This window comes from Xyrauchen texanus, chromosome 10 (genome assembly GCF_025860055.1).
Source record: "Xyrauchen texanus isolate HMW12.3.18 chromosome 10, RBS_HiC_50CHRs, whole genome shotgun sequence".
Classification (NCBI taxonomy): domain Eukaryota; kingdom Metazoa; phylum Chordata; class Actinopteri; order Cypriniformes; family Catostomidae; genus Xyrauchen; species Xyrauchen texanus.
The window spans coordinates 19,902,576-20,046,754 of NC_068285.1; the positions used below are offsets into that span (position 1 = coordinate 19,902,576).

At 39.2% G+C, this 144,179-nt stretch overlaps 7 protein-coding genes, 1 non-coding gene and 1 pseudogene across 11 annotated transcripts; 4 read left to right on the forward strand and 5 right to left on the reverse strand.

The window, feature by feature from the left end:
* Positions 1 to 14,717: 14,717 nt before the first annotated feature.
* On the forward strand, positions 14,718 to 18,464 carry LOC127650862 (uncharacterized). Its single transcript, XM_052136495.1, has 6 exons — positions 14,718 to 14,781; positions 14,932 to 15,217; positions 15,702 to 15,838; positions 15,915 to 15,950; positions 16,631 to 16,867; positions 18,172 to 18,464. Exons 1-6 carry the CDS (start codon positions 14,718 to 14,720, stop codon positions 18,462 to 18,464), a joined length of 1,053 nt encoding a protein of 350 aa, XP_051992455.1.
* Positions 18,465 to 34,834: 16,370 nt separating this feature from the next.
* On the forward strand, positions 34,835 to 37,651 carry LOC127650530 (uncharacterized). Its single transcript, XM_052135991.1, has 7 exons — positions 34,835 to 34,973; positions 35,519 to 35,801; positions 35,960 to 36,090; positions 36,185 to 36,220; positions 36,311 to 36,617; positions 36,696 to 36,851; positions 37,475 to 37,651. Exons 1-7 carry the CDS (start codon positions 34,886 to 34,888, stop codon positions 37,491 to 37,493), a joined length of 1,020 nt encoding a protein of 339 aa, XP_051991951.1. The 5' UTR covers positions 34,835 to 34,885; the 3' UTR covers positions 37,494 to 37,651.
* A 146-nt stretch (positions 37,652 to 37,797) lies between these two features.
* On the reverse strand, positions 37,798 to 40,750 carry LOC127650529 (1-acylglycerol-3-phosphate O-acyltransferase ABHD5). 2 transcript variants are annotated; one of them, XM_052135990.1, is made up of 7 exons: positions 40,688 to 40,750; positions 40,320 to 40,405; positions 39,826 to 40,246; positions 39,493 to 39,647; positions 38,624 to 38,735; positions 38,334 to 38,520; positions 37,798 to 38,240 (listed from the first exon to the last, which is right to left on the reverse strand). In XM_052135990.1, the coding sequence occupies exons 1-7, from the start codon at positions 40,726 to 40,728 to the stop codon at positions 38,136 to 38,138; spliced, it is 1,107 nt and encodes a 368-aa protein (XP_051991950.1). In that variant the 5' UTR covers positions 40,729 to 40,750; the 3' UTR covers positions 37,798 to 38,135. The 2 variants fall into 2 exon arrangements, with proteins under 2 accessions (XP_051991950.1, XP_051991949.1); XM_052135989.1 differs by having other exon boundaries at positions 37,798 to 38,520.
* A 2,415-nt stretch (positions 40,751 to 43,165) lies between these two features.
* trnap-agg (transfer RNA proline (anticodon AGG)) lies at positions 43,166 to 43,237 on the reverse strand. Its single transcript has one exon. It is a non-coding gene; the product is annotated as a tRNA-Pro (tRNA).
* Positions 43,238 to 43,833: 596 nt separating this feature from the next.
* LOC127650589 (60S ribosomal protein L14-like) lies at positions 43,834 to 45,676 on the forward strand. Its single transcript, XM_052136089.1, has 6 exons — positions 43,834 to 43,876; positions 44,472 to 44,573; positions 44,739 to 44,833; positions 44,999 to 45,098; positions 45,428 to 45,481; positions 45,578 to 45,676. The coding sequence occupies exons 1-6, from the start codon at positions 43,874 to 43,876 to the stop codon at positions 45,644 to 45,646; spliced, it is 423 nt and encodes a 140-aa protein (XP_051992049.1). The 5' UTR covers positions 43,834 to 43,873; the 3' UTR covers positions 45,647 to 45,676.
* Positions 45,677 to 45,831: 155 nt separating this feature from the next.
* On the reverse strand, positions 45,832 to 51,454 carry LOC127650587 (shugoshin 1-like). 3 transcript variants are annotated; one of them, XM_052136087.1, is made up of 10 exons: positions 51,310 to 51,454; positions 51,053 to 51,207; positions 50,569 to 50,768; positions 50,303 to 50,358; positions 49,056 to 49,123; positions 48,039 to 48,929; positions 47,816 to 47,956; positions 47,150 to 47,305; positions 46,777 to 46,942; positions 45,832 to 46,499 (listed from the first exon to the last, which is right to left on the reverse strand). In XM_052136087.1, the coding sequence occupies exons 2-10, from the start codon at positions 51,198 to 51,200 to the stop codon at positions 46,364 to 46,366; spliced, it is 1,962 nt and encodes a 653-aa protein (XP_051992047.1). In that variant the 5' UTR covers positions 51,201 to 51,207; positions 51,310 to 51,454; the 3' UTR covers positions 45,832 to 46,363. The 3 variants fall into 3 exon arrangements, with proteins under 3 accessions (XP_051992047.1, XP_051992046.1, XP_051992048.1); XM_052136086.1 differs by having other exon boundaries at positions 47,138 to 47,305; XM_052136088.1 differs by lacking the exons at positions 47,150 to 47,305; positions 47,816 to 47,956.
* A 16,284-nt stretch (positions 51,455 to 67,738) lies between these two features.
* LOC127650863 (uncharacterized) lies at positions 67,739 to 81,052 on the forward strand. Its single transcript, XM_052136497.1, has 3 exons — positions 67,739 to 67,797; positions 80,408 to 80,455; positions 80,753 to 81,052. The coding sequence occupies exons 1-3, from the start codon at positions 67,747 to 67,749 to the stop codon at positions 81,050 to 81,052; spliced, it is 399 nt and encodes a 132-aa protein (XP_051992457.1). The 5' UTR covers positions 67,739 to 67,746.
* A 996-nt stretch (positions 81,053 to 82,048) lies between these two features.
* On the reverse strand, positions 82,049 to 98,086 carry LOC127650864 (annexin A2-like; annotated as a pseudogene).
* Positions 98,087 to 104,325: 6,239 nt separating this feature from the next.
* Positions 104,326 to 139,523, reverse strand: LOC127650015 (serine-rich adhesin for platelets-like). Its single transcript, XM_052135126.1, has 20 exons — positions 136,941 to 139,523; positions 127,036 to 128,707; positions 120,626 to 120,673; positions 117,042 to 117,160; positions 115,877 to 116,090; positions 114,524 to 114,663; positions 114,282 to 114,408; positions 114,127 to 114,162; positions 113,868 to 114,007; positions 110,940 to 111,066; positions 110,629 to 110,783; positions 109,527 to 109,653; positions 109,086 to 109,118; positions 108,857 to 108,969; positions 108,608 to 108,737; positions 108,228 to 108,367; positions 106,513 to 106,636; positions 106,203 to 106,361; positions 105,698 to 105,857; positions 104,326 to 105,271 (listed from the first exon to the last, which is right to left on the reverse strand). The coding sequence occupies exons 1-20, from the start codon at positions 139,475 to 139,477 to the stop codon at positions 105,183 to 105,185; spliced, it is 6,390 nt and encodes a 2,129-aa protein (XP_051991086.1). The 5' UTR covers positions 139,478 to 139,523; the 3' UTR covers positions 104,326 to 105,182.
* Between the last annotated feature and the right edge of the window lie 4,656 nt (positions 139,524 to 144,179).

Genomic DNA, 144,179 nt, shown 5'->3' on the forward strand with positions numbered 1-144,179 from the left:
CACAGAAACGGTTTGTGTGAAGCAGTGCATGCTTATTTATTATGCATGACACATGTCCCTGGCATTATATACATAAAAGCAGATTTTACTGTACAGAGAATGAAGATCTTCTAATGTATGATGTAATGCAGGGGTGCCCAATACGTCGATCGCGATCTACCAGTCGATCGCAAAGGCAATGCTGGTAGATCGCACAAAATTTAAATGTACTTTCGATAAATTTTAATAAAAATAAATATAATGCCTTTCCTTTTAGGAGTGTCTGACTTGCACTTGAGTAAATGCGACAACTACGTTTGCGCATACGCACCTTCCAAGGACATCTGAGAACAGAGAATTGTGATGCTACTGCCCGGATTAGGCAAAACTGTCTGATTCCATTCAGTCCAAGTCATCAGAATAAGGTAAATGCCCTGGCTATTGTAATCTATTGTGCTGTAGGTGTTTTGGGTTTAGTTTTAAAACTGAATGATATCAACATTGAACATATTTTTGTATTAATTAGAAGATGAATTCCATGTAGGGATACATGCAGTAGTCCCAACAAGCATTTTATTGTTTTAAATGAAACTGTGTTTTTTTTAGTTGGTAGATCTTATTGAGTTGGTCATTTAAAAGTAGATCATAACGCAAGTGGGCACCCCTGATGTAATGTATCATATACCATAAATTAATTGCAATTAATCACAAAAACCACCCTTATATTTGCCATCACACAAGAATCAATCTTCCACAACAGATGGAAAATTAGCCTAATGATGCAAATTAAGATCTAAAGACAGTTATGTGTAAACATAATAACAATGACTGTAATACTAATTAAAATCTAAATCCATTTTAGGTTCAAGGTGAACCTGTTTTTGTATTATTTTTTTTTAATCACACAGGTATAGGCTTTATATAAAGTGAACCTGCAAAGTTGCGTTCACAATGCATGTGAAGTGCAAACTGCATTTGCAGCATTCTCATAGACAATATTATTCTTGCAAACAGTCTTACGATGACTTGAACAGAAAGGAGTGAGAACTGTTTACATGCACGTGCTCCACGCCTATGAACAACAGCGAATCAGACACGTGCAACGACGGTTTTTCTTTTGTCTATTCTTAAAAATGCAATCAAATGTGTTTCTTCAAGTGCGCATCTTAAAGTTAGCCCTCCACAATGGTAGGTAGAAGAGCAAAATTGCCTGCTCTGCACATCATATTGGCTACCCGCATTTGGCCTCTGCTAATTTCATACTCTGTGCTGCTATACTTCCCAGCTCTATGGTTTTGTAATTTCCCGATGTTGTGGATCATCGTCTGTTAGTGAGTGTCGCAATCAGCAATGAGATATTTGTAAGGCATCGGCGATATCTGATTGCATCGTCCTATTGCCCAGCCAAGAAGGTGTTTAGCAGCTGGTAAGAAGTTTTCCTCATAGAAGTTTGCACTGACGAGCTGTTACGAACCACCAATACGAACGTAAAAAAAAAATTTGTCAGATTTTATTCTAAATGACATCACACCCATTTGTTCTTCGATTTCGTAAGGGTGCAGGGGCCTATAAGCTTAAAAGTGAGTCACTATCAACTGCTACTGTACAGAAATGAGTGAGTGTGACACCTTAAAATACCTTCTTATGTGTTCTGGATAAAATAAGTATATATGGGGTTGGAGCGGCATGAGGGTGTGTAAAATAATGACAGAATCTTCCATTTTCCTTTCAAATAATGCAATGGTTCATTACTGACAGACATATAATCCAATCCTGGTAACTAAAATCCATACAATTTTGCAAGTATTGCAAAAATATAAATAATAATGCAAATGCTCTTATAGCAAAACAGTGGCTCTCCATTTTTGTCTCTTAAAGTGCTTGTAGTTAACCCCATCTGACAGCTGCCAAGAAACTTGAGGACTATACATGGATATTAATAAAAATACACATAATCTTAACTAAATTACCTCCAAACATTTACCCTTATTTATTTGTCTATGTATGTCTTGGCCCTTACTTGGTTCTCCACACACAACTGCTTGTCCATGTCGAGAGCGTCTGGCTTTACTGGCATGCCTCTCTTTGGGATTTTGAGGCCTCAGGACCTCCGTCTTGTTGGTAGTTTTCGCCTGTGCGTCGGACTGACCAAATCTATGAGTATAAACTTTCCTCGGTCTTCCCCGGCCGCGACGAGGAGGCTGTTCTTGCCCTAAAGCAGCTGGGCCGCCAGTTTTGACGGCAGCGCTTTGTTCTGAGGACTTGAAATCTGGTTGTATCCCCCCCAGGACAGGTGGCGTTTGCTCAACTGATTCTCCAGGCCGCTCCGAACGGACCATGGACGTGATGGAAATATTACCGGATTTAAAAGACACGTTACGGTTTATAAAAGACAACTCGGGACATTGAGAGTCGGTTTGCCCGTGCCTCACGCGCTTCCCGCCATTTCGCTGTACTTTATTGTCAAAACACAACGCTAATCGCAAACGGTAGCAAAGTGCCTTTTCATGTCCACACAACCTTCTCAACGATTTACCATTTTTTGACGCCGACTGGCTCCTTGTAAGGGGACCTTGAGCCTCGTGAGTTATAGTACCTCGACCGTTACTAATGCAACTTACTTTGGATGTCAAAATACCTTTATTATGGCCCGCTTGGCCACCGTCATGTTCAGCAGGGTCTTGGCTGAGCCCACAGCCGTTGGAGCTTGTCTGTCCGTGCGAAGAGCACGTTGGCTCTGGACTGGTGATTTCGTTGCAGTCTCGTTCTGGGTAAATTTTGTCTGCTTTCTCCGGAACCGACGCGTTTTCTGGAGCGCTGTCTTGGTCTTGTACCTGTCGGACACGGTCTGCTAGTGGATTTAAACCAGACACAGTTTTAAACCCAGTCCACCGCCGTTTACCTGGCTCTAATTTATTCTCGACTTTAAATGAATCTCTGTTTAATTTGATCCTCGAAACGCCTTTGGATGGAAGCATTACTGAAGACAACTTTAACGTGAACGGAGAACGTGCATTTGTGTGCTCGCTGAACTTCCTCACTGGGAAAATCAATGGTATGGTTTCTACTGACTACAAATTGGCAATTTAGGACAAAGAGGTTATGTTACACACAGTTTCAAGCTTAAACGATCAAAAGTTAACAGAGGACCTAGCAGAGGAATCGAGAAAACCATGAGATGACAAACTACATACACCACAGCAGTAACGTTTCCTACATTACGTGCATCAAATGCGATAGTGCTTGCTAAAAGTAAAATTTCAAGGTTTAGTTCTTTATATTGTATATACAAGACGAAAACTGATATTTAAAGACTGTAAGCTTCAATACCTGTCCGTGCCACTGCGTGATTTTTACTCAAATGACAAAAAAACACCCTTCCACCTCAATTTCCGGGGAAGACATGCGCAATTGATTTCAGTATGTTTGATGAAAAACAAGTGACTTTTGTAAATACAGTGGTTTAATTATGGTTGCTAAATCAAACCATAGAATTAAAGGAATATTCCGGTGTTCTGTTGAAGTCTGTTCTTCCTATGTTTACCTTTAATGTTGTCCATAGCGCCTTTAAACATAGGGGGAATAGACTTAACTCACATTAAGGGGAAACATAGGGGGAATAGACTTAACTCACATTAAGGGGAAACATAGGGGGAATAGACCTCACTAACATTAAGGGGAAACATAGGGGGAATAGACGTCACTAATATTAAGGGGAATCATAGGGGGAACAGACTTCAACACTTACCTTAAGGGGAAACATAGGGGGAATAGACTTCAACACTAACATTAAGGGGAAACATAGGGGGAATAGACTTCACTAATATTAAGGGGAATCATAGGGTGAACAGTCTTCAACACTAACATTAAGGGGAAACATATGGGGGAATAGACTTCACTAATATTAAGGGGAATCATAGGGTGAACAGTCTTCAACACTAACATTAAGGGGAAACATATGGGGGAATAGACTTCACTAATATTAAGGGGAATCATAGGGGGAACAGACTTCAACACTAATCTTAAGGGGAAACATAGGGGGAACAGACTTCAACACTAACCTTAAGGGGAACATGGGGGAACAGACTTCAACACTAACCTTAAAGGGAACATGGGGGAACAGACTTCAACACTAACTTTAAGGGGAACATGGGGGAACAGACTTCAACACTAACATTAAGGGGAACATGGGGGAACAGACTTCAACACTAACATTAAGGGGAACATGGGGGAATAGACTTCAACACTTACATTAAGGGGAAACATAGAGGGAACAGACTTCAACACTAACATTAAGGGGAACATGGGGGAACAGACTTCAACACTAACATTAAGGGGAACATGGGGGAACAGACTTCAACACTAACATTAAGGGGAACATGGGGGAACAGACTTCAACACTAACATTAAGGGGAAACATAGGGGGAACAGACTTCAACACTAACATTAAGGGGAACATGGGGAACAGACTTCAACACTAACATTAAGGGGAACATGGGGGAACAGACTTCAACACTAACATTAAGGGGAACATGGGGGAACAGACTTCAACACTAACATTAAGGGGAAACTTTGGGGGAACAGACTTCAACACTAACATTAAGGGGAACATGGGGGAACAGACTTCAACACTAACATTAAGGGGAACATGGGGGAACAGACTTCAACACTAATCTTAAGGGGAACATGGGGGAACAGACTTCAACACTAACATTAAGGGGAACATGGGGGAACAGACTTCAACACTAATCTTAAGGGGAACATGGGGGAACAGACTTCAACACTAACATTAAGGGGAACATGGGGGAACAGACTTCAACACTAAGATTAAGGGGAACATGGGGGAACAGACTTCAACACTAACATTAAGGGGAACATGGGGGAACAGACTTCAACACTAACATTAAGGGGAACATGGGGGAACAGACTTCAACACTAATCTTCAGGGGAACATGGGGGAACAGACTTCAACACTAACATTAAGGGGAACATGGGGGAACAGACTTCAACACTAATCTTCAGGGGAACATGGGGGAACAGACTTCAACACAAACCTTAAGGGGAACATGGGGGAACAGACTTCAACACTAACATTAAGGGGAACAGACTTCAACACTAATCTTCAGGGGAACATGGGGGAACAGACTTCAACACTAACATTAAGGGGAACATGGGGGAACAGACTTCAACACTAACTTTAAGGGGAACATGGGGGAACAGACTTCAACACTAACATTAAGGGGAACATGGGGGAACAGACTTCAACACTAACTTTAAGGGGAACATGGGGGAACAGACTTCAACACTAACTTTAAGGGGAACATGGGGGAACAGACTTCAACACTAACTTTAAGGGGAACATGGGGGAACAGACTTCAACACTAATCTTCAGGGGAACATGGGGGAACAGACTTCAACACTAATCTTAAGGGGAACATGGGGGAACAGACTTCAACACTAACCTTAAGGGGAACATGGGGGAACAGACTTCAACACTAACTTTAAGGGGAACATGGGGGAACAGACTTCAACACTGACATTAAGGGGATACATAGGGGGAACAGACTTCAACACTAACTTTAAGGGGAACATGGGGGAACAGACTTCAACACTAACATTAAGGGGAACATGGGGGAACAGACTTCAACACTAACATTAAGGGGAACATGGGCGAACAGACTTCAACACTAACATTAAGGGGAACATGGGGGAACAGACTTCAACACTAACCTTAAGGGGAACATGGGGGAACAGACTTCAACACTAACTTTAAGAGGAACATGGGGGAACAGACTTCAACACTAACCTTAAGAGGAACATGGGGGAACAGACTTCAACACTAACATTAAGGGGAAACATAGGGGGAACAGACTTCAACACTAACTTTAAGGGGAACAGACTTCAACACTAACATTAAGGGGAACATGGGGGAACAGACTTCAACACTAACATTAAGGGGAACATGGGGGAACAGACTTCAACACTAACTTTAAGGGGAACAGACTTCAACACTAACATTAAGGGGAACATGGGGGAACAGACTTCAACACTAACATTAAGGGGAAACATAGGGGGAACAGACTTCAACACTAACTTTAAGGGGAACAGACTTCAACACTAACATTAAGGGGAACATGGGGGAACAGACTTCAACACTAACATTAAGGGGAACATGGGGGAACAGACTTCAACACTAACATTAAGGGGAACATGGGGGAACAGACTTCAACACTAACCATAAGGGGAAACATAGGGGGAATAGACTTCACTAATATTAAGAGGAATCATAGGGGGAACAGACTTCAACACTAACATTAAGGGGAAACATAGGGGGACAGACTTCAACACTAACATTAAGGGGAAACATAGGGGGAACAGACTTCAACACTAACATTAAGGGGAAACATAGGGGCAACAGACTTCAACACTAACATTAAGTGGAAACATAGGGGGAACAGACTTCAACACTAACATTAAGGGGAACATGGGGGAACAGACTTCAACACTAACATTAAGGGGAAACATAGGGGGAACAGACTTCAACACTAACATTAAGGGGAACATGGGGGAACAGACTTCAACACTAATCTTAAGGGGAACATGGGGGAACAGACTTCAACACTAACATTAAGGGGACCATGGGGGAACAGACTTCAACACAAACCTTAAGGGGAACATGGGGGAACAGACTTCAACACAAACCTTAAGGGGAACATGGGGGAACAGACTTCAACACAAACCTTAAGGGGAACATGGGGGAACAGACTTCAACACTAATCTTAAGGGGAACATGGGGGAACAGACTTCAACACTAACCTTAAGGGGAACATGGGGGAACAGACTTCAACACTAATCTTAAGGGGAACATGGGGGAACAGACTTCAACACTAACCTTAAGGGGAACATGGGGGAACAGACTTCAACACTAACCTTAAGGGGAACATGGGGGAACAGACTTCAACACTAACCTTAAGGGGAACATGGGGGAACAGACTTCAACACTAACCTTAAGGGGAACATGGGGGAACAGACTTCAACACTAACCTTAAGGGGAACATGGGGGAATAGACTTCAACACTTACCTTAAGGGAACATAAGGGGAACAGACTTGGACACAACACCTGGTTCAATGGAAGTTCAGCTCAACCAACAGCATTTGTCATTAACAAAAAATTTGTTTAGACTTTCAAAAAGCCAAGTCTCACAATTCTTGTGAGTAAATGGGACCAGTACAGAAATGCATATATACACATTGTTTCAAAAGTGTAGCAACAAGATGCAAACAATATGTTAACATGATTTTAGTGAGATAAAATTGCTTACTAATCTTTTCTATGTAAAATTATAGCCAGTTTAGCCTACAAATTCGTTGCCATGACGAACTAACATGCAAACCCTAAAATGACTGTTAAACGATGATTTAAACAATTCTACAGCTCAAATAATACACAAGTTTTAACTGATTTAATGTAGGTGATTTTATAAAATTATAAACTTCATATTTCTGTCTTTAAACCCTCAAAAATGCAAGTGCCTCACTATAACCTTGAAATCTGCCTTTTTGAATGAAAAGGAGGGACAAGTCGAATTAGAATTTATTTACTTATTTTGGTAATCAATATTTTACCTCAAATGCAGTTGATTGACCTTAAATTTTATTGAATCCAGAATTCTGGGGAAAAAAAAGCAAAAATTTAGGTTGAAGTGAATATATATATATATATATATAAAAGTACTTGCATTAAATATTCTGTTAAAACTTGTGTATTATTTGAGCTGTAAAATACTTTAAATTGTCATGTTTACAGTCGTTTTAGTGTTTGTTGACTTTATATCGTTATTGTAAAGGAGTTTTAAAATTGGCTATAACCAGAGACTATTTAGCAGTGATGGACCACTTCTATTAAAATGAATAGGAGAATGCCCAACAAAGAGGCTCTAGCATCCAATGGTCAACGGAAAGAGCCAATTACCTTTTAGATGCAGACATTGCCTGTCAATCATCTCGAGAACGCGCATGCTATACAAGCTGGGAAAATTTTGTTTTTTAGCATAATCTGAGGTAAAGATGCCCAATCAATGATACAAGTGTTGTCAGATATTACTGCTGATTTGAAATATATTCTTTGATCATAATATTGACCAACCATTTTTTACCATTTCGGTGAGACCCCGTTCAAGTAGACAGGAGCTGCTCTAACATGGCTGGAAATAGTCTCCCGGGAGCGTTCCAATGACGGCCGACAGTGGACTGACTCGATAGAAAGACTTTGCTATAACTTTACACAGAAAAGGTTAGTAAGTCATTTTATCACTATAAAATCATGTTTACATGCATATTCTGCATGTCTTGTAGTAATACTTTTGAAACAGTGTCTGTTTTAATGTCAAAAATTGTACTCACTGTAACCTCGATTTTTGCTGCTTCTTTTTTTGTTTTTAAAGAAAAGAAAGAATGAGTCAAAATTTATTTTTGTAGTAATTAATATTATGCCACAAATGCTTTCAATTTCGATACCATAGCAAAAATGTGCTAAAATGGTAATGTACTATTGAACACACTCCTTTAGCCTATTTAAAGAAACATTTCTATGTGAGATATATTGCTTAATTTTTATTATTATCATCATTATTCATTAATCATTATTTATTATTATAATTTTTTGTAAATGACAATCATTTTTTATTGATTCAAAGAAAATAACACAACAGAGAAAACCACAACATAGACACACCGAATCAACATTTAACTTTTCACCCTCACTAATATTCCTCCCCAAACACCAACCCCACCCAATCCCAAAGAACACCCCTGTGGTCACATAAAACCCTACACTAAAAAAATGCAATAAAAATATATAATATGTAATAAATATGCATAATTTAACTAAACTTCTCTCTCCTCATCCCTTCCCTTAGAATCCCCCAAAACCGACTAATACTTACCCCACTTCCTGAAAAACAAGTCCTCCAGCCCCAGCCTTCTATCTTTCATCTACTCAAAAGCCGCCACCCTCCCCATCTCCGTACACCACTCCAGAAATGGTGGCGTCTGACTTTGAATCCCTTAAAATAATTTGTCTGCCAATCATGATGCTACTCAGAACCCATTTTTTTATATTTCCCCCAAATGTATAACTGCCCCATCACCCAAAATACAAAGTATGGGGCAAAGTAAAATTTGAGTGCCCAAAATGTCACAAAAATAATTCTGAAACTTTAACCAAAAATCTTGGATCTTAACACATCCCCAAAAGACATGGGTTGTCTCTCCAACTTCTGATTGGCATCACCAGCAGGTTGGTGTGTCTTTAAGACCAAGCCTATATAATCTAGAGGGGGTCCAATAAAATCTATGTAAATTCTTAAATTGCATAAGGCAAACCCTTGCATCTCTAGATGCAGACTTGATATTTTTTTGAATTTTTCAGAATCTTAGTCACACTCCTTCCTCCAATACCAAGTTAAAATCTTTCTCCCATAATCTCTCGACAGAATTAAAGCTCCATCACCCAGACTCTGAATTAGCAGGGAGTAATACACTGATACCTCATGACCTTTCCCAAAAGTAATAATCAACCTCTCCCAAAGTATTGCTGCTATAAATACCTATAAAACTGCATGCCCCTATTCAGAGTAAAATAATCTTAAATTAATCCATTTGTTTGTACCAGTGCTACAGGGTGTCTATAAAGTAACTTAATCCAACCAATAAATGTACTCCCGAAGCCATACATTTCCAAAATCTTGAAAAGATAAAAAATATAAGTGGTCCTAATTAAACATTACTTGAAATGTCACATTTTGGAATCATAACTCAAATACGTAAGTTCTAAAACTTTGGCATCGGGGCCTGAGTATTTGAGTATTGACGCTGACTACCACCCCTGGATTCGTGAGTACGAATCTAGGGTGTGCTGAGTGACTCCAACCAGGTCTCCTAAGCAACCAAATTGGCCCAGTTGCTAAGGAGTTTAGAGTCACATGGGGTAACCTCCTCGTGGTCACGATTAGTGGTTCTCGCCCCCAATGGGGTGCGTGGTAAGTTGTGCGTGGATCGTGGAGAATAGCATGATCCTCCACATGCTGTGGAGTTGTCATGCACATGCTCTGTGTTGTCATGCACAGCGAGCCACGTGATAAGAGACATGGATTGAATGTCTCAGAAGGGGAGGCAACTGAGACTTGTCCTCCGCCAGATTGAGGTGAGTAACCGTGCCATCACGAGGACCTAGTAAGTAGTGGGAACTGGGCATGCCAAATTGGGGAGAAAAGGTGAGAAAATTAAAAAGAAATACTTTTGCTTTGAGTACTACTAACTCAAAATGACCAAGTACAAAATTGTGTGGAATACCCATGATCCTTGCATTGAATAAATTATGTTTGTTTGGTAAAAACAAGGGAACTTATGCAGTAATGTATTTAGTTTGAATTTGTATGACTGTTGTTGTTGTTTTGTCTAAGTTTAAAGGGGTCATGACATGAGAAACCAAATTTGCCTTGATCTTTTGGTATATAAGAGGTCTTTGTATCATTAAAACGTCCTGCAAGTTTAATATTTTAAGACGTCCTCCCCATTCTAAACGAATCATTTATTTAATCAAGCTCAAAATACAGCTCGTTCTGGATTCATGGTTAGAAGTGACGTGTCGGTTAGAAGTGACGTAACAGCGTTTGCATATGACCGCCTCCAGCACAACATAACTACGCTATAAGCGCAAGACAACTACGCTCATTTCAGTATCGCCGTGCGCCTCACAAGTGTTCAGTCGATGGACAGCGAGCTCTGACAGAGACTACTTGTGCACAGGAAAATTACGATGCCACACAGATGTGCTGTTCCTGGCTGTGGTCAAACAAAACCTCTGAATAAGCTGCCGAAAGATCCAGACGTCAGGGAAAAATGGATGCAGTTTATTTTTTGCGGACGACCCAGTCACGGCAGTGTTAACTTAAGCGTTTGTTCTGTACATTTTAAGGATGACTGTTTTGAGAACAAATCTCAATATGATGCTGGCTTTGCCAGAAAACTGTTGCTCAAAGATAAGTCCGTGCCGACTATTCTGGGAACAACGACGACGCAAACTGTAAGTAATCTATTTTAAACTTTAAACTACTTTTTAAAGCGCAATTTCATTCATTATGAATAATCACAGTGTTTTTACTTAGTTTACTTGCATATTGTTCTGGCTGGGGGCGTCAATAATTGATACATAGGCACTGACGTTAGCCAATCATAACAGTGGGCGTTAACACTGAAGTCTTAAATGGAAAACGCCCCCAAAACAGACTGTTTGAATCAGAGGATGAGAAACAGGGTGGGAAAAGGTCATAAATCACTAGATTTTAAAAGTTTTTCTTAAAAAAAAAATATATTAATACTATAATTGCACCTAAGGGAACATAATAATACAATAAAAAAAACCATGTCATGACCCCTTTAAGCCATTCTTCTTTACTCATTTGTACTTTACAAAAGTGTATCGTCCAGTCGTAATTTCCTTTATACTGTATAAGACATGTTATAACCCAATTTAAATAATAAAATCAAAACAACGACAATTGAATCATAGATGAGTTAAGCTTACTTCTAACTAGTTAACGTTACTTAAAAAATTATGTTCAGTTTACTTGAGCCAAATACGTATGTTTACTATGAAAATGCATGCAAACCGATTGCCTTGAAAAGTAATGTCAACTAATTCGAATTTACATAAATATTCATGGAGACTGTTGCAGAATGCGAATATTTGGAGCTCAGATTCATGTCGGTAACAGCCTGGACAAAAACAGACCTGTTTAATATTTCATTACCTAAAGGTTTGGTTAAGCAAAAGAGGATGCAATTCTACCTCCTCTGCATGAAGAAGAAATAAACCAGGACTTTACCATTAATCTAGACTTCATTAATGGAATGCAGAATATTATAACATTTTCAAAATTACAGACCAATAGATTAATTTTGATGTCTGTAAATTTAACCTATTTTATTCTGCTTGTGATCAGACATTTGTAAGTTCACTCCACTCCAAAGGTACCATACAAATACTGTACATTTTAATTGAATTAGTTATAGTGCTCTTTAATCAGAGCTAAAATATCAAAAGGTGGAACCTGTAACACTGTGCGTGTGTCTGCGTGTGTCTGTGTGTGTGTGACATGCAGTGTGCTGATAAGTCTCTGGTTCTCCTCTTAAACAACCATCTGTGATTTACTGTATGCATTTGCAGGGCTCCAAGTGTTTCCACAGCTTTTTGTGGCACAGATACTTTTGAGTTTAAGACTATTAATGGGCAATATGTCAACATTTATCAGCCTGGGAACCATAAAATCCTCACTCTGTGTGAAGCTGTGGTATTGGCGAGAGACAAAAACGCTGCTATATAATTGTTTCTGTATATTAATGTGTGCATGACTGTTGTTATTTTATTAACAGTAAGTAAGACATCAAAGCCTACTTGTATTCCTAGTGAGTTATTTTCATTACTAATACATGATGTAATACATGTAACAAATAGCAAAACCTTTAAATAAAAAAAATGTATCCTTAAAAAAACTTTAGGCTTTTTAAGGATAAATGAAAGAAAAGTCCTTTGAATATAAGCATATCCATATGTATAATATATATAGAGATTTAATTTAAGTTCTCTTAAAGGAATACAAATGTGAACACCCAGGCACCCTCGTTCCAATCTTGCTTGATTAAATTTTTTTATTGTGTGGTACACAAACAGTGATATTTGGTGTTGATTACTTTATATTTGGGTATTTTATAGTACTATGGTACTTATGGTATGTTTCACCTCCGTTTTTGTTGCTTGGCCATCTACTTGTTATGGAAAAGAGTAGCATGGGCATTCTTATTTTGTGTTCCATGGACGATGTACTGATCATTTTGAAAGACATCAGACTGAGTAGATAAAGACAGAATGTGATTTTTTTTATGTAATATCCCTTTAAAATGTACTTTTAATACTTGTGAACTGTTTCAATGCACATTCAATAAATATTTTAATATTTAAAACACAACTTTGTTTCACCTTTACTCTCTACATGAATATAAAACTAAACATGGTAATATTCCTGAAACCAAAACGCCTAATTTGGAAGTCCTTAATTACAGCAGGAGGCGGTATATGGTGTAAAGGTTACTCATGTGGCCAGTATGTGAGGTTGACAGGTCATTATGTTTTTATCCCATATGTACTGACCTTCCAGCATAGTCACACACCAAAGAGTACCTGATAAATATTAACGCTAAAATCAGCAAGTCACACCAGCAACTTCTGGTTCATGTCAAACTGTCTTTGGCAAATGCTTTTGTTTGTCTTTGACCTTCATTTATCCACAGGACTTTTAACCGTATTTAGAGAGCTATTCTTTTTATTTATGACACAGATTTGATTTCAATGATTGAAATGTAGGATGATTCCACATTCAATAATGTTAAGCTAATTTGAAAGCATTTGTGGCACAATGATTACCACAAAAAATTATTTTGACTAATCCCTCTTTTTCTTAAAAAAAGAAAAAAAGCAATCATTGATGTTACAGTGAGGTACAACAGAAGTGAATGGGGCAAATATTTGAAGGATTTAAAGGTAAAAGCGTAGCTTATAATATTAAATTACTTGCATTAACTATTCTGATAAAACGATTAAACTAGTATATTATTTGAGCTGTAAAGTTGTTTAAATAGTTGTTTACAGTAATTTTCAGGGTTTGCGGCGTTGGGTCGTAATGGTAATGAAGTTGTAAAATTGCATATAATTTTGCACAGAACTGCTAAGATGGCCATTTTATCACTAAAATCATGTTAACACCCATATTGTTTATGTACATCTAGTGGCTATACTTTTGAAACAGTGACTATTTTAATGTGTACGAATTGGGCCCATTCACTTCCATTGTACCTCACTGTAACCCTAATTTTTTCTTCTCTTTTCTATAAAGAAAAGGATGGACAAGCCAAAATAATAATAATAATTTAAAAACAATATAAAAATATATATATATATATATGTATCTTTTTTTTTTTTTTTTTTTTGTAATCAACATTATGCCACAAATGCTGTTGACTGAGATTGATTTGCATTTTTCTCAGAATTTTCATTTAAAGGGATAGCTCACCCCAAAAATATAATGTAATTCCAATCATCTCAGGAGAAATTCTGTAGACTGTACTGGTTGTTCTTATCCATTCAATTACAATGAACAGGGATTAAAGCTAAACGACCAGCACAGACTACAGAATTTTTCCTTTTGTGATCCACAGATGTCTTACAGGTTTGGGTTAACATGAGAGTGAGTCAAATATGATACACTTTTCAATAATGTGTAATATTCCTTTTAATATTTGAAAACAAATTATATCTGTTTAGTCAATCATTTACAACCAAATCAAATTAGACTCCCTGAAGGGAAGGAAATGCAAACACACGTAGAAGAACAGATGTGCTCCTGGCATATTTAAGCCAAGTTCATGCAAGACTCATTTTACATCAGAAGAGACAGGTAAGAATCATTATGCTTTATTCCTATTTTGAAATCTCAGTGATATTGTTTAATAAAATGTGCCATGCAATATGGATATTTCCAGCCTCTGTCTTATAAGCTGCATGTAAAGGGTAAACTATGATGTGATTTGTAAGAAGTCATGGTGTCTACCAACTTGTCTTATGATTACATTTCCCTTATCTTTCTTGATATAAGTTTTGGATAAGATTTAGAAAGCCGGAATGAACGTGCCTGTGATTTTTGTAATCACACTTCTTTCTGGGAAATGTATTGCTGACTTGACAAGTAAGAATACCATGTATTAATCAACATATTTATTTATCTATTTTTGTGCATTTTAGTCATTTCGAATTAATTAATTAATCCTATGCATTTCGTTCACCTTATGAAATTTAGCATCTCTGATTGAATGATCCATTATGTCATGTTCAACAGGTAATCTTGCTATTGGTAATGAAGCAGTACAGTCCTCTGACAATGAAGACCTAGGAGTTGCCCAGAATGCTGTCGATGGGAACATGGATCCAGACTACAAAAATGGCTCATGTACTCACACTGCAACTGACCAAGATAATGCCTGGTGGAGAGTAGATCTTGGTTTTGTCTACAGGATAGTAAAGGTGGCCATCACAAATCGTGTAGACTGTTGTGGCGATCTTTTAATCGGGGCTGAGATTCACATTGGCAACAGTCTGAATAGCAATGGAAATGAAAATAAGCTGTGAGACTTTTTTGATTTTCCTATCATACCCCCTGTTTATACTGTTTTATTTTAATCTGCCCCCAAAAGATCAGTATCTACTCTACATTTTGTCAAAATTAAGTTATATCTGAAATCAGGTCTCTTAAGTATGATCTGTTCTATGACAGGCAGTTTTGGCTGAACAGTTCTCAGATTCAGAGAATTGAAATGACATTACATTATGATCTACATTTGGCTCAACAATCAAAAAACATTTAAGCCTTTTTTCTCAGTTTTATGTTTGGTGTAGGTACTGTGTTGTGGCCTTGTAGGGCAGTATATTGTTTGCTTTGGGAAACCCAGGATGCAGACAAACATTTTGACATGGGAGTCTTTACCTGTCCAACAAAAAAAGGACTGGTTCATTGAAAATCTTATATTGTACACTATTTTGAAAGCGTTTAAAATGCATAAATCCGACTTGGATAATTTTGAAAAGTTTTCTTTTTGTTTTTATTAATAGAGCTGCAACTATTGGGCCTGCTCACTGCAGGGGAACTGAAATATTCCAGTTTGAGCATATTGAAGGGCGGTATGTCAACATTTTTCTACCTGGGGTGAATAAAATACTCTCATTATGTGAGGTGGAGGTGTTTGCAGGTAAGCGATAAAGAGTGTACATTTGTACATTTTCATATGTAAAGAGCCTCAATAATTGTTGTTATTTTATTAACAGATGAAGACGGTATGTTTTGGCCTTCTTATTTCCAAAGTGAGTATCTGTATTGAGCTTGAGTTTGACAATGAAAAAAAAACACTGATTTTAAATTTGTTGAGAGGAAGAACAAACTTTTCTGTGAAGTGATTTAGAAAGTATCTTTAAAGTAATGTGATTACTTTTTCAACAAAATAATCAGTAATATCAAAAATCTAATTACAATTTTAGAAAAGGAATTTGTAGTGGATTGTAACTTACCCAACTTACCCAATGTAGCTAAACATGTGGCTGTGCCTAATCAGTCATTCAGAATATACTATTGTATTATAATAATTGATTTTCTGGACAATTAATTAAATTCATCAAACTCTAAATAAATTGTAACTACTCCTGGAGAGTTAATTATACATACAATAAAGTTGTTTTTTAAAGAGGTTTAATATATGGATCAAATAGTTTGTCAGATCTTGCAGTCTCTAAACTAAAAAAGCACAAGTTTTTTTTTTTTTCACAATCTGCTAGAAATACAAATTATATTTTTCTTGTCATTGCATTTCCTTTCATTACTTAATCAATGCTACAGTATAATCCAGTACATCTCTACAATGAGATCTCAGGTCTCTACAAAGAGTGTCAGAATGTCCAAATGAATTGCCAGCTAAGAGCCCATTTAAGTATTGCTTTTAAACGTTTTTTTGTTTTGTTTTTTGTCATACTTTTATGAAATCGTATAGTGAATGTTGCTAAGGAAGCCACAACTGAGCAGTCATCCACATCTGATGACTTGGGAAATTATCTGAATGGCTCCTGCACTAAAACAACTTCTGAGGATAATCCCTGGTGGAGAGTGGACCTGGGTAAAGTCTACAATGTAGGCCTGGTGATTGTCACTAATCGTGGAGACTTTTGCCAGGACAATTTAGTCGGGGCTGAAATTCGTATTGGAAACTGCCTGGATGACAATGGAAACAGTAATCAGCTGTAAGACATTTTCTGGTTGTCCTATCTTCTTCCCTTTACAGTATTCAAATTGTACACCCTTTACAAATTGCGAAAGTAGGATCTAATACAGGAAACAAAAATGATGAAGATTGTCAATCACCAATTAATGCAATATTTGAGGAGGTGGGACTGTGGGAAGCAAAGAGTATTTAATATTTTTTGTCAGCCTATTCGTTTAAGTATAGAAATGTCTACAAAATACAGCTTCAAGCAGAAATTACAGTGTCATGCACACTAGTGTGACCCCCATTGTATGTACCAGTAGTTGGGGCTGTAAGCAGATTTATTTGTTCTTCTCAGGGCAGTGTGGCAATGAAACCTACTGGATACTGTATGTTTGAAATAGCATACAACCACACAACTCTTACTCTTTCTGCCATATCTATATACTGATAGTGGCAGAATGCTATTCTAACCATAGATATAGAAGGTTTTCTGTAAATTTGCAAAAGCTTTGCAGAAATAATGAGTAAAAGATACAGTATTTGAAGAAAGTGATGCAAGTATATATTGCGCTAAGTGCTTTGTAATGTTCCTTTTGTATATCAACAGAGCAGCAACCATTATGTCTGTGCCAAGTAGCGGCATAGAAATGTTCCGGTTTATGCCTGTCAAAGGGCGATACGTAAACATTTTCCTACCTGGGAATAATACAATGCTTGCTTTATGCGATGTAGAGGTATTTCCAGGTAAGCATAGAGAAATTGTGTGACTGTGTGGTCTATTTGTGCACATTCTGATATGTAAATACAGCATCAATACCTTTTTTATTTTGTTGACAGAATTAAAAACTCTGCCATCCTCTACTTGTGTTCCAGGTAAGTCCATATGTTATCTATCAAACCATATTTAGTACTTTCAGTACAGCCCAATAAAAAATATGACACCACAAACACAGTATACTTGTGTCAATTCATTTTGTTTTATTCTTGTTAAAATTATTTCTCATTCCCCAAATTATTATTCAAAATGAATAATAAGTACGCCATTTGCAGGTTGATTTCACCTAAAATAAAACATTTGGCTCTGGTGATGTTATCTATAAATTGCTCTGTTTTAGTGACCCATCCAACACAGAAACATTGGCTCAACCAAACACTCCTTTTGAAATTCATTTTGGTGATACTATAGTGGTGCAGAAATTGCACATTTCAGCTTTAACATTTTATTAAGCTTACCATGCATATACAATAGCTATAATCTCTGTTATCACATGAAACATAGTCAATCAATGTTTCTCTTTTCTCATTCACTGTTGCTTAACACCATAAAGCATCAGACAATCTTGCTTTTGGAGCCATAGCTGTGCAGTCCTCCCAAAATGATAACATTGGAAGTCCATTGAAAGCTGTAGATGGTAACAAAACAACATCCTACTTCATGAACTCATGCACTCACACTCAATTGACGGATAATCCTTGGTGGAGAGTGGACCTCGGTGATGTCTACAGTGTATCTCGTGTCGCCATCACCAATCGCGGAGACTGTTGTAGTGAGCGGATAGAAGGTGCTGAGATTCATATTGGTAACTGCCTGAGCAACAACGGCAACACCAATCAGCTGTAAGTCATTTTATTTTCTAATACACTGTACAGTCTGCTTTGTACATGTGCTAAGCTGGAAATGTACATCAAACGCATTTAAAGGTAGAAACTGATCAAGGAATGCAGCTTTTAAACAAAGCTGTGATGCAGAAAACATGAAATGGATCTCATCCAAAAATTTTATCAACAGAGCTGCAACAGTTGGGAACATTACATCCGGTGCAACGGAAACCTACAGTTTTGATCCAATTGATGGGCAGTTTGTCAACATTTTTCTGCCTGGAACTGATAAAATACTCACACTTTGTGAAGTAGAGGTATTTGAATTTATATAGTAATTTTACAAGACTAAATTATGTATTTCTGATTTCACATGGAAGATTACAGTTCAATATTTTATCCTCCAGGAAAAGTTAATGCAGTAAAAATTATTGAAATATGTTAAATCAAACTTATTTTGCGTTTTTCAATGTCACTGCCGTTCTCCTTGAAAAGTCTAATTAACAAGTGTCCATACATTATAAACTGCTTTTCATTTTAAAAACACACTAAAATCCAAAAGCAATTTTTTTTTTCAATTATTAAAATCTTTTAATTTTCTCTTCCTAACTCTGCTCTCAAAACAATTACAGTATCTATTGGAAACACAAAAGAGTGTGCAGCAATTGCTCAAGATATTTTCCTAGTTTTTCTATTTTCTGTAAAGCTGCTTTGGAAAAATATGTATTGTAAAAAGCACTATACAAATAAAATTGAATTGAACTGAATGAATGTGTCCAAAACAAATACTATATGTAATACACATTTCTGGTGTATTATGTTTTTGAAAAACTCTCATTGTGAACACACCAGCCTCAAATCTAAAATCATGAGTCACTGAACAAAACTCACTAAGCCGTGAGAAAAACACACAACTGACCTATGCAAATACAATGTTATTAAAAATATTACACCCAGTTTTCTTTATTTTCTCAAATATAAAATGTCACATTGAAATACCAAAAACGTTTTAGGAACCAAAGACCTGGACTTACTGCCATTAGGACAGCCCTGTGTGTATGGGAAGTGAGAATGATTCACCTTCCAAACACATAACATAACATACACTTTCCTTCATGCATATGAAAGCACATAACTGGTAATAAGAAGGTTGCTGGTTCAATCCCCACCACCATTGTGTATTTGAGCAAGGCAGTTAACTCCAGGTTGTTCCAGGATTGTCCCTGTAATAAGTGCATAGTTGAATAAGGAAGAAGGACATAAAAACAGAATGTAATGCATCCGCATTGCTCATATTGTCCATTTGAGGCCAAATGTTGACCTAGGACAGTAAAGTAGGGGCACTCTGATGTCAGGGTGGTACTTAAAATGAAGGTGACTTTAGTCCAGTAACACAAAAATATTATCTACATCAGTACCCTGCAAGTAGTCGTAGCACAAAATAATTTCCTCTGTGCTTATTTAAAAAAATCATGACAGCTGAATTGCTCTATATGAAAATAATTTGGCCCTTTTTCTCCAACAATCATTTTGGGAGCAGAGATAATGTGTATAGATATTAATGTGCACAAACGTTAAGAAATTACTAGATGGTTTGTAATATTTTTACATTTAAAAAATATATATTTTATCGGGCTGTAAAGATTTTTTGAATAGACTTTATAAATAACATGGAAATATAACTTTCATATAATCTTGAACAGAGAATCTTGCCTCTGGACACAATACTGCTCAGTCCTCCATGTACAATTACAATATGGGACATGCCCAGAATGCAGTAGATGGAAATAGTCATCCAGATTTCATGGAGGGTTCATGCACTCACACCACAAATGATAATAATCCCTGGTGGAGAGTGGACTTGACTATTCTACAATGTGGCCATGGTTACATCACTAATCGTGGAGACTGTTGTAGTGAACGGATAGAAGGTGCTCAGATTCTTATTGTAATAGCTTGAACTGTAAGTCATTTTTTACTATTATCTGAATCTTCTGTTTATGATGTCCCTATCAATACCATTATTTTTTCTTCTAGTTTTAGTTTCCTGGTCTGGTCTGTGCGCTCGGTAATTTTTTCATCATTAAAAAAGTTTTACTCATAAAGAAATTAATCATACTTTAACTAAATCCATTTGAAATTATGTACACACATGAAATGAAGACTCCATTCATATCAGTAGCCAAATAACTGTTTTATTTCACATGTAGTGTGTTGCCTCAAGTAGGCCAACTTGTTGAGATCACATGGCCAGTCAAATACTACTGGGTTTATCTCTGTAAGACCCCGTTTTTTGGACACTTTGGCTAATCATGACTGACTGTGAATAGTGCCTGTCTACAATGGTATTGGTATTTAACAGCTACTTGTATAGTATCAGTAACTGAAAACATTTGCGTGATTCTGCATCCATGCCACAAGGTGTCAGTATAAGTACAAGACAACTGCCATATCGGCCAGTGGAAAACAACACAGAAATTGCTCAGTGTTGCCACCTTAAAGGGAAATCTCAGCATTCACTCACCCTCATGACATTCCAGATGTGTATGACCTTTTTTCTTTTGCAGAATACAAACTCAAAAGCTCTGTAGGTCCATACAATGCAACTGAATTGTGGCCAGAATTTTTAAGCTCCAAAAAGCACATAACAGCAGCATAAAAGTAATCCATACAACGCCATTATTCAGTATCTAGAATTCACTGTTTTTCTCTGAAAAAGTACCTCAACAAAATGTTTCATGGATGTGTCTATTAATCACCATTGACATCAGAGTAGCTTACTCGTGGCAAAACACTGAGCATGTTTACATGCACATTGACTGTTCATTCTAAAGTCAACAATCAGTTCAGGTCAGGTCAGCTTGTACAGCTGTAGTTTTTTTTCTCTCTCTCTCTCTCTGGGAAAGTTTTGATAGTGGTAATTTTGTCCAAGGGAGCCTGGAGAAGTACGTTATGTGATTTGTTCTAAAAGTGATTAAAGTGATTTAAGAAAACTAAATCTGCTGCCAAATTGTTTAGATGGGTGCTTGACATGCTTGATAGTTCAAACATATTCAACAGATACTCTAAACTAATTATTGCACCAACATGGAGACAAAGAGTGCACCAGGTCCAATCTTATTTATGGGGGCAGTTTACATCTCATTCAAGGGATATTGGTATCTGGTGAATCTTTTGTTTATCTGCATGGTGACAACTGTTGAGTCCATCCCGGCTGGTGGCACAGCAACATTTAAGGCTATTGAGCAGTCTGTCAACATTTTTCTACCTGGGAACAAAAAAATACTCACTCTATGTGAGGTTCAGGTATTTGCAGGTAATGAATGTATCTTTGCTTGTCTAATTATTAATCATATTAATTATTAATAAATAATTTGATTAATTATGAATTAATAATGATTCATCTTTAAATGAGGTGAGGTAGTTACATCCCAAACCACATCAAATCCAACTGAGGTTCATGGTGATTGTCCACCATATGCTTGAATGCACTTTTAATGATAAACTCTAATAGAATGTAATTTTTTTAACATTTGTCAGCCAGTGGTTATTATTTAAAATATTATAAGGTTAAGATATTTTATATAATTTTATTTTATGTAATACTATGAATGCTATTTGAATTTCCCTAGCAGATGTAACCCAGGGCGCTGATGTTAAAGGTAATTATTCACCATAAACATTTAAAATTTTACCATATTTTAATCCAATCCATTAAATCCATATGTCCCATAAGGTTCCATTCCTTCTATTAATGTAGTTAATACTCCATGTAGACAGTAGATATCAAGCCAGCTTACTCTTTTAAAACTTTGTATATTTACATCTGCATGAATTTCCTACATAATCATTGTGTTTTCGTTAGCAGATGAAGAACTAGCTCAGTACACTGTAGCTGTCACCGATGGTGAATATCCACCATAAATTCTTAATGGCTTATAATATATGAAAAATCAAATGACAGCAATAGATTAATTAAGACTCATAATCTACTTGTTTTACAATCAGATATTTACAGGTATATGTAAGAGGCAGAAAGGATCAGGCAGCACTTTTCAATAAGGTTGTATTTGTTTACCTTTGTAAATACAATAGATTTCATGAGCTAACAATGAACATCACATTTTTACAGCATTTATAATTCTTGGTTAATGTTCATTTATAAAGATAGAATTATTAATTGTTATTTAATGTTCATAATGCATCAACTAATATTAGCATACACAACTTTTAAATTTAAAAAATTTATTAGAATATATTGAAATTTACATTCAACAAGATGAATTGGTGGTTCAACAAGTGGTGGTGTAGTGGTCTAAACCACAGAACTGGTAAACTGGTAATCAGAAGGTCGCTGGTTCGATCCCCACAGCCACCACCATTGTGTCCTTGAGCAAGACACTTAATCCAGGTTGCTCCGGGGTGACTGTCCCTGTAATAAGGGCTCTGTAAGTTGCTTTGGATAAAAGCGTCTGACAAATGCATAAATGTAAATGAATTAGAGCTGGAAAGGATTGGGTTTTTTTTTAGTTCATGTTAACTGATGTTAATGAATACAACCTCATTGTAAAATGTTATCAAGGATCATCTGAAAAGGTATTGTATGTGGTTTGTTGAAATGGCATGCCAAGCAGTGTCTTGCAGTATTACATTTTATAATACTATATAATTACTCATCTAAAATAATTTTTTTTATAATTATATAATTTATAATGTTTGCTGTTTTTAGAACCTCATTATTGAGATATATTATTTCCAAATTTCTTATACTCTCACCAACACAATTTTTACCAAGAGAAAATATGGCACAGCAAGTTTGCCTTACATCACTCTGGCCTGAATAGGAGGATATGTTATTTTGCTTATTGTATGTGGTCAGTGGCTAATTGACTTTGACCGTTGGCTGAAGTGTGTTTGCATAGCGTGGGTGAAGCACCTGTTTGTCCAATGTTTATATCTGCTTTTATTTCTGCTTTTGAAAATTCATTAGTCACACCAAAAAAAAAAAAAACACTCAAGATGGCGCCACAGACGGCCGCCTCGGTGTGTTGTTTTGTTTTGTGTTTTAACTCTGTTTTTTGCGTCGGTACCGGGAGCTCTTTCACCAGAGATGAGCTCATGAACATAAGGGGTACAACTCCAGAGGACTTATTTCCTACTTTTCTTCTCCCTACACTGGAAATTTTGGACATTCTGGTCAAAGGTGCACTCACCTTTACTCAAGCAGTGAAACGCCGAAGGAGAGGGAAACAGGCTGGTGAGCTTGTGCTTCTTCACCAGCGAGGATTACGCACATTTACCGGGTATATTTCTCTCTAACGTGCGTTCACTGCCCAACAAACTGGAGGAATTACAACTGCTGTTGGGGAAAAACAGGGACTTTTCTTCATCTACTGTTTTGTGCTTCACGGAGACGTGGCTTTGTGGATTAATACCGGACTCCATGCTGCAGCTGGCAGGCTTCCAAATTTACAGAGCGGACAGAGACACAGAACTTTCCGGCAAAACTAAAGGTGGAGGAATCTGTTTTTACATCCCGCCGCGGGCCAACGTGCAGGCCGCACAGCGCATGCTCGCCGACCAGATACTGTGTGTGGAGTGGACCAACCCGGACTCTTTAGTTATTGTCCTTGGTGACTTCAACAAAGGAAACCTCACTCATGAACTCCCTAAATTCAGACAGTTTATTAAATGCCCGACCAGAGAGGAGAACATTCTGGATCACTGTTACACCACAGTCAGGAATGCTTATCATGCCGTCCCCCGTGCTGCACTGGGAAACTCTGACCACGTCATGGTCCACCTGATTCCTGCATACAGGCAGAAACTAAAGCTCTGCAAACCTGTAGTGGGACATCAAGGAAGTGGACCAGTGAGGCTGTGGAGGATCTCCAGACATGTTTTGACACCACTGACTGGGATGTGTTCAGGACTGCCACAAACAGTCTAGATGAGTACACAGAGGCTGTAACGTCATATATCAGCTTCTGCGAGGACTGCTGTATTCCATCACGCACCAGGGTGAGTTACAACAACGACAAACCCTGGTTTATAGCCAAACTCAGAAGGTTAAGGTTTGATAAGGAAGAGGCCTTCAGGAGTAGGGACAAAGACAGATTTAAAGTGGTGAAGTACAAGTTTAGCTAGGCGGTGAAAGAGGCTAAATGACGGTACTCTGAGAAGCTCCAACACCAGCTCTCAGCCAACGACTCTGCATCTGTCTGGAAAGGGCTTAGGCAAATCACCAACTACAAGCCTAAATCCCCCCAGGCCATCAACGACCGACGCCTAGCCAACGACCTGAATGAGTTCTACTGCCGCTTTGAAAGACAAAGGGACAGTCCTGAAAACATCCCCCATGACACCTCCCAACAGCTCCAGCCACAGTGCATCACCTCCACCTCCCCCACCTCAGCAGGGGCCTGGGCACCCCCACCAATGCCCACCTTAAAGGTACCCCCCTCCACCCCCCCACCCACCCCAGTGACGACTCTTTCCATCCATGAGAGGGACGTCAACAAACTCTTCAGGAGACAGAACCCCCGGAAAGCTGCTGGACCGGATGCTGTCTCCCCATCCAGCTTGAAGCACTGCGCTCAGAGAAAGAGCCACACAGTCCAGCCTGCATATGGAATGGTCTGTCTTTAGTTTAGCTCAAAACGCTATTGATGGAAACGAAATGTCACAGACATTTTCAACACCTCACTGGAGACATGTCACGTGCCAGCCTGCTTCAAGTCTTCAACTATCATCCCTGTTCCCAAGAAGTCAAGGACCACAGGACTTAACGACTTCAGACCCGTCGCCCTGACCTCTGTGGTGATGAAGTCCTTTGAGCGCCTTGTGCTTGCTCACCTCAAAGTCATCACCAACCCCCTCCTGGACCCCCTGCAGTTTGCATACAGAGCCAACAGGTCTGTAGACGATGCAGTCAACTTGGCCCTCCACTACATCCTCCAGCACCTGGACTCCGCAAGAACCTACGCCAGGATTCTGTTTGTTGATTTCAGCTCTGCCTTTAACACCATCATCCCGGCTCTGCTTCAGGAGAAGCTCTCCCAGCTAAGTGTGCCTGACTCCACCTGCAGGTGGATCACTGACTTACTGTCTGACAGGAAGCAGCATGTGAGGCTGGGGAAACACGTCTCCGACTCACAGACCATAAGCACTGGATCCCCCCAGGGCTGCGTTCTTTCTCCTCTGCTTTTCTCCCTTTACACTAACAGTTGCACCTCCAGTCACCAGTCCGTCAAGCTTCTGAAGTTTGCGGACGACACCTCCCTCATCGGACTCATCTCTGATGGTGACGAGTCCGCCTACAGGTGGGAGGTCGACCACCTGGTGACCTGGTGCAACCAAAACAACCTAGAGCTCAACACTCTAAAGACAGTGGAGATGGTTGTGGACTTCAGGAAGAACTCAGCCTCACCTGCACCTGCCCCTATCACCCTCTGCGACTCCACAATTGACACTGTGGAGTCTTTCCGCTTCCTGTGAACTATCATCTCCCAGGACCTCAAGTGGGAGCTGAACATCAGCACCCTCATCGAGAAAGCACAACAGAGGATGTACTTCCTGCGGCAGCTGAAGAAATTCAACCTGCCAAAGTCAATGATGGTGCACTTCTACACAGCCATCATCGAGTCCATCCTCACTTCCTCCATCACTATCTGGTACGCTGCTACTACTGCCAAGGACAAGGGCAGACTGCAGTGTGTCATCCGGTCTGCAGAGAAGGTGATTGGCCAACTCCAGGACCCTGAACGTGCTGGAAAAATTGTGGCTGATCTCTCCTACCCTGGCCAAAATATCTTTGAATCACTCCCATCTGGCAGAAGGCTGAGGTCCATCAGGACAATAACCTCACGCCACAAGAACAGTTTCTTCCCATCCGCCACTTGCCTTATCAACAATGCCCGGTAAACACCCTGACACTCTCCACACTCCACCTCTGGCTCTACATTTCACTGCACTACTCTGCTCTCTTTTATTTTATACTTTTAACTGATAGTGCGTGGACATATTTATATTTATATTGCTTATATTTTTATTCTTGTTCATATATTTAGAGACTGTGTAAAGCACCTACAACACCACAACAAATTCCTTGTATGCGTAAAAAACTTACTTGGCAATAAAGCTTTTTCTGAGTTCTGAGTTCATGAACTGAACTTGAAAAAATTGTGAAAACCCTAAAATAATCAATTACCTGTTATATTACACTTACCATAAATGTACATTTTAATATAAAATTTATATAAATATAACATTTTATATTAAAATATTGATATTGAAAAAGTTAATTTACAAAAAGTTATTTGTCAGCTACCCATTTGCAGGGACACATAAAGAGCTTATAGATTGAGAGTGAAAGAAAGAAAGAAATATTGTGTATTTGTGTTACATGCAAAGTTGTAATAACCTTTGTCATTTCACTGGCAGATGTAGAACCCACATCACAGGCCTATCCTGTCAGTGGTGAGTGACTACTGAAGGCCGATATGTCAATATTTTTTTACCTGGAAATAAAAAATAATTACAAATATGTGAAGTTCAGGTATTTGCAGGTAAGAGAAAAAATGTCTAAAGGAGTGTGTGAGAATATGACAGAGGAAGCAGAATGATTGTGTGTTTTTGAGTTTTATGGATTAATTATTTGAATAAATACTGTGATTTCCTGGGCAGAGGATTCAGCAATTTTACAGCCCATTGTACAAAGTGAGTGTGATCTTGAATGTGCACTGAGTTAAGAAAATCAAGATTTGGAATGCCTGTAAATACAATCAATAATATATATATAAATATATCTAATTCTTACATTTGTTTTGTAGATGCAGAAGCAGCACGGCTATCCGCTGATGCTCATGGTGAGAGTTCATCAGTAAGCTGTTAACAACAAATAAACATTCTCACTCATTTTTCGAACAATTTAACCTTTGACTGCCAATGATTGACCACTTTTAATAGCCACAAATAATGCAAATGAATTACTAAATTAAAACATTAAAAGCCATTTACAACACCATTTAAGGATAGGGTTTCAACTGTCATGGAAACATAATATCAGGGTATTTTGAAATGGTGTTCTCTTACGAGAGGTTCTCTCGTATTGCGTAAGCTAGCTTACGCTATGGGAAAGATTCATCTTTTCTGAGATATTGAAGCCAAAAAATTATCCTTAATTTTTGTATCCATTGTCAACGCAGTGCGGCAGCTGCAGACCTTGAGCGGGCTAGCTAGCGAGCTCATAGGTTGCTCTGCGGCAACTGCTGCAGCCTATAGACGAGCTTGGGCGAACTCGCATCCAATGAGAAGCGTCCGGCGCTCACTGCATCAAAGCCCGCCAAAATGGGCGTGACTAGAGTGCATATAAGCGTAGTTAGTAGGCTGAAACCCTGATTTTCATCTCTTCAGCGAAGCTCTTCGCTCGCTGACCTGGAAGCCGCGTCGCCGTTCGAGGGGCATCAAGCAAGCGTGGACAGCGCTAGAAGAAGCCGGCCGTCTCAGCCACCTTCAGCCATCCTGCGAGCTACACCATCCGGCGACGTATCCTTTTTATTCAGCAAGCTAGTTCTTACGAACTATACACAAAAGAGTACTGGCGTCTTTTTCAAGATGCCTCGTTCCACTTGCGCCTCATGTCGCGCCCTTCTCAGCACCGGAGACCGCCACATCATCTGCGCTCTCTGCCTGGGACTGGGACACGCAGAGCTGCGCCCTCACTGAGGGCGGATCGCGATTCTGCGAGGAGCTACCGATGTCGACCCTCGCGGGCTCGACTCGAGCGCTCAAAGCAGAAGCCGCCGTGCCGCCTTACATTCCGCCGCGCAGAAAGAAGCGCCCGCTCCCAAAGGCTGCCAGAAACTGTGGTTGAAGCGACTGCCTCGCCGGAGCCTCTCCCTCGAGCATCGTTTTCACCCTCCCGCCCCGGGACGCGCAGTTGCCGCCGGCGGCCGCACTGCTGCCATCTTGGATGGCGAGGCGGAGGTTAAGGGCTGCTGTTCCATCATGGCTTCGGACAGCGAGGTGGTCAGGCTCCCAAGCCTCCTCCTCGGCCCAGGAATCCAGCAGGACCAGCGCCCGAGTCGAAGGGAGTTAACGCGCCTCCTCACACAGGCCGTCGACCGCCTCGGGCTCGAGTGGTCACCGCCCCTGAGCAGGCACCCAACAGACTCGATGGCTGCTTTCTTCAAAGCCATCGCTGCTCTACACCCGCGGCCGGGCGCTCCCTTCCTGCGGAACTACACACGGAGCTTGCAAAGTCGGTGGGCAGCTCCTTTGTCGGCCAGGTCCCGTTCCCACGTCTCCACCTCTCTCGCGTCGGTGGGCGGCACCACCGAGAGAGGCTACTCCTCCATCCCCCCGGTCGAGGACTCGGTAGCAGCACACCTTTGCCCGCCCTCCGCGAGATGACGATCTAAGCCTGTGCTCCTGTCTAAGGCCTGCAGAGCGACTTCCGCCTATGTTGGCCGCGCCTATTCCGCCGCCGGCCAAGCCGCATCTGCTCTGCACTCCATGGCCGTTTTACAGATCCTACAAGCGGACCTTCTTCGGGAGTGGGATGAGAAAGGCAGGCACCCAGAGGCTGTTACTGATCTACGAATTACTGTTACTGATTACCTCGCCCTTCGCGCTACCAAAGCTGCAGCTCAAGCTCTAGGGAAGTGCATGGCCTCGCTGACTGTGACCGAGAGACACCTGTGGCTAACGCTAGCCGACATGGGAGAAGCAGAGCGCTCCACGTTCCTCAACGCACCGCTCTCTCCGACCGGTCTCTTCGGCTCCGCGGTGAGTGGCATTGTTGACCGCTTCTCAGAAGTCCAGAAAGCCACTCAAGCCATGAACCTCTTCCTGCTGCGTCGCGCTAGCTCCTCTGCAGGCCGCTCATGTGATCAGCCTCCTGCACGAGCCTCTTCACAGTGCCCAGCTCAACAAACTCAGACTTCTCAGCGTCGACAGGGCGGCCGCCCTCGGTCGCGCTCAGACAGCCGCCGCAGACCGCCGCCCCCACGCGGGCCTCGATTTAAGGTAACGCTGAAACCAGAGCAACCGAAGTCTTCCTAACTTTGTTGAACAAGCGGCGGCTCAGTCCGCCGCGGCGGACCACCGTCAAAGCTTTGCCCCTGTCAGTCCCCTTCTCTCAGGCTACTACAGTGGTGAATTTAGCAGCCAACAAGCCGGTGACACTGCCCGCTTGCCTGCACTCAAGCGCCATTTTTACGGCGACCCAAATAAATCTTGTAAAGAGCAAACATGTCTTATGTGTAGAACATGTGCCCACAACCCAGTGTTCACCCCTACACACAAGCATAACACATTCCGTGCCCCTATCAGAGCACGCTCGCGCATAAAGCGATTACTGAACCGCTCGGCGTCAGAGTCAATGAAAGCCCACGAATGCGTCGCGCGCCCATTCTCTGGCAGCTCTGTCACACGACCAGCCCTATGTGTAGAAAATGTGCCCACAATCCAGTGTTCACCTCTACACACAAGCACTACATGTCTCGTGTCCCCACCAGAGCACGCTCACATAAAGTGGTTCTGAACAGCTCGAGTGTTAGAGTCAATAAATCGCCCACGAATCGTCTGTGCGCCCATTCTCTGCCGGCTCTGTTACACGGCCAGCAAACATTCCTCTGTGTGTAAGTCCGTGTCCATGACTATGCTTGTGCATCAAGTAACAGATGTGACTCTTTCCCCATTCATTCCAATCGGAAGTCACTCACAAAACAGCCTGTTCATGCTGTCTGCGAGCAATCATGCATAAACACACTAAGCGCGCTCACACATTTTGTTCAGCTCTGTGTGCGGCAATCAGAGCGAGTTGGCCATTCACCCTCTAGCGTTACAGCTTCAAAGCGTGGGAAGCTATTCCAGGGATATCCAAGTGGGTGTTAAGCACAATACAACAGGGCTATTTGCTACAGTTCGATCGCCGCCCTCCTCAGCTTCAGGCTGGCTCGAAACCACTGTGAACCGGAGGCTTAGCGTGCATGCTTCGTTCAGAAATAACAAGCCTTCTGTGCAAAAGGGCCATAAGAAAGTGCCACCCTCTCTGAGCGAGTCGGGGCTTTACAGCCGTTATTTTCTTGTTCCCAAGAAAGGCGGTGACCTCAGACCCATATTAGATCTCAGGGTTTTGAACAAGGTGCTTGCAAAAGACCATTCAAAATGCTTACAATCAGGAAACTCCTCGCGCATATGCGCCAGGGGACTGGTTTATTTCTCTCGATCTGAAAGATGCATACTTTCAGATTCAGGTAAATCCCGTCACAGGCCATTCTTGAGATTAGCCGGCGGCCAGGTTTATCAATACACCGTCCTCCCGTTCGGCCTGTCCTTAGCACCCGTACTTTCACGAAGTGCATGGATCGCGGCGTTCGCACCCCTCGTGAGTCAGGGTTTCGCGAATTCTGAACTATTTGGACGACTGGCTGATTATGGCACAGTCACATATGGAGCTTCTGTCTCACAGAGTCAGTTCTCCTCAGCCATCTGAACAGTTTGGGTCTTGCAGTCAATTGGACCAAGAGCTCACTACAGCCCAGTCAGACAATTTCCTTCCTTGGAATAGAACTAGACTCCGTGGCAATGGCGGCTCGCTTATCTACACAGCGTGGCGCCGTGTTCAGCGACTAGCCGCATCTTTTCAGATGAACAGCCTCACGCCTCTGAAGAAATTCCAGAGAGTGCTAGGTTACATGGCCTCAGCCGCAGCAGTACTTCAGCTGGGTTTACTGCACATCGCCCGCTTCAGCATTGGCTAAACACCCAGCGTCTCGCCGGGCTTGGGCCACAGGCCGCCAGCCCATCAAGGTGACTCAGACCTGTATATCAGCTCTGCAGCCCTGGACAGTGGCGAATGGTATCAGCGGGGAGTGACAATGGGAGCTGTATCTCGCCGAAAAGTCATCTCGACAGGCAGCGTCCAACACGGGTTGGGCGCGGTCTCGCGAGGGCTCTCGATTTTCGGACCTATGGTCAGTTCAGGAAAAGCTCCTTCACATAAATTGTCTGGAAATGATAGCGGTCGATGCAGCGCTCGTGCGCTTTCTCCGGTCATTCAGGGTCACCACGTCCTGGTCCGTTCGGACAACAGATCTGTGGTATCCTACCTAAACCGTCAGGGCGGTGTCAGATCCAGGAACCTCTTCCATCTGGCCAAACGCATACTGAGTTGGTCCCAGTGCCACCTGCGCTCGCTGAGGGCGACGCGCGTGCCAGGCCACCTGAGCGGCGGCCCGGACAGACTGTCCAGAGACAATATTCCCCAGGGGAATGGTCCTGCACGCTCAAACAGTCCAGGCGTTATGGCACCTATTCGGCAGAGCAGAGATAGACCTCTTTGCGTCCAAAGAGAACTCTCACTGCCCAATATTTTTCTCGAGCGAGCGGCAGCTGGCCCAGGACTGGCCCAGGCGCCCGCTTACGCCTTCCCTCCCGTCTCGCTATTGCCACAGGTAATGCAGAGGATCAGGAAGCAGCGTCACTCGGTGCTCCTCATAGCCCGCGTTGGGAGAATCAGACATGGTTCCCGGAGCTTACGCGGCTGTCACTGACAGCGCCGTGGCCCATCCCAGTGAGAGCAGATCTCCTCTCTCAAGCTCGCGGCACAATCTGGCATCCCCACCCAGAGCTGAGGCTGCATGCGTGGGTGATCAGCGACTACCCGTCGCTCTGCCAGAAGGAGTAATAAACACCATCATACACGCTAGAGCCCCTTCCACGAGAAGACTCTATGCGTCAAAATGGTCTGTGTTCTCAAAATGGTGCACCGACAGAGACCTGGACCCGCGGACATGTGGGGTGTACGTCGCTGCTCGTATTTCTACAAGAGCTGCTGGATAAGGGCAGATCCCCATCCACGCTCAAAGTGTATGTGGCGGCCATTGCGGCGTTAGCTGAACCCCTGCACGGCCAGTCATGGGGTAAAAGCGAGCTGGTCATCCGGCTTCCTCAGGGAGCTAGAAGGATGAACCCCGCGCCCCCATCGGTTCCTATCTGGGATCTTTCTATAGTTCTCGAAACTATGAAAGCCCCCTTTCGAACCACTTCAATCCGTGGATTTGAAATACCTTTCACTCAAAACCGTTTTCTGACTGCCCTGTCATCAGTCAAGCGTGTGGGAGACCTTCACGCGCTGTCTGTCAGCTGCGTGTCTTGAGTTTGGACCAAGTGACTCCAAGGTCATTTTAAAGCCTAGACACGGCTATGTTCCCAAGGTGATCAGTACTCCTTTCAGAGCACAGGTCATTTCCCTATCGGCGCTGCCAGCACCTGATAGCTGACGCGACGCCAATCTCCTTTGCCCGGTCAGAGCACTGAGATTGTATACTGCGCGCTCCGCCGCTTTCAGGCGCTCTGAGCAGCTTTTCGTTTAGTTCGAGGGAGCACCAAAGGTCTCGCCGCCTCGAAACAGACACTATCTAGATGGATAGTGGGCGCTATTGCTGCTGCATACGGCGTCAAAAGACCTGCCATGCCCGTTGGGCATTAGGGCTCACTCCACTAGAGGCATGGCATCCTCGTGGGCATGGTCCAGCGGGATTTCCATTCATGACATATGTGTGGCAGCGGGATGGACTTCCCCTCCACCTTTGTCAGATTTTACAATATGGAAGTGCCCGCTCTGCAGGCAAAACTACTAGTGGTTTAATACGCTACAGCTCCCTGGTGAGCTGCACTGATGGGACACATTCCACACAGACCGGCACCGCCGCTCTGTCGTTCCCTTCCCACTATGTGCTTATGTATTATACAATCAATGACCCGCATTCTTGCCGGCCAAATATTATTTCCCCACTCATAAGGGCTCCCCGGGTCCCCCTTAATTCCCTGGGGCTCATACAGTGGATGCTTGGCACGACGGCGTTGACAATGGGTTCCGTGAGCGTAAGCTAGCTTACATAATACTGAGAGAACCTCTCGTAAGAGAACGTGTCGGTTACTTAACGTAACCTCGGTTCTCTCTAGATGAGGGAACAGTATTGCGTAACGGCCGTGCTTCGCGCCACGAGCAACTTTTACGCTTCAGTCAATGAAAACCAGGGTTCCAGCCTCACGAACTACGCTTATATGCACTCTAGTCACGCCCATTTTGGCGGGCTTTGATGCAGTGAGCGCGGACGCCTCTCATTGGATGCGAGTTCAGCCCAAGCTCGTCTATAGGCTGCAGCAGTTGCCGCAGAGCAACCTATGAGCTCGCTAGCTAGCCCGGCTCAAGGTCTGCAGCTGCCGCGACTGCGTTGACAATGGATACAAAAATTAAGGATAATTTTTTGGCTTCAATATCTCAGAAAAGATGAATCTTTCCCGTAGCGTAAGCTAGCTTACGCAATACTCGTTCCCTCATCTAGAGAGAACCGAGGTTACGTTAGGTAACCGATACCTTTTCCAGGCCTGGAGAAGTCATGATAATTAATACAATTTCTAATGCCATGGAAATTGGGAATTCTATAATGAATATATATATTTCTACTTTTTATTTATGTAAAAAATATTTCATGAGCTAGATATTGCTCGCAAGCCATAGTGATTTGTTCTTTTGAGTCAGTTCTTTTCAATGAATTTGTCAAAACAGTTCACAAATGGGTCTAGATTTACTACATTTAAATATCTGTATCCAGTTGTCACAAATGCTTGGAAAGGTGATGGAAATGTATTGGTCAAAAGAGATGGGAGCCTTTTAAAGGTTGATTAGTTAGTTATTAAAAAGGAAAGAAAATAATAAATTGCTGAATTTTCTTTGTGCTCTCTAAAAATGAAATTTTCAGCGGCAAATTTGACCAACAAATGCAGGAGGCATATTCTTTTATTATTACCTGAGCTCTTTTTGAGTGTAACAAGCATAGCAAATCCCTGAAATTACCAATCTTGTTGGAATAATCTTGAACAGAGAATCTTGCATCTAGAGCCAGAGCTGTCCAGTCTTCCACATATAGTCGGTTGGGAATTGCAGAGAATGCTGTTGATGGCAACAAAGAGTCTGAATATTTCAAAGGCTCACACAGTATATTTAATATTAATTTAAAACTATTTGTAGTATATTACCAGTGTAAGGGAAGGTTGACAGAACATTGGACAAACAGGTGCTTCACCCACGCTATGCAAACACACTTCAGCCAACGGTCAAAGTCAATTAGCCACTGACCACATACAATAAGCAAAATAACATATCCTCCTATTCAGGCCAGAGTGATATAAGACAAACTTGCTGTGCCATGTTTTCTCTTGGTAAAAATTGTGTTGCTGAGAGTATAAGAAATTTGGAAATTATGGAATTATAGGTGTTTTAATTAAGACAACATTGAAACACAGATATTAATATGGTCAACATCTCCACCAATGTGCAAAAACAGTGGGAGGTTTGTTTCAGGTAAATGACCTACAAACAAATAACATCCTGAAAGTAAATAAAAGAGAGGAGGTTCTTGAAACACACAGATGTTCTGTAGTCTTGTAGCTGAGATAACCATGACTGTGATTTTGCTGCTCACATTTCTGCCTGGGCTGTGTTTCTCGTTATTTACAGGTGAGCTTAATTTAGAACAAGTAGAACTATAACTATTATTATTAATGAATTACTTATTTTTAAACATGATTAACAATCGTATTTTATCTAATTACACAATGATGATTCATCGACATTATAGACATTACAGTTTTATCGTCTGTTAATGCTGATCTTCTGTAAAGCTGCTTTGAAACGATGTGTGTTGTGAAAGGTGCAATACAAATAAAATTGACTTGACTTGAACTACAATAATATTTACCAAAATTATAATTTTCTTGCTATAAGCAGCTGATTGCAAATGGCCTGTGCTGTAATATTATCATTTACTTATCATACTTATAATTTATGACCAATATAACTCCTATAATCTTAAGTGACTTCAAAATATCTTTATAACATAACTTTTATTTTTTTAATTATTGTTAAAATTGAAAATCTGTTAAATATCAAAATCATCAAATGAAAAAATATTATTTCACGCAGGTGCTTTTGCCTGCATGTGAAATGATCAAAGTATGTTAGCTTCAGTACTGTATTTATTTATGTACTTTCATCTTTGACAGAAAATCTTGCTTTGAAAGCCAATGCTGTGCAGTCCTCCACTTATGATAGTTTGGGAAAGGCTCAGAATGCTGTAGATGGCAACATAGAGTCAAATTACAGGCATTCATCATGCAGTCACACTAAAATTGAGAAAAATCCATGGTGGAGAGTTGAGTTGCATGGCGTACGCAATGTTACCTCAGTTTCAATCAGAAATCGTGAAGACTGTTGTTCACAACGAATAAATGGAGCTCAGATTCACATTGGAAGCAGCCTGGAAAACAATGGCAATAACAACAATCTGTAAGTTAATTAATACTTTTTAGACATCTCCTCTGATTTAGGTTTATTCAGTAATGTCTCAGGAATTAACCTGATTACTTTTTAACACTGAATAGAAGGGCAATGTGTCTGTTTTGTTTTGTTTTACTTTAAATTGATGTCTTTCTTTTTACATTCAGGGCAGCAATTGTCCGTTCATTTTCTGGCGTAAAGACATTCAGGTTTAAACCTATAGAAGGGAAATTTGTCAACATTTTTCTGCCTGGACACCAACAAATTCTAACACTGTGTGAGGTGGAGGTATTTGCAGGTATGGTGGAGAAAGTGTGAGAATAGGATACTCTTTATGTGTACATCAGTGCACATGTTTTATCTAAAAAACGCTGTTTTGATTTTATTGGCAGATGAAGATGTTACACCCCTGTCTGTTCATCTCCATGGTGAGAGTCCGAGAAGGGAATACATTCTGTAATTACAACTTAAACTAATAGTTCTACTAGATCAAACCTAGTCTATTCTTATCTTTCCAGAAAAATCGACACAGCGTAATCTGGCCCTCAGAGGAAGAACCACACAGTCCAGCCTGCATAAGGAATGGTCTGGCTTTAGTTTAGCTCAAAACGCTATTGATGGAAACCAAAATTCAATCCTTGAGAAGGGTTCTTGCAGCCAAACTGCACAAGAGGATTTCCCTTGGTGGAGGGTTGACCTTCACCATAGATATGCAATCAAATCAGTAGCTCTAACAAGTCGTGGCGACTGCTGTTGGGAAGACTTGACTGGTGTCGAAATCCGTATTGGGAACTCGCTGGAAAACAATGGAAAGGAGAACCTGATGTGAGTAGAGAAAAACAAGAAAATAAATCTAATTTATTTTTAATCAATTTATTTCTCATTTAATTTCTCCCCTTGTAGATGTGCTACAGTGTCAAATATCACAGCAGGTGAGACTAAGTCCTTTGGCTGTAGCTCTCTGATTGAAGGACGTTATGTGACAATAGTTCTCCCAAGAGAAGGAATTCTGAGTCTGTGTGAAGTGGAGGTGTTTGGTTTTCCAATGGGTCAAAAGGGGTAAGATCTAGTAAATTGGTGAAAACATCATATGGAGTCTGATGTTCACCAAAATGTGGTGGTTTATTTTAACTAGCTTAAGAGCGCATATTAGTGGTGCTTACTAAGGCAAGACATAGCTCATCCCACAACATTTGTGCTAGGGATATGAATCACATCTCAAACCATGCATATTGTTGAGAAGAGGTCTGTTTATTACTTTTCTAAGCCCAAAAGATCCTGTAGACTTACAGGGAGGGAGTGACCTGATTCATATTGGGACCAGAATTACAGAAATACGTGGATGGCCTCTTTTAACTTGGGCCAGTACGCAACCTCCAGGAACACACTAGCAACAGCACAGCAATACACTAACAACCATTCAGGACACCTTGGCTACCACACAACAGCGCCCTGGCATCTACCCACAATAGCATAACTGCACTTATATAGCATAACATATATTGCATAACATTGTGTAAGCGAGATTTGCACAGGCAAGCACCATTCACTTTCCTTAGCATTTTAAACAACTAAAGTGAGCTTATTTATACATTTTGTCATGAAGAATAAATTACTTGGTTTGCTTTCATTGTTTTAAAATGACTTTGAAACAAAATATGCATTGTTTCTCTGTTTAACAGGAGATTGCGTCTGGATTAAGGCAGGGACTTCTGACTGGGCATTGCTTTTTACCATAAAATTGATTTTTAAATGTCAAGTTCATATTTTAAGACAGGAACAATATGTTAAAACATTAAAATCATTGCTTCAGTGATGTATAAATCCATATTAAATGCACCCATATTTGATGCGCAAAACTGCTTTTCTCAATTTCGTTCTTCACAGTGTTGATGTGTTCAGATCACCAGATTTAATATATTTATGTTTAGGTACATATTACAAGTGGAATGAAGTGAACTTGGATCCTTTATTGAATGACAGTTTTTGAATTGATTTATTACTATAAATACCTACATATTCCTTTTATTTATTAATTCAGATTTAGAATGAAAAACAGAGTTCATAAAGTACAGATATTGTTTTAAGTGTAAATCGAAAAGTATAAAAACAGGTTTTGACATGTTTCCATCTTTTTTTCTTTCTTTTTACCTTCTTACATGTTTCTATCTCTTATTTCACACCTTAATATGATCCTTCTATCACTCACACGTCTCTAGCTCATGTTCTCACTCCTCCAAGCATTCTCTTGTTCTCTTTGTTATTTCTCAGTTCACCCCTCTCTGTCATTAAGTTCCCTTTAATTCTTCCTCTCCTCTATCTTGTTAATAATGTTTTCATCTTCTACATATTGATGATGTCTCTGACATTGTTACATATCTTGAGCACAGCCTGGTTAAAGTCATCTGACTGGTCCGCAAATACGTAATGACCTGCACCCTGAATGGCCTGGGGGGAAATGAGAAGAAAATGGTGACTATAGAGCATTTTCAATAAAGGACAAAAAAAAAAGAAAAGCAAAATCATATAAATAAAACTCACAATGATTTCTGTATGTGAGTTTGTTCTGATTTCTTGGATGGCTTTTCCTGACTGGCCATCAATGTTTGAACGGGATCCGTAGATAAAAGACAAAGGAAGAGAGGTACTGATCATCCCTACGCGCTCCATCATGGGGTTCTGGGGCCATCCGTATGGGATTGTCATGTTTTTAAATGCTGTCTCTCCACTGCCCAATTACAACACATAATTGTTAACAACATTTAATTTGTGTCTGTGAGGTCAGCAAGCACTTAAAGTTAGGCTGTCCAGAGGCAGGGCTGCATGCTTACCTGGGCATCTGCACATTCACATGGTATATGTAATCAGCCACTGTGTCATCCTCAAATAGAGAAGCATATTTCTGCTTAAAATCTGAACGCAAAGCCTGTAGCAACAAAGGACCTGCAAAAGTCAGTAGGTACAGTAAGAATACACAGATCATATATTTTGGGGTATTATACAGTAATGTCTGTTTGGGTATGTTTTACTCTTTAATCTTGCATTTAGGTACTCGTTTACTATTTTAGCTGGATTCATTTGTCGACTGTTAACTTGGGAGAACTTTTTTGAAACTGCAATCCCAAAAGCATGAGTGGAAAAGACATGAGTATGGAATTTAGGAAATGGTTTTGTTTTCTAAAGTATATTACAATATTTAAAGGTCCACTCAGTAATTTTTTCCACATTAAAGGTTTTACTCCTAAATAAATTATTTGTAGTTTTGAAACATATGTATAAAATCATGAGCACTCACATGAGATGAGGACTCTAGTCATATCAGTAACCTTATAAAAGCTGTGTTGTTCTACATGGGGCAGCGGCACCCTTGTGGGGGCTGCCATTTTTTAATCACATGACCAGCTGAATATTGTTATTGGACACTGTTACACTTCAATTAAATTAATCATGGCAGATTGAGAATAGTGAATTACTACAATGGCATCTGTAACTGAAAACTATTGATTTTGAATGATGCAGTATCCACACCACTAGGGTTCACTAGTCCAAGTCCAAGATGACACAAACAAAAAGTTACTAAAATGCACCTTTAAATTAGCAAACAATACCATGGAAAATGTCTTAAGACACTTTTGTGAATGCACACTTCTCTTAGTTTGTTTGATTGTGTATTACAGAGTGTAAATATGACTGTGAATACCCAATGGCCCTGCCAGCCTAAGGGGACCAAGAGGGTTGAAAGGATTCATTGCAGCACCAATGGCTTTAATCCAAATGGGAATCCAACGCTCTGATTCCTGAGCATTCGGTCTTGCTGAAAAACCCCATGGTTCCACCAACACCAAGTGCTTCAATCTGTGACAAATTCATTTTTATAGCAGAGCTTGAAAAACATTCCTGATTGAGTAAGCAATTTATCTTAGAAGCAATATTAATAAAATACTATTTTCCATTCCAACACACACACACACACACACACACACACACACACACACACACACACACACACACACACACACACACACACATTCACCTGTGAGGGTATTTCAGGGCATAGGCAGTGGACACATAACCTCCAAGATCATGACCAAGGAGAATCATATGTTCCAAACCTTCTGCCTGTCTCCAGTCCTCCAATGATTGTACAAACTGCTCCTCTGCTTCGCTGGCATCACTGCCAAAAATCGGTCGACTGCTGCGGCCAAAACCCAGTAGGTCTAGTGCGTATACAGGCCTTCCTCCCTTTGTAAGGGCAGGTAGGTTTTTAACCCAGAGACCCACTCCACCACCAAAACCATGCAGGAGCACTAGTGGGACCTGCTGCAGGTCTCCAACCCCAGAGGCTGGGAGACCTGAAATGTAGGATGAGCTCTTTGTTTCATTGAAGCCGAGAGTCCAGATGTAGTTGCCATTGGATATGGGAACATGTCCTTGTGTAAACTTGACATTGATGGCTGAAAAAAAGAATTGATATAACAAGTGGAATGGAAATCAGATAATTTTAGAACTACACCATCACATACTTACGTTTTAGGATTCTGTTTTCTGCTTCTTCAAGCTGAGAGACAGAGGTTGGGCACCAGGAGGGCAGCCAACTGGAGATCCACCGTAATCTATAATGCAAAATTAACAGATTCACATATGACAAGGAGATAATCTATTTTTTATCATAATTTAGGAAACATATTGCCATTAAATGCACAAAATAGGTGCCATCAAAACATCTTTGAGGAGATATTATGTAAGCCATAATTGTATAACTTGTACTGTTAAATAAAATTTTAATATCACACTGACTACTACTGCTTGTTCTACTTGCCTGAACTAACATTTTTGTCTTACTGTTTCTCTCTATTTCATATAAACATAGAGATACTGTAAATTATCAAGCTTACCTCCTTGTTGAAAATACAAGATCCTCTCGATCCGTTCTCATCGCTCCTCTGGGCTGTCATCACTGGAATATTATTTTGCAAGAAAGTGGACTGACACATAAACAGTGCAAAGAGGAATGTGGTCAAAGAAGTTTCCCAAGGGCCAAAGATGCACCTTTCACCCACTCTTGGGGACTGCCAAGTCAAATTACTTAAAAAGCACTCTTACTTCTTCTTTATGTTATTGTTTATTCTTCATCAAATAAATAAATAAATTAAAATACTTTTGATTTCTTCTGAAAGCACTATTTGAGGGATATTTTAAGGAAATGTTTTTCATTGCTATTTTACAATAGGCTAGTCACAAGAATAGTAGCCTTGTAATAGTATAAGTAATAAGTAATAACTAAATAGGTACATTTCCTGAAGAAAATGTGAGTGGTGCTTGCCGTGGCAAAATTTCTTACCACAATGTCCCACCTGCTGCCCAAAGTTCAAAGAGGTCACCCCCATGACGGTAGGATGTTCTGTTGCAGATATATGTGATTTGTTACTTGGTTGATAAGATAACTGCTAGGCAGTTACCAGGGTGATACTTATCAAGGCTACTTTCCTTCCTGAGTGAAATAAGTCAGCCCGGAAGTCCCTATGATTTTCTGGTGCAGAGATGTGTGATTTGTTACTTGTTTGCTAGGGTAGCCCCATCTGGTTGCTATGCAGTTACTAGGGTGATACTTATCAAGGCTACTTTCCATCATAAGTGAAATAAGTCAACCCAGAAGTCTCTACGATTATCTGGTGCAGAGATATGTGATTTATTACTTGGTTGCTAGGGTAAACCCGTCTGGTTGCTAGGCAGTTACCAGGGTGATACTTATCAAGGCTACTTTCCTTCCTAATAATAATAATAAGTATGTGAGATTACAATAGTGTTGCTTTGCAAGCACCACTTATAACCGATTTAATCACTAATCACTAGACAGTGGTTTGACTGTGGGTTGGTCAGTTATTGATTTGTGAGGGTCAGTGTTCAAGTATTAATATGCTGACATTTAAGTGTCATATTTCAGTTAAATAATATTGTACTATCATGAAATCAATTTCTTTCATAACATAATCTCTGTTCAGAGGTCAAAGCACATGGTGTAACATTGTACTGTAGATAGTAAGATTTCTAAACATTTGTTTTTAGATTAAATTGATGTGGTTAATGTCAAAGGTCTCATTTTTTTTCATATTTCTACCCCTTCTTCGAAATTTGTGTGACATGTTTCCCTAATTTGTGTGGAAAAATATTTGGGGATTTTAACCATTACTTTGTAACAAATAAAACTAAAGATGTATCCTTCTAAAATGGCTCACTAGAGTGCTTTCATCTGGATATAGATTACAATTGTTTTTTTAATGGTCAAAAAGAAACTATTGTCCATTTATTTTTTTAATGTCCCTCAACTTTCGTTTTGGCATGAGATGTCACAATTTCTGAGTTTGAAAGTGAACATGACATTTCAAAAATAAAAACAGAGGGTACCATGGGGAAAAAGGCTCCTTTGACTTGATTTTCTCCCAAAACACAACAAAAACTACCACAGCACATTCACAAACTCCTGTTTGTCACTATACATTGCAAAATTTCCCTGACCCATGAGATCACTATGTGTAATTTCTAAAGGTTTATTTTGAGGCAATTTGATGTAATATTTCACAATATAATTTTAATATTTCAAATTTAGGTAGCTAATGAATATCCTGAAAATTATTAAAAAAATTCAATTTTGTTTAAGGTGATTATATAGGGTATATATATATAAATTCAACAACTGTCCAATAAGTGAAAGGATAGTATTTTGGGAAAAAGCCCCTCTGTTACAGTGGAAAGAATAGATTATTTATGAAAAATGTTCACATTGACTGATCGAGTCACATTTGTTTATAGAATACTTGAGATGTAATGAAATGTCAAATGTGATTGGAACAAAAGAGAAATCATGCACCCTTTTCTGAAGTGGTTATTTTAAATAGGCATTAACTTAATTTGTTACTCAAAAAAGCATCTTGTCATCTCAAAAGTATTTGCATTAAGTTGCATAAGTTAACAAATTTATTCAAAACAACCTTCTGTTGTTATTTCTTTGCGCACACATTATGCTGCTCCTTTAATATTCAACAAAAATAAATGTATTTCTTGAATCTTGACCGACTTTATGACCAGACAAAGTGTTTGTGATGCTCTTTTATTTCTTGATTTTAATTTATATTTATACTGTTTGTTTTTAAATTGTTTGAACAATTGACATATTTAATAAAAAAATATATATAATAATAATTATATTTTTATCAGCAAATATTGTTTCCATAAATTTTTTAAAAGGACTTACAAAGACTTCAAATAATATATAGGTTATATATATTCATATTTGAGTTTAAGATGATTCTTGCCAGTTTTGTCAATGATATAGTGATAATGTGACGACAATTTCAACGTCCAAAACTAAAGATGGGCTCGTCCGGGATTTGAACCCGGGACCTCTCGCACCCTAAGCGAGAATCATACCCCTAGACCAACGAGCCGACTCCTCAACTCTGAAGACACAACTTTCTTTCACCATAAAAGTGCCACGTTTGCTGTAAAGTTTGTATTTCTGTGTAACAACGAACATCTGTCCCATCTGCCGTGTGCTTTCAAGGGACACCCAGCGGTCACACGGTGAACTGCCTTTAACCCATCTGCCGTGTGCTTTCAAGGGACACCCAGCGGTCACACGGTGAACTGCCTTTAACCCAAATGATTTGTGCCATTCTTGCGATATCAAGCATTGAAAAAGGTTTTTATGATACTTTTTAATAATGTGCCTGTCAGAAGTTACATCAAATATGTAATTATATAGATTTTCCAAAATACATCCAATTTCCCCTTAATTATTATTATTTTTTTGTTGTTGTCGTTCTTACCTAAAATTACAAGCCGTGGCATTGACAAAGCTCTTGCTTGGTCTTGTATGATTTTAAAATAAACAGAAATGTAAAACAAATACTTGTATAGTGAGACGTTATATATTTACATATTGAATCAATATACATATTAACAGATGCTTTCCTTCTCTTTTTACGATTAAATTCGCTCCGCGCGTGCGCAGTGTTGAAACGGAAGCCTCATCATTCCTGAGCGGAAGTGCTACAGTCCTTTTTCTACCACGGTCTGCCATCATGGTAAGTGAACTGACTTACGCGAAGTCTGAAATTGACTAAATATAGTCTTTTTCCTTTGCGTGTCCCACAGAAAATGCATCAGATACGTGTTGCAATGTGTAAACACCCCATATGTACTGTTTATAAAGTATAAATTAGACATTTGGCGCAATCGGTTGAGGAAAGAAGCGTCAAGCACGTCTCGAAACAACGTGGTGGAGCGAGTTAGGCCAGAGTTACTGACATTTTATGGTCGGACAGACCTTAGACTCGTGTTTTCCACTTCATTACTACCTACATCTTTATTAATGAATGTATCCTCGATTAATCCGTCATACTGCGTCGGTGTCGTGCTGCATTGAGTCTTGCTGTTATGAGTGCGGCTGATGACTCCGCGCGAAACGTTATACTGTGGAAATGAAGTCTAACCTGTATGGAATTGGAGAAACCTACCAAATTTGACTGAAAGTGGGCTAAATGTGCATTACCAATTATTCGTTTTTACGGGAAATAGAATGCTAGTGTGTGTCCTGAGGTAAATGTTCTTTGAAAGGCTCTTGAACTGACAGTGCATCAGTTTAATTTGTATTTGTCTTTCTAAATGTTCTTTTCTCAGGTGTTTAAGCGATTTGTCGAAATCGGCCGCGTTGCCTTCATTGCATTTGGTCCGCACGAGGGCAAGCTGGTGGCAATTGTTGATGTCATTGACCAAAACAGGGTAAGTTTGTGACTTCAAATGTATAATGTGTTGGTGCAGTCTTTTTATTTTTTTAAATGAAATTATCTGACGAGCATAAGACCAGGATTTTTGTGCTAAATCACATTTGAAAGATAGAAATGAGCATTTGTGAAGTGTAACTGAACAGCTCCTGTCACGATTTAGGCACTGGTAGATGGCCCATGCACTGGAGTAAAGAGACAGGCTATGCCATTCAAGTGTTTGCAGCTCACTGACTATGTCATCAAAGTACCTCACAGGTGAGCTCTGACATTTTTTTTTTAATGATGTTCACTGGGCTGAAAAGTGATTTTGCTGCTCTAATTGAAGCAGAATTCATGGGGCAAAACCACATGTCTAAATTACTTCCAGAAGTTGCATCATACAGTATTTCACATCACATTTTCTGTTTTGGTTGACTTCAGTGCCCGTCAGAAGTACGTGAGACGTGCCTGGGAAAAGGCAGAGCTAAACCAAAAGTGGGCTGAAAGCAGCTGGGCCAAGAAAATTGAGGCAAGAAAAAAGGTATGTGTTGTCACCCCTCAATGAGGCCTCCTACGCTGTTATACAAAGCAGTTGTTAGATTTTGCTGTACTCATTTGTAAATGTATTAAACTCATGGTGATTTAAAGTTTCTTTTTCTTAATGCTTTCACTAAATTAATTTAGCTTTTGTGTGATGTCTTTGTAACCTGGTGGAAAATATGGTGCTAGTGATAAATGTGATGAGTTAGTTCTGTTCATCTAGTGAATCTTGTTTTAAGTTTGTAGTTGGCTGGATCACAGGGAGTTTAACATTGTTCATTATCTGCTTAATATTTTCCAACCATGCTAAATCTCATACTCTCTTAACAGAGGGCCACAATGTCTGACTTTGATCGCTACAAGGTGATGAAGGCCAAGAGAATGGTACGTTTTGTTGGAAAGCCATAAAATATATTTTATGGTGTATAATGCTTCATAAGAGGTTGCACAAACTAATCTGTTTGTTTTAACTCTTTGCAGAGGAACAAGATTATCAAACACGAGATGAAAAAGCTCCAGAAAGCTGCTACAGCACAAAAGAAAGAATGAACTATCTTCAATAAACATTTTTGACTTGTAGCTCTGTCTCTGTTAATGTTTATTATATTGTGCACCCACAGGCAGGTGGTTTTGCACTCAAGGAATCTAAATGGTACACACATGGGTTTACACCAGTTTCTTATGTAAAATAAATTGCGCAAGATGGAATTTAGATGTGTATGTGGGTAGTTGATGCATAGCATGTCCATTAACATAACATCAATTCTTAATGTTAAAAATCATCTTTTGCCTTCAGTTATACATTTGAAATATATATAATTTCTGAAGTACAAATATTCCATATTGGTATTTTGTGAAATGCCCCCATTTAGTTGACTTCTATGACATTATCTGAACTAGTCTTCAAAGGTTTGACCATTAAAAAAGCAACATTGAGAATGACACATTTCAGTAAAACTTAACATTTCTTATTTTCTTATAATCTATGCTGCATTGGAAAAAAAATCATATGCATAGTACATAGTACAATCAGAATGCTTTTCAATTCCTTTTGAATATCTGGGCTCCTATTTGCAGTAAGAGTGCTGATATTTTTCAAATCTAAAATCAGAGTTCTTGGGACAATTTAATAATATTCACAATTTTAAATCATGATGAAACAAGAACTACAATAATGTAACAGCCATTTAAAAAAAACACAACGCAAGAGACGTCACTTGGTATTCTATGAAGCTGGCCAGAAATTATTTTACAAAGTCTGAGCTATTAACGACAGCCAACAAAAGACTCATTATATTTTCCCATCTTTTGACTTGAACTCCGACGAGATGTCAGTTTCTGCTTGAAGATAGGAGACCGCAGGAAACGTGTGTCTGTGAATTTGTCACCACGTCTAAGTTTTCTTCGAAGAAAGGGGGGAAGCAAGTTCATGATTAATTCAAAGCACATTAATAAACTCCAATGTGCAATATCAGCTTTAAGAGCTACAATAAATACATTATTAAAAAAACCCAATGTGTTCCAATTCATTTAAAGCACATATAAAGATATTTTACCAAACATTTGAAATGTAGTCATCATTTACTCAACCTCATGCTGTAAATTTCAACATTTTAATTTTGGGCAAACCATTTTAACACATTTAAAAAAAATTTTTTATCAGTATTGGAAGAACTTACGAACTGATTGATGGCTCCTTGTAGTTGATGGTACTCGTACAGCGCCGCTTGCGAGTAGAGGATTTAGGCGTGACTCGAGTAGACAAGGGCTTCTGATAGGCTGCAGGGGGCAGATTTGTCACATCACTCAAACCCAAGCCCAGAAAGGAGCAAACAACCAGCCCACCTGCAGAAACATAAGCATTGCAAGTGTGTGACAAATACAGTATATGACCGTTTTCTGTGTAACGCTTCTAGAAATGGTGAGAATGTTGTGAAAGAAACAGCAGCAAATTGGTGAGACAGATCAAACATGATGTGAGAAGATACAAATTAGTGAGACTTAAAACAGATTCAAAAGACAAAAATAAGGAATACTGACATATTCTCCTACCCCTATTCATCACCAAAGGCATTTTATTCTCCTGATCAGATGAGTTGCTGGGACACTTTGGAAATTCAAATATTGGGCAGTCAATCATCATAAGTTCCACCTCTCCACCAGGGGTAACTGGAGTGGGAGACTCTACTTCCACTGTGGAAGGTGGAGCTATGGGAAAATATTTCCATTGTTAAACAATGCTCAACTGAGTAATTAACACAAGTGAAAGTGGTTTGGTCTTTGCATCAATTTGTATGCCAGTCTGATTCAACATAGGTTCCTAAATTAATTTCAAATGGGTTTTTTAGGATTGTGCTTTCCAATGTATGAGTTAAAGGACTACAATTGTTGTCCTATTAATTTGGTGAGTGCGAGTTTATGGGCTTTACATTGTAGTCTTTATGTACCTACTTGGTAGCAATTAAAATTTTTAAAGAACACAACAACTTGTATTATTCTTATTAATATATATATATATATATATATATATATATATATATATATATATATATAAAACCCATCCGATATTCCCAAGGGAAACCATGGCTCAAAAATTATCATTCTCTTTGGGGTTTTAAGAATAGAAACAGCTCTACAGAAGTAAGAATCCCCAAACCATTTTTTATTATTAACATCTGCATTATAGAATATAGTATATTCTCTGGACAACAGGGTTACCTAGATAGATCTCTTGGGTTGGCTCTGAGTGGCTAAAATTCTCAGGAGTAGCACAGACTAGTGACTCTGGAAGCAGAGGGCCTGAATCAAGAGTATCTGGGAGATGTGGGCCAGTATCTTTTATTTCAGTCTTATTTTCTTCTGTAAAACATTAAAATAATTAAAATCATCCTAAATGTTACACAAAAGTCACCAATGTAAAATAAAAGCTATGCATGTTTACCTGTGTGCACCATTTCAACATGGTGCTGCTTTAGGGCAGTATTTTCTCTCACTCTGTTCTTTCTGGCCTCTTGATTAGACCGTCTCTTGGAGCGAGCTCGTCTAGGTGGCAGATTACAAGCTCTCCTGGATTTCCTTTTTGGTACGTAAGGGCTGTCATCTGCATCCAGCTCGTCTTCTGAGGAACTGTTGTTGGTCTCCACAGCACCAGGATTGGGTGTGACCTCTTTAATCGGAGCATCGTGTGATGGTTTCTCCACAGCTTTGTTCCCTGCTTTGAAAGGCGTTAGATGGACTGCCTCTTCACAGTCAAAGTCAAAGGTGTCATTGCCACCCAGCGAGGAGTTAAGCCGATCGGCAGGCAGTTCAGCCACTCGATCTTGACTCTGCGAGCGGTCTCGGCTTTTCGAGCGAGCTCGCGGTTTGGGGTTTTCCCACGGCTTCTTCATTGGGGCTCGGTCTGGTTTGCATCCTCGGTCTGGTTTGGGCCGAGGGGCTGCTTGGGTTGTTTTTTTCTTGGGTTGTCTGGTGGTCCGTTTAGGGGGCTCAGGCGTTGAGTGCTGGATAGCTGAAAGCTCAGAAATCTCTAACTCTGTGTTAAGACTGTCAGGAACACACATATTCAAATTCGGCCGTGTTTTCTGTCCAGCAACATCCACTTTGTTACAAATGTCCTCCAATTCAGTGCTAAGCACCACTCTTTGTCTATTGTTGACAGTCTCTTCTCTTTTTTCCTCAGGGAAAGAGGGTTCCATTACATCTGTAACACATTTCCCTACGGATTCAAAACATGAACTCTGTCTCCGCACTTTCTCAGAGCGTCTCTTTCGTCTTGTTCCTACAGTAGGGGGCAATGAAACCTGTCTGCCACCACGGCATCCAGACACAGATTCTGCAAACAGAGTAAAACCACAAACAAATAGGCTGTTTACAATCTTCATTCTCACAGCCCAAAATTGAGCATTTAAAAGACAGGTTTCAAATGCATTTAAGGTAAAAGCTAGGCAAGGATGCTCACCAGTGCTTGCAGAAACTGTTGGCTCTTTGAGGGGCTCTGCTGGGTGAGTCTCTACAACATGTACAGGCCTGCATTACAATGACCATAACATTATGATCATCAAGAGAAACAAAATTTGCAATGCATGTCTTTTAATGCATTTTGGTCTATATGAAGCTCTCTAATCTCATATGTTAGTCTGAAACATCTACCTAAAATTTGTGGGTTTGGCATCCTCTGCTAGGTATTCACTCATTGCCCTGGTAGTCAAAAAAGTTCTTAACTAGCTAAAATGAAATTTGTGAATTTAACCTAGTGCTACATTATTAATCGAACAAATAATCAAGATTACAATTACAGTTGCCAGCCACAATTAATTAATCTTGAAAATAATCAATTATAGCAATCAATGTAGGTCTGCTCATGTTGAATTAAAATAGAAAAAATTCTAATTAATTTTCTATTGTTGTAACTTGTGTTTTTGCAGCGTTTGAGCATTATTACCAATCAAAGACACGTATATTGCATCAGTGTATCATTTATTCAAAATTCGGAGTGACTGCCACCCTGCACTCAAATAATACGTTGGAAACACAGAAATAAAGACACTGTGCCCTCAATGTCACTGCAATGGTGTAGGTGTAAAGAATGTGTGGATTTACTTTTTTCAATTGGATGGACTCAGGTTTGATTTCCGCTTTTGTCCTACTTTTCCCCATTTTGTTTCCTGTCTACACTCTTAATATTTTCTTTAATACTACTTATAATAATAAATCAAAATTTATAAAAAGGTTGATTGCCTCGCTGTGATTTGGTCACTATGAAAGTCAAGGAGTTAGGAGAAAGATTTGATCTGGGTAAAATTAACCATGGTTTTACTACATCAAAATGGTGTTAATATAGTAACCATAATCAACATATTTTACTTCACAGTACCATGTTGATATTCTATAAACACAAACAATAAACACACTGCTATTTAATTAGGAGTGCAAAAGGTATCTGCCATTATTTGCAACGAGGTGCAAACAGCATCACTTAGTGCAAAGATGCTTTTTGTTGCTACTTAGATTATTTTGGATGTGTAGCCAACACAAATATGGCATGCTGATTATTCACTGAAAATAAGTATTTTGTAAATTTGGTAATTGCAATATTAACAGAAATAATTAACAATTATTAATTGTGTCTTAATCGTGCAGCCCTAATTTAACTCATCATCATGTGCTTTATTAGAAAAGCTCAGAGCTAGACTGTTTCTTGCTTACCTCGGACTGATGGGGCAAGGCGGACTTGGTGGACTTGTCTCCACAGGAGGAGAAATCTATTACACAGGAAAAATGTTTATTTAAAAGAAAATGAAAGCGGCAGAGGCACAAATACTTCAAATTTACATTTTACTTGCTTTACCAATGAAAAGAAAAATGTAAACTTAAATAAAGTTAAGATTTCAACCCGTGACTTTATATACTAGCTTCATACCAAGTACTCCAATTAAAACAAGTTCTGTGTGGCTCCTTGTGTTACTTCTCACCTGAGTGCTTTCCACAGGTCCCTGATCTCTCAGTGTCCTCTTCAGCATCAACAGGTGGAAGATAAGCACTTGTCTCTCTTTTTTTAACTGCAGAATGACTCCCTGTGCCTGCTGTACTTTCTCCCTCTCTGTCTGCAGGGCTAATGCAAGAGCTTTGTTGTTCACCTGGACACTCTTCAGCACAAATGGCTGCATTGTAGCTGTGGAGAGCAAGTTAAGAACTGTAACACATAATCTCCATAAATCTAGCATTGGTACTGACATTGCCATCCAACACACCAGCAATCTACATACAAAATACATTCTGAAATTGCTCTAAACATGAAGCCCAACATATCCCAGTTAGATGCAGAAAATGCATTTTAAAAAAGCATGACAACAGAGCAATGCTTTAAAATGAACTTGAGTGCAATGAGTTTGCATGTATATTTTGTCCAAAGGTTGTAATATGCAATATAAAGTCAAACCCTGCATGCAATCGCACCCGTGTTTTTGATCGTCAGCTTTGACAGGCCGCGATTCGCAGTTAAAGCGCTGGCGAGACGCTTGTTTCTTTTCTCCTTCATCTTGTCCTTGATGTCGTCCAGACTTTGCTGGAAAGATTTCCTCTGCACCACCCGCTCCCGAACCATGTCTGAGCTGTACAGAAACAGTGAAACATCCAGTTTAAAAACAAAAGCAGTACACGTCCAATGTAAAGTCTATCAGCTGATTAAGCGTTAAGGTTGATTCCCATTTTACCTCTGAGCGGCACCAAAATATGGCGTATTTCCTACAAAGATATTTGTCCACTATCACCAGATGAATAAAACGCTTATTTAGAACGGATAACGCGTAAATATGTTTTCTATGTACGACTTCACTGGCGTATTTCCCGTCGAGGACGTTGGGGGTTCGAATTCGTCCGCCGCGCGCTCTGATTGGAGGAAGAAACGTCACTCGTTCAGACGTCATCCTGCAAATTCCAACTGCGTGGCGTTCTTCTTCTTCTTCTTCTTTGGGCTTATTGGCGGTTCGCATTCTTAAAAAGAGCATTACCGCCATCTACTGTAGGTAATAGATCAGAGACAATATATCACAACTCCCAGAACAATCAGGACTCGTGCTTTCAATGTTGCTGCGTGTTCAGCTCCTCCATCTACAGCCAAAGTCCCTCATCTTCCAGAGAGGGATGCTGATACTAAAAACACTAATAGCCTATCTATATTCTAAAGATCAAATTTGTTCTACTTAAAAACTTTATTATTAACCTACCCCCCTCTACTGAGTTTAAAACCGTCTTTAATGTTAATTGTTGATTGTCTTTCATCTCAAATTCTTCAATTATCTTACTTCTTTCTTCAGAATATTTATTACACTTAATAAGTACATGCTCCACTGTTTCTCTGATTCCACACCATTCACATAATCCTGTAGGATGTTTTCCTATTATTTGCATTGTTGAATTAAGTCCTGTATGTCCTAGTCTTAATCTAGAAATAATACAGTCTTCCTTCCTTCTCCCACTTGAATTCCTTCCTCTACCTACCAATGGTTGTATTAAATATAAATGTCTACCTTTTTCCTCATTATCCCAATACGATTGCCAATTTTATTTATCCCCCGTTTAATTATTGATTTGATTTCTAATTTACTATACCTAATTTGCATATCTATATTTTCCTTTGCCATAGACTGTTTTGCTAGTTTATCTGCTTCTTCATTTCCAGACACTCCGGTATGTGCCGTAACCCATAAAAACTGAACTATCTTATTTTTTTGTTGCATCATGAACAACATCTGTAAGATTTCCAAAACAATATCCTGTCTAGTATCTGATTTTTGAACTTCCAGGCACCTCAAGGCTGAACTTGAATCTGAGCATATTAAAGTTTTACTTAGCCCCATTTCATTTATTTTATTAAGTGCTATCATAATTGCTAGTAGCTCTCCTGTAAACACAGATACATGATCTGATATTCTTTCCCCTCTTGCCACTTTCAATCTGGGAATGATATACTGCGTGGTGTTGCTTTCTAGTCCCTCTGTTACTAGTTAGTAGGGATGGGCGATACCAAACTTATTTTCTTTTCGATCTACCAAAACATTCAAGTCCGTCGATACTGATACTTCTATAATTGTATTTTAAATTTTTTAGATTTCTTGGAATGAGGGGTATACCGTCGATACCGATACGTTTATTAAATTGATTGTTTTTTTTGTTAGATTTCTTGGGATAATGTGGGTAATATAATTTTTTTTGTCATAATTCAAGTCACACACACACACACACACGCGCGCGCGCGTTTGTGTTTCCATGTTTTATGGGGACTTTCCATAGACAATGGTTTTTATACTGTACAAACTATATAATCTATCCCCTACCCCTAAACCAAACCCTCGCAGAAAACGTTCTGCATTTTTACATTTTCAAAAAACAAAATTTAGTATAATTTATAAGCTGACAAAATGTCCCCACAAGGTAAAACATTTTGGGTTTTACTATCCTTATGGGGACATTTGGTCCCCACAAAGTGATAAATACACACACACACACACACACACATATGAGCCTAAACAGAACATAATATTTATTTATAATAAATCATATTTATTTATTTAGCCCTGTGTTATGTTTTAGTGCTCAACTACAATTAATGGCACTTTTATCAATGATGTAAGCCTGTTCATGTATGAAAAGTTATATAAAAAATATTCACCAGTGTTCAGATCGATGTACACACTTGAGATAAGGGGTAGATATGGAGTGGTGGTGGCGTAGTGGCTAAAGCACAGGTCTGTTAATCAGCAAGTTTGCTGGTTTGAACCCATGGCCACCACCATTGTGTCCTTGAGCGAGGCACTTAACTCCAGGTTGCTCCAGGGGGATTGTCCCTGTAATAATTGCACTGTAAGTTGCTTTGGATAAAAGCGTCTGCCAAATGCATAAATGAGATAAACCCAAGACTGCCAAGTTTAATGGGTTGTATTCGTTTTAGGTTTCAAAAACATAATTGTGGATAAGAAATAGGATAAATGCTTATTGCATTGTGTTGAACAGAAGAATGCACAACTGTAAGAAGATTTTTTTTAAAGTTATGATCATTCTTTGTATTTATGGAGTACAGGGAGGTTTGGTTCATAAAAAATTTAATAAAATTAGAATTCTGTTGTTACGTGTATGAATATACACCCAATATGAATAAAGGGTAATATCATGTCTGCCTTTATGCAAACTAACACAAAAAGATGGTAAGTAGACAGCTGATTATGTGTAATAGTGCATATAATCAGAGGCGTTGCTATAGACATAAAGCTCTACTGGGACACAGGCCCCCCATTACTCGTATCACTTTTTTTTTTCTTTCTTGAAAGCCTGCTGTGTGCAAGAAGTGTGAAACACAATGCACTATACAAACCTCCCTTGCTTAACCCACTATTCCTACACTGCAACAAGTACTGGTAAAGGTAAACATGTAGAGATATTAACCTTTATGAAAATATTTAACATACTGTACATGAACATTCTCAACATGTTTTACGGCATAAAAGGCATACACTGCATATGCAAATAACAAAACCGGAGAAAACATTCTTGCACATTTGCATTCTTCTATATTACACATTACACATCAGGAAAACCCAACTTCAGACAAAACAGCCTCAGACGAAACTGCTTTAGACAAAAAGGTCTCAGAATGAGCAGAGTTGGTCAAGTCAAGTCAAGTCATTTTTATTTGTATAGCGCCTTTCACAACACACATCGTTTCAAAGCAGCTTTACAGAATATCAGCATTAACAGACGATAAAACTGAAATATCTATAAAGTCGATTAATCATCATTGTGTAATTTAGATAAAATAAGATTTTTAATAGTGTTTAAAAATAATTAAATGATAATTGTATTAATAACCCCAATGAGCAAGCTGTAGGTGACTGTGGCAAGGAACACAAAACTCCATAAGATGTTGATTAATGGAGAAAAATAACCTTGGGAGAAACCAGACTCACTGTGGGGGCCAGTTCCCATCTGGCTAACATCATGAATGTAATGTAAATATTAATTATGTATAGGTAAAATCTTGGTTTAAAATTATTAAACTAAGTGTTAAGGGTCAGTGATTAAACATTGATTGTGTTTGAACTGTAAGATTAATGACCAAAGTCTTTGAAGTCCATCTTGATTAATTGCAGAAGTTCACATAGATGAAATTGTCCTTGTTAATTGGCTGATGAAGGCTTTTGCTGGCAATAGTTAGTCTAAGCATTTCATTTCAAGATCGTAGTCCATAAATAGACAGAGGTGATGCAGGTTGGAGTTGGCATCATTTCATCCTCTGAAGTCCGTCATAATAGATTGAAGTGATGTTTGGCTGGCACCGGCTGCATTTAGTCATCATTATTCTGCGACATGTAACAGTGGAGTCCAACATGAAGCAGGAATGGTGCTGGATCCAGCCGGTTCTGGTGACTTCAGGATAGTAGTCCCGAGGTTGAGACAGGGAAACAAATAAAAAGATGTAAGCGTAGATGCCATTTAATTTATTGCAGAGTTAGAGATCATGCTCAATGTTTCTGCCTGGTTTCTGGTTCCGACAGACCTAACTAAAGCAGCCTAATTGTGGGTTGGAGGATAAATTAGGTGTATGCCTGGCTAAATAGATAAGTCTTTAGTCTAAACTTAAACTGAGAGAGTATGTCTGCATCTCGAACAGTGTATGGGAGACTATTCCATAGTTTAGGAGCCAAATATGAAAAGGATCTTCCTCCTTTAGTGGATTTTGATATTCTAGGAACTATTAATAGGCCAGAATATTGCGATCTTAATGAACGTGTTGGAATGGTCGCTAGGCAGAGTTGGTAGATAACTGAAGTTTGGTTGCTAGCCAGCTGAGTTATCTCTAACTTTATAAATGCAGAAGTGTTATTTCTATAAATTAATAACTAGCTAGCTAACATAATTGGTGTAAGTTAAAACTGATGTTTGAAACTCATTAAGTTTACTTGCAACAACTCAAAACAAGCCAAACTATAGTCCTTTTTAGTCGCTAGGTAAATAGCACACAGCTGGCATAGTTACTGCCAACTGTTTATGTAGCATCCTAAACTAGCATTAGCAAATTCAATTATTAATTTCATATCCAAAATATTGATTCATTGTTATCATACACAATCAAAGACTACTACAGAACACAAACATTTGTTTATTTTCTCTGCAATTCCATAATTCCACAATTTCATCTGATGTCTGAAACCTGACTCTGACGGCTGAGGATGTAGTTTGTTTATCAAGTCTTACTGCCCACAAACTCAACTCTGCTTTTTCTACTTTCTGTTTTTCTACAGGCAGATAAGTCTGATCTTTTACCAAGCAGGCTCACCGAATTAAAAACGTAATTACGTGTAAATAATGATCGCTAATAAAGCCGCAGTACAGAATCACCTACCAATTATGTGTTCTCCAAATATTACACAATATGCATAATTCATTGAAAAGAACAACAATGAACTTACTTTGAAAATACAGTCGTGTGCAATTATGAACGATGAGGCAGAAATCAGAATATAATTTTCTTAATTTAAAGTGCACGTTTGTTTCCTCAGTCACATTGCACATGTGTTGCGAAAGTGGTAATTGATTATTAAATTCTGTAATCAATACATTGAAGTTTCACTGTAAGATTGGCACACACCCCTAAAAACTACTATTAGCTCAAGCCCCTAGAGCCACTCCTTCTGCACATGCCTGAATTGTCTGAAGAGGTGGGCATACAGTGAATTTATGAAAGACCCCCCATAAACAATAAAAAATAAAAACACATGCACCCTGTGACGAGGAGCAGGGCTTGGTGGGCTGGCGCAGTCACCTAATCATCAGGAGAGAGTGATAAAGTGTGTGTGTGTGTGCGTGTGCAAAACTTTATGTTGACTGCTCTGCCGAGTCCCAGCTCCTCCTTTCCTGCAGCTCCATGCACATTTAGGGAGAATCACTGTAAACTTTAAAAATAAATAAATAATAATAATATTATTGAACACAACCCCGCCTCCCCTGCTTCCTTTCCCCAGTACAGTTGCTGCATTGTGGACAAGGACAGAGACAGACAATTCATCCATACAATATTACATAGAGTCAATTAAAACACTTCCCTTATCCTGGGTTGGCAAGACCCCTCCCAGGGGTATGAAGTTCAGGAGAGGGTGATTCCCAGTGGCCAACGAAGTCACACAAGGATAATATTCAGTTTGTGTCCTTTGGCTGTGACTGATACCAGTAAAGACCACTGTCTTGCACAATAGCCATATTAAAGCAGGTAACGTAATGACATATGTTGTAATGTTCTCCATTCAGAGGTTCTGGAGACAATAAAGCAGAGACGTCCCTAACTTAGCTTCCTCACCTGTGTTACTGAGGGCACAGTGATTATGCTGTGTAGGCCCTGCCTGCTGCACTGGAGGTGCTAATGGACTTGAAACAAAATTCAGGTCCATTTTCTCTGTGGTTAACCTGGTTCAGCCTGGTCCACTGGCTGAGATGGAGGATCCGACTGTTCCAGTAATGGTGGTTGCCCATGCTCTTCATTTTCATCAAGTCTCTCTGAAAAAAATCAAGGAACATATATTTTTAAACGGTTATAATGAACCACCATAGTAGTCCCACCCCTTATTGGTCCCAATCGATACAACATATCAGACAATCGTTCCAAGATCTTATAAGGCCCCTTGTAATTTCTCTGCAACTTGAAACAAACTCTTTTTTTCTGAGCCTTGTTTCCAAGCCACACCATTTCACCCACTGAATACTGTACCTTGGCTCGAAAATCAAAACACTTCTTCTGTTGATTAGAAGCATGTGACTGATATTGCCTTAATGATTCTGACACTGTAGATAAGGTATCAGCTATACGCTCCACGTATTCACTTGGAGAGTAAAATGTCTCTTCTAAATTCACATTCAGCATAACATCCACAGACAGTACCATTTCTCTCCCAAACAACACCCTATAAGGTGTAAAACCAGTAGAAGCATGAACACTACTACGGTAGGCTATCATCACATAAGACAATAAAGAATCTTAGTTTTGTTGTTTTTTATCCACGAAAAGTGACAACATGGAAAGAAAAGTCCTAGTGAACCATTCAATAAGACCATCTGATTGGGGTTATACAGGGAGGTCCGAGTTTTGTTTATCTCCAACAACATACAAAGCTCCTGAAAAAGTATGGATTCAAAATTACAGCCCTGATCAGAGTGGAGGCTCCGCGAGAACTCCATAATGAACTTCCAAAATGAAAGAACTGCTTAGGAACAAAGGATACCTGTGCTCCTGTGTCTACTAATAAACATGTTTCCAGCACTTCCACTTTGCCGTATACCCCAGCACCAATAAACCTGAAGGGAGCAGGCCAATCTAAACTTTCAATCAACACCTGATCTATCATGCCCGCCCCTTCACGTTTCCCTGAACATATGGACAATCTTTCTTAAAATGGCGAGTACAGCCGCACTCCCAACATGCCTCTCCTCATTCTTGATTCCCCTCTAGTCAAGGTGGTCTTATATCTCGTTGATTAGAGGGTTGGTGGGGTGGGGGGTTGGAGCAACACATTTAATGTCAGTTCCTGTTAATTTTTTACGGTGACTTGCAGGATTCTGACTTCTTGACGAAGCCCTTCCACAACTACTAACAGCGCTTGTATTTGACCAATTGCTAGATGACATCGCATTTTCAGTGCACAATGCATTTAATGTCAGTTCCTGTTTTTTACGGTGACTTGCAGGGTTTTGACTTCTTGACGAAGCCCTTCCACAACTAATAACAGCGCTTGTATTTGACCAATCGCTAGATGACATAGCATTTTCACAGCACACCGCACACTCTTGCAATAGAATTGGTATTATTGCGCTCTAATTCTCTAATTAATTCAAGTTCTGATGCCAAATTTCTTGCACCTTCCAACGTTGCTGGTTTGGCACTACGAAGATGAATGCATGTATCAGCACAACCTATGTGAGCAATAAAAGGGTCTCGGGCAAGTAAGTCTCTTGTAGCATTATCTACAGACACTGACACTATTCCAATCAATGCTTTCACATGGCTCCAGATATTTGCCCATTGCCATTTTCAATTGTCCAAAATCCTGTCCAGCTTCATAAGGCAAACCACAATAAATATCACGTGCACGACCAGAAAATAGCATCGATATGAATTTACATTTTATTCCCTCATCCCAGCCATTTATTTCTGCTGCATTTCAAACTGTTCTGACCATTCTGACCACTCACGGGCAGTACCCGTAAATGTTTCAGGCATAAATACTGGACAGGATGCAGCATTTAACTGTCTATTAATGGCCATTTCTGCTCATGCATACCCCATATCAGGGTTCAGCCTTCTCTGGATTATGGCTGTGGTTCTGTCATTTAAAAGGTTTTAATAACTCTTAATCTATCAATCTATAAAGTTCAAGCAAACACCCAGACTGTTTCACAAAAACAGTTTTCTTTATTAAACAACTTCAGATTAAAGAGTCCAGGCTGCAATACATATACAGGGAAGGTTGCTGTCCTTTTCTGCATTTTGCTGCCCCCTTCGGCATATCACAGCCCAATTTTGTGGCCCGATCTGCATAACGCAGCAGCTCATTTCAGCTTATTATGGCCCATGTGGCCCTGATCGGCCCCAAATTGCATTGGCCCACCAGGAAAATGCCTGGTATGCCAGAATACCAATCCAGCCCTGTTCATGACATGTTAACGAGCTTGCACATTGTAATTAATCATCACCATCGCTGTATAAATGACACTATCATTCGTTTTCGTTGAAGATATTCAAATGTACAGTGTTTTTATAACAGATTAATAGAAATATGACAAATGTCCAAAATCCTTATAAAGGGAGCATAAAAGTAATCCAAGATTCCAGAAGTTAAATCCATGTGTTCAGACACGGTATAATAAGTGAGGGTGAGAAACAGATACATCTTTAAGTCATTTTTATCATAAATTCTCCTCCCTGCCCAGGAGGGGATGATATGCATGAAGAATGTGAATGACCAAAAACAGAAGGAGAATGTGAAAGTGGATGTTACGTCCCTATGTACACTCACCTAAAGGATTATTAGGAACACCATACAAATACTGTGTTTGACCCCCTTTCGCCTTCAGAACTGCCTTAATTCTACGTGGCATTGATTCAACAAGGTGCTGAAAGCATTCTTTAGAAATGTTGGCCCATATTGATAGGATAGCATCTTGCAGTTGATGGAGATTTGTGGGATGCACATCCAGGGCACGAAGCTCCCGTTCCACCACATCCCAAAGATGCTCTATTGGGTTGAGATCTGGTGACTGTGGGGGCCATTTTAGTACAGTGAACTCATTGTCATGTTCAAGAAACCAATTTGAAATGATTCGAGCTTTGTGACATGGTGCATTATCCTGCTGGAAGTAGCCATCAGAGGATGGGTACATGGTGGCCATAAAGGGATGGACATGGTCAGAAACAATGCTCAGGTATGCCGTGGCATTTAAACGATGCCCAGTTGGCACTAAGGGGCCTAAAGTGTGCCAAGAAAACATCCCCCACACCATTACACCACCACCACCAGCCTGCACAGTGGTAACAAGGCATGATGGATCCATGTTCTCATTCTTTTTACGCCAAATTCTGACTCTAGCATCTGAATGTCTCAACAGAAATCGAGACTCATCAGACCAGGCAACATTTTTCCAGTCTTCAACTGTCCAATTTTGGTGAGCTCTTGCAAATTGTAGCCTCTTTTTCCTATTTGTAGTGGAGATGAGTGGTACCCGGTGGGGTCTTCTGCTGTTGTAGCCCATCCGCCTCAAGGTTGTGCGTGTTGTGGCTTCACAAATGCTTTGCTGCATACCTCGGTTGTAACGAGTGGTTATTTCAGGCAAAGTTGCTCTTCTATCAGCTTGAATCAGTCGGCCCATTCTCCTCTGACATCTAGCATCAACAAGGCATTTTCGCCCACAGGACTGCCGCATACTGGATGTTTTTCCCTTTTCACACCATTCTTTGTAAACCCTAGAAATGGTTGTGTGTGAAAATCCCAGTAACTGAGCAGATTGTGAAATACTCAGACCGGCCCGTCTGGCACCAACAACCATGCCACGCTCAAAATTGCTTACATCACATTTCTTTCCCATTCTGACATTCAGTTTGGAGTTCAGGAGATTGTCTTGACCAGGACCACACCCCTAAATGCATTGAAGCAACTGCCATGTGATTGGTTGATTAGATAATTGCATTAATGAGAAATTGAACAGGTGTTCCTAATAATCCTTTAGGTGAGTGTATGTACTAAGTCAAGCACAGCCTTCCATTGATCATCTGTTAATTCCTCACCGAGATCGTTCTCCCAAAGTCTCCTGACACCCTGCAAAGAGTGCAGGGAGATATTGAGTATGCTGTTGTAAATAATCTAAATTAGACCTTTATGAGTAGGGGATAACGAAAGGATATGGTCAACCGTGTTGCTCACTGGAAAATCTGGAAAGGGGGTTATACTTTTCTGGACAAAGTGTTTAATTTGGAGAAATCTAAAGAAGTGAGACTTTGGTAAATAATTGAGAAAGTTGGGCAAATGATCCGAACTTGCCATCCACATAAAGATTGGAAATAGATTTAATGCCCTTCAAGGACCAAGTTCCAAAGGTAGAATCTGAGAGAGAAGGAGGGAAGTTATAATTCATCTTTATGGGAGAATACACAGACGTTGTCTGCAACTTAAAATGTCTTCTAAATTGAGACCAAATTCTAATAGAGTGATAGACCACTGGGTTAGCGCAGAACTGACTTTGAGGGTGAGGAGATGGGGCACATAGTATGGAGCCTAGATCAAATGAGCTAGAGGAAAACTCCATTTGCATCCAGGCCTCGCATCCGTTGGGACAACCTCTTCCAATCCAGTGTAACATTGTCTTTATATTACATGCCCAATAATAGTAAATGAAATTAGGTAGAGCTAGGCCAGCAAGCTTTTTAGGTCTTTGGAGGGTGCTTCTTTTGATTCTGGGTGGTTTACCGTTCCAAATAAATGAAGATACACTCCTCTCCAATGAACTAAATAATAATTTTTTAATCAGAATGGGGATATTTTGAAAGAGGTAAAGACATTTTGGTAACATAACATTTTAATAAGATTAATTCGGCTTGCTAAGGACAGCGAGAGATTCAGCCATCTAGCCATGTCTTTTTTACATTTTTCAAACAAGACGTTAAAATTCTTAGTGAAGAGGGACAAAAAAGCAGGAGTGATCTCTACCCCAAGATATTTGAAGCCCTTGTTGACAATTCTAAATGGGAAATGTGATGCAGTGATTAAAGTGGCTGCCTGATTAAGCGGAAACATCTAGCTTTTTTCTAAATTGATTTTATAGCCGGAGAGATTCCCCGGAAGTCCCCAGATTGTCTAAGAGCAATGGCCAGCGGCTCAATGGCAATGGCGAAGAGCAGAAGAGACAGACTGCAGCCTTGACTTGTGCCTCTGCCAAGACAGAAATGCTCTGATTGCTGTCCATTAGTAATTACTGTGGCTTTAGGGTGAGAGTAGAGGAGTTTTATCCAGGAGATGAAGGAATCTTCAAACCCATATTTTTTTAAGGTTGCAAACAAATATTGCCATTCAACTTGGTCGAACGCTTTTTCAGCGATATAACCATTTCCGGAGAGCGGGACAGAGGAGAATAAACAATGTTGAAAAGCCTTCTAAAATTTGAGTCTATTTAGGATGAAGCCAGTTTGGTCTGCTGCGATAATTTGTGGGATAACTGTCTCCAATCTAGCCACGAGAACCTTGGATATGATTTTGTAATCCATATTTAGCAGAGAGACTGGGCAGTAGGAGGAGCACTGAAGTGGATTTTTACCCCCTTTTGTCGTAGGTTTGGTGGGAGCTGTCCAGATGACAGAGATTCATTAAACATGGCTTGGAGCAGATGGCATAGCGTGGATGCAAATTTTTTATACAATTCGGAGGAATACCCATCCGGACCAGGAGTCTTGTTGCATTTCAAGGAATTGATAGCTTTTAGAATCTCTGCCTTGGAGATCGCACCTCCCAGTAATAGCTGGGGCAGAAGGAAAGTGAATGTTATCAAAGAAGTGATTGAGCTGTGAAAAGTTATCATCACATTCAGAGCTGTATAATTTACTGTAGTATTGTTTGAAGGTGTCGTTAATTTCCAAGTGGTCTGTCACGGTCTCCCCTGTTTGACTATAAATCTTAGGAATAATGCGAGATGATTGGGCTTGGCGAGCTTGCTGGGCTGTTAATCAGAAGGTCGTTGGTTTGAACCCCACGGCCACCACCATTGTGCCGTTGAGTAAGGCACTTAACTCCAGGTTGCTCCGGGGGGATTGTCCCTGTAATAATTGCACTGTAAGTCGCTTTGGATAAAAGCGTCTGCCAAATGCATAAATGTAAATGTAAATGTACACAGTTAAAAACGCCTCCTATTATCAACTTATAATTGTTATCACAGGGAATGGTGGAGAACAGTTTTCTAATCTACCTCTGTAATGGGATCAATGGAAAGGAGGAGGCGACAACTGGCTTGACAATATAAACAATAGTTTTAATGATAAACTTAAAAGACAACATAAACGCACACATGACGGACATGTCCGTAAACGATCTCTCTCTCCCGCACGATCCTCTGCAGTCGACCTTTATCCCTCACGGAGGCTTGATTAGCCTAATACGGGACCGGGTGTGTAGGATCACGACCCGGCCCTGCCCTCCACCCTGCCACATTCCTCCCTCGTTCACTCAGGCTGGGGAGCCCCCAGCATGACGTACACCCCCCCTTTTCCCTGGGGGAGGGCGTGCCCTAAGCCCCATCTGCCAGCAGGTCATCCCCATCTACCTGGAATAGGGAGGGGACAAGAGGTGGGGAACAGAAATAATTAAACTGGGGGGGTACTTCCTTTAACTTCCTGTCCAAAATAATACTGTAAAATTTAATAGAGAGGGAAAAGGCCAACGCAGAGTGGCAGTGAGAGAGAGAGAGAGGAGAGACCTACTCACCGGTTCTCCGATACACCATTGCATGGTCCCCTGGGTGGACGACAGTGTCGAGGCAACAGGCATCCCTCCTCCTTCCCGGGCTTCGGCACCAGTGCCTTTATCCCTCACGGACGCTTGATTAGCCTAATACGGGACCGGGTGTGTAGGATCACGACCCTGCCCCAGCCTCCGCCCTGCCACAACCTCCTTTAGGTGATTCGTCTTCTGTCTCCTTTGATGTTAGCAAACATATTGCATTGGTGCTGCAATTTAGAGAATCATAGGTAGATTCATATTTTAGTGCATTTGAGCGCATTGCTTCAGCTCTTCATGTAGACTCTCTGCTATTCTCCATGCTTATAAGCTGGTTCCTGAGGCATACCGACAGAGGTTTTGAAGTCATAAAAAAAATACGAACCAGACGTATGTGGAGTTCACAAGTGAGAAAGGGATTTAATTTGATAAATGGTGTACCTCAAGTAAAGTTGATGGTTATGAGTCGTTAAGGGAGTTAGTATTGCTTGAAGAATGTGTGGTGGGTTATCTTAATGAGCAAAAGGTAACCTCATTGTCACAAGCAGCAGTATTATCTGATGAGTTTGTGTTAACAAATAAAATGTTTACACTTCGACATGTGCAGAGAAGTCTCTAGCTGTTTATTCTCAGTCACAGTTCACTCATCCCAAGTCCAATGTTCCCCATCCTAAAGAAGTTTGGGAATATTTCTATTGTCATAAACAGGGACATGTATTCATTTATTTACATTTACATTTACATTTATGCATTTGGCAGACGCTTTTATCCAAAGCGACTTACAGTGCACTTATTACAGGGACAATCCCCCCGGAGCAACTTGGAGTTAAGTGCCTTGCTCAAGGGCCCAACAGTGGCATCTTGGTGGTGCTGGGGCTTGACCCCCTGACCTTCTGGTCAGTAACCCTGAGCCTCAACCACTGAGCCACCACTGCCCCGTGTGCCCCACCACTGCCCCATTCGCGTATTGTTCTACTTTAAAACGCAAACACCAACCGCAAAGCAAGTACGGTAGCCATTGAGGTAATTCCTGATTCTAGTTATCGTTCTTTTCTTCTGAAAGGGATAATCTCGTTAAGTGGGAAGATCCAAGAGAGGTTCAGATGCTTAGAGACATGGGCACAGTCATTCATTGCTGATGATGTTTTACCCTTGTCTAATGAAACTTTTTGTGAAATTTGTGAAAGTTGCTGTGAGGCCAGCACTTCCTGTAAAGGGAGTAGATTTCATTCTTGGGAATGACCCGGCAGGCAGAAAAGCGATGCCGATGTTAGAAGTCCTTGACAAGCCGAAGACGATTTGTGATTCAGCAGAACTACCTAGCACATACCCTGGTGTTTTTCTGCATGCACGGTCACACGTGCTCAGTCACGGAAAATGGGTGATGTGGTAAGTTTGTCAGATTCAATATTTGCTCATGATTTTGCTAATAACACTCTCTCAGAAAGTGTTTCACTTCCGAAGTCACAGTCAGAAAAAGCTATAAGTTACTTGTGCGCAGAGTATTACTGCCCAGAAAGAAGATTCGTCTCTTAGAAAATCCTTTGCTTCTGTGGTGGGAAATCTCCAGATGATGCTAGAGTTAAGAAAACTGGTTTCTTTATTGAAAATGACTTGCTGATGAGAATGTGGTGTGCCAACACTGATCAAGAGTTGGACTGGAATGTTGTATACCAAATTGTTGTTCCTTCCTCTTATTGTCAACATGTGTTGTGTTTTGCTATGATCATCAGCTGTCTGTTCATTTGGGAGTTACAAAGACCTTCTATAGGAGTGGTGGTGGTGTAATGTTCTAATGCACATAACTGGTAAACTGGTAATCAGAAGGTTGGTGGTTCGATCCCCACAGTCACCACCATTGTGTCCTTGAGCAAGGCACTTAACTCCAGGTTGCTCTGGGGGGATTGTCCCTGTAATAAGTGCTCTGTAAGTCGCTTTGGATAAAAGCGTCTGCCAAATGCATAAATGTAAATGTAAAATGTATAGGATATTGAGGCATTTCTTTTGGCCAGGGTTGAAAAAAGATGTTGCCAAGTACTGTCGTACCTGTTATACCTGTCAATTCGTAGGGAAGCTGAATCAGGGGATTCCCCTTGTGCCACTCTCTCCTATTCCAGTGACGGAAGAACCTTTTGAACACTTAATAGTGGATTGTGTTGGTCTGTTGCCTAAGACCAGATTGGGAAATCAGTTTTTGCGTTCTATGATGTGTGTGGCCATTAGATTTCCTGAGGCAATTCCTTTATGAAAAATCACTGCATCTGTTATTATTAAAGTGCTGGTTAAGTTCTTCTCCACATTTGGACTGCCAAAGACTATACAGAGAGATCAAGGTACACGTTTTTTGTCAAAATTGTTTGTATAAGTAAGTAATTCTCTCTCCATAAATCATTGAGTCGCCAGTGCATACCATCCGAAAGTCAGGGCGCACTGGAACGCTTTCATGAGACTCTGAAATTGATGTTGCATAAATACTGCCTGGAGACAGGTAGGGATTGGGATGAGGGAGTTCTTGTTTGCTGTGTTCAAATCAAAACAGTACAAGAATCTTTGGGGTTTAGACCAGCAGAACTTGTGTTTGGTCATAATGTTAGAGGACCTTTAAACTCCTAAAAGAACAGATGTTAGAGGTGGATTTGAAACCCGAAACTAATGTATTGGAGTATGTTAATACGTTTCGAGACCGATTACATACTGCCTGTTCTCTTGCTAAAGAGTCTCTAGCTGCAGCGCAGAACGGAATGAAAACCTGGTTTGATCGGAAATCGGTTGCTCGATCTTTTCTGCCTGGTGATAAAGTGCTTGTCCTGTTGCATGTTCCAGGGTCTGCTCTGTCCGCTCGTTTCTTTGGCCCTTATTTTGTTACAAAGAAAATAAGTGATACGGATTATGTAATTCGTACTCTGGATAGAAAACGCCAGACTCGACTTTAATATATCAACATGTTAAATGTGTATCACGCCAGAACTGAAGCTCCAGTAGGAATTACAGAACAGACTGTGATGCCCATTATTTCCTCTGTGCCTGTAACATTGGATGTAGCTTTATCTCCTGGAATTTCATGTATTGATGAGGATGGTTTAGTGCTGCGTATTGCTGCTTCACATTGCGCTATATTATCAAATTCAGAGATACTGAAAAATCTTCCATTTCATCTTACTCATTTATCTGTAGACCAGAGTTCTGACATGCAATTAATCAATGATTCTCTTAGACTTTTCAGTGAAGTTCCTACCCAAACCTCTGTTTTCCCCATAACATTAATGTATACTGTGCCAGTCCTATTAAGCAGCATGCTTACCGTGTTAATGTCGTAAAGAGGGCTCTTATAAAACAAGAAGTAAGTTATTTACTGGAAAATGGACTAGACAAAAGCAGCTGTAGTCCTTGGAGTTCTCCATGCTTGCTTGTTCCCATACCTGATGGAACATTCCAATTCTGTACTGATTACCATAAGGTGAACTCTGTAACAGTGTCCGATAGTTATCCTTTTCCCCGCATGGAAGATTGTATAGACAAGGTAGGTTCAGCACATTTTGTGAGTCAATTGGATTTATTAAAGGGGTACTGGGAAATTAATTTTTACCAAAACATCTGTTAGTTATTATTTCTTTTCACACATATTATTTTGTCTATCAATATTCAATAAAATATTTTTTTTCTTCATACACTTGCAACCAAACAAATTAAATAAAAATGTCCTCAAGGGGGGCCTTTAGCCCAATTGCATCCAAATTGTTATCTGTGTCCCCAAACCTTAGCATAATATCAGGAGTGCAACAATGACATTGTTAGAATGAATGAGACTGAAAGACCAACAAAGGCTTTATTTCAATTGTAAGATTTTTATGTTGTTTTGAGTCATGCTGACAAAATGTCAATTGTGCAGATATGACAGGGGATATTTTTACATCTCTAATGTATGTGTGAGAGATTGTCGGATGTAAATTATTCCATTACAACTGAAAGTGTCACATCAAATTATATCACATCCTTAAGAGTGATTTTGCATATTAAAATGGTCCCAATCCTCAGTACTTGAGGAGGTGGGTATATAAAGCATGGGTGAAGGTGGACACTGCCATACTGAGAGTAACTCCAGTACAACCTGCTAAAGATCCAATTGGGACAATGAGGCACTTTGCTGTCCTTTGTATTTGCCTGCCTCTCTTCATTGTTCAGGTCAGAGATCTACTTTTTATTTATTTTCATTTTTGCTTATTTAAATATCAGATTTGTTTTAATTTATATCAGTAATTTTTATTGATTTTGAATTGTGTTATGTAAATTATTCAAATGTATATCTATCTTTAAAAAATGCTGCAGACTTCAGGAAAAAAAATTCCTTAACATATAAATCATTAAAAGGGAATTTCAAAGCATTTCAAATAGTAAAACATATATTTTCATCACTGTGATGTCATAAACGCAGGTCATATTTTCCAAATATAAGCTCACCTGTGCCACCGTGATATCTGAACCCTTGTCATCTTTGACCACTCTAATCATAACCCTTCCTCTGACAAATACATTTTAAATATAGGATGCAGGTGAAAAGTCATGTGAAAAGAATTCTATATCTGGAAAGTTGTCTTATCACACAGTGGTGCATACTGCATTTCATGATTATATTAAGGAATTAATTATCATTCCTGAGGGTTATACTTGAGAATGTGCTTCGTTTCAGGAGAATTGTTGCACCTGTGTGTGTAGGTATCGGTGTTAATTCCTTTATGAGAGGGAAAACACTAGATAATAAATGAGATAAACAAATAAAGATGGACTGTTAAGAGGGAGATAAAAGAGATCAGTGTGAGTGAAAACTCAAAGTTCTGGGATATGCAAAAATGCAATCTGAACATCAAATGTGTCTAGTGAGACAGATGGCGTGTAACTCACATGACCTTTTATCCTCCCTCCAGCAAGTGTGGGTGTTCCAATCATGTTCTGATAGGATGTTGTCCTACTGTACTGTAGGACTAAAATGTACACCCACTGTGTAAATATTTTATAAATCTACAGGCTGGCCTTAAATCATAAGCAACCAGGTGGCAATAACGTGACAGTTTGTGTTGGTATAAGGAAACAATTTTTGTTTTATTCTGCATTTTCCATTAGAGGGGGTAATTTATTAAAAATATATTGCACCGATGATAACACTGATGATTTGCATGTGCTGTCTGCAAAGCACCTGAATCACCAAAGGAATTATGCAAATCAGGTAAAGGTGCAAACACACCCACAAAATTGTATAATTCTAATTGACCTTTGACAGTTTTTAAGCAGACAGTTTTGCTACTGGTATAACAAAAAAAGAGAAACACATAAAATCAACATCCTAAAGGTCTGTTAGATATTTCAAATAATTATTTCATCATTAAAATTGTATTACACTGTCTCCGCTTTGTCCATTCTCCCTCATAGAGCCTATCTGGACAAAACCTCACTAGCACAACAGTCAACCATAGGACCCCTTCTACACCAAATTTCTCGGAAAGTGCAGCTACAACCCAGTCAAGCGTCAATGCAATTTCATCAACTATTATAACCAGCACCATGTCATACACTCAGTCCCAAAGCTCCCAGACAACGTTGCATCATTCCAAAACAACCCAGCCACAAACCATGACATCTGCGGTCCCTCCCAGCACCATGGAAACCTCCATGTCCCCAACCAACAGCAAAGCCACCAAGATTCCCAACACGATCATTACTAATTCCAAACCATCTCCTAATGGTGGTGTTTCAACCCAATATGATTACCAGAGCCTTCTGCTGAGCACGGTGATGTTCTGTGTGCTTCACGTCATAGTGTTACTTTAAGGAAATGGCAAGACTCTCTGTCACTCTGTGTGCAAAATAATTCTTCACCTTTATTAATTACACTTCTGCAATGAATCTTGTTGTTGTTTTCCCTTCATATAACTACAGATAACACACTTTGTAGGACTTTATTTGATCCCAGTCAGAAATTGACCTTATTTATACTTATACTGCCATTAAATAAAAACCTGTATGAAAACAGTAATTATTTTAGTAATTCTGTTCAGAAATGACACGCTTCACAATTAAGCCAGATGCACAATGTAAACATTTTTCAATCCTTTACAATTGTTGCTTGCCAGACTGCATGATTTTATCCCAGTGAGGTCTTTAGTAAACATTGTGCTGCATTCTGCCAGACTCTACTATACAGGATATCGTAACCTATGTAAAAGACCATCATAATAAGACTTTGGTCCCATTGCTCCGATTAACTGGGTGTTTTATCTCATCTGGCCAATTGAGCAGTCACACTGCAAGACTGTGACGCAGAATTTCTGACACTGCCAGAACTTCATTGCAATGACCGTCAGTGAACATGTCACACTGAGCAATCAAAGACTAACAATTTTGCCCTATTAGAATATAAATATTTTACTATCCCCCAAAATTAGCTTCAGACAGCAAATTCATACAGTGTAATCCCGGCTTTATATAAACTTAGATGGGTGGTTTCTTTGAATACAAATTTCTTTGTGTGTTAACAGTGTCAAGCATGAAATCAGTGGTACATTGGTGTGTACAGGAATTTCATTTTTTTCTCACAAAGGAGGAACAACGATTCAAATTACACTATTGGTTTATCTTTAACTTTATACAATTTAATATATGTGTACAATGTATTCTGTCACATCTGTCCTAAAAATACAACACATATAGTCATATACTGAGCATTCTTATTATTATTAAACCTGTTTTGATCCAGTTTGTTTTAATATTGTATAAAAGTGTTGTAATTAAGAGTTTTTCTTCTCTATATCTTTTCTTAATACAGAACGGAGTTTAAATTATTTTCATTGTTTCACTTATTTGTATATTGAAGTTTGGAGTCTGTGATGTTGTACATTTTTAATCATGGATCTTCAATTAAAAACTTGACAAACCTGTATTGGTCCCATTGAGATTTAAATCTCTTTTATAAGAGAGATTGGGAAAAGAATGTCAGATATGTAACAGAACATTTAAACACAGTGGCATAAATTATGTGCAATACAACAGTATGATTGAATGTATTTTTTAAGGATTTCCCCACCATAATTTCTTTGCTCATTTGTCAACAGTTCAAATGCAAATACCTCATCTTCGTTAGAACTGATTGGAAAGGCGTGCAGGACAGTGTAAGGGCACTTCCTGCATGACAAGGGGGAGACTTTTTTTGGACACCATCAACATCCTAGTCATCTAATCTCATGTGCAGTTCACTTTAATCTTGTGTAAATAAGAAATTGCAAAGAGGACACATGAGCAGTTAGAGTACACCATATGTTTTTGATTTTCATTGCATCTTTGCATAAGGAAACAAAGCACATTAGCCACTATAGCAGTCCTTCACAGTTCTGTTATGTTACTCTTAAAATGTGTATGTTTTCTTGATTTGAGCCATTTTTATGCCTATTGTATAGAACATTAAATCATATTTCACATTAATTTCACTTAACCCTCAATGTTAATGTTTACACATTGCTAGCCTGGAATGACTTTGTATTTAAACACACTTTTGTTTTTATGTCACAGGGTAATTTCATGGTAATGTTTGTGTATTCCAAACATACCACAGGTAAAAACAATGTTGTAGTGGTCTGTTTTAGTGCCTGAATATGGATGCAGCATATTGTTTGCAGCTACAGTATTTTACCTTTACATTTACCCAATGTAATTTTCATGTCAAGTAACTTTGCTTTGTGTTTCTTGCTCACTGGGGTTCTAAATACAATTATTATTGAAACACAATTTACAATCATATTTAATCAAACTACACAATGATAACTCTTAAGACTCTTAAGGTGTGCCTCCCCTGGGGGGTGCCAGAGCAGGTGAGGTGCAGCGTTGGGGGGAAAAAACGTCTCGGGTTACATGTGTAACCCTTGTTCCCTGAAAAAAGCAGAACGAGATGCTGTGCTTTTGCTAAGCGCTTTGGGAACACGTCTCAGTGTGACCAGCTGTGAATATGTATGCAACACGTCAATGAACATTGACTGGAATTTATAGCCTCTGCCGATGTAATCATTGGACGCGCCTGGTGCAGTGGCTATAAATAGATGCGTCACCGGTGCATCATCAGATATTTCGTCTGAAGAGCAGTCCTGGGACGTCCCAGTGTGGCAAAGAAGCTTTTTTCAGGGAACAAGGGTTACACATGTAACCCGAGACATTCCCTTTACAAAAAGCCACACTATGATGCTGTGCTTTTGCTAAGCGCTTTGAGAACGCAATATCCATGCCACCGCACTGGGGCTGTCCGGACCCCTATGGTTGTGAAGTGTGCTCACAGGAACGCGAGAGGTCTCAGACATGAGCTTGAGACATGGAGTTCGACTCAAGGGCGTAAAAGAGCATAAACATCTAAACCATAAAATGAGATGAATGTGTGCAGAGAGGACCAGCCTGCTGCATCACAAACTTGTTCAGACATGAGCTCGAGATGTCGACTCAAGGGCATTTGATGAATGTGTGCGGAGAGGACCAACCTGCCACATCACAAACTTGCTGCAGAGGGAGACCTCTAGCCAAGGCTTTAGAGGAGGCGAGCCCTCTGGTGGAGTGAGCCCTGATACCTACTGGCGAAGCTTGACCGCGCGCCTCGAAGGCCAGGGCAGTAGCGTCCCTCACCCAATGTGACATAGTCTGCTTGTGGGTAGCCGCCCCTCGTTTGCGGCACCCATGGCAAAGAATTGTTGCCCTGACTTATGCCACTGGCTAGTGCGGTGCACATAAGTCTGAGGGGTACAGACTGGACAAAGCCTGAGAAGTCTTAGCTGCTCCGGCGTTACAAACGGCAGGGAGCAGAAGGCTTAGAGATTAACCGGTCAAGGGCCGCGAAAGGCACCTTGGGCAGGTAGTCAGGGTGAGGGTGCAAAGAATGCATTTGGTCATACCTGGGGCAAACTCTAAACAGGCCGGCAAAAAGAGACAGAGCCTGTAGGTACCCAAGTCTCCTTAGAGACGTAACTGCCATAAGAAAAACCATCTTGAGAGTCAGAAGTCTACCAAACGCTAACTCTAGAGGTTTAAAAAGGGGGGTCTTAATCAGACCCTCAAGGACTACTTGCTCAGTCCTATGAAGAGGTCCTAGTCCTAGCAGAGGATGCCTCTTAGAAGGCACCCCGCCCACCAAGGCGTGGCAAACCAAAGTGGAGGCCACATAGAACCTGGCAGTGGCGAGGCAAGTGCCTGCTGACAGTTCTTCCTACAGAAAATCCAGAACCGAAGCAAACTGGCAGTTAGCTGTTTCTGTAATATGAACTTCTGTCCTGTACAATCTCACCCAAACTTGCTCCAAGTGGAAGGAGCCCTAGCATTTAAAATGGTCTCGATAACCTCAGGGGAAAGCCCTGTGTCCCTCAGTTGGTACCCTTCAGGAGCCAAGCATGAAAGGTTCCACAATTCGGGCCAGGGATGAAATATTGTCCCCTGTGCCTGAGAAAGAAGATCCTTCCTGTTCGGAATTGCCCAAGGCGAGCCATCGAGGAAAGATATTAACTCAGAGAACCATACCCTGTTCGGCCAGTGCGGCACTATCAGTAAGAAGCAAGACCCTTGCTGGCGAACTCTGGCCAACTACTACCTTAGGGTGGAGTTTTCACTCCCCTGTTGGTATTTTCTGTCTGGACAGTATATCTGCTCCCACATACGGGCATCCAGGGATATAAACTGCCCTGAGTGACAGGAGCTGCCCTGGGCCCTAAGGAGAATCTGACACGTCAGAAATACAGCTGACAAGAACGTGGATCTTCCTGATGGTTTATGAGAATACCGCTGTATTGCCCACCCGCACCAAGACATGGCAGCCTCAGGAGGAAATATTTCAGGGCCAGAAATACAGCCATCAACTCGAGACAGTGACTGTGACAACCGAGCTGACGACCCTCCTATCCCCTTAAGCTGGACGACCACTTAAGGCCGCTACCCAGCCCATCAGGGAGGCGTCTGTCGTTAGCAGCCTGCGACAACAAGACACACCTAGAGTGGGACCCAAGGTAGAAAACCGGGGTCTGAACCACATAGAAAGGGAACGAAGCCTGAGGCGCGTAATCCTTATTAGCCTAGGGGGTTTGGTCCTTGGAAGAAATCCTCTGGCTTTGAACCACAACAAAAACGGTCTCATGTGCAGAAGGTCCAGAGGGATCACAGAGGACACAATCGCCCTGAGACCTAGTAGAACCTTGACCTAGACTGACTTTGCTCAGGGTATACTGAATGGACTTGATTCTAGCGGGAGACAGTTGTGATCGAACTCCATACCCAATGGACAGGGTTCTGAGTGGGAGAGAGGACACTTTTCATGGCGTTGAGCCTCAACCCCAGAGAAACTAGATGAGCTATGACGGTATGCTGAACTGTGCTGAACTGCCAGTTGCTGGAACTGCGCTACATCATGCATTTGTGAATGTATGGGTTAAGAGGGCTAGGCCGAATGGAAGAACCCGATACTGGAAGGCTTCGCCCCGGAAAGCGAACCTCATTAGCGTCCTGTGTTGCAGCAGAACTTCTAAGTGAAGAAGTGCGTCATAAGATTGATGGTGACCAGCCAAACGTGATGTTGGGCTTGTGACACGATTGTCTTGATAGGCAGCATCTTGGACTTGAACACCCAGACTGGGTAGTTCAGGATTTAAGATCTAATGCCAGACGCAACCCCTCACCCTCCATGGGAACCAAGAAGTAAATGGTGAAATAACCTGACTCTCTCTCAGGAAGGGGAACACGTTCTACGGCCCCTTTAACCAGGAGATTTGCAGTTTTGTTTAGGTTTTTTTCTTACAGTAGACATGACTGATCCGGTTTCACAGAAGTGGCGACCACGCCGTTGAAACGCGGAGGATGGCGAGAGAATTGAATTCTTTAGCCTCTTTCTACTGTTCTTAGAGCCCACATAGAAATACCGGGCTGAAGTTTTCACGCTGCCAGGTTTTCTAGAATGGATACTAATTGCAAAACTTCCTGTTGAGGGGATGTCGGGTGTTCCGCGTCCTGTAATAAGGCAGGAAACAGCGGTACACCCATCTTTTAGTTTGAAGCCTCTGCCTCCCGAAACACCAGGGAAAGGAGAGGATTTGTGAGGGTACCAGGAGGGGCGAAGTGGATGGTACACGCACCCCGTCCCGAGGGGAGCTACCCCCACCGGGTTGAGTGCAAGACCCTCAGGGTTTTTTCCTTTTTGAAATAATTGCCCTGAGGTCTTGCTTTGGAGGCTGTCGGGGGCGACGAGCCTGTCCCCAGTCGTTACGAGGGGGAGCACGACTCGCCATGCTCTGTTTTTGAGCCTCGAAAACAGACAAAGCTCAGAAAAGGCTTGCTCGTTGAGCGCAGTACCCGCACTCAGGTCCTCCAGCAGGTCAGCCTGGTAAGCCTGTAATATAGCCATTGTGTTCAGAGCAGCACCAGCCTGGCCTGCTGCTTGATTAGCCCTCCCCACTAGCATGGAGGTAGTCCTGCATGGCTTTGTGGGGAGAGTGGGTCTCTTAGTGATGATGTCGAGCCAGGCGAGAGATAACCCACAAGTGTCTCTTCTACAGGACGGATTACTGACCAGGCCAATGGGGCCAGGGGCCCTTGACTGCCCGGAGGTGCCCTGGGCTTTAAGGCTGCATGATCTAGTTTGGTGATACCCCCTACTTGAATAAACTTTTGGCAATTTACTTTTCGTATTTTGATATATATGCTGATTTAAGAAAATATTTAATGTCTTATCTCAAGTCACATGGTTTATTTAATCTATTTTCTTCGCAGTACAAATGTATCAATATTGTAAGCCTTCACACCTAGAAAAGTCACATCATATCTGTCATAAAATGTGGATCAAAGAACAATATCTAGTGGCAAGTGTTAAAGTTCAGTAAAGTGACATTTGTATTACTATATCTATCTAAGGTTAGCTAACTAAACTGAAGCTTTCACAACTACAATCAATAAATTAAGACCATAAAATTAATAATTGAGATAAACTTTTCCAATAAATTCAGTAAAACTCAAAAAGCCCATGCAAAAAATACATAAAATATAATGAGTTGAATCAACAAAATATTTTTTACAACAGTGGCATCTGAGGAACCCCAAATGGTGCCTTGAGAATCTTTAAATATTATTTTTTTTGTGTGGAAAAGATGTAAGGCACAGCGTCAGTCACCATTCACTTTCATTGGATCTTTTTCCATACAATGAAAGTGAATGGCGACTGAGGCTGTCAGTCACTTACATTCTGCCTGACATCTCCTTTTGTGTTGCACAGAAGTCATGTTATTCAATTCAGTAATTCAGTATATTATTATCACAACCAGAGCAACAAGCTTTTTGAAAAGAAAGACAAAATTCAGAAAGAGAAAATAAAGGCAGCTTTGATTTCATAAAAACAGTGTAAATTGGATAATAATTTATACTAATATTCAAATATGTAAGTATTTAAAATTCAGACTCACTTGTTTGGTGGTCTATTTAAATATTTATCTTGACACACAGTCATATCCACAGTCATGCTATATTAAATGTGCTTATTTGCTTGTGTAAAAATTTTGTGAGAACAGTATGGTCACATAAACTAGAGGAACAAGGAATGTTTATAGAAAATATAAAGTAATTTAACCATCAAACCTCGTAGGGTAATTTATGCTGGAATCTGGAGAGATAACAATCACATGATTTTATAAACAGAATGTAAATATGTAAAAATGTTGCCCCCACCACCCAATATAAGATTAACTAGAAAAAGAAGTTCGTCGAGACAAACTTTAAGTTGGCTTGTGAAAGTTTGGACTAGAAAGTTTGAAGAAGTTTAAAGTAGTTTGAAGTTTAAATTACTTTAAATTAGTTTAAAGTAGTTTATAGTTTAAAGTAGTTTGAAGTTTAAAGTAGTTTATAGTTTAAATTAGTTTAAAGTTTAAATTAGTTTGTAGTTTAAATTAGTTTAAAGTTTAAAGTAGTTTGTAGTTTAAAGTAGTTTAAAGTTTAACTTAGTTGCTAGATAGATAGATAGATAGAGAGATAGACACTCAGATAGATAGATAGATAGATAGAGAGATAGATAGATAGATAAATAGAGAGATAGACACTCAGATAGAGAGATAGATAGATAGATATTTACCCTCAGATAGATAGATAGATAGATATAGATAGATAGATATTTACCCTCAGATAGATAGATAGATAGATAGAGAGAGAGAGATAGATATTTACCCTCAAATAGATAGATAGATAGATATAGATAGATAGATATTTACCCTCAGATAGATAGATAGAGAGAGAGAGAGATAGATATTTACCCTCAGATAGATAGATAGATAGATAGATAGATATTGACCCTCAAATAGATAGAGAGATATTGACCCTCAGATAGATAGATAGACAGACAGATAGATGCTAGGACGTTTTTAAAATTTTTTAGTACTTCGCTAGGTGATGCTAGCATGTGTTAGCATGATGTTAGAACGTTTTTAGCATGTTTTAGCACTTCGCTAGGCGATGCTAGCATGTGTTAGCATGATGATAGCACGTTTTTAGCATGTTTTAGCACTTTGCTAGGTGATGCTAGCTTGTGTTAGCATGATGCTAACAGGTTTTTAGCATGTTTTAGCACTTCGCTAGGCGATGCTAGCATGTGTTAGCATGATGCTAGCACGTTTTTAGCATGTTTGAGCACTTAGCTAGGTGATGCTAGCATGTGTTAGCATTATGCTAGCACGTTTTTAGCATTTTTTAGTACTCCGCTAGGTGATGCTAACATGTGTTAGCATTATGCTAGCACATTTTTAGCATGTTTTAGCACTTCGCTAGGTGATGCTAACATGTGCTAACATTATGCTAGCACGTTTTTAGCATGTTTTAGCACTTAGCTAGGTGATGCTAACATGTTTTAGCATTATGCTAGCACGTTTTTAACATTTTTTAGTACTCCTACTAGATGTTTCTTGGAATAAAGTTTCTTGGGACATGTCCTAAGCATAGCGAGGAGTTAATACTATTAAGATGAGGTTCTGAGATTACAGGGGATACCTTTTTTAAGAGCTTAGTTGGTATAGGATCTAACAAACATGACGTGGCTTTTGATGTTTCGATAAGTTTTGTTAGCTCTTCATGACCTATGACAGAGAAGGATTGCAGTTGCACGTGAGGAAAATTATTAGACATTGTTTTCTGAGGTGCTATGACAGATGATTGCATAATTCTGATTATTTCAATTTTATCTGTAAAGAAATTCATGAAGTCATTACTCTTGTGCTGCGACGGAATATCTGGTTCTGTTGAGGCTTTATTCCTAACCAATTTAGCCATAGTACTGAATAAACATCATATTTATGTATGGATAATTTTTCTTGAAATGTCCGAATTGGCTCACTTTTAGATACAACATTGTTCCCAAACCATAGAAGAGCACGTATACACATGCACACATACTGTATGTATGTATGTATGTACAGTGCTGTGAACATTTTTCCCCCATCCTGATTTCTTCTATTTTTGTGCATATCTCACACTAAATTGTTTCAAAATTTAAAACAAAATCTAATATAAAACAAAGGCACTCTGAGTAAACACAAAATACAGTTTTTAAAGATAGTGTTATTTATTGAAGCAAAACAATTATCCAATACCAACTGGGCATGTGTGAAAAAGTATTTAACCCCTTAGTTACTAAATCCCCAAATCTATGAAACTGCATTCATAATGGGGTTCAGCTGGACTAGACACACCCAGGCCTGATTATTGCCAGGCACAGTAGTGAACCTTCCCAGAAGTGGCCGACCTTTCAAAATTCATGAGCACAGCAACAACTCATCCAGGAAGTTACAAAAAGCTAAGGACAACATCCAAGGAACTGCAGGTGTCTTTCGCATCAATAAAGGTCACTGTTCATGACAGAAAGTCACTGGCCAAAAGTGGCATCCATGGAAGAGTGGCAAGGCAAAAAATCCTAAAGGAGAACATCCGATCATCAGTTCGTGAGTTGAAGCTCAAGCGCAACAGGATTATGCAGCAAGACAATAATCCAAAGCAAAGGAAGAAGTCATCCTCTGAATGGCTGAAAAGAAGCAAAATTAATGTTTTAGTGGTATAGTCAATGTCCTAACTTGAACGCGATTGAGATGCTGTGGCAGGACCTTAAGTGGGCAGTTCATGCTGGAAAACCCTCCAATGTGGCTGAACTAAAGCAGTTCGGCAAAGAAGATTGGGCCACAATTCCACCACAGTGTTGTGATAGACTGACCTCCAGTTATTGAAATAATTTTGTTGCAGTTGTGGCTGCTAAAGGTGGCACAACCAGCTATTAAGTTTAAGGGGGCAGTTTTCACATGGGTGATATAGGTGTTGGATAACTTTTTTGCTTCAATAAAAAAATATATGTATATATCAATTTGAAAACAATTGTGTTTACTCAGGTTGCATTTGTTTTATGTTATATCTCACTTGAAGATCTAGAACAATTTAGTATGAAAAATAGTTGAAATCGGAAAATACTTTTTCACGGCTGTATATATACAGTTGAAGACAAAATTACTAGACCCCCTATTAAATTTCAATTATTTTCAAATATTTCCTAAGTGATGTTTAACAGAGCAAGGGGATTTTAATACAGTATTTCTTATTATATTTTTCCTCTGGAGAAAGCCTTATTTATTTAAATTTGTCTGGAATAAAATACTTATTTAAAATGTTTAAAACACTGCTAAGGTCAATATTATTAGCCCCCTTAAGAAACTATCTGTTTGATTGGCTACGGAACAAACCACTGTTATCCAATGACTTGCCTAATTAATCTAACTCGCCTAATTAACCTTTATTAATCCCCCAAGCCTTTAAGTTGCACTTCAAACTGAGGATTAGTATCTTGCAAAACAACTAGTGAAGGAATATAAAACTGTCATCATGGCAAAGACAAAAGAAATTTGTTTAGACTTGAGAAAAAGAATAGTTAATTCTCACAAAGCAGGAGACGAATATACACGTTTATCAAAGCGTTTTCAGGTGTCAAGAACTGCCATGTTCTTGGACAACCTAGAGAAAAATTATGCAAACTGGAAACGTGTCCTTTAGTCAGATGAGACAAAACAAGAGCTCTTTGGCCATAGAGATGTTGCCTATGTTTGGAGAAAGAAAGCTCAACCCAAAGAACATCGTTCCCACAGTGAAATATGGCGGTGGGAGTATAATGCTGTGGGGGATGTTTCAGTGCGTCTGGAACTGGGAATCTTATCAGGGTAGAAGGAATCATGAAAAAGGAAGACTACGAGAAGATTTTGAAAGACAGCCTCAGGCAATCCGCAACAAAACTTGGTTTGGGTCGACATTTCGTCTTCCAGCATGATAACGACCCAAAGAATACCTCACTTCTGGTGAAGGACTACCTCCAAATGAGCAAAGTGAACGTCCTTGACCTAACAAATTGTATGGTTTCATTTTACAGGAAAACGGAAAGTTGTTAAAAGCTTTTTATAGAGTACAATCATAAAGTCATAAACTCAATAGAACTTTGAGACTTCCCCTCACCTTCAAAAAATGCTGCTTCGATTCTGGACAAGGGAGTGGCCAAACTCTCCCAGGGTTTCATTAATTCTGTCCTGTGTGAAATTATGAGAACATGACATAAGTACAAGTGTCCTTTATGGACTCTATATAAGAACAGGAAGGGGAATAGAGATCATACATCCATCCTAGCACCTGTTGGACTCATCAAAGTTACTGTATTCAGGGCACCTCTCTGAAGCATATATTTTATTGCCATCTTCTTGATTGCTATTTTCTCATCATTATGAAGCAGGCGACCTTCGGATTGTCCATGCTGGCTCTGCTGGCCTTCCTGATTCAGGTAGGAAAATTACTAGCGACTAACCTGGTTTCATTTTTATATTTTAAATGTATAATACTTTGATATTATGTTACAATATTGTCATACATTAATGATCATTTTGTGGCTAAGAAGTATTGAATTAAAGTAGGTTAAGAAAGCCTGTCAATAATTAACAAATATAAAAGGAAAACATTCAAACCATTGTGCTACAGTAAAGAGAACAGCAATGGGAATGGGGAAGTTTCACACAAAGAAAAAACAATGTATTGTAAAGATGCAATTGATTAATATGCTTTAATTTCTTTTCCCTGAAAGACTACTTCCACAAACATAACTGTTTCAAATACAAATACATCTCAGACCAGTGCACCAACAATTGTGGTTAATTCAACTTCATCACCAAGTTCAGCTCAATCTAACACATCTACACTGACTCAACCGACTTCGAACACAATCAATGGGTCCCAAACCACAACGACGACTTCAGACAAGGACTCCACCACCATAGTAACAGCCCAAACCTCTACATGGACGACTCCATCATCCAGCTATTCAGTGAAAGCTTCCTTCGTCAGCTATACTCTACCAGCCCTCCTTTACAAGCTGTTAAAATGAGCATTGCTATGTTCACACTTGGACTGAAGCTTTCTGTCTTTTGAGAATAGCTGCTTTTGCAATGAATTGTATTATAGGCAATAAATAATAAATATTCTATAGATAGAATTTGTTTACTAACAAAGCAAAATGAGGAGGGACGTTAAAAAAAGTGATTTAGAATAAGACAAAAATGTTATGTAGTTAACTTATATGTCTGTGAACTTTTAAAATCAAAATCTAGATTTTAGGTTGAAATTTATATGAACATAAAAGGGAAATTGATTTTTAATGGTATGCCTGGCAACTGTTTCTCGGAAGTTTTTACATACTTTTAATCACCTTTTTTTATTTGTCATTACTATCTGATTATAAATGATCAAAAAAGTAATGGCTTTAAGAGTACAAATATTCCATATAGTCTCTTTTTATTGTCCAAAAATTGTATGGATAGTAATTATAAAAGGATTAGCAAAATACTGTTTAAACAAATTTTGATGTAGTATATCATATGTCAAACTGCTGGAAGTGTCATCTTCACACAAAGCTTTTCATGTGAACAATCTGTATATGTACAGTAAGTTTACAAAAAAAAAGTAGGTAGCAGATGCATCACAGTTTTATTTTTGTAGAACATCATATAAGGATCCTATGTGTCAACTTAAACTGTTTTAATAGGTTTTATGGTCATAATAAACAATAAAGAATGGTACCTATTGATGGGGTGTGTGTATGTCATACACAGTTGCATGCGTGTGGTTGCAACAGAGAATATTCATAGAGCAGTGAAGCTTTGGACTGATCTTCCTTTAACCTTGAGACTGCAGTGCACATAGCAACTCATGCAGCTTCCATTGTTTTGTATTGCTAGTTAATTTATGGTTTGATAAGATAGCCTTTTCTGGACTTTGAAACAATGAGACGCAAATAGATTTTTTCAAATCTATGACTTCCTCCCATAATGAACTTATGACATCATGAATACATTAGTTAAACCTTTAGCTAAACATCAAACAACTAAGACCAGGAACAATTCAGTAGTCTGCACAACACGTATCTACCTACCTACCGACATACATATGCTCAGAGGCACTCTTATAAATTCTGCACATCTTGGCTTACATGCCAAATATCTTTTGTGTTCCATGGAATAAAGAAAGTCAGGTTTGGAACAACAATTGAGGGGGAGTAAATTATATAACTTTGTAAAACTATCGTGTGTATGTGTATAGACCTGCAAGGCAGAGTAGAGTGAGGTCCCCGTTGATCGAAGGTATACCATCTAAGTCTCAGCAGATATTCCTTACTGTGAGAGACCATCATACCCTAGACCACTGGTCTCTACAAAGTATAGTACAGAATATCTGTGTATCTATGATATTTTTATAGTGATATCAAAGAATAACTTGAAATGAAAACTTTCTAGAGGCTACAGTGAATGAATTGACAAGGAATGGTACATTTATTTTATGTGCAGTGGATATAAAAATTATACACACCCCTGTTAAAATAGCAGGTTTTTGTGATGTAAAAAAGAAACAAAGACAAATAATTTCAGACTCTTCAGCACCTTTAATGTAAAAATTACAACCTATGCAATGCCACTTAAAACCAAAGTTACACATTTCAGAGAAAAAAATAAATTAAAAAACTTAACTGCAAAAGTGTGCACACTTTTTATAATTGGGTATGATGCTGTGTTAAGAATAAACCAACCATTAAGCTCATGTGAAATAGTACACACCTGTCTTCATCAAAAGTGACCCTGATTAACTCCAAATAAATCTCAGCTGTTCTTGTAGGATTTTTTTGGCCTCTTCTTGGTTGCATGGTACTACAAGAGCCATGGGCCACAAAGAGCTTACAAATCATCAACAGGATGTCACTGTTGAAAGGTATCGCTCAGATGAGGGCTAAAAAAATGTTTCCAAGGTATTAGATATACTGTACTATGGAAGTGAAGACAGTCATCAACAAGTGGATAAAGTACGGCACAACAGCGACATTATCAAGAACAGGACATCCCTACAAAATTGATGAGAAGACAAAGAGAAAACTGGTCAGGGAGGCTGTCAAGAGGCCTGTAGCAACATTAAAGGACCTGCAGCTCTTTCTGGAAAGTACTGGTTGCTCCCTACATGTGATTAACTATCTCCCATATTCTTTATCTGTCTAGGCTATGGGGCAGGGTGACCAGACGCAAGCCATTTCTGACAAACAAAAACATCCAAGCCTGCAAAAACCTATATCCAGTCTCCCAAAACCATGTGGAAAAATGTGTTATCGTCTGATGAGACCAAGATTGAACTTTTTGCCCAAAAATTGTAAAAGGTATGCTTGGTGCAAAAACCAAGCATACCATCAGCAAAAGAACCCCATACGCACAGGGAAGCAAGGTGGTGGCAGCATCATACTTTGGTGCTGCTTTTCTTCAGCTGGAATTGGGGCTTTAATGAAGGTGGAGGGAATCATGAATAGCTGAAAATAAAGAGATCTTTCACCTTTCAGCATGACAATGATCCAAGCACACATCCAAATCAACAAAATAATGGCTTCAATGGCCCAGCCAGAGCTCAGACCTGAATCCTATAGAAAATCTGTGGGGGGACCTGAAAAAAAGAAGAGTTTTGCAAAGAAGAGTTGGAAAATATTCCCAAGTCAAGATGTGCCAAGTTAACAGACTTTTATCCAAACAGACTCCGAAATGTGTCCCTTTGGTTTTCAGTGGCATTGCATAGGTTGTAATTTTTACATTAAAGGTGCAAATTGTTCTGATATGATTTTATCTTCATTACATTTTGTACATCACAAAAACCTGCTGTTTTAACAGGAGTATATGTGTTTGCAGAAAAACATGCTGTTATTGCATTTCAGGAAATAATTCTCTACAATCACCATCAGGTCAGAGACCATCAATCTGCGCGTTACCGCAGAGACCTAGCACATGTGGAGGCTGACGCTATTCTCTGTAGCATCCATGCACATCTCACCACGTGCCCCACTGAGAGCGAGAACCACATTATAGTGATTATGAGGAAGTTACCCCAACGTGACTTTACCCACCCTAGCATCTGGGTCAATTGGTTGCTTGGGAAGCCAGACTGGAGTGACTTAGCACGCATGATTCACACTTGCGACTCCAGGTGTGGTAGTCAGTGATAAATTATTCTTTTTAATGATTTACCTGTAATGATGTAAACCTTACCAAAGTACAAAATTTTATCTGAGAAAACTATTGTCCATTAAAATTCCATTCAATTTAATTAACTGAAAGGTTTGGAACACAAGACGTGTTTCATAATTCTAAGAATTGTGAACACCAAAACATACACATATGAGACAAACACCCATACATATGTATCACTCAGACATACATAGAAATCTGAAAGATCTGAAGTATGTGATTTTATTGCAGTATTAATACTTGACTAAATACATACAATTACATTTATAATATAATTTATGATTATTGGGTTGTTTTGAACAAATAAATTCCCAAAAATTCCCAAGCTTACTTTCAAAGTTTGGATCCGCTGGGCCAAGTATAGATGTATGTATACATCGCACTGATGAGAGAAAAGATGAGATCAATTCAAAATAATTTTAAATAACTTGCACACAAATACCATATACACATTAATACATACACATGTACATCAGATTTACCTAGTGTCTTTAAGCCCATTTTCAGGTCACCAGAAAGAACTCCTTTAAAATGTACCTCTAAAGCTTCATCCACTGTCTGGCCTTTCTCAAACTCCAGTTTACTCAGCACTGATAAAGAAAGAGAAAACAACTGAAAAGAGAATAAATATATTTCTCTTTCAACTAGACAAACATAACCACATTTACCCATCCAAATGCAAGCATCTTATGTCATTCATGTTTGCATGCCAGAATCAATGGTGTTTCACATCATTTACATAAAATCTACTGTTTTTGATTATTGGAATTTGCAACATCAAATGAGATCTGAAAGCTACAGCGGAAGGAAAGATTTTTGGCAAGTATTTACTTGTATGGACTATACTTTCTAGTGTGAGTGTATGTTTTACCCTTTTTGAAGCATGACTTTTTATTATAATTTTTTTTTTTTTTTTTTTTTTGTAGCTTGACTTATCAGCATTTTGACTTGAGAAATTAGCTGTTTCTCAATTTGTGTTCACATTGATATGTTCTGCGTCATCCTGTCCTTCCTTCTGGAGATAATTTCAGCATTTTTTTATACCCAATAGAACAGGTAGGTCAGAAAAACACACGCACTCACAAACACCAGTTTTAATATGGTCTGGGTGTCTTGTGGTGAGTATTTTGATCCAAAACTTAGCAGCAGGTTCTTGTTATTGAGCTCCTCCGATAAAGCCTGTAGAACAACATCAATACACAGAGTGAATACAGTACATTACACTGAGAAGAAATCAATGGGCTCAGTGTTGCTCTAATGAAAGCAAATCAATCTGAATCAGACCCAGGAAACATCAAAATGGCAACTGGCACGAAGCAGTTAAAGATTGCATTGGGGATCTTATCTTAAACACAATTTATAAAATACCCTGGATATCAGTCAGCCTGTTAACTAATACAGGTTCAATTCCAAAAATCCAAGTCCTGCTTCTTGAGGTCATCTAGAGGTCTCACTTCTGGTAGCTGCAATATACAAGAGCAAACAAAGTCAGCCTAGGAAAGTGGTCCAATGAAGTCAGAGTAACTAAGAGTTTATAAATTCCTTTAACTTTTAGTGCACTCGACTCTGCAGTAAAACAGGTGTGGCCAGGTGACATCATTGCCGATTTATATGGACTCACCTTTACATCTTGGTTTAAATGGTTTGAAGGGAAAGATAAAGAGAGAGAAATATCGTCACTACTTACACAAAACATGACACATGAGAGAAAAGATATTGACATACTTATCTCCATTGAGCAAAGTATCAGAAATAGATTGGGTGGTAAATATTTGATAGTGTGATTCAAGGCAGTATTGTGCTGTATTACCTTGAACAAAGCTACAATGAACTTTGAAAAATCTCCATCAGTTTTACTGATCAAGTCTTTCTCCAAATCCTGCTTTTATACTCCCGCTTAGACTGTTACTCATCCTAATAATACAAATACACTGCTAATAAAAGTTCGCACTTAACCCAAATTTAAACGTAAGATAAAAACATTTCTCTTTAAATGGAAAGTAGGCCACAACCTCAGTCAGACAGCCCTCATCTTTCTGTTATCTGTGAACAGAGGTGGGTAGTTACGTGCTACATTTACTGATGTCACATTACTGGATTTAATTTGAGTTTATGTGTAATTCATTGAGAGATTATTGAATGGGACTTTTACGAGAATGGAAGTTCACACTGCTTGACTCACTCAAGTCATCAATGCTGCAGCATCAAAATCCTCAAAGTGAAACACAGTTTCGTTATGCAATGCCTTCATTTAACACCTAGACAAGCTGATGTTTCAAGATTAAAATCTCAGCTTCAGTTTAAGGCAGCACGCTGAGATTTTGGCTCTAATGCTAATATGGGCTTTTCTATGTAATGTGATGGTCATTTTTAGTGTGACAATGTAACTGGGCTCTCATGGCATACATTTTTAAGTGTAAATCTTTAAATAAGTGCAGCAATATATCAGTGCGCTTGTCTGCATTTACTTTAAACTATTGCAGTTACTTTGGGGTCGGATTAACAGTATAAATCCATGTAAACATCCAAATAAACTGTAAATGCCTTTTGCTCTGTTGTTCGCGTGATTGACAACTGAAGAGGGAACAGACAGCATTTCTGCACATGCACAGCGATGGGCACGAGCACGCGCATGAGAGATGTGTGGGCGCAAGGCGATTGTATGGCGAAGAGAGTGGCTGTGTCCAAAATCATTCACTCGTTTACTCATTCACTAATTACTGTATCGTGAATGGCAGTTAGTGCACTAAATGAGTCAGTGAATTTGGATGCTGACATATACACCGAGTGTCGGAGCTCTGGGACTGTCAAAGAAACAACGTCACATATAGAACTTTTAAAATACTTGGGCCTTGTTATTCTTATTGAATAATATATTAATACAATAAATCTTCATTCTGTTTGTCAGTTTTAATATATACTGTGTGTTAATATAAAGAGTAAACACATTTTATCCAATATCGAGTACATTTTAAAATGTATCTGTATGTTTTGCCTCTCTATATGTTATTATGTTATTTTAATCAAGGAATGATTTGTCAAAAAGTAATTTAATAAATTCAGCATGAAATAAAACAAGGAGTGAAGGAAGCAGTAAACTCCCAGCTCGTATGTCTTCACCGTGGTGGATTGATCAAAATTAGAGAGCATTGTGGGTAAGAATGAGTGAACAAAAGTAGGAAATGAGTGGCTCACTCAGAATTCAGACACTCCTACAAAACGGTGGATACTTGAAACAGTGCTCTATATAGTGGATAGGGGTCGGCTTCAGACACAGCGAGTGTTCCATGACCGGGGTTGGTACCCTATGCACTAGGCTGCACACTCTGCATTCAGAGAGCGGCGGCACTGCTGTACAGAACTAATGTCTAAATCTAAAACTGTAACTACAATGAAATAAGAATCCACACAGGACTTTAAAAGTTATGAAATAAAGCACAATCTTACTTTGGTTTATATTTCAGCACTATATATAATGTCCTTGTGGGACATTTTCAGGTTTTCACTGTAATAATAAACACAATAAGAAGAATGTGAAGGTGATCTGTTTCTCATCCACACCTATCACATCACTTCTGAAGATACTGATTTAACCACTGGAGTCTTATGGATTACTTTTATGCTGACTTGTGTGATTTTGTTTAGCTTTAAAATGTTGCCACCCATTCACTTGCATTGTATGGACCTACAGAGCTGAGAAATTCTTATTTTGAGTTCAGCAGATGAATGGCATGGGATGGCATGAGGGAGAGTAAATAATAAGATTTGTTTTTTTTTGGGTGAACTATTGCTTTATCTGGATGAATTAGTCAATAAGAATAGAGGTTTGGAAACACTTCTGGTAATTTGGTGATTCACATTCACAGAGAGAAGAATGTCTAGCAAAAAATGACAAATATAGATTTTTTTTCTCACCCACACTTATCATATCACTTCTGAAGATATGGATTTAACTGCTGGAATCTTATGGATAACTTTTATGCTGCCTTTATGAGCTTTTTGGAGCATCAAAAGCTTGGCCTACAGAGCTAAAATATTCTTAATTTGTGTTCTGCAGAAGAAAAGAAGTCATACATATCTGGGATGGCATGAGGGTGAGTAATTGATGAGAGAATTTAAAATGATAGCTCAGCCATAATTTAATATTCTGTCATCATTTCCCTATCCTTATGTTGTTCCAAAACTGTATGGCCCTTTGTATTATGTGGAACAAAAAAATATGTTAGACAGAATATTAGGGACTGACAGCCTCGATCACCATTCACTTTCGAAATATGGAGAGAGAAAAAACATTCACTGAAAGTAATGTTTTGAGATCTAGTGAATGTAAATAGGCTAATATCTAATATCTCCTTATTGTGTTGCATGAAAGAAAGAAAGTCATACAGGTTTTGAACAACATGATGGTGAATGATGACGGAATTTTAATTAATAATAATAATAATAATAATAATAATAATAATTCCGTAATACATGTTCAATGTGTATTATGTAATGGAATATTGGGGAGTAAACGTCTATTATGCCATTTGTGAAAGTTATGAGTTACACACAAGTATACTTGAATACTCTTTTAATTGGATAATTTCTAACTCTTATTCAAGTAATTATTTATGTTAGTACTTTTACTTCTACTTGAGTGATTTTTTTTTTTTTTTTAAGTAATTATACTTTTACTTGAATACACAGTACCCACCTCTGTCTGTGAATGTGTTTGTGTCTGTCTTGTATTTGAATGCATGGCTCTATTGTGTTTTCTGTCTGCCATGAGCTCTGCTTTCCCTGCCTGCTTGTTTCCTCCTGCCATGCCTCCTCGTTAAGTCCTTGTCATGTTGGCTGTTTGCACCTGTCCCTCATGTATGTTCCTCAATGTATTGTGCCCTTATACCCTTGTGTTTGTCGATTTGTTTGTTCTTGTACCTGACTGGTCCAAGTTATTTGTCACAAGATGGTGATGTGCTCTTACATTTAAAAATAGCTTGACATAGCGCAATTGCTCAAATGCTGGGATCCTGAAGTATGCTTTTCTAAGTTTCAAGCTTGAAACAGCAAGCAACTTAAAAATGATGTTTATGACTCGATGCAAGTTTGTGTCATGCAACCAAAGTGAGACACTAAAAAAGTTTGAGGCATGAGTACACTGACGCATCTTTAGAAAGGCCCTTATAATAAATCTATTTCAGACAGATTGATGCATTCAATTCCAAATTGGATTGCTTTGGACCAGGGGTGGACTGGGAAGAGAAATAGGCCCTGGATTTTACATAGAAACTGGCCCAAAAGTTGTTGAGCAGCACAGTTTTGCGGCCCTCATCAGCCAGTTGCCGGCCCGTTTCAGCGTATCACCACCCGTTCAGCCCAGTTTCACAGCCGGCCCACCAGGAAAAGTCCCGGTTCTCCCTATGGCCAGTCCACCCCTGCTGTGGACTGTAGGCTTATGTTCATTAATATGGCAATAAACCATATATTGCCTTCTAAAGCCACTTTCTTATTGTCTTATAAATGCTTTAATTGTCTGCCACAATAATGTAATGCAATTAAATAAACTGAATTATTATATTTTTAATATACTGTATGTTATATTTATAATTAATCATTATATATTGTATTAGTATTGAATTATATAAAAGTAATTTTTGGTCAAATCTTGACAGGCCCCATTTTCAGCAGCCATCACTCCAAAAACTTATCCTTGAGTAATCATGCTAAATTACTAATTTTGTATTAGAAAATCACTTGCCATTATATCACAGCTGAAAGCTATTTGGTTTGTAAAATGAAACTTATCATTGTCTTTGTTTTTGAGTTGCCACAGTATGCAATAGACTAGTATGTATTAAGGTCAATATTAGGTCATAAATGGCAATAAAGAAACAGCTTTATCTAGAAACTCTTTAGTCAATCATTGTTTTGAGGAATGAAGGCTATACTATGCTTGAAGATTTTATACAAAAGTGTACATTACAGTCTTCAAAGACAAAGGACAACTGGCTCTAACAAGGACAGAAAGAGATGTCGAAGGCCAGATGTACAACTAAACAAGAGGATAAGTACATCAGAGTCCCTAGTTTGAGAAATAGACACATCACATGTCCTCAGCTGACAGCTTCATTGAATTCTACCCACTCAACACCAGTTTCATGTAACAGTAAATAGAAGACTCAGGGGTGCAGGCCTTATGTGAAGAACTGCAAAGAAAAAGCCACATTTGAAACAGAAAAATGAAAAGAAATGTTAGAGTGGGCAAAGAAACACAGACATTGGACAACAGATAATTGGAAAAGAGTGTTACGGATCTTAACCCCATTGAGCTTTTGTGGGATCAGCTAGACTGTAAGGTGTGTGAGAAGTGGCCTGACAAGACAGCCAAACGCAATGGCAAGTGCTACAGGAAGTGTGGGGTGAAATTTCAACTGGACAAACTGACAGCTAGAATGCCAAGGATCTGCAAAGCTGTCTTTGCTGCACGTGGAGGATTTTGAAGTACTCTGAAGTAGTTTAAGAAGTTTAAAAAAAAATTTTCTTCTAATTTTCAGTTATTTTCCACATAATTAATGTCCTGACTATACATAGTGTACAGTTGAATGCCACACAATTTCTTTCCATAAGAGCAAAATCTGTACTATTATTTACATTATATTCATGATGTTAGCTAGAGGGGAACTGACTCCCACAGTGAGTCTGGTTTCTCCCAAGGTTATATTTCTCCATTAATCAACATCTTATGGAGTTTTGTGTTCCTTGCCACAGTCGCCTTCGGCTTGCTCACTGGGGTTATTAAGACAATTATTATTTAATGACTTATTTTTAAACACGATAAACAATCGTGTTTTATTTAATTACACAATGATGATTCATCGACATTATAGACATTAGTTTTATCTTCTGTTAATGCTGATCTTCTGTAAAGCTGCTTTGAAATTATGTGTGTTGTGAAAGGCGCTATACAAATAAAATTGACTTGACTTGACTTGTAGATTATTCCAAACCTTTGACCAGTTTATCTCCACACATAATACAAAATTTCCCCCTAGGGACATTTCTCAATTAGCAGTGTGAACAACATCTCCACCAAACTTAAATAATTTAAGTAATGTCCTGTACTGTAGTAACATGGTACAATAACAAAGATACAAAACAGGATCCTAAGTTAATCCCAAGTTTTCTGAGCATTGATTTTTTTTTTTTACATTACATTTCACCAATATGAAGAACATTGCATTATTAACCAAGCATGTGCAACATGAACACTGATATATGCATCAATTCCATTCAACTTAACATGGAACAATAAAATGTGTCTTGTTTTCTCTTTAAATTGAAAGTTTTATTATTCCTTTTTACTGCAGGAATTTAAGTTACATAGTCCTTCAACCACATTGGCATATTTCTACAGTGATCTCATTCTGCTCAAATGTTATAATTTTCTGATGATGAGTGTTGTTCATCAGGGGTGAAATCTGTATGCAGTGGTGCCTCATTCAGCTCAGAGTTGTGTATTCCTTTTGGTAAATGGTCAGCACTTATAGCAAATTTTTATTTTATTTATGAAAACTTCTAAGTGCTTTACTAGTCCACTAGACCACCTCTCTTATAGGCTCAACAACTGCTGCGTAATTTGGAATGAATTTCACTTGCATTGGCCATTGCATTTTCCACTTGATTTGAAATTTGTATTGCTCTGTGTAAAGTTAGATCTACTTCAAGCAATAGACGTTCACAAATTCGATTACTGCACTCTTCCTCAACAATTTGATCTCTCAGAATTTCGTCTTTGTCACCAATTGCACATAATGACACCATGTAACGGAGCATAGTCACACATTGCCATATTGCAGAATATTTTCATCTTCAGCCTTTGCTCCCTTTGGTGAAATGTATGTATCTCTGCAATGGCATTACTTTAGGGACAAAGTGTGCTATCAAAGCTGTAAGTGCAGATGCATAGGTCGTACCGGTGTTGTATCAAATTGTGTTCCCTGTCGGAATCTGTTTCCCCCTAGCCACGATTGGGTATAGGGTTATGGTTATGGCTTGGGTTAGGGTAGTGTAGGTTAGAGTAGGTAGGTGTTAGGAGTTCCTTGTCTTGTTTCACTGTTGCCCTTTGTCTGCCATTTTTGTCACCTTTGCATTCCTTAGTTTTCACTTTTGTCCCTTGTGTAGCCCCTTAGTCTCTTTGTTAGCCTTCGTGTTCACTTGTCATTGTTAAAGAACTACACTTCCCAGAATCCACCTGCCATCATCACTGCCATTTTGTTCTCACCTGTGTCTTATTCAGTCATCACTCACTGTGTATTTAAGCCCTGCTTTTTGTTCACTCCTTGTCGTTCGTTGAATGTTGTTAGCCCGGTATGTGTTCCCTACCTGTTTCCTCAGTCTTGTGTTTATTTCCCCATTGAGGGTTTTTCCTTTGTTCCCGAGTTTTCCTTGTACCTGCCTTGTTTGTTTGGTTAATAAAATTGAACTGCATTTGGATCGCATCTCCTCGTCTGCCTTCGCTGCCCATTCGTAACAGAACGAACGACCAAACATGGATCCAGCGGTTCGAAAAGCGAGCTGTCAGCTGCTCAGCCTTAGTCAGGGAAATCGTCTGGTGGAGGACCACATCCGCGGTTTCCTCGCGATTGCGAGTGCCACCGAATTCCCTGACTCTGACCTGGTGGGGTTTTTCCGGGCGAGCCAGAACAGTGCGCTCAAGAACGAGACTCTGCTGGCCTGCGGTTCACTGTTTACTGTGGGCGTCATCGAGGAGAACCCTGCCACTCCTCCCACAGTGGTAACCCTCCATTCACCCGTGGTTCGTCCCTTCACGCCTGCCACGGCCAACGAGCCAGCGTTGCCAGCTTCGTCTGCCCGGCGGAGGAGGAGAAGAGGAAAGGCTTCTGCTCCCCAGTCTCCGCCTGCCACGGTCAGCGAGCCAGAGCCCACGCCTGCCACGGCCAGCGAGCTAGTGTTCACGCCTGTTCCGGTCTGCGAGCCAGAGCCCTCGTCTGCTCCGGTCAGCGAGCCAGAGCCCTCGTCTGCTCCGGTCAGCGAGCCAGAGCCCTCGTCAGCTACGGTCAGCGAGCCAGAGTCCTCGTCAGCTACGGTCAGCGAGCCAGAGCCAGAGCCTGCCCTGGTCTGCGAGCCAGAGCCCTCGTCAGCCCCGGTCTGCGAGCCAGCGCCTGTAGCCTCGACCGTCCCTGAGCCAGCGCCTGTAGCCTCGACCGTCCCTGAGCCAGCGCCTGTAGCCTCGACCGTCCCTGAGCCAGCACCTGTAGTCTCGACCGTACAAGAGCCAGCGCCAGTAGCCATGACCGTCCAAGAGCCAGCGCCAGTGGTCATGCCCGTCCAAGAGTCAGCGCCTCTCAAGCCTCCCTTCCGAGCTTTCCAGAGCTCCGCCTTCCGAGCTTTCCAGAGCTCTGCCTTCCGAGCTTCCTGAGCTTTCCAGAGCTCCGCCTCCCGAGCTTTCCAGAGCTCCGCCTCCCGAGCTTTCCAGAGCTCCGCCTCCCGAGCTTTCCAGAGCTCCGCCCTCCGAGCCTCCCGAGCTTTCCAGAGCTCTGCCCTCCGAACTTTCCAGAGCTCTGCCTCCCGAGCCACTCGAGCCTTCCAGGGCTCCGCCTCTCGAGCCTTCCAGGGCTCCGCCTCTCGAGCCTCCCGAGCTTTCCAGAGCTCCGCCTTTTGAGCTTTCCAGAGCTCCGCCTTTTGAGCTTTCCAGAGCTCCGCCTTTCAAGCTTTCCAGAGCTTCACCTCTCGAGCCTTCCAGGGCTCCGCCTCTCAAGCCTTCCAGGGCTCTGCCTCTCAAGCCTCTCGAACCTTTCAGGGCTCCGCCTCTCAAGCCTCCCGAGCCTTCCAGAGCTCCGCCTTCCGAGCCTCCAGAGCTTTCCAGAGCTCCGCCTCCCGAGCTTTCCAGAGCTCCGCCTTCCGAGCCTCCCAAGCTTTCCAGAGCTCCGCCTCCCGAGCTTTACAGAGCTCCGCCTCCCGAGCTTTCCAGAGCTCCGCCTCCCGAGCTTTCCAGAGCTCCGCCTCCCGAGCTTTCCAGAGCTCTGCCTCCCAAGCTTTCCAGAGCTCTGCCTCCCGAGCTCTCCAGAGCTCCGCCTACCGAGTCTTCTAGAACTCCTCCCGAGCTTCCCAGGGCTCCGCCCCTCGAGCCTTCTAGGGCTCCGCCCCTCAAGCCTCTCGAGCCTTCCAGGGCTCCGCCTCCAGAGCCTCTCGAGTGTTCCACGGCCCTTCTCCCCGAGCCTCCTATGGCTCTGCTCCCAGAGACTCCAGAGCTTTCTAGGGCTCCGCCTCTCGAGCCTCCTACGGCTCCTCCAGAGCCTCCTACGGCTCCACCTCCAGAGCCCCCTACGGCTCCACCTCCCGAGCCCCCTACGGCTCCACCTCCCGAGCCTCCTACGGCTCTGCTCCCAGAGACTCCTGAGCTTTCTAGGGCTCCGCCTCACAAGCCTCCTACGGCTCTGCTCCCAGAGACTCCAGAGCTTTCTAGGGCTCCGCCTCTCAAGCCTCTCGAGCCTCCTACGGCTCCGCCTCTAGAGCCTCCTACGGCGCCACCTCCCTCGGCTAGGCCTCCTGAACCTGTCCCTGTCCGGTGGCCTTCTCCCAGGGCCCCAGACCCTGTTTCTGACCTGTGGCCTCCTCCCAGGCCTCCTGACCCGGTCCCTGTCCTGTGGCCTCTGCCCAGGCCCCCTGACCCTGTTCCCATCCTGTGGCCTCCTCCCAGGCCTCCTGACCCTGTTCCAGTTCTGTGGCCACCTCCCAGGCCTCCTGACCCGGTCCCAGTCCTGTGGCCTCCTCCCAGGCCTCCTGACCCGGTCCCTGTCCTATGGCCTCCTCCCAGGCCCCCTGACCCGGTCCCTGTCCCGTGGCCTCCTCCCAGGCCTCCTGACCCGGTCCCTGTCCTGTGGCGTCCTCCCAGGCCCCCTGACCCGGTCCCTGTCCTGTGGCGTCCTCCCAGGCCTCCTGACCCCGTTCCCATCCTGTGGCCAGCTCCCAGGCCTCCTGAACCGGTCCCTGCTCTGTGGCCTCCTCCCAGGCCTCCTGACCCGGTCCCGGTCCAGTGGCCTCCTCCCAGGTTCCCCAAACCTATCCTTGCCCTGTGGCCGGCTCCCAGATCTCCTGAACCTACCCTTGCCCTGTGGCCAGCTCCCAGATCTCCTGAACCTACCCTTGCCCTGTGGCCAGCTCCCAGACCACCTGAACCTGTCCCTGCCCTGTGGCCAGCTCCCAGGCCTCCTGAACCTACCCTTGCCCTGTGGCCAGCAAGCCAGACCACCTGAACCTGTCCTTGCCCTGTGTGCCCCCCAGGACTTCCTGCCTGCCCTGTGTGCCTCTTGGACTTCTTGCCTGCCCTTTGTGCCCCCCTGGACTTCCTGCCTGCCCCTTGTTGCCCCCCTGGACTTCCTGCCTGCCCCTTGTTGCCCCCTGGACTGCCTGTCTGCCCCTCGTTGCCCCCTGGACTGCCTGTCTGCCCCTCGTTGCCCCCTGGACTGCCTGTCTGCCCCTCGTTGCCCCCTGGACTGTCTTTCTGCCCCTCGTGGCCCCCTGGACTGCCTGTCTGCCCTTCGTTGCTCCCCTTGTTCTGTCTGCCCACCACGAGCTTCCCCCCCAGTCAATGGACATTTGTTCTTCCCATTTTTTGTTTTGTTTTATGTTATTTTGATCGTCTGGAATCCGATCCTTGAGGGGGGCTATGTTAGGAATTCCTTGTCTTGTTTCACTGTTGCCCTTTGTCTGCCATTTTTGTCACCTTTGCATTCCTTAGTTTTCACTTTTGTCCCTTGTGTAGCCCCTTAGTCTCTTTGTTAGCCTTCGTGTTCACTTGTCATTGTTAAAGAACTACACTTCCCAGAATCCACCTGCCATCATCACTGCCATTTTGTTCTCACCTGTGTCTTATTCAGTCATCACCCACTGTGTATTTAAGCCCTGCTTTTTGTTCACTCCTTGTCGTTCGTTGAATGTTGTTAGCCCGGTATGTGTTCCCTACCTGTTTCCTCAGTCTTGTGTTTATTTCCCCATTGAGGGTTTTTCCTTTGTTCCCGAGTTTTCCTTGTACCTGCCTTGTTTGTTTGGTTAATAAAATTGAACTGCATTTGGATCCGCATCTCCTCGTCTGCCTTCGCTGCCCATTCGTAACAGTAGGGTAGGGTTAGGCTTAGGGGTAACACATTCTGACAGTGGAGAATGTTACCATCAGATACTGTTCCCCCATACAGATCTGCTGGGGGGAAACAGATCCCAGCAGGGAAACACACAACACCGGTATTTGGAAGATAATAGAAAATTCTCTGTGCTTCCATTCCAAGGCAATGAGATAGTCAAAAGTTATCAGCAGATAGTTTTCAAACATGGCTGTTAAAGTTCACCAGTGCATTGTCGATATGTAGGCAATCATATCACCGGTTTGTTGTGTGGTCCTTAATAATTAGGAGAGATCCCACAGAGATAACGCACATGTCTTTACTCAAGCATGGCAGACATTTTTTACACACTTCTTTTTCTCTTCCATACATATATCCCCACATAATACAACAACTCCCCCTAGTGGGCATTTCTCAATTAACAGTGTATTTAAGTGAACATAACAATTATGTTATTAATTCAATAAAAAATGTAATCTATTAACAGCCCTAACAAATATTAGAGTACCTAGATTGTATGCAGCCTTGATGTCATTTCTGATTCTGATTCTGAGAGAGCTGCTGTGGTGTCTGTGTACACAAAATCTCCAAAAGTGTGTCCTCATTTGTACCAGCACCCTGAATACACACAAACACAAAAAGCAAATGCATCAACATTGACAGAAAGGATATCAATCTATAGTTAAATGTATGGCAATATTCAAACAACATGTAGTTGCATGCTCATACACCAGCACTTTACTAGAGAATAAATGGCAAACCTCCATGGCCTTATGCAAACGATGGGCTTCAAACTGCTCTGGTGTCATCATCAGACCTAACATTAGAGACTGCAGATCACCAGACAGAACCTTCTTTAGACTTGCATCCAGTTCCTGTACACATATGCATTTCACCCCATCAATGTTTCTTTCTTGTTTGTTTTTGATAAAATCTTATACACACCCTCAAACACATATTTGTTGTACACTTACCTTTTACGTGGAAGTCTTGTAGACTCGGGCCAGATATTGAATTTGAGCATTAATGCGATTGTAAGTATTCCCACAAGGGTGTTCAAATCTTAAACAGACAGTTCATTATATTAAAGATATTGCTGATATTCAATATATTAGAATACTATATTGAACCTTCATTTTTGCTTCATGCGTATTCATGCAAATTTACCTTTCTCTTCCAGAGCTGCTTGACGGTGTGACATGTCTCTCTTGGGACAGAAATTTGGAAAGGGGCAAATGGACCCCAGGGTCCCCCACCACATTGTCTCAGACTGTGGGATGAGAGGTGGGGAAATATAGGGAGAATGAGGGAAGACAGGAAGACATATCACACTGCAGAGGAAAAAAAAATTGAATGAAGAGAAGGTCTACTTGAGCCTATATTCAAGGATCAGTGGATTGATACAAATACGGATCAGTGGATTGATACAAACAGTGAAATGGCCCAATGTTATGCTGTACAAAATGTCAGCACTACTTTCCCAAACAGAATATATATATATATATATATATATATATATATATATATATATATATATATATATATATATATATAATATTCCCAAAGTAGAATATCGACAAAAACAAGAAAGTGAGTACATATATCCAGGAAGAGCAAAATAAGACTGAAATAGGTCTAACATTATGTAGCCTACTTCACAAATATACCAAGTGACAATGATAAAGGTGCAGATGCAAACTCTCACCGTGTGTGCAGGTGTTTTTTTTTCCATTTATCTTCTGTACCCATGGCAACACCTTAATCAAAGAAAAAGTTTATCAGCTGTATGAAGATTCCTTGAACAACACAACACACTACCCAAAGGCCCGGATAAACATCAAAACTGAGCAACTGAGAATGAATAGACAAGTTAATAAAGATAAAAACGTAGGTGATAGACCAAGAAATGACAGAGCTGAGCTGTCCCACATTAACTTATGTCAAGATTACTCTTTACTTTTCAAAAGAGAGGACACCAAATGCTGAATTTTATCATTACAAACAATCAAACAGTTGCTGGATAATCAAATATTGCCATCTTTCTTCTGAAACATCTGAAATGTACTGAAGACTGAAAAGTTAAATCAGTGTACTAGTGAAATTCTTTGGTGGAAATGTCTGTGCTGGTACCTCTCAGTCACAGTTGAGATTGAGTTTATTTTAGTGACCCTAGACCTGCCCTCTTAACCTGAATTATATGTCTTAAATCGTTGTTGAAGAATCATTTCAGAAAGATATTACTTACTTATATTACTTACCTCTTGACTCTTAAGTCTGAAACTTGTTTTCTTTACTACAATACAAGCATCTCAAGAGGTTCTCAGAGTTGCTGTCTGCTGTCTGAGGCACAAAATGGCTCAAACAAAACAATAGCTCTCAATGCCCCAGATCAGATTAGATCAGATATCCATCACTGGATGTGATCTAGAGATTACATGCATACACAATGAGATCTTTCAAAATCAGCAGAACTAGAAGTGCGGAACAGCAATAGCCCACAAAATCTACCATCTTTGACTTAAAAAGATGGCTCTAAAGGAAAGGAAAGAGGGGGATTCTTGATATGTTTGGTTTATATTTTACATTTAAGAAGAGCACTCAAGTCAGTTAATTGATAGGCCCTGAATATGAGTGGTCCTATTTTGAGAAAGGTGGGAACTTAATGTCAACAGAGACGTCAAGTTGAACTTGGAAGTGACTGTGTACACATACAAACACATGTCATATGTTGAAACTATTATTACAAGGGTTCATCTCCACTTAAAAGACCAACATTGTCAGGTATGACAGGTATTTTGTTAGTAGTCACGATAGTAGTTTTTCTATCAGAGCATCTACATACTTCTCATTACCACTAGTTGAAATGTCTCATCAGATATTGTCGGAGTCTTTTTACACGTAGTGTACATGCTATTCCTGGACTTACTGTTCCAGTTAGGTCATGCTGGAGTTTGAGTCTCACTGACTGGACCTGATTTCAATGTAAAGATAACAGTAACAGTCATTTTGTAGTACATCCAGAACAGCTGCCTGAAATGGAATATGAATTGTTGATCGACCTACAGTACATAATTAAATAAGCCTTAATCCATGTGAATACTGATTAATATTATTTTTTAGAAATTATTTTATAACATACAGTGGGTCCGAACATCTGAGACCACAAAAATTTATCTAAAACTAAAGAAACTAATATTGTTATGCTGTTAATATAACTTGTAATGAAAAAAAAAAAATAATAATAATAAAATGTACTTAATTAAAGAGCACCTATTGTTTTTTTTTTTTCAAATATTAATGTTCATGTAGTGTGTTATATATCTGTTTGTGAATGTAAAAAAGTGCAAAGTTTCAAAAATCAAAGTGCACAACAAATGGAGTTATTGACTCCCAAAAGACAGAACCGAATCTGAACATCTGAAACGAGTCGTTAGTAATTCCAGATTTACTTCCTGTACTAACCTACGTAATTTGGTAACGAAAAGCCGCTTCTGGTCTTCATTGGCTGCTCGCGAACAGCTTTGACCCGCCCTCAAACACTGCACTAAGCGGTAAACCAATCACAACAGACTGGGACATCTGACAAATCAGAGCAGAGTAGGCAATCTAAAAGGAGGAGTTGGGACTGAATCCTTCAGAACGGATCATTGAACTCTGTTTTGACACTGGAGGAATATAGACGGTGGGCCGAGGGCCCGTATCTGCTTTACTTTTCGAAATGGATGATCCCCATGGAGGGAGAACCTGAATTTTTAAAGTTGGGACGGTTGTTTTATTCTCAACGATATGAAAAGTGTTGCCACTCCCATTTATTGCACATTTTCCCCCGAAATCATAATGCACGACCGTAAATATGCAGGCAAACGCGGTTGCCTACTATATCAGTCGAGCCAATAGCGTGGCAAGATACTGACATATGATTATTATTAACCAATCAGATGTAGCTTATTTAGAACAGCTGTTACACGGATGATTCAGCTGTCAGACACGAGCAGCATCTGCGGCGGCAGCAGCACAGCGACTATCGCCAAGGACATTGTTTTTGTGATTGTAAGTATTCATTTAATTAGAATATGATATCTATAAAAAAAAATGTTTGTTTTGTACACTGTGTTGTTCAAACGTATGTAAGCGTCTCGTTAGTGTCGTTTTAAGTAGGGTAGTTTCAGCTGGCTAACTAGCAGTAGCTAGCATCATGCGATTACATATTTGATTTGGTGTAAAGTTTAAATACTTAATTCTAACGGTAACACTTCGTCCATCTCACATAGGCTACAGCTCCACTGTATGTCCGCGGATAATTACCTCCGACTGTTTTGCAAACGTTCGCCAAGGTAAACATGAACCTCTTGATGGTTAAGACATATTTAATTATCAGTTACATCTGACATAACATTAAAGGGTCAGCAAGCAGCCAATATTATAACCGGAGAGCTAAGAGCTCAAGAAGAACGGCATGTAATAATAATAATAATAATAATAATAATAATAATAATAATAATAATAATAATAATAATAATAATAATAAATTTTATTTGTAATGCGCCTTTCTCAGACTCAAAGCGCTACAGCATGTACAGAACAAATCAAACATGTGAATAAAAATTTATATAGAAGTATCAAAAAAAAAAAAAAAAAATACATAAAAAAAATATAGTACAATTAATTAAAAGTAATAGAAATAAGATTATACAATCAAAGAACATAGGCTATCAAACAGAGCAGAGTTATAATGTACATAAACATCGTACAGATTTACTTCTGCAGGAGTAGCCAGCACACACACACACACACACACACACACACACACACCCCTCCCCACATGTGTATTTACAAAACCACATGTGCCCTAGTCATCTTCAAGTGACTTATTGTCACAGTTTACACACTGACAGAGGTTTGTACATGGCAGCTCATGCAGTTTACATGTGCATCTACCCTTAACACAATTTGTTTTTTTACATGAGCAGTGCACAATTTCCATTATGGCCTCTGGAGCTGGCAGAAGTGTCATCCAGTCCACTCTGTAGAAATCTCCTACCATCTTCCAGCCATGACTTACCTGAAAGAGTTTCCTGTCCAAAGTCATTATTATCCCAGACAAGAGTCACAGGCACTTCAGCACTGATGTTTTCAGGAATGTATATTTCTCCTCTCTCCATTTGTAGGTGAGCAAGGGCAGTATCATGCTCAAGGACCTGGGAATTGGATGAGCAGTGACCCAGACCATTTAACAACCCTATAAGCTGTGCAGAGCCAGTCATATGCCGAACTGCCATTGCAAGTGAGCACTGTTTTGGCATGAGCCACCGTCCTCTGGTTGCCAAGGTAATAATTTCCTGTCAAGTGGACACTATCTTTCTGCTGTCCTCTGAAGTGACATCAACACGTTCATCTGATGGTTGTAATGACATTCCTGATGTCCATGCAATAAAGTTAAAAAGTTGGTGAGACACTACACTCAGGGCATTTTCCAGTGTGATGTCACCTGCTGTGGGAGGCCATGGAAGCTTTGGTGATCTTTTCTATGATTTCTTTGAGTATCATTGCTGCATGATATAACACCCGAGAATCATTGGTGTTGATGGTGGCATTTTCAATAGCTTCTTGACTTGTCATTTCTCCTTCACTTTCTTCAGATGAGGAGGAAGCAGAGGAGACCGCAACTTCATGCACAATCTCGTCAGCTGACAGATTGTCCACATATACAAGATAGGTTGTGGATGCCTTCAGGAATTTCAAGAAGGGATGAGACTTTTGAAGTCTTGCCTTAAGTGAATGTGCCTTATAAGCTGCAATGTTCACTCCCTCTGTTTCTTCCACAGTTTTTTTGAATAGCAAATTCAGCTTTGACAGTTGAAGCACTTCGTGGTGTTTTAAAAGCCTCTCCTCAATAACTGTTTTGCAGAAGTGCTTGTATCCATTTTCATATATGTTTGTTTCTGTTCTCATTTTTTTTGTGTGGTCAGGTACTGGGTATAATCTCGATAGCAGGTGAAGTGATACTGTGCTTCACTAGCCACCAAGTCCCTGTCTTGGATATGGAGAAGGAGAGACTCATCCCTTCTCCCTTCAGCAGCGAGAAGCAATTTCCCGGCATGGAGTGTTTCACACTGTATTAGTAAAACATAGTACTTTCTTAAATGTATACTACTGTCTACACTGTACTGAATGTCTTAAACTGCACCACCTATCTATACAATATAATACTGCACTGTATGTCTTTTACTGCACCTCCTGTCTATACAATATAATACCAACCTTCATTTGCAGTTTCTTCAACTAATACTGCCTTCTCCTTTGTGCTCGTTCTATCTTCGTGATATTTGTGAAATGGCTGTAGCACTCCCTGTGGTAGCCAATGTTAGCTGGTTTGACTAACTGGTTTGTAGGTTCCTGGCTTTGTAACTTGTATGCCTGTACTGCCTCTTCTGCTATAATACTTTCTCTGCATTCAAGGTCTTTCCACAGAAACACCGATTTAATAAATTTCTCCCAACTTATGTCTGTGAAGGGAATGGTGGGTCCATTTCCCTCACATATATGCATGCAGCACTTCATGTTTTTGCTATTTCTTCCACAGTAAAAATGTGCGGGAAAAAGAGTATTGTCTGGCTCGTTTTTATCATAGACATAATAAATACATAGACGCCCAATTGCCCGCTGGAGCGTACGTCAAAGGTGCCGCCACATTGCGGAGGGCAACTTTCCCATAACTTTCATAGCGGGAATTGAGAAAAATGTGTTTTGTGTGCTGATTGGGGCTGTACAAATCGCCACACAATTGAAAACGGGTCTCGAGGAATTACCTTTCACAAGCAAGACTGAACATTTGTTTCTGGTTGTATCTGGCCATTATATAATTCGAAATTTCAAAATACTACTGTTATTGTGTCATGAAATGTAGTTGTCTAAAGCTCAAGTCTATGGTTTATTCATAAAGATAGAGCCTATTTAAAATTTTGATCTGACGTTTTCGGAGTGAGAGATCCAGGCGCTCAGTTCTCATGTACCCCACCTGGAACAGCCTTACCTCGGCTAGTGCTTCTGACGTTTGCCGCTGGCTCTGATGTCTAGTGGTTAAACATGAGATATAATTCGTCTTGTGTATATCTAACGGGCGATCTTTGGTCTCAATCTATAATTGGTTCCTTGGCAAATCGTTTTGGCTGAGGGCAAAGTGAAGTTTCATAACTTTATATTTAGGCTATTTTAACGTTGTATCCTATGGTTTTTATAATGTTGTGTTTCCAAGCAATACCATGGACCAAATGTGTGAAATCAGAACGGTATATTTATTAAAGATTACAACGAAATGACAGGACATCGTATGACAAAAGATGGTTACATAAAATAAAAACAGTGAAAATGCATAACGTTACCTCTACATTCACATTTTGTGTCAAACTGAATATGTAGCATAAGTGGGCAAAATGAGTTAACAAGTTCAATCTTTCCTGGGCTAAAAAAGCGAAAAGATGTGCACAGACAGCAACTTAATATCAGCGGGCCAGTGTGTTGACAAACGCGTCACCAACACCGACACTTTCCCACGCACGCTATTGGATGAAGGCAACAAATACGTCATGCACGTCGGACCCCACACATAGCCGTCTGCTCTATTCGCCGGGAAAATAACCTGGAGAAAGTTACCGATATTATAGTAATGTGCAAAGTATGTGAGTGGCAACAATATTTATTTGCTTTGTTGAGAATTGTAGTGGTTATATATAAAAAACTGGGTAATCCATCCCCAGAGATCGTCTGAAAACACGAAATCTCCCCTCGGCCCACCGTCTAATAAAGGTAATGCTGCAATTTAAATTAGGAGCAAATTAAAAGTGTTTTGTTTGATTTTTTTTTTTTTTACCTTGGATGCATGTAAATCTATTGTATGAGACCTTTAAAACAAAATTAGGCACGTTTAAAAACCATAATAAGTGCTTTTTAAAATAAAATGCAAAATAGAATCATTTTCACTTGTTGTTTCAGACTTTTCCTTTATTATTTTACAAATGAAAACAAACTGCATTGTTTTAATATATTATGTACTTTGTTTTATTACAAAACTAAAGCCATTCCCTTTTACATACATTTCACATTGTACCTTGAAATATAAAAGTTACAGAATAAAGTTTCATGGCAATTTTTTATTGACTCTGACATCACACTTTTTTGGTATTAAAAAACAAAATGATAGACTGAACCTTTCTTGGAAACCCATCAGCATTAAAACCAATACCTGTAGCAATGACTATAAACTACTACTAAAGTACACATACCTAATATGTAAAATAAATGATAGGGGAAAACTAAACCAATGTAAACCAATAAAATGAATGCAAGTCCATATCTGAGCTTTAAAAGTCACTAGCTTCACATATTATGTCATATTGTATTATATATCATATTATCTTTGTGATAACCGAGACAGCAGTGCGGGCACTAATACAAATGCAGTATATTCAACAAATAGATGTCAGTGAGGTATAAGTAAACGAACAGGAAAATAAATCTCTCATGTATTTTCTGCTACTTTTTCCCATCAATATACTGGGTAACCACTCATTACTTTGTAGAGTGAAGTCAGTTTTAAAAATGGCCTGTATATTATCTTTATCTCTTACATTCTAACCATGTGCAAATAACACACCCCAGATAAGAGGTTCCACCTTTTTACAATCGAAAACAAATGTTCATATTTATAGGTGGTATTTGATATCAGTGTAATACATATAAATAGCCCTTACAGATAAGGAAAACTAATATGTTGAGTTCCTCTGTTCAAGTGAGACCAAGTGTTTATATTTGTCAGGGTAGGAGGAATGGAGTAAATGGGGTGTAGTTAGACAAATTCCAAATCCCATTGCTGGCTCCCCTGCTCCTCATTTTCCTCTCGTATCACTAAATGTTGTCTGTCATATGACTTACCCCCTGCAAAAATAGGAATTAGATTGGTCTAGTAATTTTAATTATTAAAAACTGTTGATATTTTTGGACTGTTGACAAATAACATGGACATGAATTTTTTTTTCAACATTATTAACCTAAACAACATTTAGGTTACAGTGTATAAGAGTTATGTATATACATATTGTGTGTGTGTATATATATATATATATTCTCTTATACATTTAACTTATGACAAGTCATACTGCTGATAACTACCCTTTTACATTTTATTTACACTCTATATATCAACACACTTAATTATATATTAAATGTAGGAATATTGACAATAATTGAAATGTAAAAAATAAGGTGCATAATTTGTTTACTATTTATTTATATGTATTAAAATAGGTGTCTATGTTCTAAAGCTTTTTCTCTGTGCAAAAAGCTCTGAACTGCATTTGTTACCTTTGATTTCAAGCACCATTCCTGGGAAATTTACACTGGAGATCATGCCGCTGACCTGAGCGCTCCACGTCTGTACTGGCACACGCGTTTCAGTCCACAGCACCACCTTTGCACCTGACTCAACATTACCCATCACCTGTAGACTCATGGATCGAGCCAGCTGAAAGAGAGGGAGGACAGTTTAAATGAGAAGTCATTACATAACATAAAAAAGTGGGAAAAAAACAAAACAATGAAAAACGATTAAATCTTATAACCAAAGACACTTCAGAATTATAAATGTCCATTTAATAAAATATCATAACTTGATGTATCACAACAATATAGCGATTGAAAATATATAGACAAATGATGCAATCATAAAAATATAAGGTATATACTGTACAATGACGTTACTGAATTGCAATTCTTTTAACATCCATTTTGCATGCAAAGAAGTTATTAAGAATTGCTATGAACAGCTATACATGCTATGTTGTGGATGTGTAATACATATATGATGTACCTTGTTCTTGATGAGCCCATCCTGGTAAAGCCAAACGTCGCTCATTCCCTCCACCTTCTCTGATACGACCACACGGCCTGTCTTCATGTCCTCAACCCCACCCTGCACTGATATGTAGTGTCCAGTGTCCTTATTTCTGATACGGAACTGTCTTTGTTTCTATAGGGACACACACATAGGCCTCATAGGATTGTGTATGTGAATACACAATCAATTTTTAATTTTTTTTTACAAAAGCAAATACAAAAATTAATCCATGATTTATCTTGTGAAATAACATATTCTTTGGATATTTGAAAGTGATACTAACTTGTCTGACTGGATAAAAAGAGCCGATATTGGATAGTGAGCTGAATTTGTGCCAGTTTGTGATTTCAATAGGCTCCAAAAGGAACTGGCGCCCCCTGTAGTTACTATGTTCACATAACACCCAGCTGCAGGACAAAGAGTTTGACATGGTTATGACATGTAATGTAATATTACATAACCTCAAACAATAGTATTACATCAAACGTAAAAACCTGTACAAAATAGACATGAAACAACAACTACAGCCATGGCCAAAAGTATTGGCAGTGACATACATTTTTGCTGCTGCAGTAGTTGTAGATTATTATTTCACATGTTTCTATGGTATACTGGAAAACAATGATAAGCATTTCATATATGCAAAGAGTCAATATTTACAGTGTTGACCCTTGTTCTTTATAACCTCTGCAATTCACTCTGGCATGCTGGATATCAGCTTCTGGGCCAAATCCTGAATGATGGCGATCCATTCTTGCCTTATTAGTGCTCAAGAGTTGATCACAATTTGTGGGCTTCTGCTTGTCCACTTGCCTTTTGAGGATTGACCACAGGTTCTCTATGGGATTAAGATCCGGGGAGTTGCCTGGCCACGGAGCCAAAATTTCAATGTAATGATCTCTGAGCCACTTCATTATCACTCTTGCCTTGTGACATGGGGCTCCATCATGCTGGAAAATGCACGGATCATCACTAAATTGCTCCTGGATCATTGGGAGAAGTTGCTCTTGCAGAACGTTTTGATACCATTCTTTATTCATGGCAGTGTTTTTGGGCAGAATTGTGAGAGAGCCCACTCCCTTGGATGAAAAGCAACCTCACACATGGATGGTCTCAGGATGCTTCACTGTTGGCACGACACAGGACTCATGGTAGCATTCCCCTTTTCTTCTCCGGACTATCGATTTTCCAGATGTCCCAAAGAGTCAGAAGGGGGCTTCATCAGAGAAAATAACTTTGCAAAAGTCTTCAGCTGTCCAATCCTTGTACTTCTGCTGAATTTCTGTCTGTCTTTGATGTTTTTCTTGGAGAGAAGTGGCTTCTTTGCTGCCCTTCTTGACACCAGGCCATTGTCCAAAACTCTTCACCACACTGTGTGTGCAGATGCACTCACACCAACCTGCTGCCAATATTGAGTAAGCTCTGCACTGATGGTGATACGATTCCATTGCTGACTCCTCAGGAGGAGATGGTCCTGGCACTTGCTGGACACTCTGGGGCGTCCTGAAGCCTTCTTCACTGCAGTTGAACCTCTCTCCTTGAAGTTCTTGATGATCCGGTAAATGTTTCTTTCAGGTGCAATATTCTTTGCAGCAATTTCCTTGCTTGTGAGGCCATTTTGATGCAAAGCGATGATGGCTGCATGTCTTTCTTTAGAGGTAACCATTGCTAACAAAACGCAATGATTGGAAGCATGCTGATATGATTAGTGAAAGGATGTTGGCTGGTCATTTTGTGCCAGGACCAAAAAACTGGGAAATTTGGGTTTTTGTGATAAAGTACATTTTTTGGGCCAATGAAGCTTTTTGCAAGTATTAAAATGCATCTGATCACTCTGCACAATAATCTAGAAACAATATGAATCAACACCACAACAACTGAAGCAGAAAAATTTGCAAAACACAAAATGTATGTCACTGCCAGTTATTTTGGCCACAGCTGTACATTATGTTTTATTTTATAATATGAAGAAGTATTTAAAAAGCAACACACACTCACCATCCACTGTTGACCCTGACAGAGAGGTACTGTGTATTAAAGCCTTCTTCCTGCATGTTGGTAACCTGCATATCAAAAGTGACCTCCCGACCTTCAAAGCACTCCAGTCCAAAGAGAGAAATTGATGGTACTGCGAAGGTCTAAAAGAAAGAACAAACATACATAAAGGAATAAATGAGATGCACTTACATAACTATCTCAAAAGGAACAATGACCTGGTTAAACTTCATGCTCAAAGAAACATAATTTTCAGTAATTCAGGAATGTGATCTCAGAAGCTCTACTAAAGTTCCTAGATTGCTCTGAATGCAACCCAGAATGAGTACTAATCATTTGCCACCAACACTAGAGAAACAGATATGGTAAGAAGGAACAATCACCATTGGAACTGCTTTGACAGAGCGAATATTGCAGTCAGGTGGGCAGCCCATGCTGCTCAGGTTGGGATAATCCCCTTGTGATAAAACATACTGGTGTCCTGTGAACTGTTCTTCTTCAAACAACACCCAACTGAAACGCATAGAATTACACAAATTTAATGTGCCACAGTCAGATAAACATATAGTTGCTCTGAATTATTTTTATATGCCCCCATGCCATAGAAGAAATGCCTAAAATGGCCCACTAACCTTCCTCCAACCACCCTGCAGGATTTGACTAGAAGATTTTCAGGCAAACAGCCCTGATTCTGATGGCACACCCTACATGTGCCCTGGAAATTTGGTTTTGAATAGAGCAGCACCTACAGCAACAGAGGGACAAAGCAAAAGTGAGCACAAATGTATCGCTAAATGTCCTGCATTTATGATGACGTGCTAGTTCTTCATGGTTAAATACGGAAAAACCTGATCATCTCACCTCATTTCTGAAGATGGGCCCTTCAGTAGGTGCCTGAAATAAACAAGGCAAGGCAGGTTTATTTATACAGCACATTTCATACACAGTGGTAATTCAAAATGCTCTGCATAGACGTAATACATAGAAGCAAATAAAGATGCATAAAATAATTTTTTTTAAATAGCTTTTAAAATATATTTTTAAATAGTTTAATTTAATTAGAAATGTAATTAAATAAATTTATATTTAAATGACAATTTAAATAAATACATACATTTAAAATAAACAATAAAAAATAAAAAAAATAAATAAAAAATAAATATATATATAAATACATTTAAATTAATTTATTTTACTTATTTTAATACATTTTACTTATCTGAATTACCTTGGCTTAAACTGATGAATAGTGAATAAAATCTTTAAAAATAGAAACAAAAATAAATTCTCAAGATAACTTACAGGTAGAATGGGCTGTAGGGAGCCGATGCGGTTGTCTCCAGAACCCCAGTCTCCGCAGTTGTTGTAGAAGCCTTTCTCCAAGACGTATTGGTTACCTGAGAAATCCACATGAGAATAGGCGACCCATCTGGGGACAAGACAAACAAGTCAGTTCACTTATCAAAACATGGCATTTGTAAAGCCGGCGCCACTATCAGATTTTTCCAGTGATTTTCAGATGTGGGCTTCATTAACATAATCACCAATCACCAACAATGCTCGCATTAGTGTCTGTCAGCGGGAGTTTGTTAATCACTTCGTTGAAACTCCCTGCAGAGTTAATTGCTTAAAAAAATAAATAAATAAATAAATCCATCCGGCTTGCTTGAATGAAAATCGCTCTGTTGCCGAGGTGGGTTCTTATGTGCTCAGTGACCTATGAGCTTCTTCTCTACTGAATAACTGACAAGATGTCAAGCTGATTTGAATGTTTGCATCGCACTCAGCTGCAACTCATTACAAAAACTGATTGTAATCCAAAGTGATTCTGTCACCAAGCGATTTTCCTGGACATAAATGTACATACATGTTTTACAGCAAGCCTTGAGGGGATAAATACACAATCACGCACTTTCACAAGGTAAAGTTACTCCATGAAATGCTTCTTAAGGGCGTTTTCACACCTTGCTTTTTTGTGGAATTAGTTTCGGTACCTCTGTTTCAGACTAAACTGCCAGTGTGAAAACCCCAAATGAACATGGCAATCACGCTAAGATCTGTGCCAAAATAATCGGTCCAAGACCACCTGGACGGAGAAGAAATCTGTTCATTATCAAATGCAGATGTAGCCTTTTGATGACTATATTAGATATAGGTCTATATTATATTAGATATTGGATATCTTCGCAATTGACTCTTTCTTTTGGATAGCGGCAGAACAGACATAGATAGGATGGCATCAGCAAATTTTTGACAGATAAAATGTGGCTTCACACTTTCTGTGTGTATGTGTGTGTTGGAGAGAGAGAGAAAGCTCCGTGACTGTAAGAACAGGTACTTTTCAATGCTGAAATTATGTAAAAGTAACTAATGATGGATAAAAATAGTTTGAGTTTGAACATACGCTCCACTAAGCACATGGATGGAGCGGGTGTTGATTCCGAACCCGAACAGCTCCACATCTGCGACCGCCTCCATCACCTCAAAAGTGGGCTCCTCCTCCCCCTCTTGCGCCTCTTCAGGCATACCAAATAAAACCAGCACAGGCTCAGACAGGTCCTAAACGAAAGAGATTCCCCAAATGAGTCCCACTAAAATGTGATCTGTGACAGTTAATTAATTATAAATCTTATTAGCTGATTTCAATATATATATAAATTAAAACTATCCTGTACAGCTGAATAGTGTTTATGGAACTGTGTGAAAGTATCTTACGGCTTGGATAATTCGGACTGAGCGCAGCTCTGAGTTAACCCCTCCCCACACACGCCAGTCATGGTACTCTCCCTCTTCCAAAAGATAGTGGTGACCTCGGAAACCCTCTTTCTCATAACCCACCCAGCTACAAGACAGAGAGAGTGAACAAAACAAAGAGGAAAATGACAAAATACATTATGTGTAGCAAATAAAGTATGCTTGTTTTGTTGTTCTCTGTTTGACTTTCTCTCTCTTGCTCAAACACACACACACACACACACACACACACACACACACACACACACACACACACACACACACACACACACACACACACACACACACACACACAGTCAACTCTGATTGTGGTCTCTGTTTATTGTGCATGTCTTGAGCTTGTAAAGAGTAACATTAACTAAGATTCAACATCAAATACTTTTTCCACTTCTTCAAATGTCTATGTTACTGTTTCACACGAGTCACACGTAATGATTCCCATGCATGCATGAAGTGATGATTTCACAGCAGAGCCTGTCTATTTCTCTTAACCACATATCCACATCACTAAGGTAGCCTAATTGCCCAAGCCTTTATTCAAAAAAGTTAAATCTGAAGTATGAGGAGAAATATGAGGCGAATCCAGTCAACAACATATTCAACAGTTAATTTAGAATACATATTCAGCTTCATCTGGTAAGAAAAAAGAATAAAATAACAATTTAATGAAATAATAAGGTAGCACTTTACAATAAGGTTCCATCCATTTACATTTGTTAATGCATTAGGGATTATTATGACTAACAATAAACAAAATATTTATTACAGCATTTATTAATATTAGTTAATAAAAATACAATTGTTCATTATTAGTTCATGTTAGTTCATAATGCATTAACTAATGTTATCATATACAGCTTTTGATTTAAAGGTGCATTCAGTAATTTGGGTCTAATTAAAAAAGTTTTACACATTAAGCCATGAATTGTGTTCATGAGATGAAAACTGCACTCATAATTGTTTTCTATGAAAAGTGTTTTAATTATACATGGTGCATGACCCCACCATGCTTCACTAAACGTCGAAGAAGACAATTATTGCACTCATTGGGTGCCGCCTATAGATATGCTTGGCTATGCTTAGCGCAGTGTTGCTTTGTGACGCGTAGAGAAGACAATGGAACATACTTGAGATTGTGCTTTAGAAACGGAGACAACGGGAGATTCAGTAGCTGTACTGCCGAAGAAGCAAAAAAGGTCTGAAGCAAGAAGACAGAAAGACCGGCAAAGCCAAAAAACTAGAGTAAACATCAGTATGGCATACACAATCTGGAAAGATCTGATGATAAATAAAACCCTGAGTAGTGATGCTGATGTTGCTCCTTTTTTGTAGGAGAGGTAAGAAATAATAATAATGGGGGAGGATGTCCAAACTCCCAATTTGAACAAAAGTCTTTGTTTTGGCGAAGTGACTCAATTCGGGTGATGGAGGACGAATCTCAGCTGCCTCCGCGTCTGAGACCGTCAATCCGCGCATCTTATCACATGGATAGTTGAGCGCATTATCGCGGAGACATAGCGCGTGTGGAAGCCCACGCCATCCACCGCGGCATCTACGTGTGACTCACCACACGCCCCACCGAGAGCGAGAACCACATTGTAGCGATCACCCCGTGTGACTATAACCTCCCTAGCAACAAGGCCAATTTGGCTGGAGTCACTCAGAACGCTATGGATTCGAACTCGAGAACTCCAGGGATGGTAGCCAGCATCTTTACCACTGAGCTACCCAGGCCCCCCAGGTAAGAAATTATTAATTGTTTAGACAACTTTCTAAAATAGAATCAGTGGAATTTATAGAAAACATACAAGTTTTCCTCAAAATGTTTTAAAATGATGTGTGTAGTCAATGTATGTTAGTAATGGACAATTTTCAGCAGTGTTTACAAACGCAACTGGAAAGCAATGTGTCATTTTCTTTTCTTTGTTATAACAGCTATAGTAAGGGGGGCCCGTCTACCTTCCAGTCTATGAAACAGCATTTGTCTTCATTCGTTTAGTAGCTTGGCACAGCGATTGATGTGGATTTTGAGTAAACCATGACATTGGTTTGCTTGGAAACAAATGAGTTCTTCAAATACAGTATTCATGCTAAATTTGATCATCACAAACAATTCTGTATTCTGTATCGCTAGATAATTGAGGTTTATTTCACACTAAGCAGTTCTCTAATAATGGTCTTTAGAAATAATGTGAAACTTAGACAGTCTTCAAAGATTATTTATATGAGGGACAATAATAATCTGTCCTTAAATGTCTGTTCGCTTGAATTCTGACATTTGTTTTTAGGCAAAGCAATTCATATTATAGTAGTAATAAATAACTTCAGAAATGACATCAAACGCCAACATTTTCCAGATGCAAATTATATTCCAGAGCTGGCGGGGGCAGCAGAGATGATCATGCTTATCAACATCGATAGATGGCAGTACAGCATCTAACACCACTGTCGTATTGGTACTTAAAGTACACAAAAAGAGCAATGCTAATGCTAGCTAGAGAACTATTGAATGTCCCTTTAAAAATGCATTAGCATATGTAGAAATTAACATTAAACAAGATTATTAAATGTTAAAGTATTGTTAATTCATGTTAACAAATTTTTACAAATGAAACCTTATTTAAAAGTGCTTCCAATAATAATAATAATAATTATAATTTTTATTGGTATTATTAGTAATCATAAATATGCCCATTAAAGACATATTTTAATTATAGAAACTTAAATGCACAAGAGTTACATTTAAAAATGGGTGTTTAATTTGGGGTTGACACACTTCCGGTTTAAGCCCCGCCCACATCTGGTTCTATCAGAATACAGACAGATAATTTTGTCATAGGAACGGATATAGATGATACAGATAATGGCTTCCCTCACAACCTTACATACCATCCTCCAGTAACTTTAATGGATCCAGCACTGTACAAAAACAATGATTGTTCTCTTTCTATTCTTGTCATAAAATCTCTCATGCTGGTGTAGATTTCTCTGCTTTTCCCAGTGAAATAAGGCTTTTCATAGATCACAATCTGTTAGAGACAAAATTAAACATAAATTAATTTTCATCAAACATTAATTTTCTTAATCCTATAAAGAACAAATATTTATTTTCTATTTTAGATGACAGTTAAATAAATAAAAACCTTACCTTTGGCTCATAGAGGTTTTCCACTCTAGGCTCTCCCTACAAAAATAAACAACAAAAAAACCCCCACAAAAAACATAGATTTAATATTCATTTCATTACTGACATGCTGTGGACTTAAGGCCTAAAATGACAGTGGACCATGGAAGGACACTTACTATTTTGAGTGGGTGCAGGGAGCTCACAAATGGATGTGTGACACCCCAAGCAGCAGGGTTGGGAAATCCCCCAACTTCAAGCACTCGTGGAATACCCTGAAAGAAGGGTTCTGCAAACACCAACCAGCTGAAGAAAAACAAAAACATGGTTTTAACAAACAAACAAACATTGTGACTTTTTCTCAAACTACGGTGGTGATGTAGTTTAATATGTTTTGAAATGAGTGCCAATGATCACTCACAGTCCAGCATTGATGATGATGGAGTTTGCTTTGATTGGAAAGCCGAAGATTCTGGCATCATCTGAAGTGTCCCTGAAAGTGATCTTCTTGCCCTCTGCATTCTCCTCTGGGAAAAGACTGATCTCCGGAACACTATAATCCTGCAAATGCGGAAATGTGTTGAATGTTTTGAGTGTTGAAAGGTGTTATGTCACATCACAAAAGCAGAAATGTAAAAATGCATTCCTGTTCACTTATGTAACTGGGAGTTCCTTAAAGGTGAAGTGCGTGATTAGTACACCACATTCCACACCACAAAACAGAATTGACAGACAGTCATGTCCCAAACTCAAGCCATTGCTGCTATGTCAGGCTGGTCAGGATACTTCAATAAACTGATAAATGTTTTGATAGTGTCACAGATACACAGTGTTTACACTTTACTGGGACTGGGAATCAAATCCTTCAAATGTCTTACATTTAAATGTCTCTGGATATTAAGCTGTAATTCCGATAGAAAAAAATATACACTTTACATATTGGAAATGCTGCCAATTATAGGAAAATTCCACTTCAAGACACAAGGGGGCGCACTACATTCATTAAAGGAATAGTTCACCCTAAAATGAAAATGTTCTCATTATTTACTCACTCTCATGACTTTCTTTCTTCCGCAGAGCACAAATGAACTTTTTTAGAAGAATATCTCAGCTCTCTAGGTCCATACAATGCAAGTGAATGGTGTCCAGAATTTGAATCTTTAAAAATCACATAAAGTCAGCAAAAAATAATCCATAATACTCCATATCTTCAAAAGCAAAATGATAGGTGTGGGTGAGAAACAGGTCAATATTTAAGTCTATATATTTTTACTATAAATCTTCATCTTTGTCCATGCCCGACCTTGGTGTCAATATGCAAGAAGAATGCGAATGGCAAAAAAACAAATTAAGAATGGAGAAATTAAAGTGTGATTTATAGAAAAAAGGACTTAAATATTTACAGTTTCTCACCCACCTCTATCATATCACTTCTGAAGATGTGTATTTAACCACTGGAGTCTTATGGGTTACTTTTATGCTGGCTTTATGTGCTTTTTGGAGCTTCAATGATTTGGCCAGAATTCACTTGCATTGTGAGGACCTACAAAGCTGAGATATACTTCTAAAAATCTTTATATAATTATGAGAGAATTTTCATTTTTGGGGGAACTATTCCTTGATGTCTATTGACAGAACTGGCTCATACTAGACACCAGAGATCTTACAGAAACCACCAGTGGTAACTCTAAATTGCAGCCAACATAAGAAATGATAGAAAATGTGCAGTTGGTAGACCTAATCTTGTATGCCAGTGAACACAAGCCTAACATACCCTCACTGCTCGCCGTATGGATCCAATGACAAATGTCCTCTTTGGCTGTGGCTTGGACTCTTGGTCCTCTTCTCCATTCTCCTGTGCTGTTCCGTTCTGCTCATGAACTTCTTCATCTTCTTCTGGCAGTTGGAATGGGTTTGACAGATCTATGTCCCCCTCATCCAGAGCTACCCTTTCCCCTTTGAAGTCTGGCTTCTCATACAACACCCAACTTGGAAGGACAAAATTGGGGATTATAAGCACATATTTAATAAGCAAAACATGAGCAGTACGTGTTTAGCTGAATTGGACATAACGCCTTCACACCTAAAATTACCCAAATGCATGCTTTCTCACAATGAATTATGATCCATTTCATTTAAAATACATGGAACAAGTAAGTATTTTCCATATTCAGGTTTAAGTTAATGGGAAAAGTGAACATGCAAAGCATGTTATGTACCCACTATGACATAATTTGACAAGCCACAGTATGACTGACAGATCACTGCATGATCACTCAAAAAATCTCATCAGTCAGTTCTCTGAGACTGATTGTGGGGTATTTAGAGAGAGGTAAAGTGACAAAGAAAGCTTAAACAGAACTTGTCTTGTTTTCCAGTAAAATAACTAAACATACTTAATGAAATAAAGTAATAAAATAAATATATTTACTTGAGAAACAAAATCGTGTAAGATAAAACTTGTTGTCAGATAATACATCGCATTGCTTGCAATTTGTGATTGTGGGTTGAAATGAATGTACGCATTCAGTCACGTGCTCACACACCAAAAACACTAAAAGCTATGTCTATTATACAATATTTTGTGTTGTTTTCATTTAAAAAGATTTTTAAACATTATTTGAAAGGAATTTTTTTCAGGTTAATTGAATCAAGACTATTTTTAGCTTTTCAAATTATTTCTCAAATGGCCTCGCGGGACGGGTAAAATGGTCTCACGGGCCTTATACGGCCCTGACGTTCCCAAACCCTGACCCAGTGGAACAAAATACTGCTCATTTTTGTTTTTCTTGTCATTTCCAAACCACTAATACAACTATGATTGGGTGGACCAGCTGTCAATATGGGTGGACTAGTGCCATACTGGCCCTTTTGTGGCCTCGCACCTGATTTGTTCAGAATTAGGGTACTGTGCTGGGGGTACAAATTGTGTTACTTACCCTCCTCTAATCACTCTGATTGAAATGACGTCCGTAAACTCCCACAGTGTAGCGTCCACAACATCACCACGCACTTCAATTCTCTGGCCAGTCAGTCCAGGCTGGTCAAATATTAACATCTAATAGAGGAAGAAACCATTTTAGAACTCCCCCAAATCCTTGACTCTACAATGCCTGCATTGTTTATTATTACAATCTCAACCACTAGGGGCAGTTGATTCACTACTATTGGACAAGGGACAATTGTTGTTCGTCCTGCACAGCCAGTGAAACAGAGAATGTCCATTTACTTTATACAACTTCTCTGCTGTTGACTCGCTGACTCATAACCTAAAGTCTGCAATTTTATACTGACTAATAATACAACCTGTCAATGTCAGAAGATTAAATCAATCTTATAGACAGCAATATGCAAGAATAATCTTGACAATCCAGTTTAAGATGACCTTCTATTAATCCCTAAATTTGCCGCTTAGGAATGTCAACCAAAACTAATACTGTACAGATGGATAATGGATGGTTAACTTGTGAGCCACCCCTATATATATTATAGATAAAAAACTATATATTGAAGTTATTACTGTTGTGGCAAGTTATATCATGCACACTGAAAAAAAAAAACCCTAATGAGTTGTCTATGTAGACAGCATTTAGGGCATTATGCTCAAATTCTGTTCCAAAAGGTGGCAACATTATGCTGCCTCCTATGATACCTTCTTTTAGTCTAAAGAGCCATTAGCTTTGCAAAATACTAATGCAAAAATCTCTTAAAATAAGTTCAAAGAACTTGAAAAGTGTCCCCATGTGCTTCGCTTGAAAAGCACTGTTTATATGACGCAGTTGCATATGACTTTGCTGGCAATGTGGAGCCTTCTAAATTGGTCACTTATGAGTTTCAGTTAGGATGAAAGTAGCTCTCCACTTTTTGGACTAGAGCCATGGTGGTATATTGTCCCCACCAGACAGAAATCATGAATCCCCACAGGTGCTCTTTTTGTAATGATAAAAGAAGTGATTAATTCTAGCCAAATTGTTAAACGTGTACTTGAACTAGATCATTTCAGCCTGAGATGTGCTATCTACAGTATATGCTACCCAGCTAAATTCAAAGATTGAAAATCTCCCATAGACTTTACATTAATAGAATGGTCAGTGTTCAAAATTGACAATGGCAAAGTAGCAACTTCATATCATTTACACAGAATGAATGCTTAAAACCGACACCAGGGCTATTCAAATGGCTGCCCACGGGCCAAGTCTGGCCCACCAGTAATTTTATCTGACCCTCAGTCTGATTTTGATAAAACCGCCTTGCAGTCTGATCATCCGAGTCCTCTGAGCAAAACTTAGCGGTGATTTTAACAATTCTAAGAGTTGCATGCAATAGCATTCAGCAGTTATCAGATAGCTCACAGATCCGGACTGGAGCACACGTGTTCATGCTTTTTTGGTTTAGTCACACTACTTTCCAAAACATGAACCAGCACAGTTTAGGTGAACATACTTGATTGTGTCTTATATTCAGTCTAATTTATATTGATGCAAATTGCTTTACTAAAATGCAGAGGGCGGTCACATCTAATGAATTTCTTTTTTAAATGTAAATAAATTTATATAATTACAGCAGTTGTTGCAGAAGTGGTGTCAGCTTGTATGCACAATCATATTAAATAAAAGAAAAATCGACATTGAAAAGCAAACCTTTATTCTCCATGCTTCATGTGTTAAATGGCAGTGTCTCCACGAAGCGCACTGATCCTGCATATACGTGCATATATTTTGTCTATGTTTGGTTCTATAAACAGATGTGTCACCATTCTCAATCCGAACATCAAATCAGTTTGTTGTCCGTTTTCCAATTGTAATCTGCTCAAGTAGTCTCCTGCTCAAATACACAAAATTTGCAAGACAAGGAAAGGCAAATTTCTCTCTTTCCCCCTCATAGAATGAAAGGATGATAGAAAAGAGGAAGAATAGACATCTTCTTTTTTGTTTTTGTTTGAACCTTTTCATGAGTAGGGTTTAAATTCCCTTGCAGTGCCCCTTGGAGTGAGTTATTTTTGCACATGACTGCACAGCCGATAGAGGGGGGCAGAGTGTAGATGAGTATTTATTAATTTATTTTAACAAATGTTTTTATTTCTTGTCATAAAAAATAAAATAAAATACTGTATTTAATATAGTAACCACTTGTTTATAATAAGTTTATATTTATTTAGTTTTTATAGCTGTAAAAAACAAATGAACAAAAAATATCAGCAGTCTGGTTTGCCTATATGCACTGTCTGACTTCTCAGACATTGCGTGTGTATGTGTGTGACAAGGGATAATGCAAACAGACTTGGCTGCGTGCATCGGATAAACACGCTCGATCAGCATGTTTTCACTTTGAGTATACGAATTTAAACTGTTATCGTGGTGCTTTTGTTATTGTTTGGCTGTCTTTTCAGAAAACAAATGTATTATATGCATGAAAAGACTGTTTGAGTTGGTGTTTGCATGAATGAAAACGTGGCTGCGTGCATGGGAAGACCACGTTTAGATATGATGGCTGTGCATATACAAGCTGTGAACTGTTATCATTGTATTTTGGTGACGATTAGGCTGTTTGATACATAAAATAAACATTATGTGCTTGAAAAGACTCTTTGAGTAGCTGTTTGTTTGATGAATTACAACGACTACTAGTATAAACAAATGGCAGTACGCATCAGATAAAGATTGAAATTGATGTAGTGACACTTTTTATCGTGGTAGTTTGGTGACGAGTATGATATATATAAAATTAACTTTTTCTGTGGTTTAAAAGACTGTATGAGTAACTGTTTGAGCAAATATAAATTACAGATGCTTGACCAGCTTGACCAACCTGTGTTGGCATGAAAGCCGATTTGAATCTGACAGCTTGTAACATAACTGACTGTTGCAGAAACACATATGTGTAACGCTACTCTGCGGGTCCCATTTATTAACTGTCACATATGTGTGACAGTATGTATGAAATGGTTAAATGTATTTTATGTACAGTATATTGCCAAAGATATAGGCTTTAGCAAATCTAAATATGATATGTTAAAATGATCATAATATTTTTATTTCCAGTTTGTTAGTTAAGGTTACAAAGTCATGTTAGTTCTTCTGCCAGATGTTAAGAAGGAATTTATGGCCAGACCTTTAAAAAAGGTTAATTGAATACCACTGACAATTGAAATTAAAAACACAGTTTTAATGGTGTGTTATTTTTTCATGTTCACATGATAATTCAAGTAATGTTATTTACTATTCCCCATAGAATCGCTAGCCTTTACGGCAGATGAGCAGGTCTGAATGTGCACCTGGATCAAATTAGCACTGTCGGAGTAGCCTCTGGGCCTGTTACACACCCACTAATCTGCACCTGCTCTTAAAAACCAGCCTCCGTCTTTCATCACAAGTGAAAACTACGAAAGTTTTGTCACTTTTTATTCAATATAATGGCCATGATCAGTAACGACAATGGATGTGCAGAGCTTGGTCTGGGCTGCTCAATCAGGCCAACAATAAGACAATTTAGAATAAGGCAAAGTCTGTGCAGAAAAACTCACCTTTCCAGGTCTAGGATTGAGCTTGCCATGCTCCTTTTCTTTTGTGAGCTGTAAGGAAAAAAAAAATATTTAATGAGAGTTTCATATCTAAACACATAGGTGTGTTTGTTCTATAACCTCTTAATGCTTTAATATGTACTCTTTATCTGTCTGTCTGTAAGTGTTTCTGGCACTCAATAACTGCTGCCTTACAATAAGTTTAAATTGCTCATGTGAGTTTGAACTAGTAAAATGCTGTTTTACGCTATATTGATAAGGTCATAAAGAAACCACAGAGCACACAATATTATCAGATTTATTTACATAAACTCCAGAATGTTCATATACTGTACATGAAATTCTAGACTTGATTTATGATCAGTTCATTGATAAAATTTGTATACATCAAGTGTAGAATTTCAAAATTAAACTGTGACACTCAAAACGCATTGCAACATAATTAGTAATAATCTAATCTAATCTAATTAACTAGTAATAACCATTCAGCCCAATGTATCACTGGACACGCAATGCATAGAATGTATAGATAGCTGAATTATACTTGGAAGCACTTGAATGCAGCAAGAACAAATTAAATGGTGCAAGAATGCCGTGAACTTGTGAAATGCCTGCAAGCATGACAAGTTGTTTTAAAGGCTCATTCAGGGTAACTATGTACATAAGGTAAACAAATTAAAATTGACATTAACTGTATACTCTAGATCTGCTGTGTCTTTAATATATGTATCTTCCGTTCATTTAATTTCCATTCTCACTTCTCAAACCTAAAATTGAAGAGAAGAATCAACACTTACAATGTCAATGAGTAAAGATAAGAGACGTTGTATTTTACATAGGGTAAGAGGATGTGACTATTCAGATGATAAACAATAGTAAAGTAAATATGACATTTTGAGGAAAAACTACTGTTATCATGGTGATTTTAAGGGATATACAGTAAATGGATTTTAAGGGGGAATGAAAGCCCTATTCGGATGAGATTCGTTTACCGGACCTCTGTATGTTATTACTGCAGATGTCTTAAATTTACCGTCGATTTGCATGGGACTTAAGCAATGTCTTCAGAAATCACAGAGATGGGTGTGCTTTCTGCATTTACACACTGTTGCCACGTAACTGACCTATCAGAAAATGTATGGCAGATTAATGTATGCTGATTAATTATGCAGAAAATATTAAACATGATCATATTCTTCATCTGGGATTATTTGAAGAAATTAATTGGAATATCTGACCAAATACAACAGAACTGGTGATATTACTGAGCCTGAAATACTATATTACACTCTTGAATAAAAAATATGGACAATCCGTTCACATTATATTTGTCCCTCTGCAAAACTTTTCAAATACAATATTATTACTTGCTTGCGTATCTACTTTTCTGATTTTCCTTGCCAAAATAAAAATAAAAATGAATGGCTCAATAAACACTCAACAGCATAAAATGCTTGAGGAAATATATGCATCAGTCCAAACGCAACAGCCAGCGTGTGTCTTCTCTTGGCCAACATCCACTTCAGACACTTGAATAACTTGAGAAACAACCAAAGTTAAAGGGTTCACAGGTTGGACAGTGCAGATTCACTGTCTTTTTACCAGCATGTCAGTTTGCACTGGATTATAACCAGGGATTATTTTTACCAGGCATGTTATAGAAGTTAAAATAGCCTACGCTATAATTGTAATCGAAGCATGAATGTGCAGTCTGTAATAATGACTGGCATGACCAATTTGCATATAAAACTAAAATCCAGCATCTATGGAACCTCACAGGAACAGCAGAACATAAGGAGGTTAAAAGTGTCAATACTGGTTAGCCTTGACGTGAACTTCTGTGGACATTTCAGGAAATAACAGCCTACAGATGAAATACAGATAATTGGAAAATCAAATTTACAAAATCAGTATTACGGTATTTTTATATATCTTAATATTCCGAATGCAAAATGCATTTTAGTGAATAATTACCATGTCAAATAATTGCTAATCAAAAAGACAAGTTGTTTTTCCATTTTCCCTTTTTTATATCAAAACTGATTTAGAATGAACGGAAGACACACGACTTGTCTTTGACATAATGTTAGCATCTATGATAAAACATGTAACATTGGCTTTTGAAATGGAAATCAAGTGGTCAGCTTATCAGGTGAATTGGTTAGTTTACAGCACAGTTGTTTTCAAGCATGGCTTTTGATGAGTTTCAATTGGTCTATATTGATATCTTACATTTACACTTCACATTCAGACACCCTTCATGTTTCTACATTACATGTCAAGATCTCTGTGGTGGTTTGTATACACTACATTTTTATGCATGTAGGTGGTGATGAAAAGCCCTTCCCAGATCTTGCGGAGCACAATGTCTTTACACATGCAATGAACCATGCCAAAGTTAGAGCAGAGACAACATTACACAAGAGTTCAAGTCAAATCTCTCTGTTTGTATATGGGAATGATCTTAACTAAAAGCCAAATAAAGGAGTTGCATGATTCAGATGCCATGAAACTACCTTCATAAACAGACACTATGAAAATATGATTCTACAGAAGGGCAGAATATTTCAGATATGCATACTAAAAATGGGTGTGAGGTGCAGTGCATGTCAAAAGTAGATTGATCAATTAACCGGAACAATGAATTTGATAAGGTTCATTATCGCTAGACCATAACGGTGTAACTTGCCCAATTTCTTCTCAAATATATCTGTGCCTTACTGACCTTTTGGAAAAGCATTCTCAGGGAAAAAATTTTGTTATAACAAAAAAGGCTACATAGGAAAACTGAATTCATTCAGGCTGCTTTAGATTTAATGTGATGTACAAAAAGTATTTGGACACTTTTGATCACTTAATTCACATACAAATATGGAATAAAAAGAAAGTGGAATCTGTAAGCAAATGATGCAAGAGATTTTCTCAGAACTAACTTATCTGAGACATTTTTGCAATGAATTTTAACCAACTGAACAGTTGCCTGATGTTCACACAGATTAACCACAGGTGTAGTTCCATAACCTTAACTACAGACACATTCCACTAGACAACCAGATGGGGTTAGCCCAAATACAAAATGTTTATGGTTTATTTTTTCAATTATTTTTATAATTTTTTTATTGTTATGTTTATATGTTATTATTGTATATTTACAATTGAATTTATTATTTAATTTGTAGCCTACTAGTAATTTTCCACATGCTGTTGAAATTGTTTTTTATGTCACTGCAAAAGGGGTCGGCGGAAGAAGATACTAAAATGTTTGGATTGGGTTGGGTTGGGACAATTTTTATACATTTTTTAACCACTTAGTTTTTCTTAAAGTGTAATTTGAATTCAAAATCAACCGGTAAAAGTGAAGTGCGTGCTGATACAATCGTTGTTAACACTAACCATGATTTGTGTGTTAGTAAATTAAAATTACAAATAATACTTACATTTCTTATAATTTAACAACACTGCGTGCTGCAGCCATGGAAGCCAGCAAGTGAACTGAATCAGAGATAACAGATTCCACCCGACCTAAAAATCCTCACCATCCATCTAAAAACCACCCTGACCAGAGGCGTAGGAAAACAAGGATAAATATTGGAGATGCCTTTGGAAGATGGAAACAGCTTAAACCCCCTTTAAAACTTTCTGGCAACCCGCATGAGCTTCGATTCTGGAGAGGGGCAGACAGCTCTCCAATATTTTGAATTTGGACTGCAGTACCCATTTCAAACACTTGTTGTCAATCTTACATATAGCACCTATAAGTGTCGTAATTAATTTTGGTGCCACTGCATGTGCAAAGAATTTGATATGAAGTGTTGTATCTTCCTAGCACACAGCTGTAAATGTTACAAGGGGTAGTTTATAAGTTTCCCCAGACAAATGTGTTTTTACAGCCACTTAATTCTGAATAAAGCATGAAGGCGACATGATTGTTTTCAACCCGCCTTTTCCATTTGGCAAATACAAAGTAAGCCATTGCCAACTCCAAGAACAGGGTGTGTCTGAGCAGGACTGGACACATAGACAGTTTAGGAAAATCATCAAAGGTAAATAGAGTAAAAAAACTAATCAGGCAGATAAAAATCTAAATCACATTCCATCAGCCTCTCCTTCTTTCCCTAAAGGGAGCCACAGCTAGATATGTTTTAAAGATATCATTCCTGGCCTGCCCTCAGAAGAATGTGCCAACTTAATTTTTTATGTTCATTTTATTGTTATTTATATACTATGTATTACTTATTCTCTCCCTGTATGTGTTTGTATTAATATTATGATGAATGCAATTTGATGTAATTATGAAAATGATGAACATGTTTTTATTATAATTTGTATTTCCTACAGGACAAAACAAATTATAAAAATTGGTAAAAAATAAATAAATCAATCAAACAGAAAGCCTTTAAAAATCATTACAATAAGGGCATTCTATTCTAAGCGTGTTCTATGCATACAGTTACAGCAAAGGGAAAGTTGGCCCATTACTGAAACCCGAACTGTTATTATTTCAGGGCTTTCTTTTTGTTTGAATATTGTGATCTCATTACATTCATAACAGGAAGCGGAACACACATTTCATACAGCATGACTCTGGCTTACAACACCTGCAACTGGACCGATGTGTTATCACCAGCAATTACATCTATAATAATAATAATAATAATAATAATAATAAATGCAACAAAGCGTCAGCAACAACTTGAAAATTGGATATACAGGATATAGGCCTCAGTACTGTAAAAATGCTCTAAACTTTGAATTTGCATAAATGCAATAAAGAATCCAGATACCTTAACATCATTAAGATCTATGTCAACAATGAGCAATAATGGTATAAATGGACAGAGGTCAAGCTGTCTGCTCATTTGACAGTAGATATGTGATAACAGTTTGAAGCTACTCCCTAGTGACTGATATTTGCCTGACAAACTGCATATTATGATTGAATCATAAAAATCTTGTCCTTAGTAACATCTCTAATCACACCCCAAGGTACAAACTGTCTCTGACTTTTCTGATGCATAAGCAAACCTGTGTGACACTGAGCATTTGAAGTCTTTGCATTAAAAGTCATTAAATAAGCCTGTTGTGTTCCAGGTTTTATCTGGATAATTAGCAACTGATAAAAGCCAGTGGTATTCATGTATGCATTACACTTTTGCCAGTCCAGGTCTTGGATAAGATTAAGTTTTCACATTGCAATAAAATCTAATCAAACCTAAACCAAACAAAAGATGCCCTAAAAATGCTTTTGGTGCTTTAATTTGACTTGCAATTCCATGAACACCTGGTACAGTAGATAGTAATGGCATTCCACAAACATAGGAGATACATCTGTGTTTTAGAGTACAAGAGGAAATGTGAATATTGCATGAGGATGGAGGTAATGTATACTCCCACCAATCTCTATTCCAAACCCTTGTCACCCAGGTGACATTACACTCCTCCAAGCCTTTCATTCACTGAGGTTTAGGGCAGAAGTGCATGATATTCTTGGGGAGTCTATACTCCTGCAGAGTTTAGATCCAGCTAATAAAACTTACCTGAACCAGATAATGATTGTTTTGAGTGCCCTTTAAATTTATATTCAGGTGTGTTGGAACTAGAGTAGCAGGGTTGGAATAAATATCAGCAAGATCTCCAGGAACAAAGTTGAGAACATCAGGTTTAGGGTATCCTGCACCTTATATAAGCAGTTTTTTTAGTTTTTGTTAGAAATGTATATAATAAATGGAATTCATCAGACATTTTGTCAAACTCACATGTTATGCTACACAACAACACTAGTACTGCAAGTGGTTTCATATCAGGTTACATTAAGAGGCTGACTAGCACCCAAGAGAAACAGAATGAAAACAACTCACTCATTGAATCCATGCCCTCATTTTAAGAGTGATAAACTTTAGCATGACAATGTGTTTTGTTCTTTTCTCTCTACATCTGAAGATTTGTTACTCATAGTTTGCCAATTATTGCAATGGCCAAGTTATTAAATGTGTTTACATGCACACCAGTACACTGATAATTACCAAAAATCAACAGCATTGACATGAGACTTGAAATCATCAGGTTATTCTCTACTTTTGATGTAAAAATTTAAACAGGCATGTGCACAACAATTGCACACATTGGATTGGTCAGTAAGAACATGGGTAAAGGTGTTTACATGCAACATTAAATCTGTGTTGATAGGATTTTGCTTAAACTGTTTATAACTCTGATTAATGAAAATTGTTTAAAGTGTTTACAGCATGATCACACACAAGTTGATGGCTTATTTAGCATAATCGGTGTAAGACTGTGCATGTAAACATGATCAGTGATGTGCTTGAAGATATCAACAATGCAAACAATCTATGTCCTGTTACAGTCATGCCAACTACAGATCCATCAATATTGTGACATAAAGCAATACTCACATATGCATCAGGGAAGGCTCTGTATTTGAGAGCCAAGTTATGCTCCGGCTCCTGCTTTTGATTAACTTGGAAGGCTTTGGTGTCATTGAATAGGAAACCTCCATCAACACTACTGCTTCGCTGAAGACCTACAGATTGAGAGTTCTTGATGAAAGATTCAGAGGGCAGAGAGCGATAAACTTCCAGAGAGGACTTGTGGCTAAAGTTGGAGGTCTCTATTGCAGAGTTTGGTTGGATTGAGGGAGGCGCACTCATTCGAGATGTTTCAACAGTCCCACTGAGGGAATTCGCTGGAGAGGTGAGGTATGAGAAGCGCTCAAAACGAGACCCAAGAACAGATTCTGTTCCTTTGGGGGCCGAGCTGATATGCGTGTGGCTGTTGCCAATATCAGGGAGAGAGGCCGCACGAAAAATTGAGCGATTTGAGTTCTTGCTGTTCTCGGTTGGCTGGAAAAAGAAGCTGTTTTCCAGGCGAGATGGGCTGAGCAGACCACCTCCATTGACAAGCCCTGTTGTGGATCCCTCTTCAGGGCTCAGGTCAGTGAGGGAGCTCCTGTGCATGACGATGCTACTCAGGGCTGAAGCTCGCAGGGGCAGGGTAAGGCCACGACTCGGACTTTCTCCAGACTGCTGCTCTTTCATCATGGTCAAAGGAGAGCGCATGTCCTTGGGGGAACTCCAGTTGAGACCAATGTCTGGAGGCAAACTGGATACTCCATTCAAGATCTTCTTTGGCTCAGTAACTGGTGACACAGGAGTTGGGGATGAGATTGGTGCATCCTCTTCGATAGGTGGCAGTGAAGAGAAGGGCGTATTGGATGGAGTGCGTTGAACCCTTTGCCGGATCGGTCGATCCATATTCTTGAGAGTGTCAACCAGGCTATCGATTTCAGAAAGGGAGTAGTTAGAGGGGGTGTCGGGGGTAGTGGGAGAGGGAGGCAGCTCTATGCGTGTTGCTTTGAATATCCCAGAGAAAGACTCATCTGTCTCTGTAATGATCAAGCTAGAATCTAAACTTGCCTGTGAGTCAAAGCCTTCTTTTCTAATCTGCTCTCCCTCTCCCTTTCTCGCTCTGACAGGTGTACTAAGCTCCGCCCCGCTCTTCACACTACTGTAACTCTCACTGCACAGTTGAACTTCGCTCTCTATGTCTTTCCAGCTACTGTTGCCAAGGCTACCAGCGGTCTCTAAGAAAGCAGTGGGCTCGGTTTCAAGCGTCTTGGGAGAGCGAAAATGAGAAGTGTAAACAGTTTTTTCGTAGCTTGGGGACATTTGAGAGGAATGCAAGTATGTTCTGTCCGTGAGTTTATAGTCTGAACTCTTCATGATGTTGGATTGCTTTTCTTCTGAGCTAGAATGGAGACTCTCCCACCTTCTCCAAAGCTCAGGACTGGCTTTGCTTTGCTCTGACTGATCTCTTAACCCAATGCTGTCCAACAGACCATCATGATTCCCTAAGCTTCCTTTATTGTCAGTGCTCACCAAGGACACTTTGCGAACCACCATGACATCCTCTCTACTCTCATGAGTAGACGACGGTCGATTGAGGGTTGTGTTTAAAACCGCAATGCCAGAGTTCATGGCTATGTCTGATTCAGGCTCAGTTTCAGTTTGATCCTCTGTGTCTGACTCCTCAATCACTGTACTGAGAACAGTTGATACATGAAAGAATCTAGAACAAAGGATGAATGTAAAAGAAAGAAGAGAACAGAGAAAGGACATTAATGTGTTAAGCATCTTTTATAACAATACCTGACACACAATTAAAATGTTTCAGAGTTGTCAGTAAATTCAAAGAAGCATCACCTGCTGTGGTGCAACACAACACCTAGTGTACACTTGAGGTCTATGAATAGTAATACATCATAGACCTAAAGCATATACTTGAGCATATAACTACCCAGTATGACCCACATTACATGTTAGAGCTGGGTCTGAGTTTGTTGTAACTGCCCGAAAAAAGACATTTAGAATTAAAATAGCAGGTATCATCAAAACATTTAAAAAAATAATATTAATATATGCCGTATAATTGCACTTATAAGCAAGGTCGAGGACAAATCAAGCTGGGAAAGCAAGGTGTAAAGGTCTCTTTCTACTGTGGGGGTGTATTGCAATGTGCGTAGGTGAGTTTCTAGAGAAATTACGTGTTACAATGGCACTTCAAAATTAATCACAGGTTTAAAATCAGCTGTAATCCCCATCATAAGACTGTGAAAAGAAAACAGTGAATGGGAATTCAGTATTTTTACATGAAAATATACTAATGGAACAGACAAAAATTTCAGAATGATTTTGCAAGGTTGTGATTATCCATAATGGTGCATAATTAATAACAGTAAATGTGGTAATAAATAAACACGCCTCAATCCGGGTGGCAGAGGACGAATCTCAGTTGTCTCCGATTCTGAGCCCGTCAACCCACGCATCTCATCACGTTGCTTGTTGTGTGCATTAACGCAGAGACATAGCGCGAGTGGCGGTTTCACACCATCCACCGCGGCGTGAAGAGCGAACTGAGAGCAAACCACGAGGAGGTTATCACATGTGACTCTACCCTCCCTATCAACCGGGCCAATTTGGTTGCTTAGGAGACCTGGCTGGAGTCAATCAGCACGACTCCAGGGATGGTAGTCAGCGTCTTTACTCACTGAGCTAACCAGGCCCCACATTCTGAGAATTGTTGTATTTCATATCTCAGGTGGTGGTGTCCAAGCCTTGTTTAGTGATTATTTAAGTTTCTTGCAAGTGTTTCACAACAAAGGATCAACTGAAGAGATAAAACATTTGACCAAAACACTATTGCCTAAATACAAGCATTGATTCAAGATGTGCATCCATGCTTCTACTTCATGAATTCTCTCAATGCCAGTGGTCTTCCTCTTGACAGTTTAGAAATCAGTATATAGCAGATATTTTTGAGAGTTTTTTTGTGTAAAGCCAGTTCAGGTGCTGTGTGACACACCCAGAGATGTCTGTAATTATTTGTCAGAGAAGGTGTAGTTTGAAGTTTGTATTTCCAGAAAAATAAATGTCAACTTTAATTGCTGGGACCAGTCAGCTCATTTTTGTGCATTGACATTTATATACATCTCAGTACCAAGTCAATCACAGGCTTGGCTGTGAAGGGAGTGCCAAGTTAACTGAAAGATAGCTGTAAATACGGCTGAAGAATGTGTGTTTGTCCCGACCATTACTGTAAAAGCTAAAGGTTTGTGAGCCATTCCGGAAAGTTGGATATGATGCAATCTGAGGGGTTATGGCATAACTACATGCCAATATTTAAGACTGATCAGCGATGCCATCAACAGAATCAATTCAAATTACATGAATTTTGCATTGCTTTTACTATTATTTTGGTTATAGTATTAATAAAATATTAAGATTTTTTCAAGATCAACATTATGAATTTAAGTAACATTTATATAAATATACAAGGCAATGTGTATATTTTAGGTGCTGTAACAGGTGACTATTTCTTTCAACAAGTTAGTTAGTTAATTTAGTTCATTTCAAATGGTCCTGCAACATTTAAAACTTTTTTTTAAAAGTAAAAATATTTTAAACAGTTTCTCAATTCATATTAAGCTCAAATAAATGAATGCATAACATAGTGTTTATAATAGATTTAGTTGGAGTTTATCATGTCACACTGCAGGACATATCAACTTAGCAAAAGTGTTTCATATCAACCCACATAACTGTAATACTGTAACTACATTAGTCTTATTCTTGATAGCTTAATATATTAATTGTAGGGTTTACTTCAGCTTATCAAGTCCAAAACAGGCTCAACATTGCATTTTTTTAAAGACATCAAACCAAAACAGTAGAACGATCATATTAAATTAAGTCAAAATAATTCATGGTCTGTTGATCCCCATCCAATCATGTGCTCATTTAAAATTTGTGTTACATGTCTACACGTGCAAAGCAAAATTTCATAGCATGTGTTTAAAGTTCCAGACACACGCTTCACATTCTGGTCATAACAGATACCACTGGAAGACTGACAGCACTGATAATTTGAGCAGAGTTCAGAATATGCAAATAAGAATGAGGCAATCGGGGGCCCATGATTTGCAGACAAGGATGTAGAGGACTTCTGCCACCATGTGTCTGTCTCTTGTATAATTGAAATCATTCTAAACATCCACTTTACATCCATTATGTACAGTATATTATGCATTGCTCAGAGCTACAAGATCAGAATAGGCAGACTATTTACATACACATTCCATTTCCTGTCGCTGCCTGTAATCTGTTTTGCAATATGAAATATACCTAACTTTTCAAATGTTTGACATAAACGAATGTGTTATTATTTGAAGTGTCTGAAAAATTTGCTTTGGTCACTGTCCTGCATCACCTTCCACTGCAACTTACATTCACAGAAACCAGCACATCTCAGAATACAAACATTTCTAGTGAACGTTCAACCAAAAATGAAAATCCTTTAAATCCTCTTGTAGTTACAGACCCGTACCTTTCTTACACATTACATGACATGACATACACTTTAATAATGAATTATGAATTCATTCAAATTTCATTATAAATATCACAGCCCGTCTTTTCAATGCAATGACAATGTGCCATAATTAGGACCCAAAGTATCATAAAAATAGTATATGTGAATTGTGCATCAATGTCTTCTTAAGGAATAGATATGTTTTGATGAGAAACTACACAAAATTGTACCAATTTATTAGTTAAAATAGTGACCCATTGTACGTTATGTGGAGGCTTCACGCTATTCTCTGCAGCATCCACACACAACTCAGCACGCACCCCACCGAGAGCGAACCACATTATAGCGAACACAAGGAGGTTACCCCATGACTTTATCCTCCCAGGGCCAATTTGGTTGCCTAGGAGACCTGGCTGGAGTCACTTGTGGCTCCAGGGGTGGTACAGTCAATGTCTTTACTTGCTAAGCTACCCAGGCCCCCACTTTTGGGTATTTTTAAGATTTAACATGAGGCACTATCCTCTGCCATTCAGGGCTGCAACAAACAATTATTTCGTTTACTAATCTAACGATTATTAGAATGATTAATCAACTATTCGGGTTATTATTGCAACAATTATCTCTTAACCGACATTTCTGCTTGAGCCTTGAGCCTTGAGTTAAGAGGTTGTAAATAAGAAAATGAGGATGAAAGTATCTTAATACTTTTAAATGAATTTCTCTGAATTACTTTCCTTTCTATAAAGTTTAGTTTACTAAGAAATAGACAAAATCGTGTATTAGTTGTTTTTGCCTTGTTTTCTACTTAAAATAGCTAAAAATACTCAAATCAAGAAAAAAATACTCGAGAAGTAATACTGCACAAGGCACAAGATAATTTTTTTTAGTTTTTTGGAGAATATACACTATATTTCATATAAGAGCTTTTTTTTTATCTTACTGCACTGGCAGGTTTTTTTTCTCACTTGTTGAGACAAGTTTAAAAAACCTGTAAGACAGAATAAACTTCTTAACAAATATCAATATTTTAATTGATAGTGAAGCTCATTAAGTAAATTAGAGAAGCTCCTTAAGTTCTTTTAAAGGATTTTTAGATTACAATTAGAAAAAAAAAAAAAAAGAGTTATTAAAAATTCTTTGAGAACTCATTTTTGCAGAGAAAAGTAGTCCTGCCATCTCTCACCTGTTTGTTCACTTAATTTTGTTCCAACTTGTTTACAAAAACAAACTTTCTGTTCTTAGAGCTGCACATTGATAAGATAAACAAAGCAACACATTAGCTACAGTATAACTCATTACATGGCAAGCTATCACAATTGAAGCTGCCGCAAACAAGCAAGAGAAACCTAGCGCTTCAGCTTCCGTACTAATTGAACTCGAATAAAGGATGCATTAAAGATGAAAGAAAATAACACCAGGATGTTTCCATTCATTTGTCAACATGCAAGTTTTGCTCCTGCTGAACACCAGCTGTGTTTTATTTCAAGATAACGCTGACATTGTACATTTCTTCTTTAGTATATTTGTATAATCTCACCATACTTTGCATTCTGCATCATTATGAGCTCTTTGGAGTGCATCTGGACTCTGAGCATGTTCTTCCTCATGGGCTGCAGCTCTCTAGGTAAAATGCATCCCGTGAGACCAAACGACTATTCGCCAATTAATAGATTTGTCAACAATGTTTTATGTCGACTAATCGTTCCAGCTTTAACGCCACTGTACTGGAAGTATGTGCTGTTAATTTAATTATAACTTTTTATTTTGTGTTCCGCATAAGAAAGTCATAAATGTTTATAACAACATAAGGGTGAGTACATTTAGTCAGAATTGTCATTTTTAGGTGAACTTCAGCTTTAACTAATTAAATCAAAACAGCATGAGGCAAAATAATTTAAAATATCATGTAGACTTAGTATTTTATAATTAAGTAAACTTTGATTTAATGGAATAGTTCACCCCTAGATGAAAATTCTCTCATAATTTACTCACCCTTATGCCATCCAAGATGTGTATGACTTTATTTCATCTGCTGAACTCAAATGAAGATTTTTAGAAAAATTTCTGAGCTCTTTTAGTCCATCCAATGCATGTGAATGGGTGCCAAAATCTTTAAGCTCCAAAAATCATGCAAGTCAGCATAAAAGTAATCCATAAGACTCCAGTAGTTAAATCAATGTCTTCTGAAGCAATATGATAGGTGTGAGTATAAATATTGACCTGTTTCTCACCCACACCTATCATATCACTTCTTAAAATATGGATTTAAACACACACATGGATTACCTTTATGATGCCTTAATGTGCTTTTTGGAGAGTAAACATTTTGGCACCCTTTCACTATGGGCCTACAGAGCTGAAAAATTCGTCTAAAAATCATACTTTGTGTTCAGCAGAAAAAAGTAAGTCATATGCATCTGGGATGGCATAAGGGTGTTTTGCCCTATCTGTTTGCATTCTTCTAAGAAACAAATGACTGTGTTTACATTAACAACTTGCCATTAACAACTTGCCAATATGACCAAAATATTGTGCCGTTAACAAGTGCAGCTGAATCACTATGAGAGCATGCACATCCATATGCAGCTGCCTGTCAGACTGACCTAAGGTACACAATAAAGAAAAATACTTTTCAGTCTAGTTTTGTTTTATTCAATGGAATTTCACTGAAATAAACAAAAATGGGCAGAAAGTAAGTGAACTGAACTAAATTAAACTGAACTGAATCTGAAATTTCTGAACCAGACAACCAAAAGGTTCTCTCAGATAAGTGGAGTACATATTTAACTAATGGAAATGAGTTCATTAGAATTTGCATTGTGGAATTCCATCAGTAAAATTCCTGATGAGCATTCAAGTTTATCTCAGCTGTTTTTGATGTAGGCCTTCATTCATGAGGACTATTTCAAGAATTAGTATCATCAAGTATGAGTCAATAGCATACTTTGACTATTTAAACACTGCTCTACCTTACATTCCTACAGCTGCCCATCCCATTTAAATGAACTAATAAGATGGGGGGGGGGGGGGGCAAGTGGGTGAGGCTTTGATAAATCCTGTCCTTTGTTTTTTTTCCATCAACCTCTTATACGAAAGGATAGTTTATATTAGTAGTTCATTGTCACACTGTAGATTAGGGCTGGGTATAGAGTTCGATACATTTTAGGCACCGACCAAATTGCCTCTAAACAACCGAGTATCGAAAAATGTCTTGTTGTTCGGTACCAAATTTCGATACCTAAGGGGTTAATCTCATCAAGTTCAGTGATAAGCATGTAGCATGTTAGATGTGCCCAAATCTAAAAGTGCCGGTGATTGGCTGTGTTTAGGCATCAAGGAAATACACTAGTATCAGAAAATGGTTTGAGTTGCATGGCTGAGAAAGAACTACTAGATTGCTAACACTGTTCTACATTTCAGAGAAATACAAAACTATAATAATGAGCCTTTAAAATAGAATTTTTACAAGCGCACACACAAAGCGAGCCTCAGTGACACAGGGAAAAGTGGTAATGATTCTGAATGTGTCGGAAAAACCAGCAAGGAGACTGTCTGAATATTTTGTTAATTTATAGAGAGAAATACACATTAGAGTTGTCCCAACAGACGATGATCTCAGGATCAATGATGGTTAGAGTGATCACCAATAGCTGATGACTTTGACCATGTCATGACGACATTTGGCTCTTTTTCCCATTAATCTATTAAATTATTATTATAATTAGACTATTATTATTACCATATTAAAATAAAAAATAATTTGCCCGTATATACAAAGACACGCGTTTGAAAAACACTTTATTCTATTATTAAGAACAGATGACAGAAAAGCGCCTATGAACATATTTGACGCACTGATACAGAGGTGTGCAGTCTCGTGGAACACCTGCATCTAAGGATCTCACACTTTTTTCTGCCTTCTGATTTAAATGTTTTATGAGTGCTGCAAATGACCTCAGTTCAGGAGGTGCTTTGAGTTCAGTTCACTTTATTTCCACAGAGCAGTTTATTGTGAACGCAACTCTGCAGCCTGTAAAATAATACAAACTATATCAAATAATAAAACATTTATGAAATAATACAAATACATGTTCACCTCGAACCATGATTTATATTTCAGTGATTATTATAATTATTATTTTTATGTCTTCATTTGTGGAAGTAATTTTCCACCTGCATGTTTAAACAGATTCTTGCCTGACGGTAAATTGAAAGGTGGTTATAAATATATTATCACTTTATTATTTATTTATTTGCTTTTTCATTTCGTTTGGAGTGCAATTTGAATTTACAAATGTATTTGATTTCAGTTTTTCGTTTTTTAAATAAATTATTTAATTTTTTATGCAAAATCACTAAAGCAAGAATATTCACTAATCCCTCAGCCCAGACGTTTCTGATGTAATTGTATATATATATATATATATATATATATATATATATATATATATATATCTCGAGAAGGAAGGAACTAAACAAATTTATTCACACACATGATATATTTTCCTGGATAACGAAATATCCGTCCAGTAGAGAATGCACGGATGAAGCTTCTTTGCCAGAGAGATGTTCACAACTGTTGTAAATCCATTTTTCAAAAAGTTGAAATACACACATTTTAAATGCACTTATTTTTTTTCCAGTTTCATTTGAACTTTTTGCAAAAATAAATAAAAAATAAAGTTCAAAGTTTGAAATCAAGGTGTCTTGCTTTATTGTGTAAGCTTAACCCTAAACATGTTTACTGAAAATGATCCCATAGTACCACCTAGCGTCCAACCAGCGCTAATACCGGTGTTCGTTGTTTTTTCTCAACCAAAGTATCGAATCTAGTACTGTTTAGGTATCGGTATCGATATCTTACATTTTTGAACGATACCCAGCCCTACTGTAGATACTCAAAGAAATACAATAAAACTGTATTATTTGGATAATTGAAGATACCCTGAAAATAGTTAAGATAGAGAGAGACAGAAGCCACTAACAAAACAAACATATCAGAGAGTTGCTGAACATGTGGGGAAAGAATGGTGCTGTATATTCCCCATGAATGAGACCTTCTCAAATACATATGATCATTTTAAAGGTAACATGTACAATTTGTACTTACTGGTTTACATTTTGCTAAAGCTTATCTAAGGGGTGTGTAATTAAACAAGTATCATAAACTATACTGATTATGTGTCTTTATATATGTAACTGTATAAATAAAATAATTTATACAGATAATTTATTTGGAATGTAGCACAAATCCCTGTTATATTGATACTCATTGGCAAACTGAACAATCCATCAGATACAAAAATATAAACAATGTATGTACATATCAAATATTTGCATCAGTTATTCAGATATTCAAAACATAACATTTTTAACAATGTACACACACAAACAGATCACTTATAGATAAAAAAAATTATATTTTCTGTCTTACCTGTCACTTGGTATTAAATGTGTTGCAAGCTGGTGGTCAGGTAAAGTGTTAATGTCAGTTGTACGGAGATCTTTCTCTTCTCTTCTCTCTTCTGATGTGGTTTCACTGATTTGTACCACGTTTCTGTGAGTGAAGATGCCGATGTTATCTGTCTTTACCTTTGAAACTGTGACCTCCCCCTGTTTGTTGCTTGTATCTTTGTTGTGTCTGAAGGTCTCTTCTGTGTATATAGTGGAAATCTTCTCTGTATCCCAAGTGGATTGCCAAAAAGTGCTCTCTGTCTCTGCACTGTTTGGTTCTTGACTTTCAGTGCTATGAGTGCTTGTAATAAATGTGGCTGTATCCTCAGTCTCTTCGCTTTGTCTGTGTTCCTCCCTCTCAGAGTGGTGCTTATCAGTGCTTGTTTGATATTTGCTCTTTTTTGTGTCCTCTAGTAGTGTTATCTTTCCACTTGAATGATGCGGGGCTAAGGGGTGGAGCCAAATCTCTAGGTGCCTGTTTGTTGCCATGCTTGAATCGGCAAGTGATACCTTTACTATCTCAGAGAAGGTAGGGGCCAGAGTGCATTCTTCAAGGCTACATTCTTGATTGACTGGTAGGACTGGTTTCAGTGCATCGAGACAGGGAATCTGCTGTTCTGCTTGATCTGTCAACACTTCAGTGTCGCCACATACTTCTGCTTCCAGTTCTATTACGCCTTGTGTTTTGGATGCTTCTGTCATGCTTTGAACCATTTGCAATGCCTCAGTCTTTTCTTCAGTCCCCTCATATTTTTCTACAACTTTATGTAGTAACATTTCCTCTTGTGCTGCATGAGACATCCATACTCTTGATTTCTCATCCATGATACATCTAAGCTCCAAATCATCAATGCTCTGTTCTCTTGTCAGGCTCTGCTCTGATTTAATGTCCTTTTCCTGATTCAGTGTAATTTCATCATTTTTATTAGAAAACACATGTAGTCCATTGCTTTCCTCCTCTTCTGGCCCATATTTCTCCATCACAAACATTTGCAAGTCATTTACTGAGGTCATACATTCTGCTGTTGTTTCATACTTGTTGTAAATGTAATTTAGTCCATCTTTTTCTGGTCCATATTTTTCTTTGACAAACATTTGCAGGTCATTTAATTTGGTCAAACGTTCTGCTGCTGTTTCATTCTGGCCAATCAATTTATGGCTTTTTGATCGTTCTAATAAATGTGCCTCCTTAACATTTACAAAATGGACTTCTGTAACATATGGCTGGTCTTCCACACAAACTTCATTTGTTTCTACCTCTGGGGCTAGAGAGCTGAACAGTTGCTGGGAAATTTTTGAGTGAGAGGAGGGAAGAATTATTATGTTAGATAAGGCTTCAGAGGAACCATTGTTGGAGATACCATTGTCTGGGAAATCTGAGAAAGTATGGACAATTTCATGAGAGCTAGTTGATATATCTTGGATTCTTTCCTGAGTTATATGATCTTGTGCTGACATTTCACTCAGAGTTACCACATCTGAAGAAGACATATTGTTAGACAGACCTCTCCAAGAATGCTCTGGGTCAGGGATGTCAGGGTCTGAGACACTTGAAAGGTCATAAGTGGCAGTTTTAGTGGAGTTAATGATGGTGTGCACTCTTGGCACAACTGACTGAGGTAAATACATATTTAACCCATCTTCAAGAAGGACAGGTTCAGCATTATGGCGAACAGGTCCTACAACAACAGGGCTAGGTTTCTCTGAGTCAGTGGCATTTGTGGTATAATTGTCAGTTTCATAAGTTTCCATTGAAATAGTCTCACTATAAATATCAGAGTGAGTTTTTTCCAGTAAACTTGAAGCAAAAGTGGAATGTGCTGTGATTTCTGGACAACTCTGAGATACATGCAAATTGCAGTGAACATTGTAAACTGAGCTTAATACTGATACATCAGTATTGGAGAAAGATGAAACAGGCTTGGTATTAGTGTCAGCATCCACACTGTACTCTGTGTTACTGCAGGAAGACACAGTTCTAGACAATATTACATCTGGCATGGATAAAACAGAAATGGGTTTGCTGGTGTCTGTAGTGATACTGTTGTGGTCATTGTTGCTGGCCAATACATCTCTGTTGGTGACAAACACATCTCGGTTATCTACAGAGCTGGTTTGAAAGTCTTTTGCTTTAGAAGTTATAATGGAAGTTTGGTGACTGTTAGAATTCTCAGGAAAGGAAGAGTCAGAATCTAAATTTGAGGTGGAACTTTGGGAGATGGTATTATTTGAGTTCAAAGTGAAACTATCAGGGATGACAGATGTGGACATTGGGAGAATGCAAGACGTAGAACTCTGGGGGACAGAAGAGCTTGAACTCAGGGGGATGGAAGAGCTGAAGCTCTGAGAACTCTTGTGGATGGAAGAGCTGGAACTCTCAGGGGTGAAATAGATGGAACTCTGGTGGATGGAAGAGCTGGAACTTTTAAGGATGAAAGACAAGGAACTCTGAGGAAGGGAAGAGATAGAATTATGTGGGGTAGTAGAGGTTACATCCTTTAATTCTTTGCAGTCCATGTATGAATATTTCTGAGAAATAATTGCGTCTATATTGGGGGAAATGTCTGTGGTTTTGACTTCCACATCTGCTGTAATCATCGATTCAGGTGTCCCCAAATTGAAGTTAAAGAGTGGATGATCATCCCTCCCAGAAACACCATTCATGTTCAAATGTTCCTCTGTACTTGAATTATCAACAGAACATGAGTCAGAATTTACTGGAGTTTCCATTATAGGAATGATACTAATGGAGTCTGTGATATCTGGCTTAGCCTCTGAAGTGCAAAACTGCACAGAGTTGGTGTATCGTAAAGATCTATCTACCGCAGTGGCAGTTGGATTAGCAGCTTTGTCTGTGTTGTTGAACACTGCTTCAACATGTTTAGGGTTTAGTGGAGAGAACCCTGCTGTATTCAGAGAGCCTGTATTAATTACAGGTTCAGGATTATCAGTTTGACCAAATTTAACCTGGCATCTAGAAAAGGTGCTGGAAGGTGTAGTTATATAAGTTTCAGTAGGGGCTGGGTATTTTCTAGTCAAAGCTTGGGCAACTGCATAATCAGATGAGAGATAATTTGGTACTGGACTTTCTGGGGGTGTCTGGTAACCATCACTATCAGAGATTGAAGAGTCAATATATGGTATCAATGTACTGTCCACATGGGGTGGCATAAAACCAACATCATCAAGGACAGCATCCTTTAGTCGGCCCTCATCATTGGTCAAAGATATGTCACTCAGGACATCTTGGGGCTTCGATTGGTTAGAGATATGAGGGGTTGTTGTGGAAACAGGTGTAGCCCCTACAATCTCGAAATCGTCCTTCTGGTTTAGTAAGGTTTGTTCTATTTCTACCTGCTCATCAAATTCATCCTGTTCGCTGATGTGACCTTTGACCCCTGGGACTTGACTGACACTTGAAAGACTTTGGGATAGATCCCTTTTACTTTTCTTTTTCCAGCCCAGATTAAATGTGCCAAAGTTCTTGGGTTTATGAAGGTCACTCTCTGAGTAACTGAGTAGCCCTTTCTATAAAACAAAATAAAGAGAAAAAGAGAGATGAATAAATTAAAGAGATGATGGTAAGAAAGAAGAATTCAATTACATAAAATAACAATAATGAGGAAAACATAAAACAAGCATTCATAATCATTAGTAGTACATTTATTATATTATTATAGTAGTTAATTATATTGCGGACCCTATAAAATCCATGCAATTTAAAAATAAAACTCATAATTTCTGTATCCTCATGTTGATACAAACCCATTTTACTTCTTTTTATTTTCCCCCTGTGGATGACAAGAGATGATGTTGAGGAGAATGGCAGCCTCAGTCACCATTCACGTTCATTTTATGGATAAAAGGTGCATGAAAAATAAAGTGATATGGGTTTGGATCAACATGAGGTTGATGACCAGATTAAAATTTTGGAAAGATCCCTTTACGTTAACAAACATGTCTCATAGGGGCCTGGGTAGCTCAGCAAGTAAAGACGCTGACTACCACACCTGGAGTCGCAAGTTCAAATTCAGGGCGTGCTGAGTGACTCCAGTCAAGCTTCCTAAGCAACCAATTGGCCGGTTGCTAGAGTGAGTAGAGTCACGTTGGGTTAACCTCCTTGTGGTCGCTATAATGTGGTTCTCACTCTCGGCGGGGCACGTGGTAAGTTGTGTGTGGATGTTGTGGAGAATAGCGTGAAGCCTCCACATGCCGCAGGTCTCCGCAGTAACGCTCAACAAACCACGTGATAAGATCCACAGATTGACGGTCTCAGGTGGGGAGGCAACTGAGATTCGTCCTCCGCGACCTTGAATGAAGCGAGTCACTATGCCACCACGAGAACTTAGAGTGCATTGGGAATTGGGCAATTCAAATTCGGGAGAAAAGTGGAGAAAATACCGCCCCACCAAAAAATAAAAAAAACTATGTCTCATAGTAACCTAGCTGATTTGCATTCTCGAGTCTTGACTTCTTAAGGCATGAAAGGAATGAGATAATGATTTCTAATGAAAGCACCTGTAGGCTTTTTGTTTATAATGGATGCATGAAACGCCCTAGGTCATTTTTGCTTTATCTACAGTAGACTGAAAGTGATTCGATCACTTTCACAATTGACAAATGTAGTCTTTTAAACCTAATATGACCAATTCTGTGCCTTATCATTTTTTGCCTCTCGCATATCTAAGGAAATTAAATGATGTTCTGCTGTCTGATGGAATATGATAAGTCTGCTTCTAAAAAGCATTTAATTTTACATTTGATAACATCAGAAAATGAAATGTCATGGACTGAGACAGAGAGAGATTTGTCATTCTTTTTTCAATCTGGGTGGAGGCCCTGAATTCCTTGAAGACCTGCAGATTGTGCAAAGGGGGGAAGGGGGAAGAGTTCATTATGACCATATCTGCTGGTCATCAGTCAACCCTGTCATCAATCTCAACTAATCTATATGATTTCATTATTACTGTGAAATATAGAACTCTTTCGTAAAGTAAAAAAAGACTTAAATAGCTTTGAAGTCGATACATAACACCTTTTTTGATACTGAATCTGATATAAACCGTTACTGACCTTATACACAGAATAGAAGCCCTAATTACATAAACTGCTAAATAACATATGATTACATATGGTTAAAGTTTCCTTGTTGTACTTTCAGCATTTATAAAATAAATTTTAACCTGCTGGAATTACACTAATGAGCTTTCAACATCTCTAATGAATGCCATCTGCTCTTTTATTGGAGTTATAAAGGTTTATCCGTATCATAAAATGTAAAAAAAATCTAAATGAACTGTGTGAAACAAAACGAAAAAAATAAATGACAATGTGTTTATGGCAATATGCTCCGGACTGTATATACAGTATAGACATATACAGTATACAAAATATAGCCAAACATGGAAGAAACCATGGAAGAGACATGTGTTTTCAGTTTCCTCCATGTTTGGCTGCTGTAGGTGTATTTTGGAATCTGTAAGCAGGCCTGAAGCATATTACCATAAACATATTGCCATTAGTTTCATTGTATAAAATGGATTTTATTGTATAACATTTATAAACATATTGACATTTTATTGATGGGTATTGATACTTTCAAAACAGTAGGCTCAACCTGACAGCATTATAACTAGTTTCTTGTGGAAGTTTAGTAGAAAATACATACAATTAGCTCCATCTGCTGGCCAGGTAAAGAAACAAAGTGCAAAAGGAATTGTAACCAAAATCCCTGTGTAACTAAATGGTGTTTGACCTTACCACAAATAATCTCAAATCTAAAAAACACATGATCAGCCAAAAATTACAAATCCTGTACCATTACACAGATAAAATGCATACTGTGTGTAAATAATACTCTGCCTGATCTCAGCTGACCCACTTTAAAAATACTGACTGATTAACAAACTAACAACTCCATCAGTTAATAATGCAATATTTACAAAGATTTTAATAAAAGCCTGTGGATGCATGAAGGTGTGTTAGAACTACAACTGTAAACTTTTATCCTCAGTTCACAAAGTGGTCAGAGGACAGAAGCAATGATAGAATAAATAAAGCACCTTTACAGGGTTTTTCCTGGCTAAAAATTAGGCAGAGGTGAGACCATACTGATCAAAAATTTGACGTAAAGAACACGTAAATGTTGGCTTTGCATTAATACACTACTAATGACCTGGTAACTGAATACTAGTGTTCATTTTGTCATCTGTTTTTTATTTAGTCTTAGTCCTGAGTCCTTTTTAGTTTTTATCATATTTAGTCAACCTTATCCTATTTTATTTTTTTTGTCAAGTTTTAGTCGACAAAGTCTGGGCTTTTTAATGTAGTTTTAGTCAATGAAAACTGTTGACATTTTAGTCATATTTTAGTAACATTTATTTATATTGACATTTTAGTCACTGAACACTGTGAACTTTTTTTTAGCCATAAGAGTATTATTGAAAAGCATTTGTCAATCTAGTCTATCCAAAATCAACACACACACACACACCCACACCCACACCCACACATAAACATACACACACACACAAATTTTATTGTTGTTGTCATTTTAGTGTTATTTTTCACATAAGATTGATCTCATCAATGATGCAACACGTTGCAAGCTGAACACAGTGGGGGTGAGAGACGAGCGTCTCCGTGTTAGAGTGTGCATCACCCGGCAGAACTTTAAATCTCTCCCGGTCTCTTCCGCGACTGGTTGAAGCGGCTCTGACCACACAAAGAATGACAGTTTTGGAGTTTGTGTTTATTTACATGTCACGCTCCCATATTATATTAACTTTAAGGATGAAATAAAGATATATCGGCAAGCTGCGATCTGTGTTTCTATCAGACAATCGAGCTGCAGAGCTCCACGCCTCATCATTATAGTTTTATATGATCTCAAGTTATGTTAAATGACATCAAGCGACTATTCGACAACAGAATTTGAAGACACCCACCAGAGTTTTGTAAACAGCCAGAGGCGGCACAAAATTTGACGGAGGCGGTTGCCTAGTAATTCTCTATGCAGGAAAAACCCTGCTTTAGGAAAACAGCCATGAGTGACACGTCTCTTCTGTTTCCCACACAAGCCAGCATTCACATTTAGTACAAATTCCTTAATAAACTGTATCCCTAACCTTGTCTGTGCACGTCTTTCCTTCACAACATACAAGAGAGCTTATCATAAAGGTATGCATATTAGTTTGTGGACTGCTGAACAAAAGCATGA

What these genes read in the sequence shown, in the direction of transcription:
- LOC127650862 (XM_052136495.1), top strand. Translation starts at nt 14,718, where the DNA reads ATGAACGTGCCTGTGATTTTTGTAATCACACTTCTTTCTGGGAAATGT. An exon ending in TGAGGTGGAGGTGTTTGCAG is followed by an intron (nt 15,839 to 15,914) that starts GTAAGCGATAAA and finishes TTTTATTAACAG; the next exon opens with ATGAAGACGGTATGTTTTGG. An exon ending in CCTGGATGACAATGGAAACA is followed by an intron (nt 16,868 to 18,171) that starts GTAATCAGCTGT and finishes AACACCATAAAG; the next exon opens with CATCAGACAATCTTGCTTTT.
- LOC127650530 (XM_052135991.1), top strand. Translation starts at nt 34,886, where the DNA reads ATGTTCTGTAGTCTTGTAGCTGAGATAACCATGACTGTGATTTTGCTG. An exon ending in GTGTTTCTCGTTATTTACAG is followed by an intron (nt 34,974 to 35,518) that starts GTGAGCTTAATT and finishes CATCTTTGACAG; the next exon opens with AAAATCTTGCTTTGAAAGCC. An exon ending in CCTGTCTGTTCATCTCCATG is followed by an intron (nt 36,221 to 36,310) that starts GTGAGAGTCCGA and finishes TTATCTTTCCAG; the next exon opens with AAAAATCGACACAGCGTAAT.
- LOC127650529 (XM_052135989.1), bottom strand. Translation starts at nt 40,728, where the DNA reads ATGAGAACGGATCGAGAGGATCTTGTATTTTCAACAAGGAG. An exon ending in CTTGTATTTTCAACAAGGAG is followed by an intron (nt 40,406 to 40,687) that starts GTAAGCTTGATA and finishes TTTGCATTATAG; the next exon opens with ATTACGGTGGATCTCCAGTT. An exon ending in AGAAAACAGAATCCTAAAAC is followed by an intron (nt 40,247 to 40,319) that starts GTAAGTATGTGA and finishes TCTTTTTTTCAG; the next exon opens with CCATCAATGTCAAGTTTACA.
- LOC127650589 (XM_052136089.1), top strand. An exon ending in ATGTCATTGACCAAAACAGG is followed by an intron (nt 44,574 to 44,738) that starts GTAAGTTTGTGA and finishes GTCACGATTTAG; the next exon opens with GCACTGGTAGATGGCCCATG. An exon ending in AAATTGAGGCAAGAAAAAAG is followed by an intron (nt 45,099 to 45,427) that starts GTATGTGTTGTC and finishes CTCTCTTAACAG; the next exon opens with AGGGCCACAATGTCTGACTT.
- LOC127650587 (XM_052136086.1), bottom strand. Translation starts at nt 51,200, where the DNA reads ATGGTTCGGGAGCGGGTGGTGCAGAGGAAATCTTTCCAGCAAAGTCTG. An exon ending in GACCTGTGGAAAGCACTCAG is followed by an intron (nt 50,359 to 50,568) that starts GTGAGAAGTAAC and finishes CCTGTGTAATAG; the next exon opens with ATTTCTCCTCCTGTGGAGAC. An exon ending in AACCCAAGAGATCTATCTAG is followed by an intron (nt 47,306 to 47,815) that starts GTAACCCTGTTG and finishes ATTTTCCCATAG; the next exon opens with CTCCACCTTCCACAGTGGAA.
- LOC127650863 (XM_052136497.1), top strand. Translation starts at nt 67,747, where the DNA reads ATGAGGCACTTTGCTGTCCTTTGTATTTGCCTGCCTCTCTTCATTGTT. An exon ending in TGCCTCTCTTCATTGTTCAG is followed by an intron (nt 67,798 to 80,407) that starts GTCAGAGATCTA and finishes ATTATGAAGCAG; the next exon opens with GCGACCTTCGGATTGTCCAT. An exon ending in TGCTGGCCTTCCTGATTCAG is followed by an intron (nt 80,456 to 80,752) that starts GTAGGAAAATTA and finishes TTTCCCTGAAAG; the next exon opens with ACTACTTCCACAAACATAAC.
- LOC127650015 (XM_052135126.1), bottom strand. Translation starts at nt 139,477, where the DNA reads ATGGACTGCAAAGAATTAAAGGATGTAACCTCTACTACCCCACATAAT. An exon ending in TGCAGGGTGGTTGGAGGAAG is followed by an intron (nt 108,738 to 108,856) that starts GTTAGTGGGCCA and finishes TATGCGTTTCAG; the next exon opens with TTGGGTGTTGTTTGAAGAAG. An exon ending in ATGGGCTCATCAAGAACAAG is followed by an intron (nt 105,858 to 106,202) that starts GTACATCATATA and finishes CCTCTCTTTCAG; the next exon opens with CTGGCTCGATCCATGAGTCT.